This window comes from Toxorhynchites rutilus, chromosome 3 (assembly GCF_029784135.1).
Source record: "Toxorhynchites rutilus septentrionalis strain SRP chromosome 3, ASM2978413v1, whole genome shotgun sequence".
Taxonomy (NCBI): domain Eukaryota; kingdom Metazoa; phylum Arthropoda; class Insecta; order Diptera; family Culicidae; genus Toxorhynchites; species Toxorhynchites rutilus.
Window position 1 is genome coordinate 97,874,599 of NC_073746.1, and position 121,896 is coordinate 97,996,494.

General features: G+C 41.9%; 4 protein-coding genes and 2 long non-coding RNA genes across 7 annotated transcripts; 2 read left to right on the forward strand and 4 right to left on the reverse strand.

Annotated features, from left to right (window-relative positions):
- Window positions 1–36,882: 36,882 nt before the first annotated feature.
- On the reverse strand, window positions 36,883–37,994 carry LOC129777471 (uncharacterized). Its single transcript, XR_008743245.1, has 3 exons — window positions 37,773–37,994; window positions 37,277–37,713; window positions 36,883–37,220 (listed from the first exon to the last, which is right to left on the reverse strand). It is a non-coding gene; the product is annotated as an uncharacterized LOC129777471 (long non-coding RNA).
- A 25,399-nt stretch (window positions 37,995–63,393) lies between these two features.
- Window positions 63,394–65,205, forward strand: LOC129777472 (uncharacterized). Of its 2 annotated transcripts, XR_008743246.1 has the most exons (5): window positions 63,394–63,554; window positions 63,612–63,794; window positions 63,856–64,118; window positions 64,172–64,540; window positions 64,605–65,205. It is a non-coding gene; the product is annotated as an uncharacterized LOC129777472 (long non-coding RNA). The 2 variants fall into 2 exon arrangements; XR_008743247.1 differs by lacking the exon at window positions 64,605–65,205 and having other exon boundaries at window positions 64,172–64,598.
- A 12,197-nt stretch (window positions 65,206–77,402) lies between these two features.
- Window positions 77,403–86,205, forward strand: LOC129779114 (diphosphoinositol polyphosphate phosphohydrolase 1). The gene is made up of 4 exons (XM_055786386.1): window positions 77,403–77,921; window positions 78,554–78,935; window positions 79,018–79,173; window positions 85,159–86,205. The coding sequence occupies exons 2-4, from the start codon at window positions 78,837–78,839 to the stop codon at window positions 85,501–85,503; spliced, it is 600 nt and encodes a 199-aa protein (XP_055642361.1). The 5' UTR covers window positions 77,403–77,921; window positions 78,554–78,836; the 3' UTR covers window positions 85,504–86,205.
- Window positions 86,206–92,038: 5,833 nt separating this feature from the next.
- Window positions 92,039–94,743, reverse strand: LOC129773332 (uncharacterized). The gene is made up of 5 exons (XM_055776932.1): window positions 94,316–94,743; window positions 94,135–94,264; window positions 93,713–94,081; window positions 93,140–93,573; window positions 92,039–93,068 (listed from the first exon to the last, which is right to left on the reverse strand). Exons 1-5 carry the CDS (start codon window positions 94,741–94,743, stop codon window positions 92,039–92,041), a joined length of 2,391 nt encoding a protein of 796 aa, XP_055632907.1.
- An 8,673-nt stretch (window positions 94,744–103,416) lies between these two features.
- On the reverse strand, window positions 103,417–106,121 carry LOC129773333 (uncharacterized). The gene is made up of 5 exons (XM_055776934.1): window positions 105,694–106,121; window positions 105,513–105,642; window positions 105,091–105,459; window positions 104,518–104,951; window positions 103,417–104,446 (listed from the first exon to the last, which is right to left on the reverse strand). Exons 1-5 carry the CDS (start codon window positions 106,119–106,121, stop codon window positions 103,417–103,419), a joined length of 2,391 nt encoding a protein of 796 aa, XP_055632909.1.
- Window positions 106,122–119,353: 13,232 nt separating this feature from the next.
- LOC129776779 (tRNA (adenine(58)-N(1))-methyltransferase non-catalytic subunit TRM6) lies at window positions 119,354–121,053 on the reverse strand. Its single transcript, XM_055782619.1, has 2 exons — window positions 120,929–121,053; window positions 119,354–120,814 (listed from the first exon to the last, which is right to left on the reverse strand). Exon 2 carries the CDS (start codon window positions 120,805–120,807, stop codon window positions 119,482–119,484), a length of 1,326 nt encoding a protein of 441 aa, XP_055638594.1. The 5' UTR covers window positions 120,808–120,814; window positions 120,929–121,053; the 3' UTR covers window positions 119,354–119,481.
- Between the last annotated feature and the right edge of the window lie 843 nt (window positions 121,054–121,896).

Consider the following 121,896-nt stretch of genomic DNA (forward strand, 5'->3'; position numbering starts at 1 on the left):
TTTTTAATTCAATGCATTTCTACAACGTTATTGACATGTTTGATTTCTTAAAAGTTAAATGTAAAGTGAAAGAATAATATATATTTGTCGCGAAATAAAAAAAAAGAAATTCAATATTAATATCTTTTAACTGCTGTCTCGTTCGTGAAAAATAATCTCTATCAGATTATCGGACCCGAAATCAATTTTAAATTGTTAAAAAATTTGAAATAAAATCATTATTCTTAGTTGTTGAAATACTTAGAAACATAGCCCAGACCTAACCTTACTATCTTTCTATAAATCTTGTTGCATCTCCGCCAAAAGTTTATTCATTATATTCATTATGAGATTTTTCCCCACTTGCAGAGAATGTGTTACTCTGTAATACAGAACACATATTAGGGTCTATTTTCATTTATAATTTTTGTTTTTAAAGCGAAAATTCATTATCATTTTCCCTCACAGAAAAGAAACATGAAGCTCAATGTAGTCTATGTTGAATTGTGTGGCAAACTTGCACCGTTTTGCACAACCCAATTGGATTTAAGCCGAACGGATTACAGCATGCAATGTTTCGATACGTTCGAGTAATTCTGACTCGATCGGATTTCAGTAGACGGAGGAAATAACGCTGCCGATTTCCTCAGACCGTATTTTGCGACTAACCAGAGTAAAAGTGTGCGTATGCGGTAATCCTCGCTTTTGCCATTCAATGTCATACATCCAGCATCGTCTGGTACCGAATACGTGTAATGTGGTAATGGAGCTCATTAAAGATTCATTTTTTGTTTGAATACACGTGCTGTAAATTCATGACAATGTATGCGTTTTGGCCTGGCAATGTCGGTTCTGCTCATAACAACGTATCGCTAATGAATGTATTCTTCTTCACGCCGCTTCTGTTGATTCTGTCGAATGAATCGCAGTCACACAGATCACACGTATTGTAGAGCTTGCCACTACGTTGAGACGGCAAACGTTAGGAACGTTAGTACCATCGAAGAAGAAGAACATCGATAGAACGATGTGTGTCGATGATGAACTCCATATTATTGTTTCATCTTCGAATCCCAATTTCTTGCGTCGCTGTGCAGTCTTCAGAAATGTTTTCAACAACATTCGCATTGGATATACACAGGTGCTCTTCAACTGGTGTTTTATCAGGATTGATGATAATAGCGTGATTTTCATTTTGCAATCCCAGCATGTGTGATTTGAAGAATTTCAATAACTCATTGCGCACATTCAAAAAGTTCACCGGCGATGCGCCTGGCTTTAGACGAATTGACGTTACTTGTGCAAGTTCGATGAAGCGAACGTAGCGCCATCTGTCATTAAACAACGTCCGTTTTTTAATTGGTTCTATTTTATTTCCTTTCCGTCTAAATTGGTTCTACTTTATTTCCTTTAGCCATTGTTCACAGTCTTTTAAAATCGTTCGGTACTCGCTTGACAACAACTAGAAAGAAGGGAAGTGAAACAAAAACGGACCTGAGGAACCACCACAAGGATGCGAAAGTAAAACAAATATTACAGAGGAGATCAGATCTTTATGTACGTACGTACGTATTGCTCGTAAAATAAAAATGTACATAATAATGCAGAAAGTATTTCAAGGTTAATACTGTGCGAACAAATGAAACACAAATTTCTGCCTAACTCGAGAACTAATCAAGCAAATGGAACCAAATTAGGCATATTGTGGTTTTAGGGTGCAATAAATGTTTCTATGATGGTTAGACTCTCCACCCCCTTCTCTAAGGGGGGCTGCCATAGAAATGAAACACAAATTTCTGCATAACTCGAAAGTTAATCAAGCACAATTTGGGGTGTGAGGGTTTTTGGGTATGAGAAATGTTTCTATAATGGTATGACATCCCTCCCTCCTCTGGAATGGAGAGGGGGTCCCATAAAAATGTTACACATATTTCAACCAAAAATATTCCAGCCAAACATGACACTTGAAAATTTTCGGAAAACTCTGAACGTACAAAATCGAACCTCACTCGTAGTCTGTCGATGTGAAATGGATACATGCTTCAGGCGTGTGACGATGCGGGACTGCTACGGTCGTAAGTAAGATGCACACACTCAACAGAGTATCGGGACGATTCAATGTGCTCGTGTTTGGGCCCTGTGGTTGGAAATTAAATCATACGGCAAGGGGTTAATGTGATGAAACGCACTCCTATATCTTCTTCAATCTATACCAAAAAAAAGGATCGCCAGATGTGTTGATAAGAGCAGAACTCGAGGAAGGAATTGGGCGATTTAGGGCTTTTTTTTTTCTATCATCTTTTCTGTATAAAACATTTATTCCGTGTAACGGAGAAACATGTTATTTACAAATGGTTGAAAAATCTTGAACGAAAATTGTGTTTGAAAATAATCTGATATTATAATGATGAGTTTTGTTAGAAATACTAGGAATTTTATAGTAAAAAGTAAATTCAACGGAGACGAATAGAAGATCAATCAATGAACAGTTCTGCGATTGAACTTATGAACTTGCTCATAGTAAGAAAACGTGAATGTTTGAAGGTATTGATAACAAAAACCAAATTTTTGGCGGGACGAAGTTTGCCGGGTCAGCTAGTTATAAATAAAACAGAAATGTCTCTCACGGTAGTCATTTTGATGTAACTTTGTGCGCATCGCATTTAAGGAATTTCCCGTGAAATTTAAACTATTCGACCTGATATCTTCGACAAATCATCAGTTTGGACAACTGTTCACATATTCAATGAAAGGTAAACAGATATTATGTTTGGTTTCAGTGATCAATTCGCATTCGAAATTACTTTGTTGTTTGGGGCAAAATGAGCAACCACTGGATAACGACTAACAATGTCATGTTTTCCAAAGCTGATCTACCTCATCAAATGTTGCTTTTCAAGGGGTTCCTTTTGTGGTTTTGATCCTGAAAAAATATCCACCTCAACCTAAACCAAACCTCAATATGTGAAGCGTTATGTGTTTCTTACTACTTTTTCGGACGTATGAGTAAATTCCAATTACTACTCTAGGTGAATAAGCTCAGCTTGATTCATACATGTACCTACTATTTCAATAATGATTTAAACAAATTTAAATAAGGAACAACACATAAATATATCCCATTTGGCATGATATATGTAATTGTTCATTTTACCACTACCATATGATCATTTTAACCGCACGATAAAAAAATGCTCGATTTTACATCTCATTTTCTTTTAATGAAAAATTTACAATTTTTATTTTTTATAATAAAAAACGTTTGATACCTTGAACAACATTTAGTTAAGCTATAATATTCCCCAAAGAACGGAAATTGTAGCAGTATGTGAACGCAGTAAATGAGCATATTCCTTACGATGTTTATTTTAATCGCTTTTCCCTTATGTCTTTTTACACTGTCCTGAAACGGAATGACGTTGCAGAGCATTTCAGGACAAAGAAGAAGACTGTAGGGTCCCTCGTTCCTAAATAAATACACACCTTGAATATATATGTATACACCTTGCATCAATTGGAGAGAAAATGATGACAGTTAATACGGTAGTAGAGAGTAGTGTGGAATAGAGGTGTGCAATCCAGCTCATCATGATGAACAGCTCAGATCAGCTCAGCTCATCTAGAAGAGCTGTTCTTTATGAACAGCTCTTCAGCTCAGTTGTCAGTGTCGACATCTGGTGGCGACTTTCAATTTGGGTCCCAAACTCGATAGTGTAATCTTTATCAGATTAGAAGACGAAGCCAGTTTAAAATGTTAAAATTTAAATGAATTTTTGTCTATACATTTCCGATATTTTTACTGAGACTTTTCATTATAATATAAAATTGTCTTCAAGAAGAATTTTTTGAGATTTTTTCACCGCCTACAAACAATGTTTTAGACTAATTTAATACACAGATTTTAATTTTCATTCATAATTTTAATTTTAAAAACGTGTTCATTCTGCCTGAAAGACAATTATTATTTTTGGCGCCCCCTAAAACAAAGCCCAATTCCGTCAACCCGAATATAACAGTTGAAAAGACAAGGAACAAATGAAACTGAACTGATGTCATAACACGGAGAGCGAGAGACGGTCAGTTCATTTGAATCTTACAGCTCACACACTCTCTTCAATTCTACAGCTCTTTTCTCTCCTTCATCATCATCAAAGTGAGCTGAAGAGCTGTTTGATTTTTTTTGCGAGCTACTCACTTCAAAGAGTCGATTCTTCGGAACAGCTCATGAGCGGATGGCACATCTCTAGTGTGGAAGAGATCGCGTAACAAAGCACATGGAAATAGTAGTGATTGAAACGATGAGAAAAAGGACTGCAGTTTATAGACGTATTTTACAAAGACCAAGTTCCCCAAAAATATGTAGTATGGCGGGCCATACGCAACTGTGGTCGAGCAAGCACACACTTTACAGAAATTGAAATTTTGCACGAGTACTTCGAGAATAAGGACATTCATCAGTGCATTCGCCTCTAGCATTGAAAAAGGCCAATTTGGAAAACTAAACTAAACACACGGCATGAGATTTTTCAGGGGTATTATTTGATGGCTATTTACACAGCAAACTTTTAAAAATTATTGACCAATAACTATTTGTACTACAATTAAGCATTATGCATTTTTTTTATCCAAAATATATATTTTTATTGGGGCTCATATGGCGTCAGCCTAATGATATATATTCAATATTTTGACAATGTTTGCTTACAACTATGTTAGTAATATGTAACCGATTACTCGCGGTTGGCTCGAGGTTAGTATTTCAAGTGTTCTCATAATTGGGATGTTGCAGTCTTCAGTTCTTTGTGCTCCCGTGGCCGAGTGGTTAGCGTCAAACCTAACATGCCGGGGGTTCGGGTTCGATTCCCGTTCTGGTCGGGGAAATTTTTCTTCAAAGAAATTTCCTCTGACTTGCACTGTGGTCACGCGTATTCTAGAGCTTGCCACTCAGAATGCATTCAAGGCGTGTTATTTGGCATAGAAATCTCAATTAAGTACTAATGAAAATGACGCAAGTAATGCTACGTTGAGACGGCGGAGTTCCTCTAGGAACGTTAGTGCCATATAAGAAGAAGAAGAAGAAGAAGAAGTCTTCAGTGCTCTGTACGTGTGCCCGACACGGGATACTTCCTATTGGGATGCAGCTGACCGTTAATCAGCAACGCCCCCCTAGTCTGCACCCCATGTCTAGCGTGGTCCGTCTTTCTCGTTAAGTATTATGCATTGGAAGTAGTGAAAATATGTCTTCTATTCAACGGTTCACAGCTTTCAAAAATATTCGCAATATTTGTCAAGATATTACTTTCTCTGGTTTTGACCCAATCTCACCCCCATCGACGGTAACTAAAATATATATATCATATGAAAATGAAATTTTGATTTTGGATAGCCTTCACAGTATACACAAGATATAAAAAAAATGTAAGGGGTTGTATCTAGGACGCTACTGCATATTTTCGACGTAGAACTACGCAATTATATTATATTATGCAATTTACTTGTTTAACACTTCGAATATTATTTTGGACTGCATCGAAATTTGTGTAACAGATTATGTTCTTCGTTACAAATAAATTTGATGAGCGCCCTTTTACGTTTGATATTATGCCTAGGACTAGCAAAATATGAGAACGGAAGAATTGTCAAACGATCATTGTATTTTATATTTCCCTCTGAAATTATTGCACATCTCATGTTTACGTAGTTTTTGAACCGCGAAAGTTCATTCACCTCTAGTATCTGAAATGACGATTTACTCAGGCTTCTCAGTTACGTTAAAAGTACGTTTTAGGGAAACATATTCCGATTTGCACAACGACAAGCGAATACAAAAGTATTCAACATCAAAAAATACCCCCGACTCGCATGTATTTGCAAAGTGGATGCCCCCAGGTATATGAAATTTGAAGTCCGTGTTAGGGAAACACAGCTCAGTTGAAAAAAAAATACTCCCAACTTGCATGTTTTGACAAGGCTCCCCGAGACAGAATGATTTTGAAGTCCGTGTTAGGAAAACATAGCGCGGTGGGAACAAAAATACCCCCGACTTGCATGTATATTTTCAGAGCAGATTTTCACAGGTACATCGATTTTGAAGTCTGTGTTGGGGACACCGTAAATCGGGCCAATAAAAAATTGGCAGTTAGGGCGTTTAGATAACGTTTGACATTTTACAGTTATTCAATTGTTCATCTCATGAAAAATAACATTTTATTAATTGTAATAGGCGCGTAAAAATATTTCCTATCAATTGATGCAAACATCTTTCCGATCTGTTAAGAAATGTTCGAGTTATTAGCATTCGAAATATGGGTAGGGTAAGCACACAAATGGTGCACCCGTGGCCGAGTGGTTAGCGTCTCACATTATCATGCCGGGTGTTCGGGTTCGATTCCCGTTCTGACCGGGGGATTTTTTCGTCAAAGAAATTTCCTTCGACTTGCACTGTGATCACGCGTATTCTAGAGCTTGCCCCTCGGAATACATTCAAGGCGTGTTATTTGGCTTAGAAAATCTCAACTAAGTATTAATAAATGACGCTAGTTAATGCATACGTTGAGACGGCAAAAGTTCCACAGGGAACGTTAACGCCATTCAAGAAGAAGCACACAAATCGGCAGAACAAATGTATGGGAAAAAGGAAGTTCTTCCAGTATTCATGAATTTCAACCGTTTAGAGATTAGCGAATTGAAATGTATAGCATATCAAACAAATCTTAGAGAATTTCCAATTCGATTGGTATGCAATTCATGAGAATTCGTTCACAGAGAGAATAGTTATTAACGTTAAATTTATTTCAAAAAAACGTGACCTGTATTCTGATTTGGCACCCTTCTGAAAGACGTAGTTCTACGTCAGGAATCGGAGCGGATCGCGTCAAAATTGACCGTTTTTCGGCTGATTCGGTGTGGAATTGCTCTCTCTCTCTCTCTCTCTCTCTCTCTCTCTCTCTCTTTATTTCGATTATGGAACAATTCTTATTCCACATTCGAACACTAGCTGCCCCAGTAAACAAACACCAATTTACGAAAATTACCTTCAGCACGTGCTTGAACATTTACTATCACTTTTTGGTGGAAATAATCATATGAATCGCATCTATAAAATTATACTTAGCGCAATTCGCAACATGATGCTATTCGACATCCGCTTCCCGGCGGAAAGTGGAACGTTTATCAGAGAATTAGGAACATAAAGGGTATTCGTACACACGATAGTGTTCTAAGTACATTTTGAACACCACATAAAGATGATTTATTCCGCCTTTCGCGGTGCAGGCGGTGCAACGTGGCTGCCGCTTTATTTTCGGACCCGGTATCACGCTCCTGTGAAGTAGCCGCCATTGAATGAAGTGTTGGATATGATATCGCCATAAATTGTGCGCCCTCGAAGGAAAACGAAAGAAAAAGACTTCATTTAGTTTTTCCTTCGATTTTCAACTCAAAACGATTGTGAGCGCAGTGTGCAATTCCGGTTGCGGTCTCGAAACGGCCTTTTGCCGGGTCCGATTTGAAGAGAGAACTCGCCGACTGGTATTCAGTACACTCCAGTGTCTAATGTAATGCAAGGGAAGGTTGCAAAAAAGAGATTTATTGGCGTTGGATTCTTGATGGAGGTAGTAAATAACCTGTGAACAAGCATTCGCCTACCGGCCGAGCATTGAAGTCACATAAAAATTGATTTTATTGCGCCTTAAACAGGTGTTGTTTATAAATTTCTTCGGCACTACCACGCCGCCACCGCGCCGAAGGTTCACTCCGAGAGATGCCTGCCCATGCCAACGGCGCAGCTGAAATATGATACAGCACGTATGGATTTGCCGCACTTAGAGCGGTGAAGAACCTGTTTTGTGGACGGAGGGTAACCATATTCTAATGTTCATCAAGCGGTCCCTTGCAAGAGCGTTGATGGATCGATCATGTTGCCCCACTGCCAATGCTTATATTGCAGTGGCTGATGCTTTATTGTTTAATGGTAGTGTTAGTGTTAGTAAAAACTACATCGGTCACATAAAATTATTCTTTTCTCAGCATGAAAGAGATCCTGATTACATGTTTTGGAAAAATGTAATCAGAGCTGTATAAAAAAATCGATTAGCACACACAAATATCCCAAAATTTTCTGGTAAATAATGAGAAAAAGTATGTATTAATACAAAAGATCAAGATTAGTTATTCACCTATCAATTGATTTAAAAATAGACTACGTAAACATCAACAAAAACAAGGTCAGAATCATCGTAAGAGAACCAACCAAGTTGTTTTGAATGCCGCCTGAGAAATAAATTCATTTTATGCACAATAATACAAATGCAAGCCGCCGTCACAGTTGTTGCTGTGAACGAAGTATGAAATATAAATTTCGCAGACACAATACGCAAATAAATTCACTCTCAATAGATTTATCGATTCCTAGCTTCCCACTGCTAAGCAATTTCGTTTCTTCTGTCGCTTCTCAAATCAGTGAACGTAGTTGCCCCACGACCCGATGTCGTTCGCTAGCTGGCTCTCCGATGAGTAGAAGTATTTGGAGAATCGTAGAACCACGCTGGGGCTGATGTGATAAATCGTTTCAAACTCCAATGATCTACGAGCAGAGCGAGATAATAAAAATCGTCATTTCAATTACATGGGAAACATCTTAATTAAACGGTTGTTCAGTTCGCACCCAATCTGGTAGAAATTTTAACGAAATGATGCCTTCCATAAAATAACTTAGGCAAGAACCACACCTTTTTCCAAAAACATCTTTCTCCACAAACACGGTAATCAAGATGTTCGGAATGCACTGGATCGCATAAAAGTCTACAATCAGTGTATGTTTAATTTCCATAAAAATACTACACAAGCTTACCGACACGAACTGATTTTTTTTTCATGGGCTCTCCCCCAAATCGGGGTGCTCAGGGATAGCAGATATTTAATTATCCTATTGTCAGAACAGTTTCGAGCCCTCGTTTGTCTGACAAGCCATAAAACGAACTCCACATATCGTCTTTTGTGGGATGAAAAGTTTCAAAACGAATAACGAATAAGCGCATCATTGATTGCCACTTGAGAATCGCTTCGGACAAGATTAAAATGACATTTGAAATAACGTGGAGACACTCAAGGGATTATCCCGCTCAAGTTCCCACCAATCGTTTCTAGTCGGCTGGTGCGAAGTTGTTTGTGATAAATCTGATGTCTCAATAGATTCTGTCACCTACGTAGAGCATATTGACGCATTGAACTTGATCAAGACACGACATTTGTTGAAGGTAACAGCAGATTTGCCTTATTAAGCCATTAAAGAGGTGCACACTTTTTTACATTTTCAGAGTTTGCATTTGTTTTTCTTTCATTTGATCATTTGTGAATGGGGTACTTCCAAATGCGTATATTTTTTGACAATTCTTTTAATTCCATTATTTTCTAGGATGAAACATAGGTACCTAATAACATTATATTTCATGAAAAAGGCTAAATCAAATCATTCATCATTATTTCGAAGAAATTCTCCTGATACTGTTTATCATAAAAAATAATAATTAATACACGCGATCAAACTTGTAGTTCACCCATACAAATTATAGTGGACAGATCTATTCACCACTTTTATGCACACCGCTTATCGTAAAATACATCCTCCCTTAATGAAAAATATGCATCTCATGCGTGGTTTGTGGATTAAGATAAAGGTGCCATTCCCCAGTTCGACGGTCAACAGGTTGACCTCGGCGTGGTTTCTGTTCTTATATTTTGTACTGCATAGAAGGGAACAACCAGCAACAACGGCCTCTGTAATGTGTCCATCGTTAGCTTGATCGCCTTTCTCTGAAAATGAAGAGATAATAAGTACACAACACCTAATTTCATCGTCGCGTACGCGGTTTGCCCCAGGTTCGGAAGTGGAGCTGTATTTTGAATCTTCGTAACCACAAACTTCGACAAAAGCTGTCGAAGCTGAACTGGGGAGGTTAAAAAGCTCCCAAGACACTGACGAGACTGTATTCCACATAAATTTGTGTTTCATCCATTTTATTCATTCTTTTCTAGGTTCAAATTTTAATGTTAACCTAACGTCTTATTTATGACCTTTTTCACTGTAAAGATGGCAACGGAGACTAGAGGGATCTAGCTACCTTTAAATGGTAACGAAAGTGAGAGCATGAGCTGCTCCATCAATCTACATAAATGCAAACGCAAGCGCACCTTGCTCCCCGTGAAGGTGTTTCGCTGATTTACGTTTCCTCCTGGGTTGAGTATTAATACACGCTATATGTTTGGGTCATGGTTTCACGCGACGGATCCCACCTAATCAACTATCTGCGACGATTCACTGCTCAACACAACAGGCCAAATATAGGCAAGTGACCCACAGTTCATACATGGTCGTGTGGGACGACAAAACTCTTGATCAAAGCTGATGGAGAGATATGCTTCATTCTTAGGTGAACCATTGTGTCAGGACAATCAGATAGTGCTGAATTTTGCCGGACAAATTATTTCTCACGAATTTTAGCAATGTAAATATCATGTCGACAAGATAAGTTGAAACCTCAACTGTGAAATCTCAATAAAGCACATCAAGAGGGAAGCTTTTATAAGATAACTAGCTGACCCGCGAACTTCGTCCCGCTCAAAATTGATTTTTCGATATGAATTCTTTTGAGCACAGACACAATTTTCACTCAACTTAAATAACTTGCAAATAACACGTTTCTCCGTAACATAGAATACATGTTTGCTACAGAGAAGTAAATTTTTTTCTTCAAAGCGCGTTATTCTACCTGAGAATCCAGTGCCATTTTCGCTCCACACCAACGGAACACGAAGCTTAAATCTATAATCCGAAATCCAATTAGACTTACAACAATGTCATTGTAGAACATATGGGAATTAATGTCATTCGAACTTTTCTTCAATGTTTTCAAAACAATTCAAATTTGTTTCTCTCCATAACATTGATCTACGGGCAGAAACGAATAAAACAAAAAAGACGACTCATATCGGGACATTCCATTCGGCAACACGTTTGGCCTTCCATTTTCATTATATACAGGCTGACCCGGCAAACTTCGTCCCGCCGAACATTTGTTTTTTGTTATCAATAACATTCACGTTTTCGTACTATGAGCAATTTCATGGGTCCAATCGCAGAACTGTTCGTTGATTGATCTTCTAATCGACCCCGTTGAAATTACCTTTTACTATAAAATTTCTAGTATTTCTAACAAAACTCATCACGATAATATAAGATTATTTTCAGACACAATACTCGTTCAAGATTTTTCAACCACTGGCAAATAACATGTTTCTCCGTTACATGGAAAAAAAGTTTTATACAGAAAATATAATAGAATAAAGATAGCCCTAATTTTGACAATTCCTTCCTCGAGTTCTGCTCTTATCAACCAATTCGGCGATACTTTTTTTATCGGTATTAGAAATGTTTCTTGCCCCCTAAAACCTCCACATGCCAAATTTAGTTCAGTTTGCTTGATTATTCTTGAATTATGCAACAATGTATTTTTCATTTGTATGGCAGCCCAACCCCCCCCTCAGAGAGAGAGGAGGAGTGTCTATTCACCATGGAAACGTTTCGTGTCCTCTAAAACATTCGCATGACAAATTTGGCTCCATTTGCTTGATCAGTTTTCGGATTATGCAGAAATTTATCTTTCATTTGTATGGCAGGGGGGGGGTGGGAGTGTAGTGAGTAACTACCCTAGAAACATTTATTGTACCCTAAAACCTCCACATGCCAAATTTGGTTTCATTTGCTTGATTAATTCTCGAGTTATGCAGAAATTTGTGTTTAATTTTTATGGCAGCCCAACCTAAGAAAGAGGAGGAGTAACTAACCACCATAGAAACATTTATTGCACCCTAAAACCTCCATATGCCTAATTTGGTTTCATTTGCTTAATTAATTCTCGAGTAATGCAGAAATTTGTGTTTCATTTGTATGGCAGCCCCTCCTTAGAGAGGGGGGTGGAGAGTCTAACCACCATAAAAACATTTATTGCACCCTAAAACCATAATATGCCTAATTTGGTTTCATTTGCTTGAATAATTCTCGAGTAATGTAGAAATTTGTGTTTAATTTGTATGGCAGACCCCCTTAGAGAGGGGGAGGGGTCTCAAACTATCACAAAAACCTTCCCCGGCTCCAAAAACCCCTACATACCAATTTTCATGTTGATCGATTCAGTAGTTTCCGAGTCCATAAGAATCAGACAGACAGACAGACAGAAATCCATTTATATATATATAGATAACTTACGATATATGGTTGGGGCATGAACCAATTTTCCTCAAAGTTTGTGGATCACAACAAAAATATGCTATTAGGAAAAGTAATATATGTGTCTTTAAAAAAATATAACAAAACGAAATTCTCACCTAATCAGGATAAGATATTGACGTAGGAATACGTCTTTGATTTCTATATAAGGGGGTCACTCTATGAAAAATGTAACGGAAAAATAAGAGATTTCAAATGCATATAACGTAGGATCGTTCTTACGATATATGTTATAGTATATACCAATAGACGGCAAATTTGTCCAACATTTTTTTCGCCAGAGACATCAATAGTGAAAATAGTAAAACAAGTGAGCAATTTCACCTATAAAAGAGGTATGTTTTGAAAGCGAATGCAAAAGCAAATCATGTATTATGGATTCTTTCTTTCAACTTGATACTCGTGAATGTTTTGTGCTAAACAAGGTTATGTGCAATAATTCATTCTATCAAACAAATAGGAAATCCAGTCAATCTATAGGAATAAGTGTAGATGGTTGAGTGGGTTGGTAAGATGGCTGCAATCCCGTCGAAATTAATTATTTCAGAAAATTTAAGAAAAACTATTCCAGCGATACAAACGGCTCACAGTGTCAGTGTGTGTGACGTGAAATAGAGTCTGCAAACGTACATTATTTCACCGAAAAACCTACTTCTCCCGATGATTTACAATACCATAGTTATCCATTAAAAATTATAAACCAATAAAGCAGCTTTATGATTTCATGTGTATTTTGCCTCAAAATATCAATTGTTTCATATTTTCAACATTTCTTGTTTCTTCTTCTTATTCAATGTAATCAATGACGATATATTTGTTGTATACCGAACCTCATATACTTCGGCTGCCATTCCACTCAATTATGTTTCACACAGATATTCATTATTCATTTTCAGTTAGACAGTTGAACAGTTCAACTTCTGGCAGGAAAGCTTATTTTATTTTTTGTTCGTTACAACCCGTTTGAGAGCTATGAGTACATATAACAAACGGCCCTCCTCAGAGCTACCATATGGAGTTTCAATACAGTCAAATTGATCTATTATTCAATAGAACATCTTGTCAGTCTCCTCCCTCCCAAAAATTTTCTCGTGGTATGTTCGACCATAACACCCACTCATCTCCACCCATAAAACATCATACAGCACCCCCTCCTCCCCACTGGATGGTGTCTACATACTCTGTCTTTTTCCGCTGGTAATGATGAAGCATTTATTTTAGTTACAAGTTACCTCAGAATTCAATAAGTTCGCACTTTTGCCCCCATTATGGGGCAAAAGTACGCATTTGCCATTTTGTATTAAAATAAGTTTTTGTCTAACTACAAACAAAACTCGAGAAATTCTCGTACTACGTTTCGAAGATAATACATATAGTAGGGTGACAATGGATGTATGGAAACAATTTCATCATAGAATTTCAAAAACCGACCATGTACATTTTGTTTATTGGCACAAAATAATGATCTGTGCAAAGTTTCAGCTCAATCGGACATGATTTAGGGGTGCCTCAAAGTGCTCAAAGTTTTGATTTTCCCAAAAAGTCGATTTTCGACCAAAAATTAGTTTTCGAGATAACACCAGATCTCGACGTTTTATACATTTATAAGTCGTTTGGCATCGACAAAAAAAAATCGATTCTCTGGATTTCCTTTACTCCCTCCTTTAGAAGTGTTTCGAGGATCAAAAAAGCTTTGAGCGCTTTGAGGCACCCCTAAATCATGTCCGATTGAACTGAAACTTTGCACAGATCATTTGTTTGGGCCAATAAACAAAATGTACATGGTCATTTTTGAAATTCGATGATGAAATTATTTCCATATATCCATTGTCACCCTACTATATGTATTACCTTCGAAACGTAGTACAAGAATTTCTCGAGTTTTGTTTGTAGTTAGACAAAAACTTATTTTAACTCTTTGTGGTCGTTTGTCTGCTCTCAACCACCATACCTTTTTTACCGTTCTGATCGTTTGTCTGCTCTCAGCCACCACAGCAAAAAAAAATGTTAATTTTATTTTTTACTCAACCAAGTATCCAAGTTTATGCTTTTCCTATACGAAGCTTGATGTCTAGTGAACCTGTTCACGAATCAATACCGTGCTCCTATGTGTAATAGATAATTGTACTCGGTATTAAACAAAGTAGTCACCCACACAAGACAACGCACAGTGTGTTGAATGCATAGGAATGTGGTACAAAAATCATAACAGCAGAATTTAGCCATTGTAACACTTTGGTGTGATGGAAAGTATTGTTCATAAGTATCACAACTACTGTTTGCATAAATGTCTAATGTTATTTGAATAATCGCATAAGTGTCTCAAGCGACAACATCTTTTTTATATAAAAACATCACATTAAAATGCATTGTTAAGTTAATACATATACAGTAGAGCCCTGATTATCCGCGGAATAGTCGGGCGAGCTCACCGCGGATCATGAAAATCAAGGACAACACAAAAAATGACTAAAAATGAGGTACAAACACAAAAAAAAACAGATATTTCAGCATGAAAACGATGTTTTATCTATACAGGAATCATTAAACTGTATATAGTTCACAAAAAAAATTAAAAAATGTTTATTTTTCATAATCTTGCAAGTATCACTGCTTTTTCAAGGACAAATAATTCCGACCAGCACGACACCCATGCCCAAATTTAATACGACCGCAAAAGGTTAATACAAAATGGCAAGTGCGTACTTATTGAATTGTACTTGTGAGGTAACTTGTAACAAAAAAAATGCTTTATCATTACCAGCGGAAGAAGACAGAGTGTGTAGGCACCATCCAGTGGGGAGGAGGGGGTGCTGTATGATGTTTTATGAGTGGAGATGAGTGGGTGTTATGGTCGAACATACCACGAGAAAATTTTTGGGAGGGAGGAGACTGACAATATAAGATATCTGAAATGTCCAACATTTGAAACATAATTCTTTTTTTTTTAACAAACTAGCTGACCCGGCGAACTTCGTCCCACCCACAATTGATATACATTGCGTTTCACAATTATAGAACCACTAATTTTTTCTGAGTTTCTAGAGGTATGTAAGAAGTCGGTTGAATTGAAGTATATAGTGTAGGATATAATAACTATCTTCATTTAAAAACCTGGCCGTTTAAACTTTATTGTTGTGTTCAGGTGCGAAACATTCAAAAAACTAAAATTCCAATATTTCATAACTATAGAACCAGATAGAAAAACTTCCACTCATTTACAAAATTAACGTCAATTTCACATGAATTACAATAAGTTTCCAGTTCATAAGTCATCTTTAGTTCTCAATCAGTTCACATAACCCATTCGGAGTGGTTTTGACCAAGTTGCGTCATGTTGTAGTATGTATCTCGTTCTACGCAGAGGATACTGCTCGTTTGAGATTTTCAAACCATTCATACTGCTTGCAAGCTGTAAGAAGTGCAATGAAGTTCTTCAAAATCATTTACTTCTGTTTTTGCATCAAAAACACCACGATAATTGAGTAATTTGGCATCAATTCATAAAATCCAAAAAGCCAAGGCATGGTTTATTGAATAGGGGCTTCATATTCTGGACTGGTCAGCTTGTTTACCAGATCAAAACCCTATAAGGAACTTATGAGGAGTGATCGTACGAATAGTAGATGCAGCTTGCAAGCAGTATGAATGATTTGAAGATCTTAAACGAGCAGTATCCTCTGTGTTGAACGAGATACATACTACAACATGGCGCAACTTGGTCAAAACCACGCCGAATGGGTTATTTGAACTGATTGAGAACTAAAGATGACTTACGAAGCTTATTGTAATTCATGTGAAATTGACGTTAATTTTGTAAAGGAGTGAAAGTTTTTCCATTTGGTTCTATCGTTATGAAACACCGGAATTTCAGTTTTTTGGTTGTTTCGCGGCTGAACATAACAATAAAGGTCAAATGGCCAGTCTTTTAAATGAAGATAGTTATAATATCCTACACTATATACTTCAATTCAACCGACTTCTTACATATCTCTGGAAACTCAGAAAAAATAAGTGGTTCTATAGTTGTGAAACGCAGTATATTGATGTAAATCATTTCGAACACTCAAGTTCCCACATAAATTCTATAATATAATAATAATACATATTCTATACTCCCGGTATATAATTTCTTTTTTGACATATAAATATGATGCAGACTAAGACGCATCAATCTTGATACTGACTGTTCAAATCCGTTGATCCGTTCTTGAATTAAACCACGAGGAACGGACGCCAAATCATTTTTATTAATATAGATCAAGTTTATAAATATACAGTTACTTTCACTTGATTTATTTGAATCTCATTGTTGACAAAAAAAAACAATATTTATTTGAAGCTCATTGTGAAAACATAAACATAAACGAAACATAACTGTTATTGAATTGAATACACGGTGAAAATAAAAACATTTTTGATTTGAAATTCATTATGAATTATTTTTAAGCAATTGTTTATTTTTCTTCCTCATCTTGGATTCGGTTCTAAGGATTCCGACGCTTTGCCTTGGAGCGCTGTTGCTTCGTTGCGCTGTTGTGGGGTTCGAAGAGCAGGGCCTGAAATCTTCGAAGGTGAAAAATGAAGACCGACTCTACTCTCCGTAGCTTCGCTTCGACTAGAACTGCTTCGGCAGTCGCCGCCAACAAAAGGTGACTTGACTAGAAAATGAATTGACTAGCGAGGATGACTGGTGAACTAGTCCAGTCAGTGGTTATTCCAACTGACGCGACTAATGAATACAAATCTGCCTCTTCATTCAACTGATTTCAATCCACACTTCCATTTCCAATCTTATTTTTACGTCAATATAAAGAGGAATGAAAACATGATTTCTGATGCAAAAAAGAAGTTACCCCATCAATGGACGGTTTATTGTCTACCCATCGTGAATTCAAACCAACAAACTTAGACATTTATCAAGTATGCTATAAAGGTCTTCGCGTTAGTATTAGTAAATAGCGTGCAAAATAGCGCACACACACTGCACGCTATTTTATACGTGTGAACAATTTTCGTGTACGATACAAAATAATCTAGCTGACCTGTACTGCCCATGATTGCATAGGAGACGTAATCGACAACACCATTAGTGTTGGGAAAACGCATTTTTGTTGTTTTTTAGCCTACAAGCATAACCATGCAAATTTCCGATGAAATGATCTGTCGGCATGGCCTAGATGATTTTGCGGATTACAACACATTTTTTCCATTTGGAAAACATTTGCGTCTATTTATGCGGACAATCAATCGTTTCAATGAACATTTGTTCGCATAGCTAGACGTAATCACCAAGTTGTTCTGTCTGTAGCGTTAGTATTTACATTTCCGTTAATAGTCAAAACGTCTCCGTCGGTAGTTTCAGTTGTTATTGGATAAAATCAAAAAGGTTTGGAAGAAATTTAGTGAAATGTCTGAAAACGGTGCTCTTGATTTGTTGCGAGTCTATGATAGTATTTTTTTTCTCTGAAGAATACTCTGGGATATGATAAGAACAGCAGGTTCGTGTTTTTTAATTATTTGAATTTGTAAAGGCAATCTGCAATGTTGGTAATTTTAGTAACATGATTTACCGATATCACGATCAATCGCATAAGGATGGTGGAGTGACTTACTCCAACGGTATGAGTAAATGCTGAGTATGTGGAATAATTCAATGTTGAATCCGAGGAGTTCAAATGCTAAGAATTATTTTATTATTTTAAATTTACTACTGATCTGATTGTTTCATTATCTACTTGAAGATTCAAATGCAGAAATTTAGGTAATTATAACATTAAAAAACACAATTGCTTCTCTTTGTTCATCGTGTACATAAAATAGTAATTATATGAGCAGTGTTTCAATGGTTTATTATATTCATCTATTAGTAAACACTAAGTAATAAGACACTATCGTGACAGACATGTTTGGACTCTACAAAGAATGTAATTCAAATGTAGATTTAGCTTATAGCACATAATACTGACAATTGTTGATTTTCGAACGATGTATGGAAGTACGTCTGTTATGCGGACAAACAGTGATTTTTCGGAAACGTTTTTTCAAAACTGCTCTTATTTTTTCGGGCAAAAAATGTTTGTTTGCATGTTGAGCAAACGTATTACATTGTGTAGAATGCGAAACAGCCAAAAAGTCGATTTTGTTCATTTTGTCGTTTACGTCTCCTATACAAACATGGGCAGTGTAGCGTATGTCATACCACGTTAAACTCAAACATCGATGCATGCACATGTACATGGGAGAGAGAAAGAGAGAAACGAATTCGTTTTGGGGGAAGTCACTTCAAAATGCAGTGAGGACAATTTGACTGGGAAGAATGAAATGATATAGTCGAGTCGGTAGAGGGAGATAGCGACTAAACGCCCGACTGACTGCCAGCCGACTATCCTCAGTTGACTATGACTATGCAGAGCCCTGTCGAAGACACAGACGATGGTTCCTCATGACACTAGAATCCCAATCTCTTCCTGCCAGTTTTGCAAAATCAAACGCAAGACGACGTAAATCTTTGAGAGTCATACCATAGAAAGCTTTGTCCAGTGCTCTTTAGTAGTTCGCCAGATCCTCAGACTGCTCACTCGTAAATACTTGTCTGAACCGACCTAGGTGCTCGCTGACACATCCCAGCAGAAGTAAAAAGCTTAAAGTAATCCCTCACATTCATTGCCTTCACGGAGTCGGTCATCTTCGCGTTTCTTCCACTGCCAGCTCACCGCTGAATCGTCTGGGTCTCCTCCAACGATTTTACAACACAGGACCAGGTCGAATGGTCGATTCCCAACTGTTTCGCGATCCACCTGTGAAACTGGCCTGGATTTTTCCTGACCGCGCCCATATTTTTTTGTCGAAGCACTTCTTGCTTGGAAGCCATCTCGATAACCACTTGACAGTTTGTGACGAATATTAACACTTGGAAACGTTACACTCCAAACTAGCTTTACCTAAAATTTCATCATTTTTACCCTTACAACAAAAAGTTATACACAGTACAATCTTCAATACAGTAGAACCCCGATTATCCGCGGAATTGTCTGGCAAGGTCCCCGCGAATAACGAAAATCGGGGATGATGCAAGAAAGACTAAAATTGAGGTGTAAAACACGAAAAAAAGCATGAAAACTATGTTGTAGCACAAAATCATCAAACTCGCTGTCGCGAATAATCCGCATCCGGTGTTATACCTTTAACAGTTATCGTGGCGGTCTTTTTCCAGTTAACATACACAGAGGCGATTATATTATATAATTGTTTCATCACCACTATTTTTCAACATCTCTTATTCGTCACAGAACATTCAAATCCTCTCTATGGTCACCATTTTAATTTACATTTGGAAACGTATGCAAATAACAACAATGTTGCGGAAAAATATACAAATGCTCCCTACCAGGCGGTATGAAAACCGACGCTTTGTATCGTGTTCCAGATTGGAATTTGAGTTGCGACGAATTTCGACATATGGCCAGTTTGTTCTCGTGAGAACAAGAGGGAATCCATGTCATAAAAACATGGCGCTTATCAGGGCCACCGAACCTTTCACTGTAGAGTTATTTCAATACAATTTAATGCAACAGTACAATGCATTCTAGAGTGATATTGATAAGATATTGAAGAGCAAATTGATTTTTATATTTTTTGACGGGATTGGGATTATTTTTGGATGATCGAACATTCAATTTCCAAAGTACACGACATTGCAAGCCGGATGGGAAAAAAGGAATTTTTCAGCAGTGAGAGCTATGTTCGTCGGTTTAAAACTGAAGGTGAGAATTCGTTCCACAGCGATTGCTATAGTTGTCGCCAACACTATCTATTTCGGATTTTCTATTGCCGTTCTGCGAAATGTGCTGCTCCGGTTATGTCCCCGTCATTACCGACCCGTCTTTTTTATTGGATAAGTAACCAAGATGGGTCGAGGAGCTTCATGTACCCCGGGACTCAGAAATGTTATCAATAATCTCTAAAACAAAACAAAATGACGGGAAGCGATCGAAAATCTAATCGGCCACTTCAGGGAATTAGTTTATTACAGTAAATCAAGCAAATCAAGTTGGAGGCTCGTCCAAGAAACACAGCGGTGGCAGATGATCGTATTATTACACGCCAAGAATAATTCATTTATGTTTTTGGCCGAACTTCGTGATAAATCGCTGGAAATTATGAAATTGAACTGAGTAGCCAAATAATCAGAGTGAGCACAATCTCATATATACTGTCAAAACTACAAAGCCTGGAAAATGTAGCATAATGGTGTGGGCTGCACATATCAACATAAAAATATGAGAAAAAAGAATTCATCACTGAGTACTAATTAAACCGAGAAACATTATAGAACTGTCGTTTTTATTTTTCCTTTACCAAAATTATCTTGGCGACGACAGGCAGATCGCGTAATTTCTATATACAGTGGAATCCCGATTATCCGCGAGCGGATGATCCGCGGTGCGGAATATGCGCGACAGCGAGTTCCATAATAAATCCATAGACCTTCCCGGAATTTGTCAGTGAATGGCAGGATCATGCACTTTTGTTTTGGTCATGGCTTTCACATTATCTGATCACTGGTGTACACGACCTTGTAGATGGATAGTTTAATGATTTCTGTATTAAGATAACATAGTTTTCATGATGAAATATCTTTTTTTTTTTGTGTTTCGAACTTATTTTTAGTCCTTTATTGCGTTATCCGCGAATTTTGTTATTCGCGATGAGCTAGCCAGACTATTCCGCGGATAATCGGGGTTCTACTGTATAATAAATTGAATGTAATATGTGGTACGTATTGAATTTATGTTTTCTTTCTTTATTTCATACAAACATGCGATGTGCTAATTATAGCTGTATAGTACCGCCAGCACAATAAAATAAGCGGTGCGCACAGGCAGCATCAATTCAAGAAAAAAAACACTTTCCAAAAATCAAAGAACTTGTATTCAATTAATATTTGTCGCTATTCCTGGCAATGGCGAAGCAGCTGATTTCAAGAGCTACATTCCTACGCCGATGTACATTTGCCGCCCAACATGTTAATTACGACCTCTGACATTTGTGGCACACACATTTAACGACCCGAACCTTTTCTTCGTTCAGGTTCGCACCAACCGCTCCACCTTAGTACCTACAGCTCATTCCTTGCCCAAAAACGTCCCTCGCCTTGAAAATCACTGTCCCAAGAAAACCGCAGTCTTCCCAGAGACCCAACACCAGCCACCAGACAGCGACATCGGTTGATTTTCTTGTTGTATGGCATAATTTCCAACGAAATGACGACAAAGTTTTTTTTCTGTTTGTTTCTCGTACCTTACTTTTCGGTGGTGGTTCGAAAACGATGAGAATGGTCCGCATTTTTGAGTTATTTATAACGATTCCTTTTTTTATTACCCTGCCCGGTATATCATGGTGTCACGATTACTATCTCGCGATCGTTTGTTGGCAACGGCAGCCCCGCAGCAGCATAAACAAAGCAAGTACGCTAGCAAACATCACGGCTGTCGCACTCAACTTGATCCGACTGAGCTAACGTGAAGTGATGGTGTGAATCTCGACTTCGGACGCGAAGGATGAGTTTAATTCGATGTGACGCAACGAACAATGACAGCTGGATTCGTTATTCGGGTTACCAGTTCTATTACCGTTGTGGTCAGTCGAATGTTTTGTGTACATATATGTACACATGAATAGTTTGAATAGTTTATCATTTTAAGTAAACGTTTAGAAGTTTTTACAAAATAGGTAAGTTTCATTCTGGCAACCTGCGGGTGCTATCTGATTTAATCACTCAAACAATTAAGAACGTTGATCTGTGGTGGGGGGTAATGGTACTTTTGTTCTTGTCAACACCAAATTAAAGACAATTGTAACTAGAACACCCCGTTCATCGTGTACTTGTAAGTCTGACCTGTGCGCGTAATAAACTTTTCCGAAGCTCGTAAAAACATGCGTACAGATCATAAACTGTATGTCACCGAGTCGCTAGAGCTAGAGACGGGATCTGTTCGGAGGTTTACCTCACACGAATTCGGTGTTCCCATCGAGTGGGGGATCATAAACACACGCACCCACAGATCACGAACCGTGAAAGTCCACCGCTTAATCGGTGGTCTTCCACATGTACCCAGGAGGAAACATTTCCCAAGTAATTCGCGATCAGGCTACTCCGCAGTTTACGAATGTCCGCACGCTGTTACTGCAGTACGAATCGTCAGCAGTGCAAGACATTTTTCAGATTCCGATATAAACTTATCGTATTTATGTAAATTCTGTGTACACCCAACTTGGACGGCTCTGGTATACCTCAGACAATCTTTTACGACTCACAATTCGAATGCGGCGAAACAAGAGCACGTAATGCCTACATCGTGGATCGCGAAAACATGTGATTGGTGCATAAATTATACATATGTTTTCTGGGAGACGACTAGACACAGATTCCTGCGCACGTCCCTCCCCCTCTGTCCGAGTATGCACGGGCAACGAAAGTAAATATTGCACATGAAATTAAATTTATCGTCACCAGTAATTGAAATTAATGATCACTGTCTCGATCGAATTCGAGTGCTGTGTCCTGGGCGGTTGAGCAGCATCGGTTTTTGTTGAAAATCAGAAAAAAGACACATGTATAAAATAAAACGTCAACTTTATCTGTAAATTCTACACATACATTGGATACAATATTCTACCCGTAGAGACCACCGAAGAATTACTGAAAAATACCGGTCTCACAAACCACAACAAAAGGGCCATCATGGCCCAGTGCTAAAATTCATCATTTAGCTACACACAGCTACAGCTACGAGACAGCTTAAAACATTGCCACTTATGTACAACATTTAAACCACAAAACTTCTGCTCGTTTATCCCCGCCACTCGCGGATATAATTTCACTCACATTAATTTAACATTTTGATTTATTGCAGCATCAAACCGTCTCGGACTATACTTTTTTGCCCCTCTCTCTCTTTGGTTTCCTTCATGGAAAACCATCGTGAGCGGGCATGGAGGTCAGCGCATATTCATCAACGCCAGGCCTTCTTGCTGGAGGTGACTGCCGGCAGAAGGTCCTTGTCCGTCATTAAATTTTCGGTTTGGATCCGCCGATCGGGTTTGTGGCGCGTGATTCATATTCTTCGTTATTCTGATCCAATTTCGAAATGACGGAAGATAATTGGCGGAAAAAATAGAAAAAAAATATATATTCAAAGGCAAAAATAGACTATGGAACAGAGGTCTTCAAACTTCATTTGTAAGTGTTGTTCAATGAGTAAAAACAGTCCGGCAATGGAAAGACGAGAGTGCATTTCCGCGGGTTTTTGTGACTATTTGTCGTCTCAAAGTATTCCCAAATCTTCCGTAAGAATCAGTAAGAACAGATCCACGCTTCACGATAGTGTCGACGTAGGACTACGTTTCTCAGCAAGGGTGTCAAATCAGGAAACTGGTCACGTTTTTATGAATTAGTTTGAACGATGATAACTATTTTCGCTGCGATCGGATGTTGATGATTGCTTACCAATCCAATCAGAAATTCTCTAAGATTTGTGTGCTATATGTTTGAAATACGAAATTATTGCGACACCGAAAATATCATGCCAATTTTCTTCTAATGTTTAGAATCAAACCAAAATTTTCGGGTAGTTTTATACATATATTCACTTCAAAAATCAAAAGAAAAGTTAATCGATGGAGCCTTGAGTGTAAAATTGAACGCATTTTCGCTTGATGCCCTCCATCAAAGTCTTTACAGTGTCATCCGGTACCAGTTTCTCAGTTTTTTTCTATTTTCTTAACATGTCCTTCTCGTCTTTGACTGTCTTCTTGCTCTTCCGAAGTTCCCGCTTCATTATTGCCCAGTACTGCTCCACCGGGCGCAGCTCCGGACGGTTTGGCGGGTTTATGTCCTTTGAAACAAAATGGACAGAATTGGCCTCATACCACTCCAGGACACTTTTAGAATAGTGGCATGATGCCAAATCTGGCCAAAATAGCGGAGCTTCGTCGTGCTGCTGCAAGAACGGCAAAAGGCGCTTCTCGAGGCACTCAGATTTGTAGATCTCGCCATTTACTGTGCCCTTTGTCACGAAAGGCTCACTCCTCAGTCCGCAAGAGCAGATGGCATGCCAAACGAGATATTTGGAGGCGAACTTCGACATTTTCTTCTTCTTTAATTTGTCGTCCACATCGAACTTGCTCTTGCCGGTGCAAAACTCCAACCCCGGAATTTGCTTAAAATCGGCTTTTATATACGTTTCGTCGTCCATCACACAGCAGCCATATTTTGTCAGCATCTTCTCGTAGAGTTTCCGTGCCCGAGTTTTAGCCATCGATTGTTGCCGCTCATCGCGGTTTGGGAAGTTCTGTACCTTGTATGTATGTAGTCCAGCTCTCCTCTTTGCATTCTGGACGTAGCTCTGCGACATGCCGATCTTTTTGGCCAAATCACGGCTTGAGACGTTGGGATAATCATCCGCTTCACCTTTCCCTCCGTCTTTTTGTTCTCTGGTCCCGGTTTTCTTCCAGCTCCTTTGCCGTGGTCCAACGTCAACCGCTCCTGGAACCGCTTCAACACTCTGGAGACGGTTGAATGGTGAATGTTCAACATTTTTCCCAACTGCCGGTGCGACAGGTCAGGAAATTCCAGGTGTTTGGAAAAAATTTGTTCTCTCGACTCGCGTTGGTTCACCTCCATTTTCGTTGAATCGAAAAACACGACTTCGAGTTTGACAGCATGTAGACAATACACATCAATGAGAAAGTGTGCAAAATTTGGTTGATTTTTACCCAATGGTAAAAAAGTTATGCTCTGTTGAATGTGTCGCAATAATTTCGTGTTCGCCCTTTATTGAATATCTTGTTATACATTACAATTTTTGTTTATACTGATTAATATTGGAAGCCATCTCATTTTCCTAAACATTTGTTTTGCGCAATTTTCATCATGATTTTTTAGTACCATTCTGAATCATATTTCGAACAACATCATGTTTCGGACACTTTCTTCTAATATCTTGAAATGCTTAATGCACTGATGATTAGCTATTAAATTAATATCACAATTGCTTCTATAGAGTAATCCCTTGATTTCACTATCATTTCATATGAGAACTACATTTGAATTTTAACATAATCGGCAAAAATCTATCAACACTACTCACTATCGTTTGTGTTTGACGTTTGCTTAGCGTGACACGTAGAATTTATCCGTTCATCAATATTTAAATTTTTCCCGTGTTTCATCAGTTCTCATCATCGTTAACAGTTTACTGTGATTGCTTGGTAAGTGTTTCGCAGTTGACTATAAAATATAATCAAGTGTAATGTAAGTTTCGTTCAAGAAATTACAAAATAAAGTGTCCGAAATTTGAATTCAATCTGGCCGAAATTTGATTTAGTGTCCGAAGTTTGATTTTTATTCCCTTCATTTGAAAAGCATTTTATTCGATGTTTTTTTATGTTTTCAATCAAATAGCTACCAAATTAGGAAGCTTAAAAGCATATTGAACTAATTTATTGAAAATATCAACCAAATAAAATACCTTTGCATAAAGTTTAGACCTGTTTTTTGCATCATATGCCTTAAGCGTTCGAAATATGATTCAGAACGGTATTCGTGTATTATTGGGGCGAAATCCCCATCTAATGAGAATACGGAATCGAGGCGGTCCCAAGGCGCCGAGGTGATGCAATCCGAATCGGCCAACCACCCGCCGTCTGAACACAGGAAACCTGTGTTCCACCGATTGCCCGGTTCGTTTGAAACATAGGAGACAATCATTCAGTTAGGTTTACGTATAAATACGTAAGATTTACGGTATACGTTTGCCTGCTGGATTACGTTTGCCCAGTTATGTTTTGCTTTGAAATACATAGGGTATATCCGAAGGTGTCGGGATTTTTTAAATAAGACAAAATAGAGTTAAACTTCAGGCTAATTTATTTTATCTTCTTCAAAATATGATTAATCTTAATCACACATGCGCCAACGCTTGACCTAGTCCCCCATGCATCCCTGGTAGGCCGACGAAGGGATGGCCTAGAGTTCCCTCGTCGCATTCTTTTTGATCTTCGCAATCGACTGAAATCTCTTTCCACGAAGTGGCAACTTTAACTTGGGGAACAGAAAAAAAGTTGCACGGTTATTTCGTGATCCATCCGTAACAGACGGAACGCGAAACGCGAGAAAACTCGTGAGCGATCCTTAATATGTTAAGTACGTACCAACATAAGAAAAAATAAATAAATCGATTCCCACATGCACGGTATGTTTAAATAAAAAATTCCCGGTACTTTCTGACCATAGTGTATCATTCATATTTCAGCGGCTTGGGACCGCCTCGGTACCTTATCCTCGTTAGATGGGGACTCCATCGTAGCACTAAAAATGACACAACACTAGAAACAACAAGGCAATATCAATACAAAAGATAACTGAGTGCCAGTGCGAACAATAAAATTGTTATATATTGTAGTCTGGATCCGTTGACTCTAATACGTAAGTACCTACCGCTCAATTGATAAATTTCAGGAAGTTCTCTAGAATTACTAAAAAACTTGCTTTCGCGGATAATTGAGGTCCTACTGTACTTTCATTCATCTGTAAAATTGAAATTTTCAACCGTCTGTAAAAAAGCATTAGCACGCGACAATTCGAACGATAAAAATGATCAATACACACAACTTTGTTCTCCTTATTTGTATCACATTCACAACCTGACCGCCATTCAAACATTCTCTTTGCTTCATACAATTAGTCATCCGGCGCTAAGGCTGCCTGTGGCTTCTTGCCGCATATTGACCAACGCAACAGGGACACCACTTGTAAAGTGCTAGCGAAAATTATATGTTTATTTCGTTTTTAATCGTCCATGAGTTTTTATTAGTGAGAACTCACTTCTGCACTGGCGCAAGATCGTCAGCGAAGGCCTGAGCGGATCGGACACGCTAACTGGCCGCTGACGACTGTTTTCGCATAATTATTATGAATGATGAGTACTCCCTCCTCCGCCGATCACTGCCAGCTTATGACACAGAGTACAGGCCGTGTTAATCTGCATAATCGACAGCCATAGACATAATTTAAATAGCGCAACTTCACTTGTCCTACCGACCGCTCCGTGCGTAGCCTTTCCGCGACAGCGGTTAGACCCTAGTAAGATAGCCCCAGTGAAATGTGTGGACATTTCAAGACTGTTCCCCATGATTTTTTTCCTCTTCGCGAAACTAACCAACATTGCCATCTTGTGTACGTGGACAACGGCAGCATTTTTATTCTTCGCTCTTTTCGCTTTTTCTCAAATGTTGCCATTCGCTGGTGCCTCCGGGCTGGAACTATTGCCGTAGTGCCCAGCCAATGAGCGGACCAGTTTCTATGACTTTTGTGACCCGCCAAAGCAGCGCTATGACCGCTGTCCGCCCGTGTGAAAGTAAATTTATGGGCGGGCAGTGGGAAACATGGCTAAATTACAGTTTTAAAGTGAAGTGTCTTTGCGCGGTAACGATCAGGTCTGTGGATGGGAGTGCGTATTGCTAAAAAAAAAAATTAGCGCTCCAAACAGTTTAGTATTTCGATTTGGTTTGGAGCATAATTATTTTCAACCCGATTGAGTCAAACATACCCGCTGGACGGGAGTTCTGTAAGGGGTGTAAATTGCATTTTAATAGGTTACAGTTTAAAATAAAACCTTTTGTACTTTCCTTCCGTCACAAAAATACTTGTTATCTATTAATTGAGAGGCGCAATCCATGTTGCACACAGCCAAGAAAATAAGATACACTATGCTGGTCCATTCCCGGCAATAGTGATCACTGATGATAGCACGAAAGCAGATGCTACAACGACCACGATGAATTGTTTGACAAATGATGGCGTGGGCATCAACATCATCAGTATGCTTTCCTCATCTACCGTTCCATGCCAGGCAGTGCAGCTCGGGTGGTACCAACCAACCAACCAACCAATCAACCACACTGAACTGAAGCACATGATGTGGAAGTGCTCCTGAGAAATGGCGGAAAAACTGGATGATGTTGAATATTTTGTGCAAAGAAAAGAGTGTGATGATAAAAGTATGGAAGTCATTGTCCTTCGCATCACTTTTTTTTTCACGAAAACAGGTTGCAATATGCTCTGCGGTGGCGATACTGGCATTTGTGTTCAGACTCCTGAGACCTGAGAGGAGCCTGAACGTGTGAGTTAACATCTGCTGCTGGTTCGAGTAAATATTCTAGTACGGGTGCTGGTGTTGTTACATGATGATTGAGTCCCAACTTCTTGTATCGTACTTCGTGTTAGCATACATAAATTGTTGAATCTATCTCACATTTAGAGTACTGTCGAGGATTCGGTATTTATATAATCATCTCAATCATCTAAATGCGAGAATTTCGTAAATTGGCTTGGCAAGCGGAACTTATATTCACTAGCTATTAACTCCACGATTTTATGTATATATATATATATATATATATATATATATATATATATATATATATATATATATATATATATATATATATATATCAGTCAGACCGGACCATGTGAAATTTTTATAATTCCGAGAAAAACGAGCTTGAAGTTTGGTGCAATGAGGGGTTATTATTGAGCATTCAAAACAATTTCGATACGCCATTCATACTGCATGTGTAATTTTGCAAATCTAATAAATGTGGTCACCTAATACAATCAATAACTAGAAAATTTTAATTTTGTAACTTGGTCCCCTCTGACTCAACACCGACCATATATAACATAAGGGGGCAGCTGTTAAGGGGAGGTCGAAAAAAATTCAAATTACGTGATTTTTTTTCGACTGTTAGGAATAAAGTGAAGCGAAAAATGTCTGAGAAAATTGATAGCCCCAGTTGTATGGGAGATATTATTTATTTTAAAGGAAATTGAAAAAAGTTATTTGAAAGGACCGAAAACACACTCTCGAGATAGTACTCATTCGATAAAGAATATTTTTATTTATTTTTAGCCAAATTTTCATTGGTCGGAGAAGGGTCTAAGATAAAGTGACCAGATGGTCAGAGGTCTAACGCGGGACACAAAAAACAAAACGCTATGTATATTATGTGAACATAAACCATAGTTTAGCGAGTCTAATCTGATCGGTATTATTTATTTCTAAGTATCAGCACCCAGTTGTGATTTTTTGGTGGTTTAGATTTTGTTTACGCCTAAAAACCACACGCTCAATCAGAGCATTTACGCCTGGCAAGCAAGATTCAAGTTCACAATTTTCTTCAAATTACCGAATGGAATGCTCGAAAATTCCAATTCATTTTTCATCGATTTTAGTCTTAACGTATGCATTCAAAAAATGGACTAATTTCGGACGGTGATGAAATATAATTTTATGGAACAAATTTTCCTTGAATTTTACGTTTATTAAGCCTATAACATAAATGATTCAAGGCTGTTGATTCGCAGCAGCAGCACTGTCAAGCAACTTAATGATTTTTTCATACTGCAAGCTCCACCCTACAGCGAAAAAGTTGGACATCCTGAGGCACTTTGTGTCCACCACATATAGCCGATCTGGTATTTACAACATCATCTCCCTGCCGCTCCTTAAGCCGGTAGATCGAAGCAACCGGCCAAACGGTGAAGGAGAATCTGTCCAAAATGGATATTTTAATGCTGAAGCGCCAAACGAGACCGGCCGTATCTGAGCAGCATGCAATCACCCAGAAGGAGTAGCATGAGGTGCTGGTGAAAAACTTCTTTCCTTGTTCATAATGAAAGATGAGACGTACTTGATGCTAGAATTCAACGAATGGCAGGGGACCGGGTATTTTACGTCCTCCAGGTAACGATGACGTCGAATATATCATCCACATCAAGTTCTCGAAGAAGGTTCTTCTCTGATAGACGTGAAGGGAATGGTCAAACCGCTCTTCTTTCGAGCCATATGATGTGCTTGCCGGAAGTGGCGAAGGTGATGTGGTCTTTATGCCGAACCTAGGATCAGCCCATTATGCCAAAAGATCACTGGAGGATGGATCGTCTGGAGATAAACATTGTCGCGAAGACGGCCAACCTTCCCAACATTCCCCAGCTGCCATAGAAAACTTTTGGGCGAATGGCTAAAATGAAGAGACAGTCGACCGCCAAAGCCACGAAAAGGTAAAAGAACACGTCGACTTACATCTTTTTATCGGCCATGGTTAAGGTTCCGGCCAACTTCCGTAAGACCTCTTCCTGTCGAGTATGCACTAGTTCTCTCGGCTTATTTAAAAGGTTAAGCCCTGACCGCTAGTTAGGGGACCAAAGATGAACTTTTCGTCTGACTCACGTTGGTTCCTGCGGATGAATAGGGGACTTTTATAAAAATCATTTTCTAATCTAATCTTTCGATGCATTAGAAGCGCTCTTGAACACTCTGCCAAATAAAAGTTTTTTTTTTGAGGTCATCCGTTTAAGAAAATCAACATGATCAAATTGTGATATTGAAATATATTGATATGGCGGGACATTTTCGTTTCTTTTGCCAAATGCGGGACGGTTCGCGGGACGCAATCTAACGCGGGACATTTTGTTGAAATGCGGGACTGTCCCGTGTAACGCGAGACGTCTGGTCAGTTTAGTCTAAGAAAAGTTATAGGCCAAAACCTATATAACTCATATGGGAGAAATTAATAAATTCAAAGAAAATTAGAAAAAGTTATTTGAAAGGACCCAAAACACATTTTGGAGATAATACTCATTCGATAGAGAATATTTTTTTCTATCTTAAGCCAAATTTTCATTGATCGAAAAACAGTCTAAGAAAAGTTTTAGGCCAAAACCTGTACAACTTGTATGGGTGAAATAAAATCATTTAAAGAAAATTGAAAAAAGTTATTTGAAAGGACCCAAAACACAATTTTGAGACATTTTTACTCATTCGATAAAGAATATTTTTATTTATCTTTGAGAAAAGTTATTGGCCAAATCGTTCACGAGTTGTACGGGGGAAAGGATCTGATGGGGTAAAGAAGTAAAAAGTAAGTAAAAATTTCTATTGTATAGAAATTTTCTATTTTTCGAATCCCTATGTAATTCACCATAGGATCTAAATTCCTAAAAAAAACTTGGAATATTGACCCTAAAATGGAAATGGGCGCCGTAGTAAAAAAATTAAAAAAATACGGGTCTTATGTTTTGTGACAAAGAACAAAATTACCACTTTTGACGCAAATCTGAGAACCACTATATCCTTTTGTCATGGAATGGCTGAGCTACAGTGCTATTTTGCGTGTCAAAAATTGTAATTTCCTTATTTTACTAATAATTGTTATCCTAAAAATGTCGAAATATGCAGGAGAAATATGGTATGTCACGTTTCTCAACAAAAACCATATAAATCGAGTCATTCTTCACTAACTATTCATAAAGGGTCACTTGACCCGCTGTTGTAGGAATTAGTATACATGATACATCGATAGGTTTAGTGTTAAATTATGTTTTTTTTATATTCTGAATTCTATATAATTCCCTATATTGACCGTACACACGTTTCAGTCTATAACTTTTCTCTGTCACGGTCAAGTAAAAAATAAATTACGTGGAAAGATGAATGATTCAATCCTCTATCTGATGAGCATAATTTTGAAAGTTGTTTCAACTTTAATAATTAATTATTCATTAAATACAGCAAGACGTTGAACAGAAACTTGCACACAACAAAAACTTTTATCCGCTAATTTCACACAAGTCCGTAAAGAAGGAACGAGATAACGAAAAATCTCGAGAGCGGTCCGTAACGGATGGGACGCAAAACACGAGAAATCTCGTAAGCGGTCCGCAAAGTGTTAAGATCTATTTTCCTATTTTTCTATTTTTTTTAAGTACACGAATGATGATTATTACGCTGTTGACAGCTGGATGCGTAGCACGGCTTACAGAGACAAGGCTAGTTCTTTAGCGAGTAAACATTTTTTTGATGACGTCATCCGAGTCGTCAGTGTAAACAGTCGCCAGTTGTATTTTGTTTTCCGACTTACGCCTAAATGTTCCTGAAATGAAAAATCGAAAATGGTTCAATGCGCTGTGAGCGGGTGTATAAATTATGAAAATGACATTATCGGGCCAAAAAAGAGATTCTTTCGCTTTCCGAAAAACCGAGAATTATGTTCTTTGTGGATAAATGTTTTATCAAATTATTCATGGTGTTAAATATAATCAACTATATTATCAACGCACAAACTTACAAAGCACGAAAAATAAAAAATATGAACACATTGTTTACTTCAACGACTCAGATGACGTCACTAAAAATGACTGATCCGGAGTAGCTAGCCTTGTCTCTGTAAGCCGTGGATGCGTAGATGCTGTCTGAAAATCGGTACCTTGCTGGTGGTATCGGTTCTGAAGCAACTGGGTGTGCAGAACGAATATTTATGACAACACCTAAAGCGTTACATTCGAACAAACATGGATTCGAAAAAACACCTCCCTTAAGGTGACCACATACTATTCGCTGTAACTTTCCAACGAATTCAAATATCACAAAACCCATTTCTGAGCCCATGCTTCCAAAAAAATGCAAAAAATAAATCTTCAATTTAGCGATCCCTGTTCAATGTATGTCGCAGAATTGGCTGCAATATATTTTAAATTAGCTATATGGACATGACTCAGCCGATTTTGATAAAACGCATTTGTTGATTAGTCTCGAAGAGTTATTTACAAAAAGTACGCTTTATCTGCAGCTGCAACTTCAAACCATCGTTTAGACAACTTATGAATTTCTTGTCTGAAGGAGTTGTGATCTTCTAAAACAAAGTATCAAGACAAATATTGATGTTTTTAATTGAATAACATGGCTTTCCCAACCAATCTGACAGCATCGCTTGGAAAAACTGAAGTAAATAGTTTGAATATTCACTTAGTTTCGGATATACAGATATCAACACGACTCAATGTAAGGTAAATGATTTTGGTTTGTCCAGTCGAAAATATGATCATGGTTAGTCCACTTTTTTGAATGCTCTAATTCAGCACACGTTTGTCAAATCAGGTATTCGAATGTTTCAAAAATATGAATAAAATTTTCTTTTTCATTATGCACAGTAGTTTTATAATATATTTATACGGAATCGCATGTTTTAAAGGATTATAAAATACACCTTCTATTGGTGTCAATCGAGCTAACTTTTAATCGATCGCCAGATGATTATTTCGCACGATTGATTATTCAGACCTTTTCTGGAATATAACACTTACAAATATTGTAAACATCATGCTTGCACACCATTTGTATCAGATTTACATTGCTAAACTATTAAATTAACGCATTTTGATAAATTCAATTTTGATCATGAGTTGTCCAATTCAATAATGTTGTTTTGTCCACATGATTTCTATGGCAACCACTTGGCGCGCTGCAGTTTGTTTATTGTGTCCTTCGCGCATAGCAAAAATAACTCAACAACACTCTGTGTTGAGTGTGTTGTGAACACTTTTAAAATGCCCAAAAAAAGGCTATATTCTGGAGAAAGTCTAAATTATGAATGGATCAATATGATGACAGTAAAATCAAGCAATGATAAATGCAATATCTACTTAAGAATTCAAATGTTTTCATTCAAAAACTGTGATTTCTAAAACCGGATAAACAATGATCTTTTTTTGGACAAACCATGATCAGAGGTGGTAAAACCATGATCATAATTTCTCTTTAAGGAAAATCGTTAAAAAACATAAAAATTTGAATAATTTCAATGCCTTATGATAGTATTAGCAACTAGAGACTTGGGGCTTTTCAACAAACCCAAACTCATATCGATTATGTGTGATTTTCATGAAGAAAAATGGTTTGCATTTACTAGTTGCGTAAAAACACCCCAAATCGGACAAACCAAGATCATTTACCCAACTACCAACAGTAGTAGGGTCGATTGGTTTGTGGGGAGTTCTCTTGGTTACCTTTTCAGGTTTCCCAAACATAAATATTTACGAGGTCACGAGTTCAATTCTCACTCCCAACATTCTGGAAGTATGGAAGTGACGAACCACCCAAAAGTGTTGAAGCGAATGCAGGAGGAGAGGAGTTCATCTATCCGATTAGTTTTATAGAAGTTCTCTCGGTTACCTTCTCAATTTTCTCACAGTTAACTCTCGGCCGTCACGATTGGATTTCGATAAAAAGTACGTGCGATGAATAACAGAATTTATAGCCGGTCCAACTGATTGTATACGGTTTCCTTCTCTTCGTTTCGTCGTTAACTCAGTGAATCCTGGTTCTTGCCTCTCCCCACTAACAACAATGCCCTCCATGCTAATCACAAGGAAACCACGATACAGAGGCGAACCTTTCTGACTACGAATATCATACTAACATTTCTTCCCTTCCCCAGGTGTCCGTAAGGGCGTGGTCGACGTCGTTATTGATTATTTAAACCCCGAATCACCTGTACTTGCACAATGAGATAGTTCGCTACCCCCAAGCGTCATTCTGTACGTTTGTTCTTCGTGCAAATTTTCTGATTCAGGTCAATCACGGGGAGCAGCTACGAAGTGTACAGTCTTTCCAAGGTAAAGCTGGAAATGTCAATATTTACTGACATAATTCATGGCTTTAGACAATAAATCGAAGATTGTACAAAATAATTCATATTCGGTTCAATTTATTCAATTTTTAAAAATGTCAAAAGTATCCTGGATGAATATTTGGCTCTCCAGGAACATTAGGGGTTTCTTGGCATAGTTCTTTGTTCGACCGAAACACGTCTCCTCCGTCCGAGGGGGGTGTTCGAAGAAATGGAATGAGTGTTTTCTTCCAACCCTTTCTCGGGTATACTTCCTGGTTGATGACCAAACCGCTTAGTTTGAACCACGGTATAAATTTCCTTTTCAGATATTGCGATGTACTACATAACGTTCGATTCAAAATTGTGTCACCTTTGGAAAAGTAGTATATTTATCTATAGTGTAGAATCGATCGATTGTGCTCCCGTGGCCGAGTGGTTAGCGTCATAACTAACATGACGGGTGTTCGGGTTCGATTCCCGTTCTGGTCGGGGGAATTTTTCGTCAAAGAAATTTCCTCCGACATGCACTGTGATCACGCGTATTCAAGAGCTTGCCACTCCGAATGCATTCAAGGCGTGTTATTTAGCATAGAAATCTCAACTAAGTATTAATAAAAATGACGCAAGTAATACTACGTTGAGACGGCGAAGTTCCTCTAGGAACGTTAGTGCCATTGAAGAAGAAGAAGAAGAATCGATCGTTTCCGGGTATCTTGGACTTATTTATTTATTTATATAAATAAATATATATATATATATATATATATATATATATATATATATATATAAACATTTATAATAAATAAATAAACTTGCACTGTTCTCTTTTTTCGCCTGCTTTACCATGGCTCGGATGGTTGTGTTAATTGCAATGCCAGATGTGAAATATTCGACAGCTCGAAGGTAAACATAAAACACAAAACGAGCGAGAATAAGCGACCTTTGTTGTTTCTGAGAATTTTCTTCAGAGGAGATGCAATACTTATACGCTAGCGCCAGCTTACTTACTATGCAAGGGCGGAATTCACTTCGCAAATATTCTCTTATCGCTATCCCCCTTCGTTGTTTCTATTCTAGCGGCTGCATAAGTTGCCCGTCATTGACAGCTCTGTTCGGGAAAGCACACAAATGGACAGAACAAATGTATGGGGGAATGTGGATGCTTCCAATTTTCATCAATTTAAACCATATACAGACAGTCTTCCGAAAAACACTTACACATGTCCACGCGATGTGAAAATTCCATGTTTTTGTTTGAATTCGAACATGATTCTCGCTAGTGTTGAGTGTCTATCCCCAACACGAACAATGATACACAAACATAGACATGTGAAAACAAACACGATGTTTATAATTCAAGAACATCATGTACAAACATATCACCCGATGTCGCAGTATTCATTGCTTTCGTTTCGTTTCTTTTCATACACGGAAAGAAATTATTCATCCCAAAACATTTCTTCGTAGAATACTTTTTCACAGAAACGAACTTGAAATTTAGTTTGCATTTCAAAAATTGCACGAACTAAGAGGCTATAAGTTCATGCACCAAAATATATATTTTTATTAAGGCTCATATGGCGTTAGCCTAACGGGGCCGGGAGTTCAATATTTTGACAATGTTTGCTTACAACTATGTTAGTAATATGTAACCGATTACTCGCGGTTGGCTCGAGGTTAGTATTACAAGTGTTCTCATAATTGGGATGTTGCAGTCTTCAGTGCTCTTCACGTGTGCCCGACATGGGATACTTCCTATTGGGATGCAGCTGACCGTTAATCAGCAACGACCCCCTAGTCTGCACCCCATATATAGCGTGGTGCGTCTTTTTCTACTCGAGGAATCCAGGATAGAATGATCACTACCCACAATTCGTTTTGCCTGCCAAGATCGGGTCGATGAAATGTCAACAATCGACCTCAAATGCTGCCACCTTGCAATCGAGTTATCGACCTTTCATATGCATTCATCGAACAACTTGACGCCACTTTTTCGCCAACATGTGCAAGGCGTCGACCTGCTTGCAGCGCTGCTTTCAGCACTGCTTGCTGCTTGTTTGTATTGGTTTGTTATTGAAAATGAAAAGGAAATACATTGATCGATTTTAAACATATTTATTATTATTCAAATCCGACTGAGTACATTGATGAATACCTCCTTGCCCTTGATGACACAGATATGTGGCTGAGGAGGATTCTTCAATGTGCGTGAAGCACGGGGTCTCCGATGGGGAAAATTGCTCGAAATACTATCGATGGCCAGGTCCTGCTGCGGTTGCTGTTGATGCTGTTCCCCGGAATAGCACCCTGGACTTAGAGGATACTGCTGCGGGAAAGCTGATGCTGTTGGCTGGTGTGACAGAAGTGGAAATAAGCAATGTGGTGATGAGGGAAATCATCTTTCTCATTCGCCGATTGATTGAGTCGGATGTATTCATAGCTGAAACAAAATAAAATGATTAGTAAGTGAAAAGCAGAAATGAATTCCCTACTCACCAGTTGTATGATCCGGATAAAAATGCGAACATTAAAATATCATGCGATTACGTTCGCTTACCTCGCCTATTTTCATTCTACTCTACAACGGAATCAGTGCATTCGGGTTCCTCCGGGTGGTAATTCAGCTGAGCAAGTTGATAAATACCTCCTTGTCGTTTAGTTTTCGTGTCTGAAGAGGATTTTTGAATGTGCGCGAAGCACGGAACCTCTAATGGGGAAAGTTCTTCGCAATACCATACCATGGTCAAATTCTGCTGCTGCTGCTGTTAATGCTGTCCCCCGGCATTGCCAACAGGGGTTGGAGGTTACTGCTGCAGGAAAATGGATGTTGTTGGCTGCTGTGATAGAAGTGGAAATCCGCACTGTGGTGATGGGAGAAATCATCTTTCTCACTTACCGATTGATGGAAGCAAACGAGTCGAATGTATTCATAGCTGATAAGACAAGATAAAATAATTAATAATTAAAAAGCCGAAATATATTTCATACTCACCAGTTGTATGATCCATTTGTTTTTGTTTGAGATGACAGTTTAGCGGAGTGGAAAAAGGAACCACCAGTGATGCCATTTGGTTTGTTTAATTATTCAGTATTTTCGACTAACGAACTATCCGCGTTGACGATATTGGGGAATAGGCATGACAGTATGGATTTGCAGAAGGAATGAATACACTTTTAAAATGAAAATTATGAATGAACATGATTTTTCCTTAATCAAATTAGTACTCTATGTAAGTGAAAATCATCATTGCCTGCAAGTGGTGAAAAAACGTCATAAAAAAATATGTTTTGAAATAATTTTATATTATAATGACAAGTTTTTTTGAGAAAATCTGAACATCTATAGAAAATAATTCAAATTAGGGTCATGACAACGTACTTTAAGTAGAAAAAATTATGCCAAGAAAAAAATTTCATACAAATTTTAGCAAATATAAACTGATTCGGGCCGACTAATATGATAGAGAATAGTTTGCCTCATACAAACTAATGCCGTATCTAGATGTCGATACCTAATCGTCGTCATCGTGAATAGGTAACAGCGTTACGGTCGTTGTTAGGTCGATGTTTTTTTCGTCGATTGGATTGTGGGTAGCCGGCGCAATCATCAGCTCGTGTAGAGTTGTCATGAGCGGTACAACCTTTGGCTCTTGTTGAATCATCAGTGGACTGCACAATCTTCGGCCCGTGTGTGTGGCATATAAAACGCTATTGTGAATGGAGCTTAACTATGCTAGTACCATCATCCACCGTTGCAAGCGGAGTAGTACAAAGCCGTTAAACGAGTAACGCCTCAACTCACACACACGACCCGAGCATCTCCCCACCAACCATTCACCCACTCTTTTACGGTGTCTCGTCGAGGTAAGTCGCACACCGTGTATCTGTAAAGAGTGTGTGTATGTATTGCCGCGACTAAGTAAAAGTTTATAGATCGTTCATGCACATTTTGCAAGTCTGATTAAATAATCCTTGGTTCCGTTCAAAGAAAACATTCTCTGAATAGAAAGAAGTTTTCTATTTTTTTTTTGCGTGCATGTTGGCAATTAAAGTCTGGGGAGCCGACTGCATAGCGGTCGACGTCGTACAAATGCTGACCAAAAAAATAAATACCCAAAAATTAGTTTTAGATGCAACCTTCAGCGGCACACAGCAGAACCAGCAGAGAAATTTCAGCGGCTAAAACACACCATTAATTTCTCGATGTTACCACAAACTGAAGGAAGGAAAAAACTAAAAGCTACACTTACACTGCACTACATATGCTATGTGTGCATGCGATTGCATCATCATTTCTTCTCCTCTTCTTCGCTCGTTTTATAGCTCGGGTCGTGATCGTCGCGAACAAGCAGTATTGGCCATTTGTATTCAAAGATCCAGCCAAAATTGTTGCTCCCGTGGTCGAGTGGTTAGCGTCACGCCTAACATGTCACTGCTGAATAATTCAATTTTAGTACTTGTTCAAATAGCTAATAATAGCGAATGCTACATGAATATAAATGCGTGCACTAAATAATTATATTAATTGTAAAAAACTCTGATATCAATCGACGTTTATTTTGTTCAGAACAGATAAAGAGGTTTATTTTATTTGCCCAATATTTTAAACGAATCAACCATTGTCATGATAGGAAAGCATTTTTTTCCATGTCAACATACCAAAACACCACGCGTTGAATGGTGGTGGTGTGGTGTCCGATTCGCTTCTTCTACTCTACGCACTGCCGGTGCTTGGGGTGAAAATGCAAGAGAAACTGTACGCCATGTTCGAACAATGTGATGAATGTGAAACATTGGGATTAAACATCGTATGTCCAAACATACCACGAATACAAACATGTCACATTTTCTAACATAGGTACGAAAAAATCATGTTTGTACTCAAACACAAAACTGTGAACAGCAGCGTGGACATGTTTATTCCGGACGCAGTGTTTTTTGTGAAACATGGAAGACTGTATACAGACTATGGGATTGTAATGTATAGCATATAAAACAAATCTTGAAAATTTCTGATTCGATTGGTATACAAATCGTTAAAATCCTTTCGCAGCAAAAATAGTTATTAACGTTAACTTTATTTCATTAAAACGTGACAAATCAAAAAAATTGTAAGACGTAGTCCTACGCCGAAAAAAAATAAAAATAGAAAAATTAGCGAGCGGGATGATTTAAAATTACAAATTCCCGGTATATATTTGACAGAATGTATACTCCAAGCCCATATGTATGAATGTTCCGCGTCGCCGTTGTAGGCGTATCTCGTGATCACAGCTGTTTTGCTGATCTTTCTTGCCTGTCTTCAGATGAGCCAGGTTTAAGAGTGTAATTGGCTTTTCCTGATACAAAGCTGACGTCCTCTGAGAAGATGTCCGTTGGGAAAACATTGCTTCTAGCTGATCCATACGTAAGTGATCTGTTGACGTATCTACATTCAACAAGTGAATTAAGTGTTTTGATTTTTTTTTTTTGCTTCTTGAAGCCTCGAAGCCTCTTCCATCTTACGTGATGTCAATATTGCAGCAGTTTCTTCTGTATATGAGAGGATCTGTTAATAGGCACTTCAACATCTGGTGCACAGCTTTGCCGCTGCAGCGGAAATTAGCTGGAAAAACAGCATCTAATTTCAAGTTTCCCACTGCCAGACCCACCTCGATTGAACGTACGGATGTCTGATGTGATCTGAGAGCAAAGTGCGTGTGTCTGGCTGATTGTATGCTTCGTATCATTACGGATCGGTCCAGTCGGGACGCGGGGGAATTTGTAATTTTTGCTCCAGTTTAGCGAAAAAAAAGTGAAGCGAATCAATTAATTACCATTTGACAGTTATAAATTTTATCATTTTATTATTATTTTATAGTGTGGCAAATGCGACAAACAGCGAAGGTTGATCGTTTCCTTGTTGGCCTGCCACACGTCTTCGGGTGGGTACGGAGATATGTTTTGGTTCATTTTGCCGGCATGAAAGGTGGAAGAGCGGTCGCAAAGTTAATGCAATAAACAGTGCAGAGCAAGTGAATTCATAACCCAAGATGACATATGTATGGATTCACAGCATATACAGTTGCAGATGTTTTTTAACGTAGGACTACGTCTTACATTAAGGGTGCCAAATCAGAAAACAGGTCACGTTCTAGTTCTTAAGAAAATTCTAGTCATTAAGAACTTCCACCCACCAACGTCTAAGGAAGAAGTTCGCAAGTTACACCTACAAAATGAGGATTGTTTAGATTTTTAAAATGTACGATTAAAAGAAATGCGTCAAGATTGAATCGACCAAATTTCGATCATAACACCCATTGCTCGATTTTTTCGAACTTTTTCTCGAGGGCCACTTGTCACCGATGCAATAAACCATTTGTCAACGGTACAATAAACTGTTGCCATGTTGGGATGTTCTATTCAAAAAATTTACATGAAGACGCAACAAACAATTGAAAGCAATTGAAATGGTATTCACGTGGCACGAGAGGTTCAAAGACGTCACACCCCGCTCTCTTTCAGGTCATTCCTGATGATTCAACACGATTTAAACAGTGCAGGCTGCTTCTACAAGGTCCTTTGATAGCCTTGAGAATAAATGGAACAGCACTGGTAATACACCATTGATGTCCCAGGGTCATAATTCTTTTAGTTCAGTGTTGATGAACGCTTTTGTGCTGAGATCAGTCTTGAAACATTGTATTTACATCAACCAGCAATTAGATTACGTGAACTGATGATTATAACAACATTCATGGCCGTCGCTGTAGTCACTCCGAGCACTTGTCCTCACACTGGGAAGGAAATAAGTCGGCGATAGTTGGCGATTTCCGATCCCGAAACACACGCCTGATGCCTACACACGTCCAATAACACCAACCACACAGCATACATAGGACCCGCGCGTCCAGGTGATATGTAAATTTTGTCCACTGCGAGCAGCAGCAGTCTCATAATAATCACCTATAAGTTTCCTTCTTATCACACCGCGTCCATGCGCACCAACCCCGCGTGGCTGGTTCCGAAGATATGAATGTGTTGGCAATATATTCGTACTCCTTACGGTGGAGGTGGTGGCCCAGCGGTCATCCTGTTCTTGCACTGGACGCGACCGAGAACGAACGAACCACCAAACGGATGGCTGATACTAGTGATATGCTGAGCTGGTGGAAGCGCATCTGCTTGGTTTCCTGCTGGCGACGGCTGCGACGTTTAGGCACGTTGTTGTTGATTAAATGCAACCATACAACTCAAGTTTTGCAATTTGTGCGCCTCCGGATGAACCTGGCGCGGAAAATGAGGCATGAAGCATGTGCCTGCGGTAGAAGCGGACGAATGCTTCGGCAGATATCATGCTCACAATTCGAAAAGAACGGGAAAATGAGAAAGAGGATGGCACTAATTATTTTCCAATGACACATTAATGTCAAAGCTGTTGTTTATTGTTGGAGGCTCTCCAGCGACTCGCAGGTTAGGTAAGGCTTTGTGAATCGGAGAACGAAGATAGCGCGAAGAACAGGTTAACAAGTGCAAGATATGTCTTCATATCGCTTCATGTCACAATAAATCTGCAATTGGAATCAATAATATACTGTGACTAACTAATTCGATATGTCTAGAAAGGATTCTAGAACAGCCTTATAATTCAAAATTGATGGTTTATTGTTAATCACTGCTAACGGATCGATCAATCGCATATGATTCAAGTGAACCACTCACTCAGGGTGCCGTCTCAAAATCCGAAATAATATTCCCTGATATTCCCTGATTTTGCAGTAATTTGCACTAAGATTCCAGACGAAGACAACTGGAAAATGTAATTATCTTCAATTATCTTTGGCAAAGAAAGTCGATTTTATTCTTTGTCGTCATAATCCCATTTGTTTGAGTCAAATTTCCCACGTCAAACCATGAGGAACGGCCTCAAACCATAGAATTTCCATAGCTTGTTGAACTTGCCTGTTCAAAGTGTGTATTGATTGATTTATATGCTCAAGATTTTCTATGCTGGCTACAAAAAAGCGACCATCATAGCAACCCCTTGGAAGAGCCCCCCTCAACGTTGGCGTTTCCATGCGAGACAGCAGATCATTTTGTCGGGGAAGGTTCTTATGATAGTTCGAGACCCCTCCCCACTCTCTAAGGGAGACTACCATACAAATGAAACACAAATTTCTACATCACTCGCAGTGACGTAGTGAGGGTAGACAGCGCTCCCGGCAAACTATGGAAATGGCGCCCAAAAAAAATACCACCTCATACGATTTTTTCAATAACTTTGAGTTTCTGATATTTCAAGAAAGCTACTCCTTTTTACCAAATTTCACTTTGAGCAATTTATCTGTATCTGTAAGGTTGGGAAAAATCATTACCAGCTTCGCTCATTCTCTAGTCAAATCTTTGCCTTGAATGCTTTAACTGAAACATAATGATCTTTAATTGCATTTAAATCAAGATCTGCTAACGATTCATTTTCGATCGAAAAAAATGCCATGTCATTGAGTCGGTCTTGGTTCATTTTAGAACGCAGATAATTTTCAATCAATTTACGATTGCTGAAACTGTGCATCTGCGGTCTGTGCCATTTTTTATTTAGTGTAAAGCAGACTAGCAAGCTCTTTCATTCCAGCACAAAAAATGCTCAAATATTGCCTTTCAATAACACAGACATTATTTAGAAGTACGCGTTCTTATAATGCAGCTCAGGAAATAAAGTATGTTTCAGTTAGAATTTGGTCGCCTATTTTTATTCACTTCAGCGCCCCTAGTTGTCACATCGAGAAACTATTAACAGCGTTTTGATCCGGGTGGTTTGTTTATTCATTAGTACAGAATTCGTAAAGATTGAAGGATACATCCAAAAGTTATCGACGATGGAACGCGAAAGGCGAAAAAAAAATTCGCGCAATCACATTGAGAACCCGAAGTGGTCCGGAGGAAAGATTGCAAAATCGAATTTCCAAAATCGACTTTAAATACCGTACTCAAACGTTACCGGGAGACGTCGAACACCGATGAAAACTTGAACAAAGTGAAAGAAATGGTACTTGAAAATCGTCATACCAGCTTAAGAGAGAATTTGGCATTGCATATGGAACGGCAAAGCATGTTGTTTGGGTATGAGGCGCGTGAAAGCCAGGCTCGTTCCGAAGGACCTGAATTTCGTGCAAAAAACACCATCAACAGACAGTTGCTGAAGAGATGATTTCACAAGCCCAAAGTGATCCAACCTTCGTGAAACGGATAATTACGGGCGACGAGAAATGGGTCTATGAATTAGACATAGAAACAAACAAGGATCGTCCGAGTAGCGTTTCGAAGACGAGAAAAAACCGTGTCCAACCACTCAAAAGTGAAAGTGATGCAGACTGTTTTCTCCGATTGTCAACACATAGTGCACTATGAGTACCTTCCACCGGCCTAGACAGTCAACAAAGAATATTATTTATCCGTTTTGAAGCGTTTGAGCTGTTTGTTTTCCTAGTTGAAGTTGCCACTTCGTGGAAAATGATTTCAGTCTATCGATGAGATCGAAGAGAAAGTTACGAGGGAACTAAAAACCGTCCTTTCGTTGGCCTACCAGGGATTCATGGAGGACTGGGTCAAACGTTGACACATGTGTGTTGCTTCAGATTAATCGTATTTTGAAAGAGATAAAATAAATTTGCCTGAAATTTAACTCTATTTTGTTTCATTTAAAAAATCCTGGTACTTTCTGATCATAGAGTACGTAAAAATTAATTTTTAGACAAAAAGTCGGTAACAAATTTTACCCTGTCAAGCGTAGGTTAGGTTCAAATTTGTTTAAAACGTCGTACGGCCATTCACGGCGCCCCTCTGTATTAGCTCCATGCATTTGTTTTGCATTGCATGGAGAGGCGCCCATGCAATGCAAAAAAAAATGCGTAGCGAATAATCAAAAGGGTTGATGTAATGTGGTGTTGGGTGTTTCAATTTTGCGAAAATCAGAGAGAGGTTATTGGTTTTATTAATGTATGAACAGAAGCAACTACTCATGATGGATGGTTTTTCCTCAATTGAAACTTTTTTTGCTTGCCGCCCGCACACTACGCCACTGAACACACGAGAATTAAACAAGCAAATGAAACGAAATTTGGCATGTGGAGGTCTCAGGGTGCAATAAATGATTCTATGGTAGTTAGATACTCCTCCCTCTCTCTTAGGGGGGCTTCTATACGAATGAAACACTAATTTCTGCATTACTCGAGAATTAATCAAGCAAATGGAACCAAATTAGGCATTCGGAGGTTTTATGGGGCAAGAAACATTTCTATGGTGCTCCTCCCACCTTACGAAGGGGGGGGGGGGTGTTAGGGGTGTTGGCTGACATAGAAATGAAACACAAATTTCTGCATAACTCGAGAATTAATCAAGCAATTGAAACGAAATTAGGCATGTGGAGGTTTTAGGGTGTAATAAATTATTCTATGGTGGTTAGATACTCCTCCCCCTCTCTTAAGGGAGCCGCTATACAAATGAAACACAAATTTCTGCATTACTCGAGAATTAATCAAGCAAATGGAACCAAATTAGGCATTCGGAGGTTTTATGGGGCAAGAAACATTTCTAAGGTGGCTCAACACTCCTCCCACCTTTCGAAAAGGAGGGGTGCTGCCATAGAAATGAAACACAAATTTCTGCATGACTCGAGAACTAATCAAGCCAATGGAACCAAATGTGGGATATGGAGGTTTTAGGGAGTAATAAATGTTTTATGGTGGTTTGAAACTCCTTTCCCCTCTCTAAAGAGGAGGGGAGGGTGTTGAACAACTCGACAACTAAATATTAGGCGATCTGCTTAAGGGTTCCAAATTACTCCCACTTACCCTACCAAAATCATGATGAATCAGGATCATTTCTGGAAAATCAGGCTAAATTGAGTGTTTGTCAGGATACCAGGGAACGTTACAAAAAGTCTGGGAAATCCTGAAAAATCAGGAAGGTTGGCATCTCTGGAGCCAAGTCTGCTGGGACTCCACTGATACGCCAAAAGCCGTCCATATATTCGAAAGATTTTCGATTCGTTTTCCAAAACGGATGATTCAATGTTTCAAAAATATCAGAACCAATGATGACAGGGTCATCAGGGGTTGTGGGGATCCGATACCTTTTACTTTCACGCTGTTCCTCCTTCTGAGGGCTAACTTCGCTGGCAGGAGATGCAACTACATGCACTGAAGTGAATGTACACAGAAAACTTGGCTAGTTAAGTACACTTTTTGTATCATTAACATTCCAAAACTCGAATAATTGAAGGTCTGATCAAATTGTATACAGTAGTAATCAAAATTGTAAAAATAACACGAGTTATTTCCCTGGTTGGTGATGAAATTCCCGTTGTTTGAATTCCTAGCTATTCAAGGTTTTCCCAGGTAGTCGACACCCTCTCACAGTATTTACGTAAAGTGAGAAAGACTTGTTACCGCGACAAGTAACGAAAATGAATTATTCAAATTGTTTTATCGATACTTCACGATATATCGATCACTACATCAATTAATTTCAATTAATTTCTTCCAACCTAATATTGAGTCATTTCAATAGCAGGGGAACCGCGGGTAATACGGACAGTGGGGATAAAATGGACAGGTGTTTGATTTGTATAGTTATATTTTGAATTTCAGATTTCTGTTAATGAGAACACCTTCTACATGTTATTCTATAATACACTCGACAAAAAAATTAGAGGAACAGAATGCGAAGTCGGAAATTTCAAGTGATTTTGACATATATAATATTGTAAGGAGTGATGATACTCACACATATTTATACCCATGTCCACACATACACGCACTCCACACCCACAAACTCATAAATACGAAAGTTACGAATCGTTCATTCTGAGAGTCGCGTATGATTTTACACTTCTGGTACGATTTGCGATTAAATGCTCCTCTAATGTACTCCAAACTTCGGCTAGAAAAAACGGCTGAACGTATCAATATGAAACGTTCACGGACGTTTAGGGAATACAGTAGGCTAAAAATTTGCCTGCAAACATTAGAACTAACTGCGATATTTGCAGAACTACAGCGGATTTTGTAAAACACTATAAAAATCCTATTTTTGGCACTTTTTTGAATCCGATGCAAAAAATTTAAATTATTAACAAATTATCCTTGTGCAGCATTTACTGGAGTTTTTGAAACTGCCTTTCGATTTGCGGTGCGATGGTTGTTTATTGAATTATTCATCATCAAAAACGAAGGGGTAATTCTTCATTGAACTGAAATATCTCTGTGTGAAAAAGTCCTACAGGAACGTTATTGGAACCAAAAAAAATATGTACGAAAAATATTCTAAAACCTAAAAGCTACCTAAAAGTTGTAGCTTCAAAATGATGCACCTCCCATCGATATGCGTTGATCTTTTACAAAGATACAGCATGTCAAAAATCACTTAAAATATCCGACTTTGCATTCTGTTCCTCTAATTCTTTGGGGAGTGTATTTAAGCCACCCTATGGCAATGAATACTGTTCAAAAGTGGAAAAGGGAAGCAAAAACCGAAAATCATACATGATTCCGCGTGTGAATGTCATTTTAGCTGCTTCGATATTAAGCATTTTGAATGTTTTAATATCAAAATTCAATTCGCTAATGGTTATATTTCGGTTTGTGAGTTAACAGAGAAGTGATATTAGGTATGCACGGAAAAGTAAATTCATTTTTGAGTGGAAAATTTAAATTATTGAAATAATTGTACTGGTGGGGTAAAACGGACAGTTGCCAGTGGGAGTGAGATGGACTGTGGAAAGTCTGCTTAATCTATTCCTAAGGAATGCCCTGCCTCTATAAATGGAAATTAAATCGCCAAATGTGTACTGTTTAGAAGCTGACTAGAACCAAAAGCAAAATAGTTGAGGGCCTGTCCGTTTATACTGCTGAAAAGCACGATATCACTTCTAGGTGGATTAATTCGATTTATTTCATAATTTAACGGACATTCGTGTTGATAAATAAAATTATTCCTCTCACGATCAAAAAACCTCTACGTATTACAAACCTGTCCGTATTACAAACTTGTCCATATTATCCCCACTATATGTCGCATCGAAAAAAATGTTGTACTTTTCGGTCTGTTTTAATCTCAGTAAAAAACATTGAAAAACACTTTTTTGTAAAATATTTGGCCAATTAGGTAGAAAAACAGTATAATGAATTGCAAGAAACTGCATCAAAGTTTTGGGAAGCAAGAGTTTCCAAAGAAATAATTAAAGTTCTTCTTAACATGTCCGTTTTACCCCCACCTCCCCTAACAGTAGTTTTTTACTAGATTGTGTTGATGGTCGTATATCGGACCACACTAACCATATTTTGTCAAAAGAACGCGTGCCTGAAAGATAACATATCAGTTTCCATTTTTTGTGAACAAAGTTCGCTAATACACCAATCATGTCAAATGTTATATTGATTGAATTTCCGAGGAATAGCGTATTTTCGATGCCTTTTTAATACAGAAAAGATAAATGCGCAGCAGAAACATGTAGAAAAAGTAGGGAAGCGTACCAGACGGATGTTCATCTGAAAAAGCTATTTTCGATGTGAAACCTCGACAACAAAATTGAAACTAAACAAATCAAGAGTCAAATTTACAGACATCAAAATGGTCGATGAGCGATCAAAACTCTATTGGGAAGCACTGACAGTATATCCGTTTAAACCAAATTATCACAGCCCTAATCAAGGTTTCAGGAATGTTCTTGGAAGTCAATATTAATTCCCACATTAAAATGTATTAAAATGTTTACATGCCATTGACATTTATGAATGATACCATTCATACACACTGAGCAGCTTCGGATATGCATATGCGTTGCAACCATTGACAAGAAACATTGTTGGTGCTGCGACTTCACACTTCCCTTCCCAATGAAATAAATTCGTCTCGCATAATCTCATATCCTGTTCCGCCGCCACACCATGCGTCCAATCACCGCCGTACACTGAACAGCATGAAATGAGGCTCACTTTTTTCTGTCCAGTACAAGACAGCATGAGGGCAGATTTAAAATCGTGGGGGACTATTTTTGCGAAAAAAAAAAGAGGTGCATTTCGTCTGCGACTGAACCCACTGAGATCAAGAGCGGCTGCGGCATTCGGCGATCCGTCCGCGAGACTCCGTTGGTCCTCTTTTATCGGCCCCCGGTGTGGTGGTCAATCGGTGTGGGACAATTCTGTTGTGGGGGCCCGGTCGCTCGCGTTCACTTCGGTCCCATCCAAACGAATCCATTCATTTGGAAATAAAGTGCCAATTGCAGACCAAACCCAAACGTCTCGGAGATCACTTGGAATAAAAAGAAACCAACCTAATAATAATAATATTACCCGTAGGTATCTGCTCCCACACTCTTATCAACGACATGTGAAATGCACATAAATAATGTATCGCCTGTCAGAAAGTGGTCTGTCTGCTGTTTGTGGGATTTCAGCTATATGTGTTTTAGCACATTGGCACTTTGCTCTTTTCGGTTGGTCCATAAAACATTGCTTAAAGACTATTCAAGAGCTTACTTAATACTTGTGCTGAGACTCGTGTTTCTGCACTGCTTTGCGGAGTAAAATCGTGGGAGTGCAATGAAAAATACGTGTAACAGGTCCCACATGCAGTCTGGGACTGCAACATTTTGATAATTACTATAAATTATTGCTTTTCGTTCGGCGTTGTTATATCGCATTCTAAATAGTTGCTAGTGTGTTGCTGTTTTGTATGCATTGTCGGAATCGCAATATGAGTAACAAGAGAGATTTGGACAGAAATAAGACAAACCACTATCTCAGTATTTTCAGGGCCTATCTTCTGGTATCAGATAATGCTTTCTCAAGAACATATTTCAAGAGACGATTTGAGACATGGAAACATCGGCATATCCCATCGACTACATCTATCCAAATTCAGTTATGTATACTATGTAGAATTATCCACACTTACACACACACGAATCATTCATAAAATATTATTCATTATGTTTTTTTTAAGATTCATTCATGTTGCAGAAAAATTTAAAAAAATCTTCAGAAAAAAAACAGTTTGGATTCCAAAAAATAGTGACAAAATAAAGTGGCCACTGTTGAAATCGCTATATTTGTGATAAGTGTCCATCGTGTTTATATTTTTAGTATTCGCACTTGAAGATTTGGAAAAAAAACGGAGAACGCAGTTGTTTTGATTCCTTTTGTGCATCCGAAAATTGGTCGTTCGAGATTTCAATCGAAAGAGGCGGGTTTCTTGTGTAGCCCAAGTCGGATGAAGAGCAGCAGGTGCGTCACATCCAAGAGACGGTCTCATCAAGACGGGCCTGGAAAAGCATTTCTTTTTTCAGCAGTATAACGATCCAAAGCACACGACCATGGTAACAATATCATTCTTCCGGGCGTGTCGCATCAAACCACTTGAATGTCCCCTGCAAAGCCCGGATCTCAACTCTATTGAAAACCTGTGGGCAGTGCTGCGGGATAATTGGGTACTTTGATCCATTTGATTGAATAACCACACCTCCATTCAAGCCGCTTGTCTTACTGTTATTTGTGATTTACGTCTGTCCCTATCAATTGAATTAGTGACCGACACTCAATTGACATTCGACGATGCATTGGTATGCTTTCAAAGAAAAAAAAATTTATTGGCAAAGCGGACTCCCCCTGGCACATTGATTTTGAAGTCCGTGTTAGGGAAACACTATTTGGTGTGAACAAAAAAAACCCCTACTTGCATGTGTTTACAAAGCAGATTCCTTCAAATACATTAATTTTGAAGTCCGTGTTAGGGTAACACAGCTCGGTGGGAACAAAAATACCCCCTACTTGCATGTATATTTGCAAAGCGGATTCCCACAGGTACATTGATTTGAAGTCCGTGTTAGGGAAACACTATTTGGTGTGAACAAAAAAAACCCCTACTTGCATGTGTTTACAAAGCAGATTCCTTCAAATACATTAATTTTGAAGTCCGTGTTAGGGTAACACAGCTCGGTGGGAACAAAAATACCCCCTACTTGCATGTATATTTGCAAAGCGGATTCCCACAGGTACATTGATTTGAAGTCTGTGTTGGGGAAACCGTTAATCGGGCCAATTAAAACGAGGCAGTTAGGGCGTTTAGATAACGCTCAACATTTTACAGTTATTCAATTGTTTATCTAATTAAAAATAACCTTTTATTAAATGCGATAGATGTGTAGAAATATTCCCTATCAATTGATGCAAACATATTTCCGATCCAGTGAAAAATTATCGAGTTTTAAGCATTCGAAATCTTTCATTTTTTCCTGCATGTTCTGTATTTAGGTTTTCATTTTACCCCCCATATATTCAGGTTAAACGTAGTCCCATGTCAACAGAGGAACAACTGGCGAGAGTGAATTTTTAATTTCTTTTAAAGGGTGTGTCACATCAAATTGCATTACGGAAAAAACGCTGTAGAAATTCGCCCAGTAAACCGATCTTTTTGAAAATTTTAGACAGTAAAATAAAAACTATTAAACAACTTTTGGCATTTTCTTTTTATTCATACTTCGAGCCCAAGCCCGTATGCTCGCACCTTCCTCTTCCTTCTTCCGTCCATAAGGTTCTGTACAACGTCAGTTGTAGTTTTTTTTTGAACAGAAATCCATTTTCTCTTGAAGTCCGCCTCCGATTTGACAACTTTTGGGTTCTTCCGGAGGGCCTGCTTCATTATCGCCCAATATTTATCTATTGGGCGAAGCTCCGGCGCGTTGGGCGGGTTCATTTCCTTTGGCACGAAGATGACCCCGTTGGCTTCGTACCACTCCAACACGTCCTTTGAATAGTGGCACGAAGCGAGATCCGGCCAGAAGATGGTCGGGCCCTCGTGCTGCTTCAATAGTGGTAGTAAGCGCTTCTGTAGGCACTCCTTAAGGTAAACCTGCCCGTTTACCGTGCCGGTCATCACGAAGGGGGCGCTCCACTTTCCGCAAGAGCAGATCGCTTGCCACACCATGTACTTTTAGGCAAACTTGGATAGTTTCTGCTTGCGAATCTCCTCCGGAACGCTGAATTTGTCCTCTGCGGAGAATAACAACAGGCCCGGCAGCTGACGAAAGTCCGCTTTGACGTAGGTTTCGTCGTCCATTACCAGGCAATGCGGCTTCGTCAGCATTTCGGTGTACAGCTTCCGGGCTCGCGTCTTCCCCACCATGTTTTGCCTTTCGTCGCGGTTAGGAGCCTTCTGAACCTTGTATGTACGCAGACCCTCCCGCTGCTTGGTCCGCTGGACGAATGAACTTGACAAATTCAGCTTATTGGCGACATCCCGGACCGAACTTCTCGGATCACGTCTAAACTGCTTAACTACGCGCTTGTGATCTTTTTCACTGACGGAGCATCCATTTTTGCCGTTCTTCACCTTCCGGTCGATGGTTAGGTTCTCGAAGTATCGTTTTAGTACTCTGCTGACCGTGGATTGGACGATTCCCAGCATCTTACCGATGTTCCGATGTGACAACTCCGGATTCTCGAAATGAGTGAACAGGATTAATTCACGACGCTCTTTTTCGTTCGACGACATTTTTCCAAATTTACGAAAAATTGACAGTGACATTGACAGTGGCCAACGTGATCTTTACACTCTTATCTGATTATAAGCGAAAGCTGAAGATATAATTCCTAAAAATTAAATTTCTACAGCGTTTTTTCCGTGATGCAATTTGATGTGTCACACCCTTTATTCTTACGTTCCTCGCATTACTGTGGGAGTGTGGTGCTAACACATGAGCAAGGGGCATTATAGAATGCTCTCCCATCGCCTGCTCAGTGTATGCTTGATTAGCCACTTATATGACCGAAATATGACCACTTATATGACCGAAATCATACTTCAATGCGGAAAGCCGAGATTGTGAGAATGAATGATTTGTTTTCGTTCGTCCAAATGCGTTCATCGCATTCAAATGAGAAGGAATAGCGTTCGTTTGACAATGAACCCTATCGGATCTCAGTTGACAAGGTTAGCCAAATTCAAGCGATCGAGCAATGCTTTCTTTGGTGGCAAATTGTGTTCTTTGTCATTTTCGTCGAATTTTTTCTATTGAGATTGAATTTACACCACACTGCCTGTGGGCCATCCTCGATGCTAGGGTCGACAAAACCGGTGTCACCAATAAAAACAATTATTTCGAAGCCCTGAAGGGCACGTTGGAAGTACTCGATCCATAATAGCTGAAAACCCTTGTGAAGAGCGCTTGCAGGAGATCTTGAAGGCTAAAGAAAGCCATAACAATTATTGAAATGTTCTTGTTTGCCTTCAGTTAGGCTTATTTGAAACCATTCTAATCAGGGCACTTTTTTATCACTATTTTTTCTGGAATACTCCTTGAGATTCGGTAAGCTCCTTTTTTTTCGACCAATTAAAAGGCCATTTCCCGGACATCATGTCGCGTTAAACCATAAAATTCATCCGTGTTGCTCTTTCAAGTTCTTCCTTCTTCCAACTTTGTCTGTCCATCCTTTGTTTGTAATTCAGCGGCATCTGGAATCAACTAGACCAAAGAAAAGTTTCAAACCTGTATCACCAATTCACCCCACAAAAACGTGTACATACCAACCCACACAGCATGCAAAAATTTAAATGCAATTTATTTCATTTATTGTTATCAAACTTGCAGTTTCGCTGTATCAAATAGTTCCTCTTCTGTAGGCGAGCAAAACTTTACTGCATATTACACGAAAAGTTTGTTTAGTCGCCGGAAAAAACCTTAAAACCACAATCAAAAAACATACAATTTTTTACAATCAAAGTATTTGCATGGTTAATGCTAACGTTTCCCCTTCACCTGTCAAATTTTACCAGGGCTTTTTGAGATAAATTACCGTATATGTTTAGGTGCCACTAACGACACCAACGACATGTGGAGTGAAGATGAGTTCAGTCGTTGGTTACACACGATTATCCCGAGGGTCTCGACGAGTGCTTGGTTTAAGGTATTGAATGTAGGTCGTGATTTCATTCGCGTGATATCTCGGCTCATGTCCAATCACTACAACCTAAACGCGCATCTCTACCGCATTGGGCTCGCAGTAAACAATCTTTGTGATTGTGGCGATGGCTACCACGACATCGAGCATGTTGTCTGGTCGTGTATCCGGTTCCATACTGCTCGCTCTCAGCTCTCTAGAGCACTGAGAGCACAAGGCAGACAATCGGATGTCCCCGTCCGGGATATCTTAGGTAGCCGTGATCCTGATCTTCTGCTTCATCTATACCTGTTCCTCAGAAACGTCGATGTCAACGTTTAATGATGTTTCCTTCGTTGTGTCCCTGTTTCATATTCCTCCTATCCGATCTATAAACTTTTACTTAGTTGCGGCAATACATACACACACTCTTTACAGATACACGGGCCAAAGGTTGTGCAGTCAACTGATGATTCAACAAGAGCCAAAGGTTGTACCGCTAAGGACAACTCTACACGAGCTGATGATTGCGCCGGCTAGTGACCATTCTATCCTGGATTCCTCGAGTCGAGAAGACGCACTACGCTAGATATGGGGTACATACTAGGGGGGCGTTGCTGATTAAGGTGAAGGTGGAAGCTAGCCACAAATGGCTGCCATAATGGCGCTCATTTCTTTCATCTCCCTCCCTCACTCCTCGCCCAAAAATCAATAATTTTGCGAAACAGTGTGAAGAAAATGATCGTTTTCGCACACTTCCCATCAGGTAATATCAACCAAACTCTAATCGATTACTCACAAGATATAAAATTTTCATCTGCTGTCGCATTGTATAGGGAAAAACGTCGGAAAACTCGAGCAAGTGCTCTGACAGTTAAATTTTCTTTTTTCAATCTTCGGCAATGGTTTTGTTTGTATTGGTGAAAGCATCGTTATTTTTTCGACACTGATGCCAGACAACATAATCGGAACAGCTATCAAAACCACTCAATAAAATATTATTCGTGAGTCATAGCGTTTCATGTCATAAAAATCAATAGAATAAAATTTTGTTGATATCAATACAATCATTGTTTTTACGTTTAATGGGTCTATAATGTAAGCGACTTTAACATTGGGTAAGAAAATTGTATTGCAGAGCTCGGAACACTGCCACGACTGCCTATGCTTTCAAAAACAATAAACAGAAAAGCATTACATTCAATCAAAATGTCTCGGCCAACGAAGAGAAGGGTTAAGGCTCTCCAACGTGAATATGTGGAAACAATACGACCAACGAAGGAAAATATTAATGAATTATCAGCATCGAGTTACTATGCGGAAGAACTTGTTAATACCAAAAGAGCCCCCATTTCGCATGTGTTATGAATTTGCTCATGTTACGCTCGCGTATAATCAGAATTTTACTTCATACGCAAATGCACCTTCTATATATATTTATGTATGCAATTGTTCATCGGAACATTTTGTTCATACATCTAACTTCAGTATTGAATTGTCATTTTTTTTTCAAATGTATTCAAAGACTCGTATCAATGAAGCACCACACAGTCTGATAAGTGAATTGATCTGTTTAAGTGTGCTTTGCTCTTCTCTCACAAACACTATTACCCCATTTTTACACGTGGGTTTACCTATACTACTACAATGGCTAGCTTCCACCTTCACCTTAATGGTCAGCTGCATCCCAATAGGAAGTATCCCGTGTCGGGCACACGTACAGAGCATTGGAGATAGCAACATCCCAATTACGAGAACACTTGTTATACTAACCTCGAGCCGACCGCGAGTAATCGGTTACATATTAAACACATAGATAATAAGAAAAACTGTCAAAATATTGAACTCCGGCCCCGCCAGGCTAACGCCATATGAGCCTTGATAAAAATATATATTTTGGAAAAAAAAACCGACATCTGTCAGAAATCCTTTAAAACTTACTTGTAAACCCAATAATTTAATTGTTGATTGTCGGAAACTTCTCAAAGTTGGTTCAAGAATAAAAAACAAATCATAAATTGTAGTCTAAGAGGTTAATAATAATTTTACGGATATTCAATTGTTTACAAGTTACATTTTATGTTCTCTAACATATGTATAAGAATAAAATCATCAGGAAAATGCACTATGTAGAGCTTTAACTCCCCTGGGGTCTCTCCTTTGAGAACATGTATTTTCCATCGTTTCTACATCAATGGAAGGTAGCAACTTATTGAAGGTAAACCAGTCAGAAAAGATTACAATCGGTCGTGTCTAGCGTATTGGCGCACTCCACTTGTGTTTCTCTGGACAATAATAGGGGCGTAAATAATTCCATCATTTGCCACCTTGGGTCCTTACGATAATCGTCATTAGTTAAAGCAATTGTCAGAAAAATATTGATTTCATACGAATAATGAAACGATTCATTTTCGAATCACAACGGTTCTACCCCGGAATATGTACCACAAAAATAGACTGCCCTTATAGACCAACAATCATTGATTCATTCAACCGAGGTCGCAATGCCGTACGGAGGGACCGAAGGTGGAAAAATCGTGTCGAAGTTATTAATGCTTATGGCCGACTGACAACTTTTTCTCTTGGCGGCCAAATGGAAGCAAAATTCATGGCGTTCCATGCGGGAGAGCCCGAGAAGGTGTCCCAATCGAATAATGGTAAGCCAATACCGCTGGCGCTGCAAAGATACACCTGTTGTCACGGATTGATTTATGTTTATGGCGTTTTAAGTATGTACGACAGACTCGCTCAATTTGAGAGGTTATATATAGCGATATGGCACTTTTTGTTTTTTTTATTTTCTCAATATTCATTGATACGATCGACATCCATTAGGAGGGAACTCTTCGACGAGGGTGATAATGTAATTTATGAATACAAATACAAAATGAATACAAAAAAATGATTGAGATTATTATTATAAACAATGTTAAAATATGTTGATTTAATGGCTGCATATGATGTATAATGCAATGCACATATGTGAACTGATACTGATACTTAATCAGAAATTCCTATTCGTTTTGAGTGTTGTTTTTTAAATCTCTAAATTTCAGCGCAGTTTTGCAAAGTTTTGAAGATAAATATAAAATAAATGCTGTTTATTTTCTCACGGAATTTACATAATTCCCTAATGATATTCCTAATGGAATGTAGCTCTCGATAATGGCAGTATATGCCCGAAGCTTTCGGGACACGTGTGGATAAGGCGTAGCGTAACTATGTTTGTTGTTTTTTTGAGGTGACCAGTGAAAAAATTCCTCTGTGATCAGCACTGCATTGAGTGTGACTCGACTGGACCAGCTAACAAGTTTCTATTTTTCCATTATTCTCAAACAATGCAAATCAAAATTGTATATTGATCTGACGTGTTATTTCTGGAAATTCAAAGATTAAAGTGACTCTGTCTTTATTGTAAGAAATATCAAAAGAAATAATTGTTCAGAAAACATTGATGATTACATCAGTACATTACAATACAACGGTGAATGATTAAATGAGTAATAGTAAATAAAGGAATTAATGAATAAAAATTTATTTGTTCTAAAACTTACAATAGTCCTACGGACTCATGGAGCGCCTCGTTACCTCTGTTTGTGAAGTCTACATTAAATAAAACAAGATTTCAATCTGTTGAAGCTATGGAATACATAACCTTAGGGGAGGGTATGTATTATAAATGTAGTTATGAAAGTTATCCAGAATAACGTTTCGCTGTATCGTATCGAAGTGTATGATCTTTATTCTTGCTCAAGATGAGTCTAAAACAATCACCGACTCTCATATATCCGCTTTCTAGGGTGACTGGATTCAATGGTCATCACAATTCAACGAGACTCCAGATACATAAACATAAGCGGAATTTGAAACAACTATTCGAAATTGCAGAACTGCTGAGACATTTTTATCTCGATTTGAAATACCACTGGAATATACATTCAGCCATTCCATGTCAAACCGATATAGTGGTTCTCTGATTTTTGTGAAAATCGGTAGTTTTGTTCCTTATCGCAAAATATTAGACCCGTATCTTTTTTTTCAAAAGGGTGTCCATTTCCATTTTAGGGTGGTCCGAAAAATCAACTTTTTCCCCCTTTGTCCAAAAATTAGTTTTTTCCAAAAATAAGGAGTAACGGTAAGTTTCTTCGTTTTTTTTCAAAAATTAATGCTTTATTCTGCAAAAATGGTTACAAATTTAATATTGTCCATAGCTTGTCACAACTTTTTCCCATCTGTCTGGCTTTTCACGGATCCCTTTGCGGAAATAATCGGCCGGTTTCTCGGCTAACCACGAATCGATCCAATTTTTGACTTCATCAAAGTTGGAGAAGTGCTGGTCAACCAGTCCATATTGCATCGATCGTAAAAGGTAGTAAAAGAACGGAGCAATGTCTTGAGAATACGGCGGGTGCGATAGGACCTCCCATTTCAGCGTTTCCAAATATGTTTTGACCGGTTTCGCGACATGCGGCCGAGCATTGTCGTGCTGCAAAATAACTTTATCGCGTCTTTGCTCGTATTGTGGCCGTTTTTCCTTCAGTGCACGGCTCAAACGCATCAATTGTCGTTTGTAAAGGTCACCCGTAATGGTTTCACACGTTTCTAGCAGCTCATTGGAGCATTAGAGCCATTGGAGCAGTTGTTTGCACGTGAAAAAACGGTGTTCGACGTCTCGTGGCTTCAATTCATACGGCACCCAATGTCCTATTTTTCGGATCATTCCCATTGCTTTTCAACGATCGGATACGGTTTGCTGAGCTACTCCAAGTGTATCTGCAAGTTCTTGCTGCGTTTGTAACGGATTTTGATCGAGTAAAGCCTCCAATTCTTCATCTTAAAACTTTTTTGTCGGTCCGGAACGTTCTTCGTCGTCCAAGTCAAAATTACCACTTTTAAACCGTGCAAATCACGTCTAACACGTCTGACACTACCATCAAAACGCGATGACTTTCCGCAGCTTTTTTCTTTGAAGTACTGAAGTAACACTCCACGCAAAAACACTCTCGGTGGTACGAAATTCGACATATTCGAAGTGACAAAAAACTATGTTGTTTACGCTTCAACTTTTTGACATATAATGAGAAAGACGCGCAATGACAGTAGCTTTCCAACGAACGTCTGGAAAATTGATTCACTGGAATAATAATCAAGTTATGCCATCTATTTTTAAAACCGAAGAAACTTACCGGTACACCCAATACATAACTTTTGAACTACTGAACCGATTCAGATGATCGATATATCAAATTTAAGCCAATGAACTGGTCTTCTTTAAGAACACCTGCGAAAAGATTGGGTTTTGTTTTCATGATTATTGATTGTATTCTTTTTTTATGGTTTTCGTGGTCTCGGGACCAAAATGTTCAGTTCAGTAAATACAACAACTCCGTGAATAAAGGATCTACTGAAAATAAAATACGTGGATTTTAGAAAAACTTTTCATATTTGTTTCTTTCCTCAAAATTTAAAACCTGTATTTTTTATTTCACCCGTTAGGGTCCATTATGAGGAACCAAGGCGCCTAGAAGTATATCCTAAGGTGGGCCAATATGCTAAACCCACTCTGCAGCCATCTTGGAAATCTACTGTGTTTTGTTTGTAAACAAAACACAATACGCCTGTGCCCAAGCTCGCTCGTGATCAGTCTGTCTCTTCCACGCTTCAAGCAAATAATTCCCCTTCTGCTTGTTTCCGTACTGTTTTCATATACCGCTCTTCTAACCAACTTAGTGACGAAACGGCCTCACCTTAGGATATACTTCTAGGCGCCTTGTTAGGAACTATGGTGCTCTGAAAAACCTGCTTATTTATCAACGCCTGCTTAAAACCTGCTTATTTATATACGCTCACATTAAAAAATTTGTAACTTTTGCACCGCTTATTATTCTGAGCCTCAATAGTATACTTTTAGGCGAAAATTTAGAATATGTTTGTTTTTAGGGGTTTCGGAGACACAGCTATTCAAAAATATTAAGTGTTATGTTTCATTTTCATAAAAACTTTTGGCCCACGCCGAAAATCTGACTTATTCAGGTTCAAAAAATACTGAAAAGTTTAAATAGACCAAATCTATTAATTACGATATTTTTTAAAAGTTTTTTTGGATGGAAAAGTAACATCCGGATGGATCAAAATACGCGTCGTAACAGTACTTACGATCACCAACTACGTGTAAAATGCTAAGGATCACCAAAACAAGCTCATGGCTTACGATGTCACTGTAAAATGCTATCCCATTCTAACGGGTATTTCAATAGGGACGCTACAAAAGTAGTCCGATAGGGACAGCAAACGACGCCATATTTTTCCCGCTCTCTCGACATTTCTCTTCAGTAAGGTTTGCAATTTCATAATGAAAAGATCAACAACGAGTCGAAATTATCAAAATTTACTACCGAAATTCGGAGTCAATGGCCTCAACTTTAAGAGCGCTACGTCCAATTTATGGTCGTCATAATCGTCCTGCCAAATCAACAATTGAGCGTCTAGTAGAATAATTTGAATCCACGGGCACAGTACATAATGGTCCCGTGCCAGTGAGACAAAGATGTGCCCGTAGTGTCGAGAATATTGCTGAAGCTAGCGCATCAATTGAGGAAGGCCCAAATCAGTCTCTCACACGTCGTTCTCAAGCGTTGGGCATCTCTGTGACGTCGTTATTGACGCAAGAACAGAAGCGTCGTATGTTCGTGCATTGGGCTCAGCAGCAACTTGAAAATGATCCGGATTTTCATCGAGAAATCATAAGATCATAATACCAGGGATAGACATACAGTTGTACTAGCGTTGTACGTGTACAGCGTTGTACAGGTACCATGGTAGCATGACAGACATACATTGGTTGTACATTGTACCGCATGTCAATCTGACAACCAGAAATTTGGCCAATTTTCACCACATATTTCAATGAAAAAGTTTTTTATTTAGCGTCTGAACTATCAAACACAACAAACAAGTTTCCGATCTGAGCTATTAATCCAAAAGAAAGTCAATGAAATAAATATTTACCAAGTGTTTTGATTCAGTTTGTTCATGCTATCCACCACTAACCGTCTATGGCACTGCGCACAATACAACTGTAGCCATGTACAACGGTGAAATAGGTCGGTACAGACACAGCGATTGTACCGAGATGCTTGCATGGTTCTAGCGCTGTACATGGTGACAGACATACAATTTTCGAAGTACAACGCTAGTACAGTTGTATGTCTGTCATAAGTATAATACCAGGGACAGACATACAGCTGTACTTGCGTTGTACGTGTACAGCGTTGTACAGGTACCATCGTAGCATGACAGACATAAAGGGTGTGCCACATCAAATTGCATCACGGAAAAAACGCTGTAGAAATTTAATTTTTAGGAATTATATCTTCAGCTTTCGCTTATAATCAGATAAGAGTGTATAGATCACGTTGGCCATGCTTCACTGTCAATTTTTCGTAAATTTGGAAAAATGTCGTCGAACGAAAAAGAGCGTCGTGAATTAATCCTGCGCACTCATTTCGAGAATCCGGAGTTGTCACATCGGGACATCGGTAAGATGCTGGGAATCGTCCAATCCACGGTCAGCAGAGTACTAAAACGATGCTTCGAGGTTAGGTTAACCATCGACCGGAAGGTGAAGAACGGCAAAAATGGATGCTCCGTCAGTGAAAAAGATCACAAGCGCGTAGTTAAGCAGTTTAGACGTGATTCGAGAAGTTCGGTCCGGGATGTCGCCAATAAGCTGAATTTGTCAAGTTCATTCGTCCAGCGGACCAAGCAGCGGGAGGGCCTGCGTACATACAAGGTTCAGAAGGCTCCTAACCACGACGAAAGGCAAAACATGGTGGGGAAGACGCGAGCCCGGAAGCTGTACACCGAAATGCTGACGAAGCCGCAATGCCTGGTAATGGACGACGAAACCTACGTCAAAGCGGACTTTCGTCAGCTGCCGGGCCTGTTGTTCTTCTCCGCAGAGGACAAATTCAGCGTTCCGGAGGAGATTCGCAAGCAGAAACTATCCAAGTTTGCCAAAAAGTACATGGTGTGGCAAGCGATCTGCTCTTGCGGAAAGAGGAGCGCCCCCTTCGTGATGACCGGCACGGTAAACGGGCAGGTTTACCTTAAGGAGTGCCTACAGAAGCGCTTACTACCACGATTGAAGCTGCACGAGGGCCCGACCATCTTCTGGCCGGATCTCGCTTCGTGCCACTATTCAAAGGACGTGTTGGAGTGGTACGAAGCCAACGGGGTCACCTTCGTGCCAAAGGAAATGAACCCGCCCAACGCGCCGGAGCTTCGCCCAATAGAGAAATATTGGGCGATTATGAAGCAGGCCCTCCGGAAGAACCCAAAAGTTGTCAAATCGGAGGCGGACTTCAAGAGAAAATGGATTTTGTTCAAAAAAAAACTACAACCTGACGTTGTACAGAACCTTATGGACGGGGTAAAGAGGAAGGTGCGAGCATACGGGCTTGGGCTCGAAGTATGAATAAAAAGAAAATGCCAAAAGTTGTTTAATAGTTTTTGTTTTACTGTCTAAAATTTTCAAAAGGATCGGTCTACTGGGCGAATTTCTACAGCGTTTTTTCCGTGATGCAATTTGATGTGACACACCCTTTACTTTGGTTGTATATTGTACCGCATGTCAAACTGACAACCAGAAATTCGACCAATTTTCACCACACGTTTCAATGAAAAAGTTTTTTATTTAGCGTCTGAACTATCGAACACAGCAAACAAGTTTCCAATCTGAGTTATTAACTCAAGAGAAAGCCAAAGAAAAGAATATTTACCAAATGTTTTGATTCAGTTTGTTCATGCTATCCACCACTAACCGTTTGTGGCGCCGCGCACAGTACAACTGTAGTCATGTACAACGGTGAAACAGGTCGGTACAGATACAGCGATTGTACCGAGATGCTTGCATGGTTCTAGCGCTGTACATGGTGACAGACATACATTTTTGGAAGTACAACGTACCAGCTGTATGTCTGTCATAAGTATAAGAATCATAAGCAAAATATGCGTTATTGGTCAGGCAGTAATCCACACGTACTCCATGAGTCACTATTGCATCCCGAAAAAAATATAGTGTGCGGTTTATGGTCCGGCGGCGTCATTGGGCCGTACTTCTTTCGTGATGATCAAGACCGGCACGTTACTGTGAATGGGAATCGCTATCGCTCAATGATGACCGAATATTTTTGGCCCGAATTGGATGATATGGACTTGGACAATATGTGGTTTCAACAGGACGGCGCTTTAAGATGAAACCAGAATGTCGCGTTATACCTCGCGTCGCGACAACTGTGTTCATTTTGAATATGTGTGTTTCCATATAATCGTCCACAATGATGCGTAGCGCCATTAGCATCGTTGTACTAAACGCTGATGTTTGTTCTAAACTGCTTGCGTTGAATATGTCAATGTGTTGTTTTTAAAAACATTCAATCGATGTCGTGAACACACAAGAATAAGATTTTTCTACGTTCTTAGATTTGTTGAAAATCAAGTTTGAAACAAATTTCATCGGATTAGTGGGAGCAAACGAGTGCCTCTGGTCAAATGAACATCGACTGTATAAAAACACCCACGCAAAGGAAAAAAATGTACTGATATATTGAATGTACTGAAACAAAGAAGCAAGTTGCAGCTAAACATTTTTTCAAATGCTAAATATCTTTTTATATGGTTTTGTTTTGTAGTGGAAGAATAGTTGTGATGAAAAGAAGGTAGAAGAGCCTCCGTGAGAAATATATTCGCGGAATAAATGCGCTATCACAAGCTTAAGTTCAGAATCAGCACCGACTGCAGTTCCACCATGGCCGTACTTTTAAGCAACAAAGTTTTTGAAAACACATCCGCAAAAGAAGGTAAATTATAACTACAGCTACAGAAAGAACAAAATTTTTATATTCTATGACTGCCAGCAAAAATCGATCGGATCTCATGTGGATAGTTCCGGCCAAGGTGCTATACTATAGGTGGACCGCAATGTCAAAATTGCTGTTCGGCCATTGCTCGTGAAAAAACAAATTTGTTTACAAAACATATCATATCTTTTGGTGACAAATTCATTCGTCGGCAAAATAGCTGCTCGCGCTTTACTGTAGGTAGGTAATTTTCTGGATTTTTTCGTATAACAATTTCTCATAATTGCTTCTACTTTTTCAGATATCTACAATCAGCGGTCGAATTAAAAACAGTGCAGAAGGATGTTTTGAGTATGTTTTAGCTTCTAGCCGCGCAATCAATGCTTTTTTTCCAAGCAAGATGTACTTCTGTTTGGATCCTATCGGCGGGGAAAAAAGTACTTACGGCGACGGTGACAAGAAATAGCGCTGATTGCGAGATTACCAGATCCAGAAGATCCGGAAGGGCTGTTACAAGTAATTGGTTTTGCTAGAGCAAAAGGAGGTTGACAATGATTGCAACAGGTTCGTGTTTATTTTTCAAATTAGTGGACTTTTGTGTTGCTAATATATTACAGGTGAAATAAACTGTTGGAATCACGACTATCGATCACGCCAGAAGATCCGGAAAGAGTTGTTGAAAGTAATTGGCCACAGAAAAGTATCCATTTATGAAGTCTATCTCCATCTCGGGGGAAAGTGTGGTAAACCATGTCCGGGTTGTTTTTCGTTATGCGGACCTTGTTTCCGCATCCTTTTACTGCACAATAATACGGCATCTGAAGAAAATAAGATATTCACAATATAATTTTGGCATGATAGAGAACCGCGAGATGAACGATTATCTGTGGAGGAGTTGGACAACAGATTTCTTAGACTTATAGCACTTTAATCACACTCACAAGCTCTTCAAATCCTCACTGTCCCCCAAAACTATTGAATAATATGTAATTATTGCAGCTCTAGTACACTATTTTTCACGAATATATATTTGCTTATTTCTTTCTTCAGTTGTTTTCCTCAGCGAGTTGATATGAAACCATAACGACACAACCAAACAAAAAGTAAACAATGCAGAAAGCTACGTCTCGCAACTCGTCTCACGTATTGTCATGAAAGTGTCAAGAACGAAACACCTATAGTTTAGCATCTTGGTTCCGGCGAAGTATCTTGTGCGCTGAATACTGTTCTGGTTGCCAGGGGGAAAGCGAAACTCCAAGGAAGAGAAACAAAGGGTAGCACAAAGCTTTTGATTTTCGTTCGGTTCATAGTGAAAACAATATGTGTAGTAGAATCTACGAGACATGATGCCCTCGCAAAATACCTTTGCGAATTGATGGAGAAGATGCCGATATCGACCCTCTACAGCCCAACCCCGCCTTTAGAAGGGCTTCACGGATTTTCTTTTCAAATTATTCAAATTATTGAAATTGGTTTTATGCTGACAGCTTTCTGCTAGGAGTATTTTATGTTGAAAGTCGGAAATTCGAGATATAGGTGGAATGGGTTTTTTAGACGAATAAAAAATTTGGGTCTTAGAGGGTTGAACCATTGGAAGCTGAGTTTTTGGACTGATGGCTCACCGATTTTATCGACTCAATGCAAATGCTAATGCTAATGCTAATGCTGATGGCTCACCGATTTTTATCGATTGTTTTATCGACCTCCTCCTTAATCCTTAAATATTTAAAAGTATTATCAATGGGTATGCGAGAATAGAATAAAAACGAAATTTATGTTTTAATTGTTGTGTTTTTAATTATCTTTTACATAACCAGTAAGCAGTAAATCAGGTAGCTGATACGAAGCCTTACTAGAATTGCTTTCTATTTGAATTCCTGTAGCTGACAAATCTATAAGAAATGAAACTTGAGAACGCCATTCTCCCAAATTCATAGAACCTTCACAACCCTCTGCACTCATGAAGTTGTGGAGCACCGTTACTACTTCCACACATTTATCAGCAATTTCTGGAAGTAATTATATTAGGTTAGGAAAAAGTAATCCATTATTTTTGGGTGAAATTCAAAACAATTTTAATATGCTTCAGATTGTCCGATTTGGATCAAATATACACCGTTTTGTTGGTAAATTTGTTGCCATTCTAAAGGTAGATTCATAATGTCTCTACAATAGAGGGCTTGGTCTTTATTAGCGAAAAACCATAGCAATAGATTTTTACAACCTTCTCTAGATCCCAATTTCTTGTCACTCTTTTTTTTTTAATTTAAAAAAAATTAAAAAAATTTAAAAAAATTTAAAATAAATTAAATTGCACGTATTTTACTGTTGCAGTATCGGCATCATAAACATCAATCACAATTTCAGCGGAATGGCTTGCATTTTTGCGTTTATAAAATAAAAAGTGTAAAATGTACCGAATTTTCTCTTTGTTGACCTCCATTGTTAACACTCACAACTGGATGGAACGAAAAAAAACAAGAAAAGAATTTTCTTTAGTGTGAAATGCCACCTTTACAACAAGCCTAAACATAAAACTGTATGATCGATATTACGCGAGATATTGATCACTAAAGCCAGCCAACGAGAAAATAATGGAGAAATTTTCCCCAACCTAATATTGTCTTTCCCGATATTTTTCAACGTGTAACCAAGATAAATTAAGTTTTCAGTATTTCTTCTAACATGATAAAGCAGATAATTAAAGCTTCCGTAAACAGCATAAGGTGTTGCATGCGGTTGGGCTTTAGAGGAAACGCTGTAATACCAACAACATAATGTGCAAATATTTTGTAGGAGTCAGACGCTATATAATACCAGGAACAGACATACAGCTGTACTTGCGTTGTACGTGTACAGCGTTGTACAGTTACCATCGTACCATGACAGACATACTTTGGTTGTACATTGTACCGTTTGTCAAACTGACAATCAGATATTTTTCCAATTTCCACCACATATTTCAATGAAAAAGGTTTTTATTTAGTGTCTAAACTATCAAACACAACAAAAAAGTTTCCAATCTGAGTTATTAACTTAAAAGAAAGTCAATGAAAAGAACGTTTATCAAGTGATTTGATTCTGCTTGTTCATGCTACCCACCACTAACCGTCTATGGCGCTGCGCACAGTACAACTGTAGCCATGTACAGCGGTAAAACAGTTCGGTACAGGTACAGCGATTGTACCGAGTTGCTTGCATGGTTCTAGCGCTGTACATGGTGACAGACATACAATTTTCGAAGTACAACGCAAGTACAGCTGTATGTCTGTCATAAGTATAATGCACCAACATCATTGAATCGTAGGGAATCTGTTGAGCGTTTCGCTTTGTTTTTGTTTACATGTAAAGCGGCGACGCGAACGTTAGATTGTGATTACGAATCAACCGATTGCGTCAAGCGAATTCTTTAGCACAAAACGCAAGCAATGACAGCTGACGACGAAGCGACGCACAACGCGGCATTTTGGTCCCACTTTTAGCCACACGGCGAATTTAACCCTTTCGTTATGAGCGTCGTGTATAGACGACATCCGCGCAACGTCCTGTGTGTACGAGTGTCGTGTATAGACGACATCCGCGCGACAAGCTGTGTGTGTGAGCGTCGTCTTTAGACGACATGAGAGTCATACTGCACATCGATCACTTTTCGGCGCAGTGCTCCGTACAGCGGTAGCGCTCCGACGGAGCACACTGCCGTATTGAGAGGGTTAAAAATCGATTTATTGAAAACCATGTTTGGTGAGCGTGTTATCTCACGAAATGGCCCAGTCAATCGGCCGCCTCGGTCGTGCGATATGGTGTTCGACTATTTCCTGTGGGGCTACGTCAAGTCTATGGTCTATGCCAACAAGCCAGCGACGATTGATGAACTTCGTACGGATATCGAACGTGAAATTGTAGCAGTATCAGCCGATTTATGCTTAATTGTCGAAAATTTATGCAAGCGTGCCCGTGGTGTCCATGCAAAAGAAATCGAGTTCCATACATAATGACATCAAATGTACTTTCACATGAATAAACAATTTAATTGATATCCAAAACCGTGTTTGTTTTATTTATTTTAAAACACTTTTGTAGTGCTCCTATTGAAAAACCCGATAATTACTATTCGGAAAAACCTTTACAACACCCTCGAAATTCTCGTTAAAGTCAATATTCTCGTGTTGGGGGTCTTCTTTGCCACTTGGTTGCGCGTTCGCTTACTAAGCGATCGATCGTGAGTTCACTATGTATAATTTACAATTTATAGAACCATAAACGTGTAAATGTACACGCATGAAACCCGGCTCTGTTACAGTTAAAATGCTAATGAACCTAAATAAACAAACAAGTGGGATAAAAATAAATTTCTCGTGTCAGAAAAACTGCTTCAATTGTTAATTTTTTATCAAAGTGAAAAATGTGATCTTGCTTGCTTCGTTATGTTTTCTGAAGTTGAAGGCGATCCCACGATCCACGGCTTTATAAAGGGTTAAGCAAGCTAGCGAGCGAGACCATTTCTCTGTTACTTCGAAATTACAACTAAATAGATTTCCGAGCGGGCACCACCCTATGAGCCACCGTTCAGTCCGGCTGCAGAAAAGAAATGGGATTGGGAGAGAAGAGCCTAGTGTTTAGGCAAGCGAGTCCGAAGGCAGAAAAGAAATGGGATAAAAAGAGAAGAGCATAGTGTTTAGGCGAATGAGACCATTCCCCTGTCACTTTGCAATTAAAACTAAATGGATTTCCGAGTGGGCGGCCACCGTTCAGTCCAACCGCAGAAAAGAAATGGGATTGGGAGAGAAGAGCATAGTGTTTAGATGCAATTACAACTAAATGGATTTCCGAGCGGGCACCGGCTTATGAGCCACCGTTCAGTTCACCTTCAGAAAAGAAACGGGATTGAGAGAGAAGAGCATAGTGTTTAGGCATTTGGGCAAGCGAATCCGGTGGCAGAAAATAAATGGGATTTGAGCAGAGTACCACCCTATGAGCCACCGTTCAGTCCGGCTGCAGAAAAGAAATGGGATTGGGAGAGAAGAGCCTAGTGTTTAGGCAAGCGAGTCCGAAGGCAGAAAAGAAATGGGATAAAAAGAGAAGAGCATAGTGTTTAGGCGAATGAGACCATTCCCCTGTTACTTTGCAATTACCACTAAATAGATTTCCGAGTGGGCGGCCACCGTTCACTCCAACCGCAGAAAAGAATTGGGATTGAGAGAGAAGAGCATAATGTTTAAGCAAGCGAGTCCGGTGGCAGAAAAAAATGGGATTGGGAGAGTAAAGCATAGTGTTTAAGCAAGCGAGTTCGGTGGCAGAAAAGAAATGGGATTGGGAGAGAAGAGCATAGCGAGCGAGACCAATTACCTGTCACTTATTACAACCAAATGGACTTTCGAGCGGGCACCGGTTTATAAGCAACCGTTCAGTCCGGCTTCAGCAAAGAAACGGGATTGGGAGAGAAGAGCATAGGGTTTAGGCAAGCGAGTCCGAAGACAGAAAAGAAATGGGATTGGGAGAGTAAAGCATAGTGTTTAGGCAAGCGAGTCCTGTGGCAAAAAAGAAATGGGATTGGGAGAGAAGAGCATAGTGTTTAGGCGAGCGAGACCAATTCCCTGTCACTTATAACAACTAAATGGATTACCGAGCGGGCACCGGCTTATTAGCTACCGTTCAGTCCTGCTGCAGAAAAGAAACGGGATTGAGAGAGAGAGGAGAATAGTGTTTAGGCGTTTGGGCAAGTGAATCCGGTGACAGAAAAGAAAAGGGATTGAAAGAGCAGAGTATAGTGTTTAGGTGCAATTACAACTAAATGGATTTCCGAGTGGGCGGCCACCGTTCAGTCCAACCGCAGAAAAGAAATGGGATTGGGAGAAAAGAGCGAGGGAGTGTTTAGGAGAGCGAGACCAATTCCCTGTCACTTATTATAACTAAATGGATTTCCGAGCGGGCACCGGCTTATGAGCCACCGTTCAGTCCGGCTTCAGAAAAGAAACGGGATTGGGAGAGAAGGGCATAGTGTTTAGGCAAGCGAGTCCGAAGACAGAAAAGAAATGGGATTGGGAGAGTAAAGCATAGTGTTTAAGCAAGCAAGTCCGGTGGCAAAAAAGAAATGGAATTGGGAGAGAAGAGCATAGTGTTTAGGCGAGCGAGACCAATTCCCTGTCACTTATTACAACAAAATGGATCTCCAAGCAGGCTTTGTGCTCCCTTGGCCGAGTGGTTAGCGTCATAACTAACATGCCGGGTGTTCGGGTTCGATTCCCGTTCTGGTCGGGGGAATTTTTCGTCAAAGAAATTTCCTCCAACTTGCACTGTGATAACGCGTATTCTAGAACTTGCCACTCAGAATGCATTCAAGGCGTGTTATTTGGCATAGAAATCTCAACTAAGTACTAATAAAAATGACGCAAGTAATACTACGTTGAGACGGCGAAGTTCCTCTAGGAACGTTAGTGCCATTGAAGAAGAAGAAGAAGCGGGCACTGGCTTATTAGCCACCGTTCAGTCCGGCTTCAGAAAAGAAACGGGTGCAATTACAACTAAATGGATTTCCGAGTGGGCGGCTACCGTTCAGCCCAACCGCAGAAAAGAAATGGGATTGAGAGAGAAGAGAATAGTGTTTAAGCGAGTCCGGTGGCAGAAAAGAAATGGGATTGGAAGAGAAGAGTGTTTCTAAATGGATTTCCGAGCGGGCACCGGTTTATAAGTCACCGTTCAGTCCGACCGCAGAAAAGAAATGAGATTGGGAGAGAAGAGCATAGTGAGCATAGTGAGAAGAGGATATTAAAACTAAATAGATTTCCGAGCGGACACCGGCTTCTGAGCAACCGTTCAGTCCGGCTTCAGAAAAGAAACGGGATTGGGAGAGAAGAGCATAGTGTTTAGGCAAGCGAGTCCGAAGACAGAAAAGAAATGGGATTGTGAGAGAAAAGCATAGTGTTTAAGCAAGCAAGTCCTATGGCAAAAAAGAAATGGAATTGGGAGAGAAGAGCATAGTGTTTAGGCGAGCGAGACCAATTCCCTGTCACTATGTAGTTGTAATTGCACCTATACACTATACTCTTTCTCAATCCAATTTCTTTTCTGCGGTTGAAGTGAACGGTGGCCGCCCACTCGGAAATCTATTTATTTGTAATTGCACCTATACACTATACTCTGCTCTTCCAATCCCATTTCTTTCCTGCCACCAGATTCGCTTGCCCAAACGCCTAAACACTATTCTCTTCTCTCCCAATCCCGTTTCTTGTCTGCAGCCGGACTGAACGGTAGCTAATAAACCGGTGCCCGCTCGGAAATCCATTTGGTTGTAATGTTGTAAAAATTTTAACCAAGCGAGTCCGATGGCGGAAAAGAAATGGGATTGGGAGATAAGAGCATAGTGCTTAGGTGCAATTACAACTAAATGGATTTCCGAGTGGGCGGCTACCGTTCAGTCCAACCGCAAAAAAGAAATGGGATTGAGAGAGAAGAGTACAGTGTTTCAGCAAGCGAGTCCCATGGCAGAAAAGAAATGGGATTGGGAGATAAGAGCATAGTGCTTAGGTGCAATTACAACTAAATGGATTTCCGAGTGGGCGGCTACCGTTCAGTCCAACCGCAGAAAAGAAATGGGATTGAGAGAGAAGAGCACAGTGTTTCAGCAAGCGAGTCCGGTGGCAAAAAAGAAATGGGATTGGGAGAAAAAAGCATAGTGTTTAGGCGAGCGAGACCAATTCCCTGTCACTTATTATAACTAAATGGATTTCCGAGCGGGCACCGGCTTATGAGCCACCGTTCAGTCCGGCTTCAGAAAAGAAACGGGATTGGGAGAGAAGGGCATAGTGTTTAGGCAAGCGAGTCCGAAGACAGAAAAGAAATGGGATTGGGAGAGTAAAGCATAGTGTTTAAGCAAGCAAGTCCGGTGGCAAAAAAGAAATGGAATTGGGAGAGAAGAGCATAGTGTTTAGGCGAGCGAGACCAATTCCCTGTCACTTATTACAACAAAATGGATCTCCAAGCAGGCTTTGTGCTCCCTTGGCCGAGTGGTTAGCGTCATAACTAACATGCCGGGTGTTCGGGTTCGATTCCCGTTCTGGTCGGGGGAATTTTTCGTCAAAGAAATTTCCTCCAACTTGCACTGTGATCACGCGTATTCTAGAACTTGCCACTCAGAATGCATTCAAGGCGTGTTATTTGGCATAGAAATCTCAACTAAGTACTAATAAAAATGACGCAAGTAATACTACGTTGAGACGGCGAAGTTCCTCTAGGAACGTTAGTGCCATTGAAGAAGAAGAAGAAGCGGGCACTGGCTTATTAGCCACCGTTCAGTCCGGCTTCAGAAAAGAAACGGGTGCAATTACAACTAAATGGATTTCCGAGTGGGCGGCTACCGTTCAGCCCAACCGCAGAAAAGAAATGGGATTGAGAGAGAAGAGCATAGTGTTTAAGCGAGTCCGGTGGCAGAAAAGAAATGGGATTGGAAGAGAAGAGTGTTTCTAAATGGATTTCCGAGCGGGCACCGGTTTATAAGTCACCGTTCAGTCCGACCGCAGAAAAGAAATGAGATTGGGAGAGAAGAGCATAGTGAGCATAGTGAGAAGAGGATATTAAAACTAAATAGATTTCCGAGCGGACACCGGCTTCTGAGCAACCGTTCAGTCCGGCTTCAGAAAAGAAACGGGATTGGGAGAGAAGAGCATAGTGTTTAGGCAAGCGAGTCCGAAGACAGAAAAGAAATGGGATTGTGAGAGAAAAGCATAGTGTTTAAGCAAGCAAGTCCTATGGCAAAAAAGAAATGGAATTGGGAGAGAAGAGCATAGTGTTTAGGCGAGCGAGACCAATTCCCTGTCACTATGTAGTTGTAATTGCACCTATACACTATACTCTTTCTCAATCCAATTTCTTTTCTGCGGTTGAAGTGAACGGTGGCCGCCCACTCGGAAATCTATTTATTTGTAATTGCACCTATACACTATACTCTGCTCTTCCAATCCCATTTCTTTCCTGCCACCAGATTCGCTTGCCCAAACGCCTAAACACTATTCTCTTCTCTCCCAATCCCGTTTCTTGTCTGCAGCCGGACTGAACGGTAGCTAATAAACCGGTGCCCGCTCGGAAATCCATTTGGTTGTAATGTTGTAAAAATTTTAACCAAGCGAGTCCGATGGCGGAAAAGAAATGGGATTGGGAGATAAGAGCATAGTGCTTAGGTGCAATTACAACTAAATGGATTTCCGAGTGGGCGGCTACCGTTCAGTCCAACCGCAAAAAAGAAATGGGATTGAGAGAGAAGAGTACAGTGTTTCAGCAAGCGAGTCCCATGGCAGAAAAGAAATGGGATTGGGAGATAAGAGCATAGTGCTTAGGTGCAATTACAACTAAATGGATTTCCGAGTGGGCGGCTACCGTTCAGTCCAACCGCAGAAAAGAAATGGGATTGAGAGAGAAGAGCACAGTGTTTCAGCAAGCGAGTCCGGTGGCAAAAAAGAAATGGGATTGGGAGAAAAAAGCATAGTGTTTAGGCGAGCGAGACCAATTCCCTGTCACTTATTATAACTAAATGGATTTCCGAGCGGGTACCGGCTTATGAGCCACCATTCAGTCCGGCTTCAGAAAAGAAACGGGATTGAGACAGAAGAGCATAGTGTTTAGGCGTTTGGGCAAACGAATCCGGTGGCAGAAAAGAAATGGGATTGGAAGAGCAGAGTATAGTGTATAGGTGCAATTACAACTAAATAGATTTCCGAGTGGGCGGCTACCGTTCAGTCCGACCGCAGAAAAGAAATGGGATTGAGGGAAAAGAGCATAGTGTTTAAGCAAGCGAGTTCGGTGGCAAAAAAGAAATGGGATTGAGAGAGAAGAGCATAGTGTTTAGGCGAGCGAGACCAATTCCCTGCCACTTATTACAACAAAATTGATCTCCAAGCGGGCACTGGCTTATTAGCCACCGTTCAGTCCGGCTTCAGAAAAGAAACGGGTGCAATTACAACTAAATGGATTTCCGAGTGGGCGGCTGGGAAATGGGATTGAGAGAGAAGAGCATAGTGTTTAAGCGAGTCCGGTGGCAGAAAAGAAATGGGATTGGAAGAGAAGAGTGTTTCTAAATGGATTTCCGAGCGGGCACCGGTTTATAAGTCACCGTTCAGTCCGACCGCAGAAAAGAAATGAGATTGGGAGAGAAGAGCATAGTGAGCATAGTGAGAAGAGGATATTAAAACTAAATAGATTTCCGAGCGGACACCGGCTTCTGAGCAACCGTTCAGTCCGGCTTCAGAAAAGAAACGGGATTGGGAGAGAAGAGCATAGTGTTTAGGCAAGCGAGTCCGAAGACAGAAAAGAAATGGGATTGTGAGAGAAAAGCATAGTGTTTAAGCAAGCAAGTCCTATGGCAAAAAAGAAATGGAATTGGGAGAGAAGAGCATAGTGTTTAGGCGAGCGAGACCAATTCCCTGCCACTATGTAGTTGTAATTGCACCTATACACTATACTCTTTCTCAATCCAATCCAAAAATCCAAATCCAAAAAAAATCCAAAAAATCCAAAAACGAATCCGGTGGCAGAAAAGAAATGGGATTGGAAGAGCAGAGTATAGTGTATAGGTGCAATTACAACTAAATAGATTATCGAGTGGGCGGCTACCGTTCAGTCCGACCGCAGAAAAGAAATGGGATTGAGGGAAAAGAGCATAGTGTTTAAGCAAGCGAGTTCGGTGGCAAAAAAGAAATGGGATTGAGAGAGAAGAGCATAGTGTTTAGGCGAGCGAGACCAATTCCCTGCCACTTATTACAACAAAATTGATCTCCAAGCGGGCACTGGCTTATTAGCCACCGTTCAGTCCGGCTTCAGAAAAGAAACGGGTGCAATTACAACTAAATGGATTTCCGAGTGGGCGGCTACCGTTCAGTCCAACCGCAGAAAAGAAATGGGATTGAGAGAGAAGAGCATAGTGTTTAAGCAAGCGAGTCCGGTGGCAGAAAAGAAATGGGAATGGAAGAGAAGAGTGTTTCTAAATGAATTTCCGAGCGGGCACCGGTTTATAAGTCACCGTTCAATCCGACCGCAGAAAAGAAATGGGATTGGGAGAGATGAGCATAGTTTTTAAGCAAGCGAGTCCGATGGCAGAAAAGAAATGGGATTGGGAGATATGAGCATAGTGTTTAGGTGCAATTACAACTCAATGGATTTCCGAGTGGGTGGCCACCGTTCAGTCCAACCGTAGAAAAGAAATGTGATTGAGAGAGAAGAGCACAGTGTTTCAGCAAGCGAGTCCGGTGGCAAAAACGAAAAGGGATTGGGAGAGAAGAGCATAGTGAGCATAGTGAGAAGAGGATATTAAAACTAAATAGATTTCCGAGCGGACACCGGCTTCTGAGCAACCGTTCAGTCCGGCTTCAGAAAAGAAACGGGATTGGGAGAGAAGAGCATAGTGTTTAGGCAAGCGAGTCCGAAGACAGAAAAGAAATGGGATTGTGAGAGAAAAGCATAGTGTTTAGGTGCAATTACAACTCAATGGATTTCCGAGTGGGTGGCCACCGTTCAGTCCAACCGTAGAAAAGAAATGTGATTGAGAGAGAAGAGCACAGTGTTTCAGCAAGCGAGTCCGGTGGCAAAAACGAAAAGGGATTGGGAGAGAAGAGCATAGTGAGCATAGTGAGAAGAGGATATTAAAACTAAATAGATTTCCGAGCGGACACCGGCTTCTGAGCAACCGTTCAGTCCGGCTTCAGAAAAGAAACGGGACTAAGAGAGAAGAGCATAATGTTTAGGCGTTTGGGCAAGCGAATCCGGTGGCAGAAAAGAAATGGGATTAGAGCAGAATATAGTGTATAGGTACAATTACAACTAAATGGATTTCCGAGTGGGCGGCCACCGTTCAGTCCTACCACAGAAAAGAAATGGGATTAGGAGAGATGAGCATAGTTTTTAAGCAAGCGAGTCCGATGGCAGAAAAGAAATGAGATTGGGAGATAAAGCATAGTGTTTAGTTGCAATTACAACTAAATGGATTTCCGAGTGGGCGGCTACCGTTCAGTCCAACCGCAGAAAAAAAAATGGGATTGAGAGAGAAGAGCATAGTGTTTAAGCAAGCGAGTCCGGTGGTTGAAAAGCAACGGTATTGAGAGAGAAGAGCATAGTGTTAAGGTGTGCGAGACCATTTCCCTGTCACTTATTACAACCAAATGGACTTCCGAGTGGGTACCGGCTTATGAGCCATCATTCCGTCCGGCTACAGAAAAGAAACGGGATTGGGAGGGAAGAGTATAGTGTATTGGTGCAATTACAACTAAATGCAGACCGCAGAAAAGAAATGGGATTGGGAGAGAAGAGCATAGTGAGCATAGTGAGAAGAGGATATTAAAACTAAATAGATTTCCAAGCGGACACCGGCTTCTAAGCAACCGTTTAGTCCGGCTTCAGAAAAGAAACGGGATTGGGAGAGAAGAGCATAGTGTTCAGGCAAGCGAGTCCGAAGACAGAAAAGAAATGGGATTGGGGGAGTAAAGCATAGTGTTTAAGCAAGCGAGTCCAATGGCAAAAAAAGAAATGAGATTGGGAGAGAACAGCATAGTGTTTAGGTTAGCGAGCGAGTGGGCGAGACCATTCACCTGTCGCTTTGCAGTTACAACTAAATGGATTTCCGAGCAACCACCGACTTATAGGTAACCATTCAGTCCACCCGCAGAAAAGTATTAGCACCGGCTTATAAGCCACTATTGGTGCTCCCTTGGCCGAGTGGTTAGCGTCATAACTAACATGCCGGGTGTTCGGGTTCGATTCCCGTTCTGGTCGGGGGAATTTTTCGTCAAAGAAATTTCCTCCGACTTGCACTGTGATCACGCGTATTCTAGAGCTTGCCACTCAGAATGCATTCAAGGCGTGTTATTTGGCATAGAAATCTCAACTAAGTACTAATAAAAATGACGCAAGTAATATTACGTTGAGACGTTAGTGCCATTGAAGAAGAAGAAGATGTTATAAGCCACTATTCAGCCCGGCTTCAGAAAAGAAATGGGATTGGGAGAGAAGAGCATAGAAGGGCCGCTGTTCAGTCCAGCTGCGAAAAGAAAAAGGAATTGGAAGCGAAGAACATAATGCTTAGACATGTGAGCGATACCACCTTCATCTCACATCGCAATAACAACTGAATGGATTTCTGAGCGAGTACCGGATTATATACAGATTAGTTTGATTTCAAAAGCCTGTTTTCAAAGCAAACGATTATCATACCATTCCGTTCAGTCGACTAAGAGGTATTAAAGTTCAAAAACTTGCACTTCAGGTATAACGCTCTCGTTTTCGAAACTTTGAACTTACATCCCGGTACATGAATGAAAGTCGTAGTCCTTCGTCAAAAAAGATTTTTAGAAAAGTCCGTCATAGATCCTCAGGGAACGACGTGGGCCAGATGAAAAGATCAAGTTCAACGTGTTAAGGTAACACATCGCACATGGCGAATAGCATAGATTTAAAAAAAAAACAAAATATAATTTTAAATGTTCAAATTTGAATGAAAATTTTCACATCATATTATTTATTTACTTGAAACTCGTATTTCTGATCGTATTACTGGATCTTTGCATTATAATAAAAAGTCGTCTTCAAAAACAATTTTCTTGTGAGATTTTCCACCACTTGCAGAAAAAGCGTTTCTCATTTAAATAGATGACGTATTTTAAACTTCAAGCCTTTCAGGTCGATTTTCATTCATGATTCCAAACTTCAAAATATATTCCGCCTTAAAATCAATTGTTTTTTGGCGCTCTCCTAAACTAGTAAACGAAGCTCAACGCTGTCAACGAGAATATCCGACAAATTATTTTGAGTAAAAACCACAGTTTACAGTGTACTCCGACAAGTTTGCGTACTGTCAAACGCCAAGCGGTGTCGCTGTAACAGCCGTCAAACGAACGAAGGACGGTGTTGTTGCATCTTATCCGTTTTGTGGGTGAGCTTTTCTCTACTGCCCCAGGATTATTTCTATGCCCTTGCTTTCGCTGGAATAGCATCAGGACGAATAGCGGAAAGTTCAGCGCATTCTTCATGAAGTCAGCAAAGTGAGGCAAAACAGTTGAGCCGGTTCATAACAGTGGGCCTTAACTGGCAGCAAAAGTGAAGCTTCCGGAAGTGTGAATTTGCTCACATATTTTCTACGGTCGTGTGTCTTCAAAACAGGTGATAAGTGTGAACTCGAGTTCCTGGTGACGCAAAACAAAAAAGTACTTAAACTGACACCATACCGGAAGGTTAGCCGCGCCGAAGGAGAAGCAATTCTCAACAGAAATTAACCTTCAAAATGGATGCTTTGCCGGAATCAGCTCATTTTAGCAAAAATCAACCACTGTTTGTTGTCCGCAGCTAGCTGGTTTGCGCTCCAAACAGAGGACCAGCAATCTTACCCAATTGGTGAGTATCCTTTTTCCCTGTATGACTATTGTGCAAAACAGGTCAACAGGTGCGGATATTGGTATAAAAAATGACAATTAATTTTGGTTACGCTGGCATTGCGAGACAGAAAGAACATATTTGAAGGTTGTTTCGTGATTAAAATATCTGTGTTAGAACAGCTTAATCAAAAAGAAAGAGAAAGGTGCAATGAAGTAACAATCAACAAATAAATCACTATCATGATGAAATACAATTCAATTTCAGTGTTTTACCCTTAGTTTCATGGTGAAAGTTTTATCCCAATAAATTCATCACACTTCGCTCACGTTGTCATGTTTGGAGGTCCAGGAAACGTTCAATCTTTAGATGGTTTGTTAATTGCATACGTTCCTCGTGCAAGACCCAATATTGCTGAAATGATTAAATATTCTCTACGAGAAGAATTAGTGATTAAAGTATTCATGCATCATATGTGTAATCAATTCACACACTGAACCATTTATTGCGATCAGGGGAACGTGACAACATATGTCTCAAACGCTTCCATGTCTAATCCTGGTTTTCCTGTTCGTTCGTTTGTAACACACCAAGATATTACTCTTTTTATACTGAGACTTATGGTCAATTGTTTGCTTTTTTTTCATCCACAGTGTTTAGGGAAAGTGGAAGAGTAGCCCAAGTTATCAATTATTAGTTTTCTGTTTTCAAATTTTTAAAAATTACGTGTATACTCAACGCAACCTTCCCGGATCCAACGATTAAGGTTTTTCCCGGTGGAAAATTATTATCATTAGTTGGAGTAATTTTCGACTACTAAACGAACCTGTCACTTTATTTCGAAACAAGTTGAACCCCATCTATCGACTTGATCATCCTGTATTATATCGGAGCCCGTAATATCAAACGGTCATACTTAGTTGAAAGTTAATCAAGATGGTAAAGGAGAAGCCCAATTCGACCCGAATCTACGACAAAGATGGATACCGACGACGCGCCGCGTGCATCTGCGTACGATCTGAAACTGAGGCTGAGGTGAGTAGGACATTAAATTAGGTTCTCTAGAGGGCTAAATAATTACAAATAGCATTTTATATACCCTTCCGTACAATTGAAGGTTCTACTGGTAACGTCATCACGCCGTCCTGAGCTGTGGATTGTACCCGGTGGTGGAGTCGAACCTGACGAAGAGCCTTCGTTGACAGCAACCCGCGAGGTTCTAGAGGAGGCGGGTGTGATCGGCAGTCTGGGACGGTGTCTAGGGATATTCGAGGTAAGTCATTAACGCGCAAACTGACGCATCCCACCAATCAACACGAAACCATTTTTAATTCCATATTTTTGATTCAGCTAAAATTATGGCATTTCGTTCGGCACTAAATACGGTGCCAATTTACGATATTAGTTTTTTAAAGACGATCACAAATAATTATTGAAAAGGGCTTCTGCAATGATTTGTTGATTTTGATTTTGAAAGGTCTCTAATCAATCAATTGTGATACAAACTCTTTTATGTATGGTTCTACTTCTCCTATCTGAAATTTACTTAATTATCAATAGGGGTAGGGTAATCAAGACGTACACCTTAAGTAAAATTTGATTTTTTTTTCCTGGATTTCACAAAAAAAATCAGCTATCTCATCACGAATCGATAGCCTGTTAATAATAAAAATTGTTTCTGAGACTGAAACTTTGCTAAATTTTTGTGTCCTGCATCTTTCAAGTCATCTGAGTTACAGGGTGGCCACCCATTCGGGAAATGCGGGAAAAAGTCGGGAATTGCTCCACGAAGTCGTGATTTTTTTGCGCTGTTTTTTTTCGGAGCTCTGAAAAAATTACTGTATACATATGTTTTAGCGCATTACGTCTTGCTTCTTCTTCTTCTTGAATGACGTTAACGTTCCCTGTGGAACTTTCGCTGTCTCAACGTATGCATTAACTAGCGTCATTTATTAATACTTAGTTGAGATTTCTTAAGCCAAATAACACACCTTGAATGTATTCCGAGGGGCAAGCTCTTGAATACGCGTGAACACAGGAAATTTCATTGACGAAAAATCCTTCGGCCAGAACGGGAATCGAACCCGAACACCCGGCATGAAAATGTGAGACGCTAACCACTCGGCCACGGGTGCACTGCGTGAATCTTTGTTTTCCAAAAAATTCTGCTCTGTTGAAGAAAGTAATACAATGTTTCATGAATGAAACTGGAAAATGTTTAAGGATTTTACAAGCGATGTTCAAGAACTTACGAAACTGTACGAGTCGTACGAAATTCTCAACACGAAATTCGCAATCAAAACAACAAGGGATTCTGTCAAAACTTCCGATAAAGATGTGCCGGCTGTCGTGAGTTGTACTGCGGATTTTTGACCTCTGACATATCCCATTACTCGTTACCTTACGTGTATTAACCCGGATTCCAACATTCCGGATTAGTGAATAAACGGATGGAGATATACTTGGAAGAATTCACCGATAAACAAGATTTGTCCGGCGCTTGTGCAGATAAAATAAAGAATGAGTATGGACAATTGTGTTTAACGTCTTCTGCTAAAATTATATAATCTGCATATCGAAAAAAGGTCAAAGATTGATCAATTTTTGGATGGGACTTATCACTCAATCGAAGATGTAGCTTCCAAATTTGACCTTGTTAGTGAAAAAAGTTCTGATTCTATCGCATGGCAATGTATCATTGGAAAGAGAATTTTTATATCAACGAAAAGGGCTTGTTAGTAAACCAAATAGAGAAAAATCTAACGGCATAGAGAAACTTGTACGATGCAATCACTAATGCAGGAGGAGTCACTGGTTTTGTCGTAACGAAATCAAGATAGAAAATGAGAAAGAAATCGCTGCAAAACTAAAGCGGGAAGCAGAAAAAGATGCGAAGGAACTTGAGGCGGAATAAAAATGCTGGCGGGAGCCCAGAGAGATGCAGCCTAGATGGACGAGAAAATTAAAATGCTCAAATAGTGTTGAGAGTTGAACTGAATTCGAATAACGTACAATAAACATCAGATTTATCCACATTTTTTTCTCTTATGATTTTCTTATCGCATCCAATAGAAACATTCGTGTCTTTGAGAAAATAGTAGTTGATAGTGAAATGTATATCCAGCATACGGGTCTAAACAAGTCCTTAAAATAAATCCATGCTCCGGAGCCCCTAATTCATGTCCGATTGAGCTGAAATTTTGCACAGGTCATTTTGCTGAACCAATAAACAAAATGTACATGGTCGGTTCTTTAAATTCGATAATTATCTCAGGCTAAGTCCCAAAAGGTCCAAAAAGGACCAAAAATTTTTTTTTCGAGATGACACCAGATCTCGAAAAAAAATTATTTTTTTAAATTTCCAAATTCAAAAAATCAGAACTTTGAGCGCTTTGAGGCACCCCTGAATCATGTCCGATTCAGCTGAAACTTTGCACAGATAAGTTTTTTGGCCCAATAAACAAAATGTACATGGTCGGTTTTTGAAATTCGATGATGAATTTTTTTCCCATACATCCATTGCCACCCTGAAAAGGCGGCCATCTTAGCAACCCCTTGCTCGTCTCAGCTCCAGTCACTGTCGAGTCGAGCAAAATATCATATTCCAGTACACTAGTTTCATTGGAATGTTTCATTTGGTAGTCTGACAAGACTGCTGTCACTTTTCTCGGTATGATAATTGATGTCAGAAGCAGGGTTGCCAATAATATTTTTCAAAAAACTGGAAGATTGTTCTTAAAAAAACTGGAAGAAAACTGGATGCCTAGAAATCGTTTTACTTCAAGAAGTTCGGTTTTGATTTATCTAAAATCATTTCTTATACTTATTCCAATGTCCGAGAAACAGTATTCCATTCAAAGCGTATAGTAGATCATAAAATAGCGAAATAAACCATGAATTAACCATTCGAGTAGATCAAAATAACGTTTTCCACCACTCGAACATTACTGTGAAACAACACTTGAGGATCTTTTCTTCTAAAACCTCTAAAAAATATGTTTTTTTTTGGTTAAAACTTAAAAAATCTCGTATTTTTTTGCTCGAAAATGTGATTAATTGTCGTACACAGTTTCTGATTATAGATAACTGCGTCAAACCTAACCTGAATTTTCTGTTCTTTTCCTTCTCGAATTTTGACATTTCTGTAATGTTTTTTGACCATCTTCGAGCTATTTTTTCGCACTCACGAAGAATACGAAATAAAAAACTTCTCCTGCGAATGACGGATCTCTATAGTAGCAAGTGCGAAAAAGAACATCCCAAAGCCCATAAGGAGAACGGTTGTAAGTTGCTATTCGTGGCTACTACCTAGAGAAAGATAACTCTCCACCGTTGCGATTGGAGTTCGATGCAGAGTACGCACGATCGATAACGGAACATATCGCCGGGAATATTGGATTTAGAGAAGCTCTCGGTTACCTTCTCAGGTTATCAAAAAATAACTCTCCTCCGTCCGGATGAGATTCCTATAAAACGTACGCGCGATGCATAATATCTTCAGGTTTCTAGAGGAGTTCTCTCGGATTCTCAGGTTTCCAAAAGACAGCTCTCCCCTTCCAGATTAGAGTTCGATATATCGCCGGTCCGATTAGTTTTAGAGTTCTTTTGGTTATCCTTCCAGGTTTTATTAATACCTCTCCGCCGTCGCGAATGGAGTTCTATAAAGTGTATAAGCTATGCATAACACCGGGATGATTAATTACGTTAACACAGTTAATTTTCCATCGTTGCGATTGGATTTCGATGGGAAAAGATGCGATAAATAATAGAATGTATAGCCGATCCAATTAATTGTACAGGTTTTCCTTTTCAGGATACCTGAAAATAATCTTTCCCGCATGTTGTAACACATGAGATTTTCGGAATTCGCTTTCGTCAAATAGTCAATTGATATAAACGGATGTGAACGGAAGGAAGATTACTTAGTTTTCATATTCATATCAATTAAATATATGGAGCACATTGCATAGTGTCTTCTGAGCTTTAGAATGATTTGGAGGACCCATCACGTCTGATGCTAAGACGTTGGGCCTGAACACGAACGTCACTTCACGGTGAAAACGAAATGAATTGTATGTAATTTGTATGCATTTCACATCGTTTTCACCGTGAAGTGACGTTCGTGATCAGGCCCGTTATATAAACTCAAAGCCAGCATAGCACGCGGGCTCTATGAATTTTTTGTATTTTTTTTTATTTTGTTATGAACATTGTAGATCAATTGGTCTGAACTTCAGAATGTTTTGGAGGACCTAGAACATATAATATAAAAATATTATATATAAATATATATATATATATATATATATAAAAAAAATATATAAATAAATATAAATTAACTCAAAGACATTGTAGCACGTTTGCTGCTTGGTAAGGCACCTCACGCACTGCGCGAACAGTATTGATTTTCGGATGTGTAAGCAGGAGAAAAATAACACTGAGAGTGCATAAGAAAAGAAATGATACACTTTGGATCGATCGAACGAAAAATGTCAAAAAACGAAATTGGCCAAGGAATAAGAAGGGTGAGGGAGAATGTTTATGCATAATGAATATATTTTACATAACCATATAAAAAAAACACGATACGAATAACGCGAAAAAAGAACAGAAATACCAAACGACGATATCCAGGTTGGATTACCACTGGTGGGGTCCAATCATAGATCGAAGCGCAGCGAAAGCAAAGTGAACTGGATTGCTCAACAGTCCGATGCCGAATGAAAGTTTGCCTCAGCGAGATCCACTGTTTATACTCGAGGCCAGTATTCCTCTTCATTCTTCTACTTTTCCTTTGTTCACGGAGACTTTAAATCCTACGATTTCCCCTTCGTTGGTCGTCGATAAGTTGCTCGTTATTGACAGCTCTGTTCGGGAAAGCACACAAATGGACAGAACAAATGTATGAGAAAATGGAAACGCTTAAAGTTTTCATGAATTTTAACCAATTACAAACCAGGGGATTCTAATGTACAGCATATTGAACAAATCTTAGGGAATTTCCAATTCGTTTAGTATGTAAATCGCCAAAATCCGTTCGTGGCAAAGATAGTTATTAACGTTAACTTTATTTCATAAAAACGTGACCTGTTTTCTGATTTGGCACCCTTAATGAAAGACGTAGTTCTACGTCAAAAACTGGATAAAACTGGACAATATTTTAAAAAACTGGAAGATTTCAGGGTTTAACTGGATCGAGGAAAATAGACTGGAAGAATCCAGATTAAACTGGAACATTGGCGACGCTGGTCAGAAGTGAAGACATGTTTTTGTTTTGAGCAAAAACAACATCGTCTTTCTAATGAATTCGCCTCCCGTTGTATCGGCTTCATTGTGCGAATTGCGAGAGATTTCACCGATGTCCATTGCTTGAAATATTTGCTCTGTGGCTCTCGTGAATATATATGAAAATGGCTAAGAATTAATTGTGAGTACAAGAGGAAGCTCGTATCTTCGATTTCGATCAATCCGAACGGGGTATAGTGTCGAATTCGTTTGACGCAAAAATCTCATCAATCCATCATGAAATGACTAGACAATAAGCATTTGGAATTGGACATTTCTCACGATGCGATCGATTTTCATTATTCAATTTGTACCCCCAATATGTTCCCAAAACACGTCAAAAGACACAAATTTTAAAATGCCATAAAAATCATTTTTCATTTGCCCAGAATCAAATTTCTTCAAGTTGTTGGAGACATTATTTAAAATGTAGTTTTTAAGATGTTCCTATTTTCAACTCTGTTTACATTTATTTCGGTAAAAAAAATATTTTTTTTGCATGTATTTTTTCCAGAACCTTAAAATTATCATCTTTAACTTTGTCTAAGACACCATTTCAATCAAATAACCCGCTTTGGCATTATAGTTTATTTTCTGAAATGATACCATTTTTGTATAAGCCTGTTTCAAAAATTATCGTGATCGTACTTAAAAACCTAATACACCCATACCTCGTATTACGGCCTAGATACGTTCCTTGGTCGCTAAGAAAAAAGCCGTATAACGAATCAATTATTCTCATACAAATTCTATCGGATCGATTCCAACTTTGTTCGGCGAAATGCCGTATAACGAGCGGCCGTATAGCGAGGTAAGGGTGTACCGTAAAATGTCGTCATACCTAGTGTTGAACAAGTTGGCAAAGTTCCATCTAAACCAAAAATATGAAAATTCTTCGAAATTTCGTTTTGATTGGTGGAATGCCTCAGCCACGTTTCATTATTTTCATGGGAAATCTCTTCAACACTTGCAGAACAGTGAACATAAGCATCGGACTGAGGTGTTTGTTATGGTCGTTACCCAGGAACTGGAGGAATGGGAAGACTCGAAAACGATCGGTCGCAAACGTCAATGGTTCTCGATCGAAGAAGCTCTCACGCAGCTGGCACTGCATAAGCCTACCCAGCGCCACTACCTACAGCAATTGCGCAACTCGAAAAATGACTCATCACTCACTTCGAACTGCATACACGTCGTTACCGACGACCCGGAGGATGACGAAGGAGAACCAACAAATACGTTCAGCGAGAACCAAACGACAACACCACCTGCACTGGAAACCGAGACACCATCAGTCGACATGGAAGCAACTTCTTAAATTTAAACCGAATGTGTAAACCACTTTGATTTGCTTGCTTTCCTCTGTAAAGAAAATTTCTGAAGGAAGAGTCCAAAACAACTATTCTCCACATAAATGTTGCCGTGATTTCCGCCCCGTTTTCTGAAGTCTAGCTCTGGCATTCACTGCGGAAAATCAAAATCATCGTTTCATATCCATCTCATAGAACAAGTATTTTGCTTTATTTTCGAATAACTCGACGAACTGTTGGCAAACTTCGATGAAAAATTCTACTCAGTATATACAGAATGACATCAGAACCGCATTATGCAATTTTGAAGTACACCTGTTTTAGTAACAACTTTCCACAATCACCGAATGCCCTGGAGGATGTTCCACTCATCTAAACCTAACGAGAGCAAATATTAAATTCACAGGCAAATGTGGAATATTTTAAAGAATAATTCAAGTTTACACGATAAAATATTCGAAATGCTGATAACAATAAACAATGCATTCATAACGAAGAACAACTTACATTAGCAGAAGATAAAAACTTTATCAATTGAGTAAAAATCTGGCGGAAATTACTAATGTGGAAGGATAAGCTAAAACCAGCGTAGAGAAAATATAGAAATGAAACAACCCACAAACTTTTACGACCTCCTAACATCATACAGCGGATCCTATTTCGGGTTGTTTGACAATGCTAAATTGAGTTGTTTTTTTTTTTTTTTTTTTTTGAACAAAATGTGGCCTGCCTTCTCCGATTTTTTACAGCGAAAAAAGGTGGATTTTCTTAAAAGGCGAATGACAATGAATGCAAATTAATGGTGTCGTAAAGCGAACGGAGTAAAATTAATATTCCAGCAAATGTTGAAAATTTGTTTTTGTTTGTTTTTTTTGCGAGATTACTTACAACATACAACACCCGAGGCGTCAATATACAATGTGAACAAGTTGTGAGAAGAACCGGGAAGTATTGGTGATTAGAATTTCTAAATTATACTTTGAATATCTATACGGATAACACATTACGATAATTTATTAATAATAAAAAAAACTATAATGTAATTATTGTCAGGAGAGAACATGAGGGAAAGGACAATTCTTTAAGCAAAAAAAAATGCATCAAATGTATTAGCATTTATTAAAAAAAAAACGTGTGAACCCGATTCCGCTATATCCGAAATTTTATCTGTATGAATGGTGTCCCACATCAAATTGCATCACGGAACAAATGCTGTAGAAAATTATCCATTGAGTATTTTCTCTAGGGAATTTATGGAAAAATAGTTCAGAGTGTATTGTTTACACTGTATTTTTATCGTTGTCAGTTTTTGGACAATTTGCGTCCTCAACTCTATCATCTGGACATCGGAAAACAATTCGGAGTTGTGCGGTCAACGGTGAGTCGTGTGACTAAACGTTACTACCGAACTCAGAGCATCGAACGGAAGGAGAAATGTGGTCAGAATTGATGTTCTATTATTGATCAGGAATACAAGCGTGTCGTGAAAGCGTTTAAACGGAATCAATGTTTCGGTTGTGGCAAAAAAGTCTGCCCAAGTCTTTCGTTCAGAGAGCCAAGGACCGATAGGGACTGCATACGTACAAAGTGCAGAGGGCTCCAAACGTGACGAACGACAAAATACAGTGGGAAAGTCACGGACCCGATAACTGTACACTAGAATGTCAAAATTAAAAATGTTGATTCCCACGAAAAACTACTCTATGCGAAATATCAGCTCAATCGGACTTCTTCTTTTTGTCTTTAAGAGGGTTTAAACTTTTCAGTTCATTCGCCTCTAGGATAAGCTGACCTATAGCTCCATCGGGGCTCAACGTGTTAGATAAGCCTGAAGAACTAGTGGATGCTGGACAGGAAGAGGCAGAGATGTTTGATGAAGTATCGTAAATGAAGTGCCAGGCGGACTTACGGCCGGGACCTCAACCATGGCCGATGAATAGATAAATGTCGACATGTTCTTTAACCTTTACGTGGCTTTAGCGGTCAGCTGTTTCTCCGTTTTGTCCATGAAGTTATTGAAGGAAATCTTCCGTTTGAAGATCGCCCATTTTTTTTCTATCCTTCGCAGCTAGGGGATGTTGGTAAGGTTGGCGGTCTTCGCTACGACGTTTATTTTCAGCGGATTCATCTCCTCCATTGATCTCTCCGTTGCGTGATATCTCTTTATGAAGGCGGAAACTTCCGGCAGGCATTTCGTGTATATCTCTGCGTTCACCACAAGACTCGAAAGAAGAGCGGCTTGGACATTCCCTTAGCGCCGATCGTCAGCCAGAGACGTTAATGCTTACCTCATTTGTGGGCTACCCGGTCCCCTGACATTCGTTGAATTCTAGCGTCAACTAGGATTCGTCATTCATTATTAGCACGACATAGCATTTCGCAGGAAAGAAGTTTTTCACCAGCATAGAGTGATGAAGGAAGAGATGCGATAACTATTAACTGCTACTTGTCTAATTATTTTCTAGGTTTTAGTACATTAAACCGTTTAACTTAAAAAGTTTTTTTTACTATTAATGTAGTATAGCGCTACAGACAAACAAACATACAAATTACAAGGCAAGCTTAATAAAACCTTTTAAAAATCACCGAAGGGGGAAATCGGGATTTTCGAAAAAGTTTTTGATGCCGAATGTCTTCAAATTGCATGAATCGTCGAGATCTACCACTACTCAAAAAAAAAGTTGTCAAAAATCGACTCTCTGGGGCTAAGTCGTTTCTTCGGAATACGAGGCAAAACGTATGGATTGGGGTACCAATTGGGGTCATATCGATTTTTCCTACGGGACTTCCTGCGAAATGTTGATTTGCACGATAAAATACCCTACGCAAAATATTAGCTTATTCGGACTTCATTTATTTTTTTTTATTGGCGCAGATCTCAAAATTTAAATTTTCTGAAAATCGAAAAATCACCCAAGCGAGGAGTGAAGGAAATCGGGATTAATAAAAACTTGATGCCAAATGTCTTAAAATCACATAAAACGTTGAGATTTACTGTCATCTAAAAAAAAATTTCGTCAAAAATCGACTTTTCAAACAAAAAACGATCAAGTGCCAAAAAATCAAATTCTGACCAAAAAATTTTTTTTCGAGACAACAGTAAATCTCGACGTTTTATGCAATTCTATAACATTTGGCACCAACAATTTTTTTTTGAAACCCCGATTTCCCCTTGGGTGATTTTTCGATTTTTAGAAAACTTAAATTTTGTCTTCTGCGACAATAGTGAATGAAGTCCGAATGAGCTAATATTTTGCATAGGGTATTTAAGTGGCGTAGTGTAGGGGGGAAGGGACCGTGATATTTGTTTGAAAAAAAATCTTTGAAACTTTAGAATGAACGTCGCCCGTATTTTGACGTAGAACTACGTCTTTCAGGAAGGGTGCCAAATCAGAAAACAGGTCACGTTTTTGTGAAATAAAGTTAACGGTAATAACTATTTTCACAGCGAACAAATTCTGATACTTTGCACGCCAATGGAATCGGAAATTCTCTAAGATTCATTTGATATACTATACAGTACAATCCACTGATGCCTAAACAGATTAAATTAATGAAATCTGGAAGCATTCTAATTTTCCTATACATTTGTTCTGCCGATTTGTGTGCATTCCCGAACAGAGCTGTCAATAACGAGCAACTGACATTCGTTTCTGCCCGTTTTCTACATACTTGGTTTAAATGAGCCATCCGCGATTTGAAGCCACACCACTTCTCGTTTGGTGGTCATCGAAGCAACATGGTTACCGCAGAGTGTCGAGCGGGAGAGGATTGTTTTCTTGACGTGTGAAGGAGGAGTATGGAATAGAGTTTCTTTCCACAAGGGCCCTTCTCAGGGCTTAGAGGCGGAAACCAAAAATAGAATATAATGAAAACACAGATGCGAGTGAGCTAGCATACCACAACGAGCGGATATCATTCATGCCTAATGCTGAATTCACACACATACACACACAGCTCGATACAAGGAGAGGAAGCCCTCTGTATCGAGGTGTGCTACGACAAAGAAGAGCATTATACGAGAATGTTTTGTGCTAGTGCGGATATGGAAGATTATCCAGAATTTTGGAATATAGATATGCACTACATTTATTCAGATAAACGTATATTTCATGAAAGTATGTGTGGTGAATTCTCTTCACGTTCAAATGTAAATCCGTTTCCGATTTTTTAACCTCTTTTATTCCAAATACGAAGGTTACAGACGGTTAAAAAATTCCTACATATAACAATTAAGTACAAAGTAAGTATACAAATAATTAACTTCATCGTAACTCACGTTTAGTATTTATATTCAAATTTACAATATTTTCTTTTCTTTTCAGCTAATCCAATTTTCTTTTCAGGTTTTCCAATCAATCACTTTCTTTACAGGTTTTCTAATCAATCGTTTTCCTTTCAGCTTCTGGTTTGCTTTGTTTACCTCTATATGACAGACCGTCACTTTCTAATTTCCACCGCTCCTGTACCAAAATGTTAGAGAGAGGTGCGACGACTGTGTTGCTGGAGCAATGGTGTCATGTTAAGGTGACACAGTCGTAACACTCCCCCCGGGTTGATCTGTCTCCAGGTTTACTTCCTTATCGCACCGAACGTCAAGTACCGCCAATTTAACCACCGGGTGCTCATACACTCCTCCGGTCGTTGTTTGTACCCCTGCAGAATTTACCCTTCCGTCTTTACCTCTGTTCACAGAAATTACACGCCCTTTGGGCCAGCAGTTCTTCGGAAGTCCTGGGTCGACAATAATCACAATGTCACCCACCTCTATTGCCTTCACTTCGCTGAACCATTTTGTGCGCCTTGTAAGGTCCGATAAGTAATCGCGAACCCAACGTCGCCAGAAGATGTTCGCCTCCACTTGCGAAGATCGCCACGAGCGTCTCAAATTCGCCGCGCTATCGTCGAACAGCGTTGCCGGCTTCAGGCCGCTGGAAGAACCCAAAATAAAGTGGTTTGGAGTAAGGACAGGAGCCTCTGGATCGTCCGCAGGCACGTGAGTCAACGGACGTGCGTTAATGGTGCCTTCGATCTCGACGAACAAATTTCGCAAGAGCAGCTTCGAGTTCCTTACTTGCAGCCACGAAGTTCGTCCCGCGGTCACTGTATATTTGCTGCGGTACGCCACGTCGCACCATAAAGTTTCGGATGGCCATTATGCAGGAGTCCGCACTGAGCGTATGTGCCTCTATGTATACCGCCCGTGTCGTCAAGCATGTCACTAGTACCCCCCACCGTTTTTCTGACCTTCGCCCTACCGCCACCATAATTGGACCAAAGTAGTCAACCCCCGCAAAGGTGAATGGTCTGTTGAATGCCGCCAGTCTAGCCATTGGGAGATCACCCATTAAGGGTGCTTGAGGAATAGCTTTCTGATTTTTACACAATTGACAATTTGCCCTCACGTTCCGAAATACCACACGCAATTTCGGTATTCTAAACACCTGTCGAAGCTCATTAACCACAGTCTCATGATTTCGATGGTGATAACGCTCGTGATAGTCCCGCACAATCAGTTTTGTAATATAATGGTCTTTTGGAAGAATTATTGGATTCTGCGCGTCCATCGTAGCATACTCGCATCTACCGATTCTGCCTCGCATTCGCATCACTCGTTCTTCGTCATAAAGGGATTCATCTTAAATATTCTGCTCTGCTTACAGACCGCCCTCTTGGTAATTGTATTCCCAGATAAAATTTCCACTTCCTCGGGAAAAGATTCTTCCTGCGCGCGCCTGAGAAGGTAGTTCGATGCTTGCTGTAGTGCTTTGCTACTTAACAGTCCGTGATCACGCTGGATTCCCTTAGCCTTGCTGCGACAGTTGTGAAGGAATCGGAAAACGAAAGCTACAGTTCCGACTAACCGTTTCCAGTTGTCGAAATACTCCACGTTTATACACGAATCTGTAACCATTCTATGGTGAAACATATGTTGACGCATTTCCTCCTTAGTAGAACCAGTTGTGAACGGCTCGACTGGCCAATTATCGCGCTTCTGTCGTATGAACTCCGGTCCGTTGAACCATCGACTCTCGCTTCCGAGATCTGGCAAACGTTGCCACTTCGTAGCTTCGTCCGCAACGTTGTCTTTTGTACCAACCCATCTCCAATCTGCAATTCCACTATTTTCCAAGATATCGCTAACACGGAAAGCCACAAATTGGAAGTACCGACGATGATCAGACCGAATCCAGCACAACACATCACGAGAGTCCGTCCAGAAAAAATTCTCATCCACCCTAATGTGAAATTACTAGTTGCGGTAATCGCAAGTCGTACTCCTATGACTGCAGCCTTTAGCTCGAGCCTCGGTATTGAAACTAATTTGAGTGGAGCTACTCGAGACTTCGCCGCAACGATTGCACACTCAACGGATCTACCCTGCTCGAAGCGTAGATACACTACGGCTGCATAATCGTACTCGCTGGCGTCGACAAAAGTGTGTAATTGCACATTAGTTGTTTGATTTATCGATGTGCTTTGCCGGTAGCATCTCGGCACACGGACATGCTGTACTGACGGGAGAACCTTTAACCACTTTTCCTATTTTTCGTTGATATTATCTGGAATTTCATCATCCCAGCCGATGGCGGAGCGCCAAATTTCCTGCAGCAGAACCCTGAGGAAAATCAACAAGTGTGAAAGTAAACCCAGAGGATCGAAGATGGCCATCAATGTCCGCAACACTTCCCTCTTCGTTGGTCGCCGTCTTCCCAACAACAGATCTGAATCATGCTTCGCCGATAACTTAAATGTTAGTGTGTCTGTTGCGGTGCACCACCACATACCTAGAACTTTCTCTGTGGCTAGTTTCGATCCAATGTTCAGGCTCTTCTCGTCGATCTGTTCCTTCTGCAGAGCTGCAAGAACCGCAGGAGAGTTGGATAGCCAATTACACATTTCGAATCCGGCTTGGATGTGAACATAATGAACATCTCGAGCTAGTTGAATCGCTTCGCCTTCCGTCTCCGTGCTCACCAGCATATCGTCCACATAGTGGTTCTTAACGATCGCTTTAGACGCCGCCGGATACTGTCCTGCGTGTTTCTCAGCGTTCAAGTTTTTGACGTATTGGGCGCAACTCGGTGAACAACACGCCCCAAACGTCATTACCTGCATAATGTAGGTACTTGGTTCTGCTTCTGTCGGAGTCTCCCTCCATAGAAATCGCTGACGGTTTTGGTCCTCTGTCGAAATCCGTACCTGGTGGAACATTTCTCTCAGGTCACCACAAAACGCCACCTTTTTTTCCCGAAATTTGATGAGCACGGACATAAGGGAGGTAAGTTGATCTGGTCCAGTCAACAGCATCGAATTCAGTGATACACCGCTGGCTTTCGCCGCCGCGTCCCAGACGATCCGTACCTTACCCGGCTTGTTCTGGTTAAAAACGGGGAAGATCGGAAGATACCATACTCGATTTCGTGTTTCCGACAACTCCTCTTTTGTTAACTTGCGAATATAACCCTTTGCAAGGTATTCACTTATTTTTGTTCGCAATACTGCTGCCAGCTCAGGATCTTTTTTCAGTCTTGACTCCAGACAGCACAGTCGCCGTAATGCCATGGGTTTGCTATTTGGAAGGCAAAAATCATCGTACTTCCACAGCAATCGGGTGACATAATTTCAGCTCGTGTGATGCACTTGAGAATGTCTTCAGCCCGCTGGTTTTCGATTGATGCGAGGGAATTTTTGGGTTTGTAAACCCCTAAGTTCTCAATCGAGAAATACTCGGTCATCATGTTCTGAAGGGCAGCATCATCCGTCCCACCACAGGGACACTTCTGCAAACTGTGAAACCCGATTAGTTCTTGACTGGGTTCCGTGCCTCCGTGTATGATCCAACCCAAGCGTGTTTTAGTGGCGATTGGCTGATGTAAACCTCCTTCTCTACCCTTCAACGGAAGCGTCAGGTTAGCATTGTCAATTCCGATGAGAATACGGGGTTGAGCTCCATGAAAGGATTCAACTGGAATTCCACGCCGGTATGGATATTGGTCAACCAACTCTTTTGCGTTCACGGATTGTTGGAATAAATCGAGATTGGAGACAGTATGTACCTCTTGAACGGAGCCGATCTGGCGTGGAGGTAACATCCATACTTCTCACGCTCAAGATCACGAGTTCAATTCTCACTCCCGACACTCTTCCAAAATGGAAAAAGTGACGAACCAGCCAGAAGCATTGAAAGTCACTATAATACTGAAAAAAAAATACCTCTTGAAGACTGTACTTCTTGTGATTCTCCCCCGTTCCAGAAATCTCGACATTCAACCGCAGGGAATCGTTCTCCAAAAGGCTCTTATTGCTTGTCCATCGGAGACACAAAGGCTCTGGTTTTCCGCTAAGCCTGAGCTCTGTCGCTAAAGCAGCATCTATTAAGGTTAGCGACGATCCATCGTCTAAGAAGGCATGAGTTCTGATCGATTTCTCTGGTCCGTATAGGATTACGGGAACGACTCGGAAAAGCGTTTTGTTTGTAGACTTCAGATGCATATTACACTCGCGTTCTGCTTGCGCACTTTGCTGCACATCTTCCGCTTCCGCTTCATGGATATCTGATTCGACGTAGTGCTGTCTCGTTGACTATTGTGAAGAAGCTGATGGTGCTTGAATTGACATCCGTTCTTCCCACAAACTTGTTGAGATCTGCACGATCCTTTGTGTTTCTTCAGGCACTTTCTACACAAACTAAATTCTTTCACTGTCGCCCATCGTGAATTGTAGCTAAGTTCAGCAAACCTCTTACACTTGTCTACGCTGGGACAGCTGTTCTTGCATATTAAACAGGTTTTTTATGGAGGATTTGGTGATGCAGACCTGACGAGCTGATTCGACATATTTCTAGGATCCTCTACGTCGTCCGTATGCGCACTGAGATAAGCCGCGTCTTTCTTGCCACGAGTTGCTCTTGATTCAATACTTGGTAACATGGCAATCGGGCAAACTGTCTCAGCGAGATCGTACAACCACATGGAGAAAGTGGTCAGGCTGACGCATGGAAGATTCCGACGGTATTTGGCCCAGTCCACCTTAATCGATGGCGGCAGCTTGTCGACGAATTCACGCAGAAGCATGACGTTGTGTGAATACTCGTCCAACTGGCAAGCCTCTATTGTGGCACATAAATTCTGGACCGCTACTGAGAACTCTATGAGTGTATCCAATCTATCCGACTTCGGTGGAGGTGTGGTCCTTACTTTCGCAATCAAATTGTGCACAATCACCTCGGGATTGCCGTACAGCATCTTCAACGTCTTTTTTTTTGGCAGACTTATCTCACTTCTTAACTAGGCGAACCTAGCCAGAATTTTCACCTGCCCCCGGGCTTCTGAATGCCAAAGGGGGACTAGGCTCTGCGGAATGCACGTATCTGCATGCTCGTGCTGTTTCAGTCCTGACCGAGAAATTGTCGGACAATCGCGCAGGTGCTAAGGATGACCGACTTTTGGATGCCGGCCAATTCCTTCTCCATATTCAACACCTTTAGCGCTTCCAGAAGTGTCTTCGGGACAATTCCAGTTCCAGAGAGAACGACTGGAACAATTCTTGGGACCTCCCTTAGCCCCCACAGTTCCTTGAGCTCCACGGCCAATGGTCGGTACTTCCAGATTTTGCGACCGTGGGTCTCCTCCAGATTCTGGTTCAGTGGAATAGCTACATCGATGATGGTGACTTTGCGGTCGCTCTTGTCGTAAACCATTATATCTGGGCGGTTGTGGTGGATCGAGAGGTCGGTCAGAACAGTGCGATCCCAGTACAGCTTGAAACGGTCATTTTCCAGGACAGGTGCAGGCAGGTACCGGTAGTTTGGTACGTTGTCTTCCAGTAGAGCACATTGGAGCGCCAGTTGTCGATGAACAATACGGGCCACGTTGTTGTGGCGCTCGGTGTAGGCTGCGTTGGCCAAAACGGGACAGCCTCCCATAATGTGCTCTATGTTTTCACCTGGTTGATGGCACATCCGGCAAATGTCATCAACGTCTTGATGCCAGACGTACCGCCTGCAGTTTCTCGTCGGCATTATCCTGTCCTGGATGGCTATCATGTCGGCTTCTACTACTGAAGAGAGTTCACCACGCGTTAGCCACAGATTAGATGCGGCCTTGTCGACGTGTGGCCGGTCCAGTTGATGGGGGTGGGCACCATGCACTGGCTCCTGCTTCCAAGCTGCAATCTTCTCCTCCACTGTCTGCAGATTGCAGTTGAGTTGGTACTCCGCTTGCGCCAAGTGCAGAGCGCTGTATCCTCTGTCGGCAGCGCAGACAGCCCGGTATAGCGCGTTTTGGTTGGCGCGTTCTGCGAAGTACTCGCGCAGTTGTCATACCTGGGCAACACACAGTGCAGATATGTCGACTATTCCAAGTCCCCCTTCTTTGCGTGGCAGTGAAACTCTCTCCAGTGCCGATTGAGGATGGTGCATTCCGGCCTCTTTAAATGCTTTCCTCATCCTCCTCTCAAGGTCCTCTAGGTCAGTTTTGCTCCATTTGACTACACCAAAACTGAAGGTCAGCAGGGGAACCGCGAATGTGTTGATCGCGCGTACCTTGTTCCCCGCGTTGAGAGAAGTCCTCAGGACACAGTTCACTCGACTCAAGAACTTGTCTCGCAGCTCCGTCTTGATGTCGGAGTGGCGAATCCCGGTGAGCTGTCGGAATCCAAGATATTTATAGGATTCGCCACGAACCATGTCTCTTATAAACTCGCCGTCATAGACCTCGTAACCTCCGGATTCGGTAAGCTGCTCTTTCAGCAGTCGGACACAGCGGCACTTGTCGAGGCCGAACTCCATGCAGATGTCCCTGCTTATGTCTTCGACAACCCGGATAGCTACACCTAGACGCTGACGTGAATCAGCGTAGACCTTGAGATCATCCATGTAGAAGGTATGGGTCACTTCTTCGTGGGCGCCGTCGCCATACCTTATTTTATAGCCATGACCGTTTCTATTGAGCGTCCTACTGAGGGGGTTCAGTGCCAGACAAAACCAAAGCGGGCTGAAAGAGTCGCCTTGGAATATCCCCCTCTGTATCTGCAGCGTTCTAGACTGCAACACATTTTCCCCATCACTAAGGTGCAGAGACGTACTACACTGCCTCATCGCATGCTGCAGGAACCTAACGACGACGGGATCAATTTTGTAGAGCTCCAATACCCGGACGAGAAACGAGTGAGGTATGGAGTCATAAGCCTTCCTGTAATCGATGTAGGCCATACTTAGGTTCCGTTGGTTATATACCGCCTGGCCGACTAAACTGCGTCGATGATGGCCTGGTCTTTGCAGCCATGCGTATTTTCTGCTCTTCTGCTCTTCTGCGATGATGTGATGCTGTTCGCAGTGAGCAGAAACTTTGGCGGTAATTATGCTGCTCAGTATTTTGTACAGACTCGATAGGCACGTTATCGGTCTGTACTTTGATGGGTTCAATGTGTTGCTGTCTTTCGGGAGGAGGAAGGTGACGCCACGGGTGGCGAATTCAGGAAGGTTGCGTGGGTCACGTAGCACCTTGTTGAAGCACTCAGCTATCTTTGGATGTGCGACGGTCAGCTTCTTGTGCCAAAAGTTCTGGACACCATCGGGGCCCGGTGCTGCCCAGTTCCTCAGGTACCGCGAGGCTTCGCGGACATCGTTCTCTCCGACGATGATAGCTGGCATATCTCCAATTTCACCACAACTCTCCTCCTCCAGTCTTAACCACATTTGCCCGTCGCGATGTTCTACTGAGGTCTCCCAAATACCAGCCCAGAAGTTCGTCACATCGCTAATATCTGGCAAACCTTCGCGGTAGTCGGGCTTCTCGTCGCTAATGTGGTCGTAGAACGCTTTCTCGTTATCTCTGAACATCCGATTTTGTTCCTGGCGCTTTGCAGAGTCAGAGTAACGTTTCAGCCGTTTTGTAAGGACGCTCAATTGCTGTACCAGTGTGTCGAGTTTTTCCGTCAGCTGGTGAGCTCCCAGCTGGCGAAGTTCAGTAGGCCGCACGATCACAGCAACTTGGCGACATAATTTCACCGATCTGCTGCCTCTTTTGTACGCCATCAGTCTTCCAATTGCGGCGCGCTTGTTTAGGATCCGTTGCTCCAATCTCCTTCGCCATGGAGGCTCACGCCTTTCACGGAGATGTTGGAGCAGTCCGCCTCTTGGCCTAATACGGTATCCTAAACTTTTGGCGGTCGCCACAGCAGTACAGTAAACTTTCAGTTGCAGCTCCTCCATGTTCTCAGCATCAACCAAGTGCAGCGGAAGAACGTGCTCGTTCATGAGCTTTACTGCACTTGTCAGCCTGCGGGAATGCTGCAACTTCGGGATCCTGGGGCGCGACAAAGGGTCCGTGTCGCGGAACTGTGAGATCGCCTCGTCGTAATGGAAGACCAGATCGCGTAGTAGTTGTTGATCTGGCTGTTGATCTTCCGGCTCAGGGGGTTGTTGTACTGTGGCCTCCACTGGTGCTGATTCGCGTGCCCCACTCGCGAATGAATTGCTCAGCCGTACTGAACTTCGTCTCGACACATCGCTTGCTCTGCTTGTTCTGGAGCTTAGTTCTCTCTGCACCTGCTGCTTGATCTCGTCGACTTGCGTTTGGGAGAGCATATTGTTGCGTACAATCGCTCTACGCCTCGCGTTCATCGCGTTTTGGTCAAGCCTCCCGACGAACTTTGGATACGCTTCCTCGAACATTGCGAGTATTCGAGGGCGACCGCTCACGTCCGTCTCCAAAGCAGTGCAGATGTAATAGGCGCGGATCACGAATTCGTTCATTTCGTGTGTCCACATGATCCGTCGCCTAGTAGTACCCACAAGTGTGGACGACTGTCGTCTGACAGTCGCAACACGCCTCGTAGGCGCAGCGTTTCGTTGGTGATGTCGATGGCTGCTGTTTCCGTGTGGCGGTAGCTCTTCGGGTTGAACCCGGCTGGTGGCCCGCTCTTGCACATCGCCCTCCAGCCGCTGGCCGCTCGCTCTTACGCCCGTTCCAGGACCAGCTCCAGTTCGGGGACCCTCCTCGGGTGATCGCATTCGTAGTATTCGTCTTGACCTTAGCTCCATTGTCTGGGTGTATCTCCTTTGCCCGGGAGACAGCGGGTTGGCAAGGCCTCCATGACCCGGGAGGCCTTCCCCGGGAGAGATATAGCGCTCTGACTCGCTCGCACCCCCTCACTTAGCCACTTTCGACACCCGTTCTCGGAGCCAAGAACACGTGTGTGTGTTTCCAGTTCACGCTAAATCTAAAAATGTCGTCATATGATCTTCGTGGAGGCGTGAGATAGGAACATTTGAGACCAACAGGTAGGCTTTTTTTTTATAGAGGTGAGGAACGCTCTACCAGCCTTATCTGGGAAGGGTTAACCCAGACGTCGAGTGGGGATCGCACCCACAAAAACCAAGCCCTCTACTCCTTGCCTTATTCCCCCTGGGACCACATCTAGGCGACTACTTCAGGGGGTGGCTGTGCTCATGCACTCTTCGAGTTTTCAACGCTGACTAGCGTTGTCCTTCCCTTTTTCTCAATATTTTTTCCTCTCTATCCGCTTTTCAGTTCGCTGCGCTTACGTCCTCTTCGCTGGCATCCACTTACCCGTCGAGACGTGTACCGATTAGGAATTGCCCTCCAACTTGACGCGCAACCCGTCACAGTCACCCTCGCGGGGTTTCTCACCTGTCGAGACGTGCACCGATTAGGAAGCGCCCTCCAACTTGACGCGCGCCCCGTCACAGTCACCCTCGCAGGATTTCTTTTCCCAGCGAAGCGCCGATTAGGTAGTGCCCTCCAACATGACGCGCACTCCGTCACAGCTACTCTCGTGGGGTATGCACCATTTTGATCATGGCTTCATTCTTGATGCTCGTTCCTTCGAAACGTTCGCGGTGTTCCTCCATCCAGGCCACGATCAGGCGTTGTCAGGCAGGCCTTTTGCTGTTCTCCGCGGCAGTATCCGTTTACCTGTCGAGACGTGCACCGATTAGGAAGCGCCCTCCAACTTGACGCGCGCCCCGTCACAGTCACCCTCGCAGGATTTCTCTTCCCATCGGAGCGCCGATTAGGTAGTGCCCTCCAACATGACGCGCACTCCGTCACAGCAGCTCTCGTGGGGTATACACCAGTTTGAAGACGCCCTCCTTGACACTCACTCCGTCGCAGTTATTAAATCGGCATCCGTTTACCTGTCGAGACGTGCACCGATTAGGAAGCGCTCTCCAACTTGACGCGCGCCCCGTCACAGTCACCCTCGCAGGATTTCTCTTCCCAGCGGAGAGCCGATTAGGTGGTGCCCTCCAACATAACACGCACCCCGTCACAGCTACTCTCGTGAGGTACCATCTCTTGCAACAGCCGTCGCCGTTGTTCACCTTTCACCGTCGGGCGTTGTCAGCACTTTGGTCAGCCCTCCACCTTCGCTGCAGCTCCGACATGATTTGTGTGATTGCACTGCTCACGGCATTCCAGATCATCTCGTCGCGACACATCTCCTCCACAATATTCCCGACATGAAGTGCAGGCAGCCCCTCGCGCCTTTCGGTGAACCTGGGACAGACAAAAACGACGTGTTCCGGTGTTTCCTCCATATCTCCACACTCCGGACAGAGGGGTGAAACTGCGTGCCCGAACCGGTGTAGATATTGCCTGAAACAGCCATGTCCAGACAGAAACTGCGTCAAGTAGAAGTTAACTTCACCGTGTTTCCGGTTCAACCAGGTCGAAAGTACCGGTATCAGCCTGTACGTCCATCTACCATTTTCTGCCGTATCCCATTCATACTGCCATTTGTCCAACGACTCCGCTCTCATCAATTTCCGGATACCTCTGCTTTCCCGTCGCTTCTAGCACTCGCTATCTTCCGCCAGAGTGATGTAGATGGGAATCATTCCGGCGATTACACACACAGCTTCTGTCAAAATGGTCCTATAAGCACTTACGACTCGCATGGCCATGAGTCGGAATGTGCTGTTCAGCTTCCTCCGATTTCGGTGGGTTTCCAGAGCCGCCAACCAGGCAGGGCCACCATACCTCAGAATCGACGAAGATACACTTGCCAGGAGACGCCTCTTGCTGCTGCTTGGGCCAAAGCTATTTGGCATGATCCTCGCCAAGTTCAGGCGGTCGTCGATCATGACTCCGAGGTACTTCACCGCCCGCTTCGAAACGATGGTATGTCCTCCGACCGATACCTCTGCCCGCAGCGCTGCCTTACGATTGCTCACTAACAGCACCTCGGTTTTGTGATGTGCCATCTGGAGCTTTACGCTGTCCATCCAACTACCGATCATGTCTACAGCCTCAGTCGCCAACATTCCCACTTTCTGAAGCGTCTCGCCGATTACCGTTGTTACGATGTCGTCCGCGAAGCCCACGATCTCCACACCTGTGGGTAGCTTCAGCCTTAGAACACCGTCGTACATCGTGTTCCAAAGCGTAGGACCTAGGATGGAACCTTGTGGAACTCCCGCCGAGATATTCTTTAGTATCTGTCCCCTGTCTGTGTTGTATACCAGGATCCGATTCTGGAAATAACTCCTCAGTATCCTGTACAGGTAGCCAGGGACCTTCAATCTGTGTAGCGCCTCGGCGATGGCCTCCCAGCTGGCACTATTGAAGGCGTTCTTCACGTCAATCCAAATCACCGCGCAGTAACGGTCGCCTCTTCGTTTTTGTTTAAGCGAGACCTGAGCTTTCTCGATAACTGTCCGAATAGCGTCCACTGTCGACTTTCCTTTCCGGAACCCGAACTGCATTTTCGACAATCCGTGGTCATCCTCCGTGCATTTCACCAGTCTGTTGAGAATAACCCTCTCCAAGAGCTTTCCCAAAGTATCCAACAAACAAATAGGCCTATACGACGCTGGATCTCCAGGTGGCTTTCCTGGTTTCGGGAGCAGCACCAACTTTTGTATCTTCCATTTCGTAGGGAAGAGACCGTCATCCAGGCATTTCTGCAGCACCACCCTGAACATGTCGGGGAAAGCAAGGATCGCCGATTTCAGGGCCACATTGGGGATTCTGTCGGGGCCGGGTGCTTTTTTCAACTTTAGACCTTTTGCCACCGCAATGAGTTCTTCGTTGGTGACTTGTGCGTTCTCTGCTTCGTCCTCACCGTACAGTGTGGGTGGCCAGGTCGGTGGGTCGTGTTGCGGAAAGAGTCCATTCACAATGACCTCGAGTTTTTCCGGACATAATTCCATGGGAGTCGTTGAACTACGGAATTTCGCCATCACGATTCGATATGCTTCACCCCAAGGATTTGCGTCGACGTCTCGACACAGCTCCCTATAGCAGTTTGATTTGCTCCTACGTATCTCTCGTTTCAAGGCGGCTCTGGTCGCTCGGAAAGACGCGCGGTGCTCCTCTCTCTACATCGGTTCGTGCCCTCTGGACTCTTCTTCTGGCTCGTAGACAGTTAGCGCGGAGGATGCTGAGTGTCTCGTTCCACCAGTAGGCTGGACGTCGTTCATTCGTCGGGTTCAGTCTTCTCGGCATCGCTGTATCGCATGCCCTCACCAATGTTTCTGTCAGCCCGTCGGCGCTCAGATTAGGAGTTCTGCTGTCTATGCGTAGTGCTTCGACGAAAAGCTCCTTGTCAAAAACCTTTGTCCTCCACTTCCGCTCAAAGGTTCTTGTATTCCGTACCGCTGCGGGATTCCGTTGGCCGACACTATACAGGATTGCCTGGTGGTCGCTGTGTGTGTATCCCTCCGACACTCTCCACTTCGTGTATGCCGCCAGTGATGGACTGCAAAAAGTTACATCGATGATGGATTCGCGGCCGTCCCTTCGAAAGGTGCTGCTAGTGCCTTCGTTCAGAAGTGTGACGTCTAGTTTTGCGAAGGCTTCTAGTAGGCCCCCTGGCGTTGGTACATCTGCTTCCCCACTCCTCAGCCCAGGCGTTGAAGTCTCCTCCGATGATGGCTGGTTTGCGGCCGCTGACCTTATCCGTGAGTACGTCCAACATCTCGTGAAACTGCTCCGCTGACCATCTTGGGGGTGCATAGCAACTACACATGAAGATTCCGTTGATTTTGACGATCACCAATCCTTCCTGTGAGCTTTCCCAGTGAGTAATTGTATTCCCAGATAAAATTTCCACTTCCTCGGGAAAAGATTCTTCCTGCGCGCGCCTGAGAAGGTAGTTCGATGCTTGCTGTAGTGCTTTGCTACTTAACAGTCCGTGATCACGCTGGATTCCCTTAGCCTTGCTGCGACAGTTGTGAAGGAATCGGAAAACGAAAGCTACAGTTCCGACTAACCGTTTCCAGTTGTCGAAATACTCCACGTTTATACACGAATCTGTAACCATTCTATGGTGAAACATATGTTGACGCATTTCCTCCTTAGTAGAACCAGTTGTGAACGGCTCGACTGGCCAATTATCGCGCTTCTGTCGTATGAACTCCGGTCCGTTGAACCATCGACTCTCGCTTCCGAGATCTGGCAAACGTTGCCACTTCGTAGCTTCGTCCGCAACGTTGTCTTTTGTACCAACCCATCTCCAATCTGCAATTCCACTATTTTCCAAGATATCGCTAACACGGAAAGCCACAAATTGGAAGTACCGACGATGATCAGACCGAATCCAGCACAACACATCACGAGAGTCCGTCCAGAAAAAATTCTCATCCACCCTAATGTGAAATTACTAGTTGCGGTAATCGCAAGTCGTACTCCTATGACTGCAGCCTTTAGCTCGAGCCTCGGTATTGAAACTAATTTGAGTGGAGCTACTCGAGACTTCGCCGCAACGATTGCACACTCAACGGATCTACCCTGCTCGAAGCGTAGATACACTACGGCTGCATAATCGTACTCGCTGGCGTCGACAAAAGTGTGTAATTGCACATTAGTTGTTTGATTTATCGATGTGCTTTGCCGGTAGCATCTCGGCACACGGACATGCTGTACTGACGGGAGAACCTTTAACCACTTTTCCTATTTTTCGTTGATATTATCTGGAATTTCATCATCCCAGCCGATGGCGGAGCGCCAAATTTCCTGCAGCAGAACCCTGAGGAAAATCAACAAGTGTGAAAGTAAACCCAGAGGATCGAAGATGGCCATCAATGTCCGCAACACTTCCCTCTTCGTTGGTCGCCGTCTTCCCAACAACAGATCTGAATCATGCTTCGCCGATAACTTAAATGTTAGTGTGTCTGTTGCGGTGCACCACCACATACCTAGAACTTTCTCTGTGGCTAGTTTCGATCCAATGTTCAGGCTCTTCTCGTCGATCTGTTCCTTCTGCAGAGCTGCAAGAACCGCAGGAGAGTTGGATAGCCAATTACACATTTCGAATCCGGCTTGGATGTGAACATAATGAACATCTCGAGCTAGTTGAATCGCTTCGCATTCCGTCTCCGTGCTCACCAGCATATCGTCCACATAGTGGTTCTTAACGATCGCTTTAGACGCCGCCGGATACTGTCCTGCGTGTTTCTCAGCGTTCAAGTTTTTGACGTATTGGGCGCAACTCGGTGAACAACACGCCCCAAACGTCATTACCTGCATAATGTAGGTACTTGGTTCTGCTTCTGTCGGAGTCTCCCTCCATAGAAATCGCTGACGGTTTTGGTCCTCTGTCGAAATCCGTACCTGGTGGAACATTTCTCTCAGGTCACCACAAAACGCCACCTTTTTTTCCCGAAATTTGATGAGCACGGACATAAGGGAGGTAAGTTGATCTGGTCCAGTCAACAGCATCGAATTCAGTGATACACCGCTGGCTTTCGCCGCCGCGTCCCAGACGATCCGTACCTTACCCGGCTTGTTCTGGTTAAAAACGGGGAAGATCGGAAGATACCATACTCGATTTCGTGTTTCCGACAACTCCTCTTTTGTTAACTTGCGAATATAACCCTTTGCAAGGTATTCACTTATTTTTGTTCGCAATACTGCTGCCAGCTCAGGATCTTTTTTCAGTCTTGACTCCAGACAGCACAGTCGCCGTAATGCCATGGGTTTGCTATTTGGAAGGCAAAAATCATCGTACTTCCACAGCAATCGGGTGACATAATTTCAGCTCGTGTGATGCACTTGAGAATGTCTTCAGCCCGCTGGTTTTCGATTGATGCGAGGGAATTTTTGGGTTTGTAAACCCCTAAGTTCTCAATCGAGAAATACTCGGTCATCATGTTCTGAAGGGCAGCATCATCCGTCCCACCACAGGGACACTTCTGCAAACTGTGAAACCCGATTAGTTCTTGACTGGGTTCCGTGCCTCCGTGTATGATCCAACCCAAGCGTGTTTTAGTGGCGATTGGCTGATGTAAACCTCCTTCTCTACCCTTCAACGGAAGCGTCAGGTTAGCATTGTCAATTCCGATGAGAATACGGGGTTGAGCTCCATGAAAGGATTCAACTGGAATTCCACGCCGGTATGGATATTGGTCAACCAACTCTTTTGCGTTCACGGATTGTTGGAATAAATCGAGATTGGAGACAGTATGTACCTCTTGAACGGAGCCGATCTGGCGTGGAGGTAACATCCATACTTCTCACGCTCAAGATCACGAGTTCAATTCTCACTCCCGACACTCTTCCAAAATGGAAAAAGTGACGAACCAGCCAGAAGCATTGAAAGTCACTATAATACTGAAAAAAAAATACCTCTTGAAGACTGTACTTCTTGTGATTCTCCCCCGTTCCAGAAATCTCGACATTCAACCGCAGGGAATCGTTCTCCAAAAGGCTCTTATTGCTTGTCCATCGGAGACACAAAGGCTCTGGTTTTCCGCTAAGCCTGAGCTCTGTCGCTAAAGCAGCATCTATTAAGGTTAGCGACGATCCATCGTCTAAGAAGGCATGAGTTCTGATCGATTTCTCTGGTCCGTATAGGATTACGGGAACGACTCGGAAAAGCGTTTTGTTTGTAGACTTCAGATGCATATTACACTCGCGTTCTGCTTGCGCACTTTGCTGCACATCTTCCGCTTCCGCTTCATGGATATCTGATTCGACGTAGTGCTGTCTCGTTGACTATTGTGAAGAAGCTGATGGTGCTTGAATTGACATCCGTTCTTCCCACAAACTTGTTGAGATCTGCACGATCCTTTGTGTTTCTTCAGGCACTTTCTACACAAACTAAATTCTTTCACTGTCGCCCATCGTGAATTGTAGCTAAGTTCAGCAAACCTCTTACACTTGTCTACGCTGGGACAGCTGTTCTTGCATATTAAACAGGTTTTTTATGGAGGATTTGGTGATGCAGACCTGACGAGCTGATTCGACATATTTCTAGGATCCTCTACGTCGTCCGTATGCGCACTGAGATAAGCCGCGTCTTTCTTGCCACGAGTTGCTCTTGATTCAATACTTGGTAACATGGCAATCGGGCAAACTGTCTCAGCGAGATCGTACAACCACATGGAGAAAGTGGTCAGGCTGACGCATGGAAGATTCCGACGGTATTTGGCCCAGTCCACCTTAATCGATGGCGGCAGCTTGTCGACGAATTCACGCAGAAGCATGACGTTGTGTGAATACTCGTCCAACTGGCAAGCCTCTATTGTGGCACATAAATTCTGGACCGCTACTGAGAACTCTATGAGTGTATCCAATCTATCCGACTTCGGTGGAGGTGTGGTCCTTACTTTCGCAATCAAATTGTGCACAATCACCTCGGGATTGCCGTACAGCATCTTCAACGTCTTTTTTTTTTGGCAGACTTATCTCACTTCTTAACTAGGCGAACCTAGCCAGAATTTTCACCTGCCCCCGGGCTTCTGAATGCCAAAGGGGGACTAGGCTCTGCGGAATGCACGTATCTGCATGCTCGTGCTGTTTCAGTCCTGACCGAGAAATTGTCGGACAATCGCGCAGGTGCTAAGGATGACCGACTTTTGGATGCCGGCCAATTCCTTCTCCATATTCAACACCTTTAGCGCTTCCAGAAGTGTCTTCGGGACAATTCCAGTTCCAGAGAGAACGACTGGAACAATTCTTGGGACCTCCCTTAGCCCCCACAGTTCCTTGAGCTCCACGGCCAATGGTCGGTACTTCCAGATTTTGCGACCGTGGGTCTCCTCCAGATTCTGGTTCAGTGGAATAGCTACATCGATGATGGTGACTTTGCGGTCGCTCTTGTCGTAAACCATTATATCTGGGCGGTTGTGGTGGATCGAGAGGTCGGTCAGAACAGTGCGATCCCAGTACAGCTTGAAACGGTCATTTTCCAGGACAGGTGCAGGCAGGTACCGGTAGTTTGGTACGTTGTCTTCCAGTAGAGCACATTGGAGCGCCAGTTGTCGATGAACAATACGGGCCACGTTGTTGTGGCGCTCGGTGTAGGCTGCGTTGGCCAAAACGGGACAGCCTCCCATAATGTGCTCTATGTTTTCACCTGGTTGATGGCACATCCGGCAAATGTCATCAACGTCTTGATGCCAGACGTACCGCCTGCAGTTTCTCGTCGGCATTATCCTGTCCTGGATGGCTATCATGTCGGCTTCTACTACTGAAGAGAGTTCACCACGCGTTAGCCACAGATTAGATGCGGCCTTGTCGACGTGTGGCCGGTCCAGTTGATGGGGGTGGGCACCATGCACTGGCTCCTGCTTCCAAGCTGCAATCTTCTCCTCCACTGTCTGCAGATTGCAGTTGAGTTGGTACTCCGCTTGCGCCAAGTGCAGAGCGCTGTATCCTCTGTCGGCAGCGCAGACAGCCCGGTATAGCGCGTTTTGGTTGGCGCGTTCTGCGAAGTACTCGCGCAGTTGTCATACCTGGGCAACACACAGTGCAGATATGTCGACTATTCCAAGTCCCCCTTCTTTGCGTGGCAGTGAAACTCTCTCCAGTGCCGATTGAGGATGGTGCATTCCGGCCTCTTTAAATGCTTTCCTCATCCTCCTCTCAAGGTCCTCTAGGTCAGTTTTGCTCCATTTGACTACACCAAAACTGAAGGTCAGCAGGGGAACCGCGAATGTGTTGATCGCGCGTACCTTGTTCCCCGCGTTGAGAGAAGTCCTCAGGACACAGTTCACTCGACTCAAGAACTTGTCTCGCAGCTCCGTCTTGATGTCGGAGTGGCGAATCCCGGTGAGCTGTCGGAATCCAAGATATTTATAGGATTCGCCACGAACCATGTCTCTTATAAACTCGCCGTCATAGACCTCGTAACCTCCGGATTCGGTAAGCTGCTCTTTCAGCAGTCGGACACAGCGGCACTTGTCGAGGCCGAACTCCATGCAGATGTCCCTGCTTATGTCTTCGACAACCCGGATAGCTACACCTAGACGCTGACGTGAATCAGCGTAGACCTTGAGATCATCCATGTAGAAGGTATGGGTCACTTCTTCGTGGGCGCCGTCGCCATACCTTATTTTATAGCCATGACCGTTTCTATTGAGCGTCCTACTGAGGGGGTTCAGTGCCAGACAAAACCAAAGCGGGCTGAAAGAGTCGCCTTGGAATATCCCCCTCTGTATCTGCAGCGTTCTAGACTGCAACACATTTTCCCCATCACTAAGGTGCAGAGACGTACTACACTGCCTCATCGCATGCTGCAGGAACCTAACGACGACGGGATCAATTTTGTAGAGCTCCAATACCCGGACGAGAAACGAGTGAGGTATGGAGTCATAAGCCTTCCTGTAATCGATGTAGGCCATACTTAGGTTCCGTTGGTTATATACCGCCTGGCCGACTAAACTGCGTCGATGATGGCCTGGTCTTTGCAGCCATGCGTATTTTCTGCTCTTCTGCTCTTCTGCGATGATGTGATGCTGTTCGCAGTGAGCAGAAACTTTGGCGGTAATTATGCTGCTCAGTATTTTGTACAGACTCGATAGGCACGTTATCGGTCTGTACTTTGATGGGTTCAATGTGTTGCTGTCTTTCGGGAGGAGGAAGGTGACGCCACGGGTGGCGAATTCAGGAAGGTTGTGTGGGTCACGTAGCACCTTGTTGAAGCACTCAGCTATCTTTGGATGTGCGACGGTCAGCTTCTTGTGCCAAAAGTTCTGGACACCATCGGGGCCCGGTGCTGCCCAGTTCCTCAGGTACCGCGAGGCTTCGCGGACATCGTTCTCTCCGACGATGATAGCTGGCATATCTCCAATTTCACCACAACTCTCCTCCTCCAGTCTTAACCACATTTGCCCGTCGCGATGTTCTACTGAGGTCTCCCAAATACCAGCCCAGAAGTTCGTCACATCGCTAATATCTGGCAAACCTTCGCGGTAGTCGGGCTTCTCGTCGCTAATGTGGTCGTAGAACGCTTTCTCGTTATCTCTGAACATCCGATTTTGTTCCTGGCGCTTTGCAGAGTCAGAGTAACGTTTCAGCCGTTTTGTAAGGACGCTCAATTGCTGTACCAGTGTGTCGAGTTTTTCCGTCAGCTGGTGAGCTCCCAGCTGGCGAAGTTCAGTAGGCCGCACGATCACAGCAACTTGGCGACATAATTTCACCGATCTGCTGCCTCTTTTGTACGCCATCAGTCTTCCAATTGCGGCGCGCTTGTTTAGGATCCGTTGCTCCAATCTCCTTCGCCATGGAGGCTCACGCCTTTCACGGAGATGTTGGAGCAGTCCGCCTCTTGGCCTAATACGGTATCCTAAACTTTTGGCGGTCGCCACAGCAGTACAGTAAACTTTCAGTTGCAGCTCCTCCATGTTCTCAGCATCAACCAAGTGCAGCGGAAGAACGTGCTCGTTCATGAGCTTTACTGCACTTGTCAGCCTGCGGGAATGCTGCAACTTCGGGATCCTGGGGCGCGACAAAGGGTCCGTGTCGCGGAACTGTGAGATCGCCTCGTCGTAATGGAAGACCAGATCGCGTAGTAGTTGTTGATCTGGCTGTTGATCTTCCGGCTCAGGGGGTTGTTGTACTGTGGCCTCCACTGGTGCTGATTCGCGTGCCCCACTCGCGAATGAATTGCTCAGCCGTACTGAACTTCGTCTCGACACATCGCTTGCTCTGCTTGTTCTGGAGCTTAGTTCTCTCTGCACCTGCTGCTTGATCTCGTCGACTTGCGTTTGGGAGAGCATATTGTTGCGTACAATCGCTCTACGCCTCGCGTTCATCGCGTTTTGGTCAAGCCTCCAGACGAACTTTGGATACGCTTCCTCGAACATTGCGAGTATTCGAGGGCGACCGCTCACGTCCGTCTCCAAAGCAGTGCAGATGTAATAGGCGCGGATCACGAATTCGTTCATTTCGTGTGTCCACATGATCCGTCGCCTAGTAGTACCCACAAGTGTGGACGACTGTCGTCTGACAGTCGCAACACGCCTCGTAGGCGCAGCGTTTCGTTGGTGATGTCGATGGCTGCTGTTTCCGTGTGGCGGTAGCTCTTCGGGTTGAACCCGGCTGGTGGCCCGCTCTTGCACATCGCCCTCCAGCCGCTGGCCGCTCGCTCTTACGCCCGTTCCAGGACCAGCTCCAGTTCGGGGACCCTCCTCGGGTGATCGCATTCGTAGTATTCGTCTTGACCTTAGCTCCATTGTCTGGGTGTATCTCCTTTGCCCGGGAGACAGCGGGTTGGCAAGGCCTCCATGACCCGGGAGGCCTTCCCCGGGAGAGATATAGCGCTCTGACTCGCTCGCACCCCCTCACTTAGCCACTTTCGACACCCGTTCTCGGAGCCAAGACCAGGTGTGTGTTTCCAGTTCACGCTAAATCTAAAAATGTCGTCATATGATCTTCGTGGAGGCGTGAGATAGGAACATTTGAGACCAACAGGTAGGCTTTTTTTTTATAGAGGTGAGGAACGCTCTACCAGCCTTATCTGGGAAGGGTTAACCCAGACGTCGAGTGGGGATCGCACCCACAAAAACCAAGCCCTCTACTCCTTGCCTTATTCCCCCTGGGACCACATCTAGGCGACTACTTCAGGGGGTGGCTGTGCTCATGCACTCTTCGAGTTTTCAACGCTGACTAGCGTTGTCCTTCCCTTTTTCTCAATATTTTTTCCTCTCTATCCGCTTTTCAGTTCGCTGCGCTTACGTCCTCTTCGCTGGCATCCACTTACCCGTCGAGACGTGTACCGATTAGGAATTGCCCTCCAACTTGACGCGCAACCCGTCACAGTCACCCTCGCGGGGTTTCTCACCTGTCGAGACGTGCACCGATTAGGAAGCGCCCTCCAACTTGACGCGCGCCCCGTCACAGTCACCCTCGCAGGATTTCTTTTCCCAGCGAAGCGCCGATTAGGTAGTGCCCTCCAACATGACGCGCACTCCGTCACAGCTACTCTCGTGGGGTATGCACCATTTTGATCATGGCTTCATTCTTGATGCTCGTTCCTTCGAAACGTTCGCGGTGTTCCTCCATCCAGGCCACGATCAGGCGTTGTCAGGCAGGCCTTTTGCTGTTCTCCGCGGCAGTATCCGTTTACCTGTCGAGACGTGCACCGATTAGGAAGCGCCCTCCAACTTGACGCGCGCCCCGTCACAGTCACCCTCGCAGGATTTCTCTTCCCATCGGAGCGCCGATTAGGTAGTGCCCTCCAACATGACGCGCACTCCGTCACAGCAGCTCTCGTGGGGTATACACCAGTTTGAAGACGCCCTCCTTGACACTCACTCCGTCGCAGTTATTAAATCGGCATCCGTTTACCTGTCGAGACGTGCACCGATTAGGAAGCGCTCTCCAACTTGACGCGCGCCCCGTCACAGTCACCCTCGCAGGATTTCTCTTCCCAGCGGAGAGCCGATTAGGTGGTGCCCTCCAACATAACACGCACCCCGTCACAGCTACTCTCGTGAGGTACCATCTCTTGCAACAGCCGTCGCCGTTGTTCACCTTTCACCGTCGAGCGTTGTCAGCACTTTGGTCAGCCCTCCACCTTCGCTGCAGCTCCGACATGATTTGTGTGATTGCACTGCTCACGGCATTCCAGATCATCTCGTCGCGACACATCTCCTCCACAATATTCCCGACATGAAGTGCAGGCAGCCCCTCGCGCCTTTCGGTGAACCTGGGACAGACAAAAACGACGTGTTCCGGTGTTTCCTCCATATCTCCACACTCCGGACAGAGGGGTGAAACTGCGTGCCCGAACCGGTGTAGATATTGCCTGAAACAGCCATGTCCAGACAGAAACTGCGTCAAGTAGAAGTTAACTTCACCGTGTTTCCGGTTCAACCAGGTCGAAAGTACCGGTATCAGCCTGTACGTCCATCTACCATTTTCTGCCGTATCCCATTCATACTGCCATTTGTCCAACGACTCCGCTCTCATCAATTTCCGGATACCTCTGCTTTCCCGTCGCTTCTAGCACTCGCTATCTTCCGCCAGAGTGATGTAGATGGGAATCATTCCGGCGATTACACACACAGCTTCTGTCAAAATGGTCCTATAAGCACTTACGACTCGCATGGCCATGAGTCGGAATGTGCTGTTCAGCTTCCTCCGATTTCGGTGGGTTTCCAGAGCCGCCAACCAGGCAGGGCCACCATACCTCAGAATCGACGAAGATACACTTGCCAGGAGACGCCTCTTGCTGCTGCTTGGGCCAAAGCTATTTGGCATGATCCTCGCCAAGTTCAGGCGGTCGTCGATCATGACTCCGAGGTACTTCACCGCCCGCTTCGAAACGATGGTATGTCCTCCGACCGATACCTCTGCCCGCAGCGCTGCCTTACGATTGCTCACTAACAGCACCTCGGTTTTGTGATGTGCCATCTGGAGCTTTACGCTGTCCATCCAACTACCGATCATGTCTACAGCCTCAGTCGCCAACATTCCCACTTTCTGAAGCGTCTCGCCGATTACCGTTGTTACGATGTCGTCCGCGAAGCCCACGATCTCCACACCTGTGGGTAGCTTCAGCCTTAGAACACCGTCGTACATCGTGTTCCAAAGCGTAGGACCTAGGATGGAACCTTGTGGAACTCCCGCCGAGATATTCTTTAGTATCTGTCCCCTGTCTGTGTTGTATACCAGGATCCGATTCTGGAAATAACTCCTCAGTATCCTGTACAGGTAGCCAGGGACCTTCAATCTGTGTAGCGCCTCGGCGATGGCCTCCCAGCTGGCACTATTGAAGGCGTTCTTCACGTCAATCCAAATCACCGCGCAGTAACGGTCGCCTCTTCGTTTTTGTTTAAGCGAGACCTGAGCTTTCTCGATAACTGTCCGAATAGCGTCCACTGTCGACTTTCCTTTCCGGAACCCGAACTGCATTTTCGACAATCCGTGGTCATCCTCCGTGCATTTCACCAGTCTGTTGAGAATAACCCTCTCCAAGAGCTTTCCCAAAGTATCCAACAAACAAATAGGCCTATACGACGCTGGATCTCCAGGTGGCTTTCCTGGTTTCGGGAGCAGCACCAACTTTTGTATCTTCCATTTCGTAGGGAAGAGACCGTCATCCAGGCATTTCTGCAGCACCACCCTGAACATGTCGGGGAAAGCAAGGATCGCCGATTTCAGGGCCACATTGGGGATTCTGTCGGGGCCGGGTGCTTTTTTCAACTTTAGACCTTTTGCCACCGCAATGAGTTCTTCGTTGGTGACTTGTGCGTTCTCTGCTTCGTCCTCACCGTACAGTGTGGGTGGCCAGGTCGGTGGGTCGTGTTGCGGAAAGAGTCCATTCACAATGACCTCGAGTTTTTCCGGACATAATTCCATGGGAGTCGTTGAACTACGGAATTTCGCCATCACGATTCGATATGCTTCACCCCAAGGATTTGCGTCGACGTCTCGACACAGCTCCCTATAGCAGTTTGATTTGCTCCTACGTATCTCTCGTTTCAAGGCGGCTCTGGTCGCTCGGAAAGACGCGCGGTGCTCCTCTCTCTACATCGGTTCGTGCCCTCTGGACTCTTCTTCTGGCTCGTAGACAGTTAGCGCGGAGGATGCTGAGTGTCTCGTTCCACCAGTAGGCTGGACGTCGTTCATTCGTCGGGTTCAGTCTTCTCGGCATCGCTGTATCGCATGCCCTCACCAATGTTTCTGTCAGCCCGTCGGCGCTCAGATTAGGAGTTCTGCTGTCTATGCGTAGTGCTTCGACGAAAAGCTCCTTGTCAAAAACCTTTGTCCTCCACTTCCGCTCAAAGGTTCTTGTATTCCGTACCGCTGCGGGATTCCGTTGGCCGACACTATACAGGATTGCCTGGTGGTCGCTGTGTGTGTATCCCTCCGACACTCTCCACTTCGTGTATGCCGCCAGTGATGGACTGCAAAAAGTTACATCGATGATGGATTCGCGGCCGTCCCTTCGAAAGGTGCTGCTAGTGCCTTCGTTCAGAAGTGTGACGTCTAGTTTTGCGAAGGCTTCTAGTAGGCCCCCTGGCGTTGGTACATCTGCTTCCCCACTCCTCAGCCCAGGCGTTGAAGTCTCCTCCGATGATGGCTGGTTTGCGGCCGCTGACCTTATCCGTGAGTACGTCCAACATCTCGTGAAACTGCTCCGCTGACCATCTTGGGGGTGCATAGCAACTACACATGAAGATTCCGTTGATTTTGACGATCACCAATCCTTCCTGTGAGCTTTCCACCACTTCTTGGATGGGGTACCTTCCCATCACTAGTATTGCAGCCATCCCTGCTTTATCCACCACCCAGTTTCCGTTATCGCGAGGAACTCGTTACGGTTCTGCGTTGAAAGCATCTCTCCATTTGCTTGGCCATACGAGGGGTAGCTTTCATCGGGCACACGGACCACCCCACTTTTATTTTACCCTTCTCCACCAGTTTATTCGCAGCTTGTTTCGAGAGCCGTATCGAGGCCGTTTGTGTCCCATCGTACGCCTTTCTCAGCCGGATTGTCATCGGCACGGCGTCAAGGTCACATTGTGACTGTAACGCAGTTTTCAATTCCTCAACAGTCGTGATCTCGTCCAGATACCGGCACTCGATGGTTGATTCCTGAGAGAGCTCTCACCTTCGCCTCCTCCCCTAATGACTTCTCAATGAGTTGTTTGAAAGCAGAGCTCTTAACCGCTGGATCTTTTTTAAGCTCGAAGAGCATCTCGCCTTTCTGCGTGCGCCTAGTTTTCACGACGTTCTCGCCCAGTGTCTGCAACTCCGGATCGTCTCTCACTTTCCGAAGGATAGCTGCGTACGATACTCCTGCTGACACTTCAACGATCAAAGCATCGCCCTTGATTCGCTCCACTCGAGGTCCGAGTTTCTTCTTTTCCTGCTCAACTTTTTTCTTCTTCTGTTTTTTGCGTTTTTCTGCCTGGTTATCGACAGTACGCCATTCACTGTTTTCACCTCCTTTCGCGTTACTCAGATCGTTCTTGGCCTTTTTCAGCTCTTCTTCTTCTCCTGGGGTGTCCCTCCTTCTCTTGTCCGATCGTGTGTTCAGAGGACCCTTCGGCGTCTCAAGTATCTCGACGGGTTTCTCCTTCGCCTCGAGCAGAGCCTTTTCAGCACTCTCTGCTCTCATCTGCAGCTCCTTATGCTCGCGTTCAGCAACCATGACGGCTGATCTGATGCTCGTCACCAGATGTTTTATTTTTAAGTAAACATTGTTTTTGTCCTTCACGAACTCGTAAAGTTCGTTGACCTTTTTCCTAACGTCCGTGATGCTGAGCCTCCCAAGTTGCCCTTCTTGGGATGCGCTTGAGGTCAGCGTAAACAACTGGCTCTGTACGGAGCCAAGATCTCCTTGGAATGCTTGGGCAGCAAACACTTATTGTGGTTTTGTGTTGCTTGTACTCGTTGTGGCTACTCGAGTGACAGGTGACCTCAGCATTCGTCCGCTTCTCGCGAACACATTCTCCTCTCCATCGTTTGTTGGTGTGTTATTGCTACTATTCATATTTTTCTGGGTCCCAACTTCGGGCCGCTATCTCCGCTCGTTGTACATAGTCGCTACCAGTGATCCCATGGTTATCTATGCAAGCAGTGAGGCCATGCAGGGGTTGACACGGTCCTTCATGGGGACCGTGTTCAGAGCCAGATCAGCGCAAGTCAGGAATGTGACATCTGACGCCTAGTACCTAGTGCCTGGGCCTAGACGAGCATCGAACGTACCCGAAGACTTGCCAAGTTATTACCGGGTCGGGGGCAACCGCACTATTAGCCCAAACGCCATTTCAGGACGGTGTCACCCTTCCTTACTCGGGGAACAGGATAGTACGACTGTCAGCCTTTTGCGTCGAATGTAAATCATTTCCTTATCATGTCCGTTTTCCGTATCATACCAGTATATCGTAATCAGGATCTTACTGGCGTCAATCCTGATATGCCGGGCACTCCCTTCGTTGCTCCTGTACACGATATTTCCCCCGTGCCGTCTCCCTACGCTTTAACGCGCCCTTACTCGCGTTGTCACCCGATTAGTCGCCTTCTACGACAGGGACAGGGACCAAGACCCGAAGTGCTATTCTAGGCCGGCAGCTCCACGGCGTTCGATATGATCCCTGGTACGTTCGATGGGTGCATTAGCCTGCACTTGACTGCTTCGAATGCTTTTCCCTTGAGATACTTTTGAAGACGTATCAGATTCTCCTCGGGTGTGTAGCCACACATGTTGGTTGTGGTGTTGAAGGTTGAATAGAACAAGGGCCACTCCTCAGGGGTACCACTGAAGAACGGAAGCTCTCGGGAGACTGCTTGGCGAGCGGCTACCTGACTACGTGACAGGTTCATATCATCATCTTCTACTACTGTCTGACCGAATGTTAGACGCTGCACTGGGTTAAAACCACCAGCATTTGGTCTGGTATTCTCGATTCGTGACGGACGTTGTGAGTTTTCACCAATTCTTAAATGTTCAAGTTCTGGAATTGCTGGTTGAGGCAACGTTTTGTATTGTTGCACGGTGCTTTGAGGTAGCAACTGATATTGTTGTGTCGTGGGTTGTGGTGGCGGACATTGTTGTACTGTAGGTTGAGATGGTACATGCGGATGATGCTGGGGTTTCCCCATGATGCACTTGAGCTGGGTTGTTTGATGGCATTCCTTGCATCCACTGGTTCACCGTGTTGTGTAACGCTTGATCACCTTCATCGTATTTTCCGACTTCATCGTCCGTTGAATCTTCAGCCATCTCCCTCAAAAGTTTATGTTTTTTGTGAAGATATTCACGTATCCTCGCTTGTTCTTCTTCCTGTAGTTTTCTCTCTTCCTCGAGAATTTGTAGCTCCAATTGTAGTCTTTTCTCCTTCTTGGACTTTCGGGAACATGCTGCTCCGGAGCGCTGGCTGGCAACTTCTTCTTGTCCTTGTTTTTTGTTGACGGATGGATTGTTCCCTGCCAACACAGGTACAGCGTTGTGGTTTGTTCTTTCAGGTAAACTGATGGTCGGCACATTTCTTGTTGATAAGGGCGTACTGTGCTGAACGGATGGAATCATTTGATTGCCACCTGAAGGCACTGTGAAACACTGAGCTTGCGTAAACACTTCCGAATAGTAACTAGGCGCGCGCGTACTTGGTAGGAAAATCGGACACGAGGGCTTTGACAGAGTGGGCGGTGGCATTTCTAATGGCAACGATAGACTGGGCATTGATATATGTTCGTATTGTTCTTGGCGGTACCATCGTAACTGGAGGAATAACGGTAGCTAACGGTACGAATGAAACTTGACTGACAGTGGGGGTGTACGTGATTGGCGGAATTTGTGATGTTAATGCTGTTTGCATAGTTTGGAAAACGGGGACACTCGGTTGTATATTTGTACAAATTGCGGTCGAATTGACGACGGACACACAACCATCTACTACTGCTCTTTCGGATATCTCTTCTGATTGACGTGTTTGTAGTTGAAATGAACTGGTTCTTGGAACATTTACATTCGTACTTACTGGCGGAACAATTGGTGGGGTTCTTGTCAACGTTCTGCGGTTCTTCCTAATTGCTCAAGCGGCTACTTCACACGAGAAGCAGAGGAAATCGTGATGCTGAACGTCCGCGGTAACTCCCACGCACTCGAAGTGGAACCAGTCGTCGCACTTGTCACACTGAACCATGCGACTGTTGTCCAAATTTTTACACAGTTTACAATGATGTTCGGTGGTCGTTTCGATGACAGTGGTCTCCTTCTGCTGTTGTTTGTTTCGTCGCGACATATCGTTTACCTCCGGAAGATCTCCCAAGTGATTAAACGAATTTTTTAATGTGGTGAATTCTCTTCACGTTCAAATGTAAATCCGTTTCCGATTTTTTAACCTCTTTTATTCCAAATACGAAGGTTACAGACGGTTAAAAAATTGCTACATATAACAATTAAGTACAAGGTAAGTATACAAATAATTAATTTCATCGTAACTCACGTTTAGTATTTATATTCAAATTTACAATATTTTCTTTTCTTTTCAGCTAATCCAATTTTCTTTTCAGGTTTTCCAATCAATCACTTTCTTTACAGGTTTTTTAATCAATCGTTTTCCTTTCAGCTTCTGGTTTGCTTTGTTTACCTCTATATGACAGACCGTCCCTTTCTAATTTCCACCGTTCCTGTACCAATATGTTAGAGAGAGGTGCGACGACTGTGTTGCTGGAGCAATGGTGTCATGTTAAGGTGACACAGTCGTAACAGTATGTTTTCAAATTCCAGCAGAGTAAGCTTACTGTTGCATGTTATGGGGTTAGATCACATCTCAAGCGGAATATAGGAGCAAAAGGGTTCATAGTTTGTGATCGATATCTGAGTGAGGAAAAGAAAGTCTCTTGCGAGTTGAACCATATAAACGAGAAGTGCAGATAGCTTTCGACTCTACTCGACTCTTTCGAGTCTACTAAAGTAATAAAAAATTAAATAGCTAAAAATGTATTACAAAAATTTCGATGCATTCTAAAATATTTCCGAAGTGATATACAAGTGGATTGAATAATAAAATTCCGCAGTTCTACGTCGAAAACTGCGGTCGTGTCCTAAATATAACCCGTTACAATTTTTTTCAAATTCATTGAGTCTATTCTGTGATTGGTGTCATTATTAGTGAACAATTTCACTATGGAAATGTTCATGTAAAGAATCTTTATTGGGGTTTTTTGTTTTGGATGGAAAAAGATGACTGATTTGAGTAACGACACCCCTCATTAAAGAGGTATGCTAGTGTGCAGTAGACGACGGAATTTACGAAAAGTTCTTTCTGTGGTATATTCTTGAATGTCTAAACTTCAGAAATGTGATTGACATTTCATTATTAAACTTCCAAATAATTGAATTTGGTTATCAAAATCAACGCTCTGTTAAAAATACTTCAGCGATGAATCACATTTTTTGTTGAACGGATACGTTGGTAAACAAAATTGTCGTATTTGATCACATGAGCAGACACAAAGAATACGAGAGCTGTTAATGTATCCCAAAAAATGTATTGTTTGGTGTAGTTTGTGATCCGGAGGAATCGTTGGTCCATACTTCTTTAAAGATGGAGATGAGAACAATGTTGCTGACAATGGTGTACGCTATTGCGCAATTTCTGTTAAAAGCCAAACGCTCAAAAAATCACTCGTTTTATTAATTATAATTAACCTCAAATTTAGGTGTCTTGGATCAGTAAATTTAATTTTTCATTAGAGCATAAAAACAAAGGCTTGATAACAATATTTAATTGGAGGGGTGAAACCCAAAACACCCGCCCCGGGTGCCACACGGTCACGCTACGCCACTGCATCGAGGTATGATCGCCAACCAGTCATTCTAAAACGTATGCTTAATTCAATTGAATATTGTCTCATACACTGCATTAATTTTAGCTACATAATGTTCAAACGCCCGAAATTATGCAATCGGCATTTCTCTTATAAACGGAAATGAACACTTTCACTTCACGGAGTTTAGTTTTACACCCAACTATGCTGTGCAGGTCCAGTATTCCTCGGAATGAATTTTTGTTTACTTTCACTGTCAATTGATTGAATGTAAATGTGAATATTTTGTGAGTCCGTTCTCAGTGAGACAGGTAAAGATTGAGAGTAGGAAATAATGAAAAAACAAAACGTTTCAAACGGAATAAATCAAAATAAATTAATTTCATATTAGGTTTTATTCGAATTTCATTTTTAGTTGGATATTGTACAACTAGTCGGTTTATATAATTCTATTCCTGAATTATATGTAGATATTCTCTGTGAATTAATATTTCAAAATATTTACTATCTAATAGTATACCCGGTAAGGAGGTACCCACTGTTTCCAGACATCGTAACATCAGGATGTGTACGATTTGGGAGAATCTGGTAATGTCGCATCCAGTTCGATGTTACACGTAGAAACGTTACGCTCGCATTCGCTTTTAGTTCCATATAACATTCAAGGAGAATTTCCTTCGATGTATTGAATACAACTACAGGTCTGCTCGGTTTCACGAAGGGAAGTAAAGCTTTGATAATGTTGTAAGGATGTTCCTTTGCAACGATGACCAATGCGTCGAATTTATCTTTCATCAACTCTCCGGCAGTTGCATTTTCAACTTCCCATTGCTGTTGCTTTTTGCCTGGCGGAATTCCATCTTCGTCCAGCTTAGCTTGTTTCGCTTCTGGTTCATTTTCAGCCGACTCATCGTTTTTTCGTTTGTGATTAACATCCACCTGTGGCGGATCTGCACCGTCGTTCTGCACACTCTGTGGATCCGACTTAGCATCGTCCAATTCAATACCGTTCGTGTTTTTACTTTGTTGGTAGAAATGTCTCAAAACGGAATAAATATTCACAGAAATGCATCTGGTCAGTTGTTCCGCGCCGAAATTCATTGCTTGTAGTGCCTGCTTCTGGGCAACGTTGCCTGGATGCATATGAACTAGTTTGGCTTTCGTGTTAGACCCAATTGCATTTAGGAATGCCGCCGGTAGCAATCCGTTCGTTCCAGATTCATAAAGTAAAAACCTACCTATTCCACAAACTCCACTATAGGAGATTATCTGCGATAACGTATCAAACCGCACACCCATTACTTTATCCGCATCCAAACGCCAATATATTTCCGCAATAAGCCGGATGGACGGCCTCTTTATTTGCACATATTCGAAATATTTCTTCTCCTTTCGTTTCAAATACTTTTCCTGGGAGTATTCCGTTTTGGAGGCGAAACTTTTCGAATTTTCAACCAACTTTCCTATAACTTCCGAAGAGGAATCACATTGCTCCCGTAGCTTCAGAATTTCATCCGTTGACAGATTCTGCGTACTTCGATCATCCACGATGTTCCTATTGTCCGCTCCACTTTCTTTTATTAGCAGCTCCTTGAGGTTTCTTATCTCTGAAACGGTCTGCACGGCATCCAAAGTGAATAGTCGTTTGTTGCGACCCTCCTTGGGTATCAACTGAAACGTGGTATGATAGGGTTGATTCTCAGCACAGCGTAGCTCTATCTGATCTTTACCCAAATGCACGACCGTATCCAAACTGGTAAACTTTTGCAGTTTGGTATACTTTTGTCGCTTAACCACCAAATATTCGCCAACCTTTATTGTGTCCAACATCGTTTGCCTGCAAGGAAAATATTGCTATTAAAAAACTATTAAATTTTACTAAAACCATAACGGTGTCGTTTGTCGGGCCACCGTGTTTAAATGATAAAATACAGTGAATGAAAATTGTTACCTTTTCTATTACAACATACAACAGATATGCTACAAAATATTGCTATCTATACAACAAAATAACCGCACATGTGGATGGATATGGACAACCTGAATGAGCTTGATGTAAACAAACCCACAAATGACAGCCAATTTTGGGATGCGTTACAAACGTTACAACCAACGTGGAATTTCCACTAATATTTTAATATGATACTGTGATTTGCCTCTAATTGGACATACCTATAATGCGACACGAATAATTGAACATTTGATTGTGGACATTTTTGTAAACATCCTTTGTGCGAATTTCTAAAAATCGAGTTGATAAGAATTTTGTTCGTTAGCTCTATTTTACTATTATAGATACCAAGCAAGTAATAATTTTTCGAGTTGTTTGGTTCGCTTGTTGCATGTCTTCAGAGAATTATTTTATTTTGGTTTGCATAACTGATACTTACCTTTGGGAAACATTTCAGAAACGCTTAATTATATGGAATTGCAACACATGAAAATCGATCTCGGTAAGAAATTATCTCAATTACAATTACAAAATACGAAATTTAGCTCGCAATCGACACAATTGATATTTTAATTTCTATAATTTGAACTAGACTTTCCGAGACGCACGCAAAAGAGACAGTATGCTTTGCGTTAAACAGTCTTGCATCTCACAAAGTCATTGGGAGCTATCTGCAACAAATGAGCGAGGTAGAAGGCAGCCGGGCGAGCAGACTTCCTGTGCGCGCTGAAATTTCGAGAGACGAGTCGATTTTTCCTGCCTCACAGCCCTTCCATGTGCAAGCGATGAGACCGGGATTTAGCGGTCTCGCGAGCTTGGGATTGGCTCTTTCTCTTCTCTTACGTAAAATTTTGTGAAGAGGAAATGCCGCGTCGCGTTTCGATGCGAACGATGCACATGTGTTGTGTTCACGAGAGAGAGATGCTCGTGCATTAGTGCTTGCGAGACTTTCTCGTGTACCTGCCTCA

Coding starts and splice junctions, on each gene's coding strand:
- LOC129776779 (XM_055782619.1), bottom strand. CDS start 120,807: ATGTTGGACACAATAAAGGTTGGCGAATATTTGGTGGTTAAGCGACAA.
- LOC129779114 (XM_055786386.1), top strand. CDS start 78,837: ATGGTAAAGGAGAAGCCCAATTCGACCCGAATCTACGACAAAGATGGA. Junction 78,936..79,017: donor GATCTGAAACTGAGGCTGAG/GTGAGTAGGACA, acceptor GTACAATTGAAG/GTTCTACTGGTAACGTCATC. Junction 79,174..85,158: donor GGTGTCTAGGGATATTCGAG/GTAAGTCATTAA, acceptor CAACACTTGCAG/AACAGTGAACATAAGCATCG.
- LOC129773332 (XM_055776932.1), bottom strand. CDS start 94,743: ATGCTGTACGGCAATCCCGAGGTGATTGTGCACAATTTGATTGCGAAA. Junction 94,082..94,134: donor GATCGTGCAGATCTCAACAA/GTTTGTGGGAAG, acceptor TCTTCACAATAG/TCAACGAGACAGCACTACGT. Junction 93,069..93,139: donor CGGGCTGAAGACATTCTCAA/GTGCATCACACG, acceptor CCTTCCAAATAG/CAAACCCATGGCATTACGGC.
- LOC129773333 (XM_055776934.1), bottom strand. CDS start 106,121: ATGCTGTACGGCAATCCCGAGGTGATTGTGCACAATTTGATTGCGAAA. Junction 105,460..105,512: donor GATCGTGCAGATCTCAACAA/GTTTGTGGGAAG, acceptor TCTTCACAATAG/TCAACGAGACAGCACTACGT. Junction 104,447..104,517: donor CGGGCTGAAGACATTCTCAA/GTGCATCACACG, acceptor CCTTCCAAATAG/CAAACCCATGGCATTACGGC.